This window comes from Populus nigra, chromosome 14 (genome assembly GCF_951802175.1).
Source record: "Populus nigra chromosome 14, ddPopNigr1.1, whole genome shotgun sequence".
Taxonomy (NCBI): domain Eukaryota; kingdom Viridiplantae; phylum Streptophyta; class Magnoliopsida; order Malpighiales; family Salicaceae; genus Populus; species Populus nigra.
The window spans coordinates 5,424,810-5,568,988 of record NC_084865.1 but is presented as its reverse complement, the minus strand read 5'-3'; the positions used below and the strand labels follow the sequence as shown (position 1 = coordinate 5,568,988).

The following is a 144,179-nucleotide window of genomic DNA, read 5'->3' as shown; positions in this document are numbered from 1 at the left end:
GTAGAAAGACCTATAATAGTGAAGTTTGTATTAAGGGATCACATTTTCATGAGTATGAAGTTGATTATTATGAAAGGTTAGAAAAGGTGATTAAATTGAAATATTATAACGAGTATAATAGAGTTTTTTATTTATTTAAATACTATTGGTATGATACCTTCAATAGAGGAATCTAAGTTAATCCCTACCGCAGTCTGGTCAGAATTAATAGAAAGACTAGACTTCTCAACGTCGACGATGTCTTTATTTTATCTAAGCAATGCCAACAAGTTTATTACACATATACTTCTTTCTTTAGAAAGGATCGGTCTAAGATTGATTGGCTATCCATAGTAAAAATCACAATCAGGGGTCATGTCCAAGTTGTTTAGGATGGTAACGATGAAGTAATGGCGGGAGACGATGTCTTTCTACTTGCTGAATGAGTTGATCTATATTGAGTTGCTCCATTTACTAACTTAGAAGAAAATTTAAAATTTCATGTATTTGAGAATATTTTTGTTCATGTTGACGCTGAGGAGTTAAATGATACATTGAGAACTAGTTAACATGCAGAAGTCGATGAAGGTGATGAGATCATCGAGCTTCAATTCAATAAAAAAGATTATGGTGGACATGACGATGATGAAATTGAAGAAGAGGAAGACAATTCTAATAAAAATATTTTGAACCAATTTTAAATGTAAAACATTAATATGTAATAAAATTTACTTTAATGTAATTTTTACATATGTTGTTGCTTTATAATGAACTATTATTAACATAATTAAAATGTTTATTATAGTGATTTTATTATTATGTTATTAAACAAAAATGGTGTTATTGTGTTGTGATTTTATTGTATTCACAAGTTGGATAGATATGGAATAAAAAAATATTAGGGAGAAGGTTACTGTTTTATACCGATGGAATTCCAGACAGGATATAAAATACCAACATAATTACTGATAGACCAAGTCCCTCAAATAGTTCCAAAGTGTTGAGAAAAAAAATTGTAGGACATTGCCACTGATAATTACAGATTAAATTAATGACGGACTAAATCCCTAGAAAAGTTCCAAATAGTTGGAAACAAATTGTAGGACATTGCCACTGACAATTATAAACAAAATTACCGATGGAATAAGTTCTTTGAAAAGTTCTAGAGAGTTGCAAAAAAATTACAGGATTTTGTCATTGACAATTATATATGAAATTACTAACGAATTAAGTCCATCGTAAAGTTTTAGAGAGTTGGAAAAAAAAATTACTAGACTTTGCCACTAAAATTTAAAGATCACTAACGAAATTATTGACGAAACAAAATTTCATCGAATAATTTTAGGGAGGGTTGGAAAATTTTGGGTTTTATTTAAGAATTTTAGTGTTAATTACCAACAGAATTACTAATGGATGTTAAAAATTAATAAATATTTTAATGTGTAAGGAAAATATTTACTAGGAGTAGGCTGACAGTGCTGTTGTTAGGAAAGTGTGAGAGAATCATAATTCCTTTAGGTAAGATTAAATTCAAATTGTGATATTTTTTTTTAAAATGTTAAAATTTTATTTATGCAATCTTAACCAATAATTATTTTTTATCAAAATGCATAACTTCTTATACGAGGCCTTAAATAAATCAAAGAGATATGCAAAAGAAATATATTTTCCAAGTTGGGAAGACGTCATCATATGGAAAGATTTCAGACCACTGGATGTTTTAAAGGGTGTCTGGGATGCTTATATTTAGCATGCTTTTTCTAAGCTTTTCTTGTGGTGATCATAGTTCGGTGCACAGAACTAGACCAAAAGGATTTATGGTTTTATTATCATGCACACCGGCGGATGCATTTCTTTCTTTTTGCATGTAAAACTTATGGTAAGATTCTATTTTATAAGATATTTTTTTTTAAAAAAATGTTGTATTATATGAAAATGTTTAACTAACAATAGCTTCCTATTGCAGGCTACGATGCTTGGACGTGATCCAAGACCGATGGAGCTTTTTGCTGAAACTCACATGGGAAATAAAGATCATAAAAAAGGGGTATAACAACTCATGGATAGCCGAGCTCAGAAGTTCATGGTAAGTTGGATTTCAATAATTTTTTAAAAGTTATTTTTTATTTAAATTTGATGACTTGTTTTTTTTTTCAAGAAACATATAACACCCAATTGTAGGAGGGACATAAGGAAGATTCTTTAACCTTTCCAGAACTCGATCTGGATTTATAGTTGGAGGTTAGATTGTTCGGTGGACCTAATAAAAATCAGGTTTACGGTATCTCTAACACTACGGCCGAGGATGCACGGATGAGTCGTAGTGTATGAGCCATTGCTTCCTCTGAATTAAGATCGAATCATCAATCTTCGGTTGTCCAAGCAATTGTACGAGAACAAGTTAAGCTTAAATGACCCAACTTAGTATTGAGACGACCTAACTTAGGTCCGAGATGGTCGACTTGAGGGATAGAATGAATACCTTAATAAGCTATTGGCAACCCTTACTAATGCAACGTTAAATTCAAATGATTCTTGACCTAAAAAATCAACGTTAAATTCAAAAAATTGCTTTGATTGTTTTCTCTAGTTCTTCTTAGGTTGTATCTTTCTTGAATAGGTTTGACCACTACACTAACCCAATCATCACAGTCTGGTTACCTTTTTTCATCAAATTTTTATCTGAAATTACCATAGGCTTGACCTTGACTCTTTCTCCTTCATCTATGATTGGTAGAATTGAAGTTGTTATTGCATTATTCTCACTTTTCATTTGAGTAGTGACACATGAAATACAAGGTGAATGGAAGCTTTTACAGGCTATTGAAGTTGTAAGCTATTGTCCTTATTCTCTATATAACCTTATATGGTCCATAGAACCTTATATTCAACTTGTGATTTTTTCTGAGTGTAAGGCCGAGCTGTCTAAAGGTTGAATATTAACATTTACCATATCTCAAACTTGAAATTCCCTCTCTGATGTTTTTTTGTTTTGTTTGTTGATTGCTTCATTATGTTCCTTGGCCTTTCCAATAAAATTGTAACCATTGATCCAAGCTTGCTCATTGTTAAACTACTTCTTCCATTGCTGTTATTAATGTTATGGCCCAAGGATCCATTTCCCTGGCTGAAGGAGAATAGCCAAACAATGTTTGAAATGATGTTATTTTAATGGCTGAATAGTAACTGAAATTATACCACCACTGGACCTGAGACAACCAATCATACCACCTACCAAGATTATGCATTTCTATGCATCTTAGATAAGTCTCCAACATTGGTTGACCCTCTTAGTTTGTCTATCCGTCTATGGATAATAAGATGAATTTAACAATAGCTTGACACCTAATAATTTGAATAGCTCCCTCTAGAACAAACTAGTAGAATTTTTGTCTCTATTAGTCACAATTATTGTAGGTAGTCCATGAAAATTGTAAATATGATCTAGGAATATTTGAGCAATCTGTTGAGTAGTGAAATGATGTGTTATTGCTAAAAAATGCTCATACATAGTGAATCTGTCTATTATGACTAATATAATATTCTTTCTCATGATTTGGGCAACTCTTAAATAAAGTCCATTGTGATATTCATCCAAATAACATTTGAGATTAGTAATGGTTGAAGCAATCTAAGATAAAAAAAACTCTTTCCATCTTTGTCTATTTACATATGTCATATTCTTCTTCATATCTTCTTACCCCTATCTTCATAACATGCCAATAATACTATCTTGAACCTCTTAAATGAATTTCGCACTTCTGTATGCTCTTCTAACTATGAATCATGTACAAGACTAACCAACTTTTCTCTCAACTCTCAAGTACTGCCAATGAAAATTATACTTTTATATCTAAGAACTTCATATACCTATGAATACTCAGGCTAATTTCTTGTTAATAATCTTTTTAGCAACAATCTTCTTAGGATCTGTTGAGACCCCGCCTATGGAAATGATGTGTCTTAGAAACTCAATCTTCTATTCATAAAAGAACTCTTTATTCTTTTAGAAAACAACTGGTAGTTCCTCAAAGCCTCCAACGTTGCCTTTAAGTGGTGCAAATATGGGTCTAATGAAGAGCTATAAACCAGTACAAATATTCTTAGAAAAGGTTCTAATATTATATCATTAATGTTTGAAATATAGCAGGAGCATTTATTAAGCCAAAGAACATCACTTTAAACTTATAGTGACCATAAGGTGTCCTGAAGGTGATTTTTTCTATATCCTCGGTATTCATCCTCACTTGATGGTACCTGATCTAAGGTCAAGTTTTGAGAAAAACTATAAAACTTTTAGCTCATCCAATATATCATCAATTAGGGGACTAAGAAACTTTTTTTAGTGGTCATATTATTGAGTTGTCTATAATCTATACAAAATCTCTAGGTGTTATCTTTCTTCTTAATTAACAAAACTGGAGAAGCATAAGTGCTGCAATTATGTTGTATGACTATTCTATAACATTTCCTTTACCATTTTCCAATTTATCCCTATTGTAGATAAAAACTCTTATAAGGTCTGATGTTTACCGGTTTAGATTCAAGAATCAATGGAATTATGTGATCTAAAGGTCTAACCAGTGGTAACTATGTGGGTTCTACAAAAATATCCTTAAATTCTTCCAAAAAAGCCTTAACTACTTCATCTTATTTAGTTATTATTGGTTCATTAAATGATTCTATTAAAAAAACTGACCTATAAACCTATAGACTGCCTCTTTTAAACTTTTATGCACTTTGGTTACTCCGATAATCTGTAACTTAGCAACATTAATCATTCTTTTTAGTTATATCATTCTCTCTTCTTTTTTTAATGACAATTTCATCTTGATAAAATTAAACAAAATAGGAGAGTACACTCATAACCAATCAATACCATGAACAACATCACACCTACCTAATTTCAATACCTTTAAATCAGCTTGAAATCCATGACCTTGTATAAACCAAGTAAGCTTTGGACAATGGGAATTACATCTTATAACATTCCTATTTGTTATTGTTATTGTCAACACAGTAGTCTTAAGTACAATAACTTTAATTTCCTCAACCACAAAAACATCTATAAAACTATAGGTGCTTTAATTTTTTTATAAGAACAATTAAATTCTTTCCCTAACAGAAACCTTTTACCCTAATGGTGTTATGGGTACAATTATCATCTAGTGGAATAAATGATAACCCACATTAATTTATTTTTCTATCCAATCCTATAATTTTATTGTTCTCTCCTTTTGTTAATTCCAATAATTTATCTTTTTCATCTTCTAATCCTTTTATCATATGAATTCCCCTAACATTACATTGATGTCTAGACACAAACTTATCTCAACATTTAAAACATTGGCTCAACCACCTTTTTTTGTTTATATAAAGACTCAAGTGTGTTTTGGTCCTACTATGGAATCTACCTTAGAATGAATGAAAGATTTTATTGGCATATTACCTAATGTTCTTCGCTAAAAAAAAAGGTTGTTCTTGAAAGAATTTGACCCTTTTGCTACTACCCAATTCGATATCTCTTGTCGTTTTGCCTATTCAAAAGCTTACATTAGTGTAGCAGGTTTTAGAATGTTGAGTGTAGGTCTTACATCATCCATCAATTCACTAAGGAAACTTGAAATATAATATGCTTCAGGTGATGCCATATTCAAAGCATTCATGAGGGACTTTAGTTCTTTGAATTTCTCCATATATTCTTCCACATTTTTTTTCTTGTACTAGTTAGTTGAATTCCTTTACCACATCCTCTTTACTGCCAAATCTCATACAAAGTTCTTTAGTAAATTCTTCCCAACCAGCCAGATCCTCTTCTCTAAACAAGAACCCTTTATACCACACCTTAATCTTGCTTTGCAAGTATAAATAAGTTACCTCTTTCAATTGCTAAACTGAAATGGGATTCAACTTAAAGAATTTCCTACACTTCCAGAGCCAATCCTTTAGATTCTCTCTATTAAAGCTTGGCAACTCTACTTTAGGTGAAGTTACATCGTATCCTCTCATTTGGATCGCCTTACCTCTTATGCCTTCTCTTCTTTGATTACTTATATATTGAGGAAGAACTCCATTAGTATCTGTGTTAATTATTCCCTCTATAGCAGCCTCCATTACTCTTGATGATACTTTGAATGAAGTTATGATATAATCTAGTTTTAAGTTGAATTAATAATTTTTTTATGCCTAGCTTGGTCCTCTTCCATCACATGTAATTTCTCAATTGACTGTTATTTTTGCTCATCCACCTTTCTGTTGTACTCCTCCAAGTTCTTGATCTTGTTACTTCCCACTATTGTAGCTATGGATGGATGCTCTGATACAAAATTGTTAAGTTTACTCCTTAACAATAATGAATTAAGAAGAAGATTGAGAATGAGAAGAGAAAAAAATGAGAGGAAAAAGGATATAGCAAAATTAACTGTCAAATAATGATTCTTATTGTTGAATGCTCATGTTTCTAGCATTATGGATTATATACAACTGGTAGCGTATCACTGCCTAGCTAACTCTGTACATGGTTTATTTTTCCCTAACTAATTGCTCTTTTATTGTCATTTTCATCACATGATGAATTCTTCTTTAGTTGTTTCTTCTTCCTTGAACCAATGCTTACTTAATGACTTAATGTAAGAAAATAATTTTTTAAAAAATTTAAATTTTTTCGGGCAAGTAAATAACATCAATTTAATTTTTTAAAAAAATTCTTAAAATAATATTGTTTGAAACTTTTCTTAAAAAAGAACAATATTTTCACAAGCTAAGTTCTAAATTAAAAACTTGTTTATTTTTGTGTTTTAAAAACTCTTTTTAAAAAATTTGAATATTGTTTTTTACTTTGCTTCAAATTATTATTATTATTTTATAATTTTAGATTCGTTTTAATATACGAATATTAAAAATAATTTTTAAAAAATAAAAAAATACATATTTTAATATATTTTTAAAAACAATATTTTAAAAAACAATTACTATTCCAAACACTCCAAACAAGTTGATTCGGTGGTTCAGGACGTAGAACATGCCTTAGTAGAAATACGGATCTCATGCCATGATCATCACTACCCAGCAAGCTGTCATGAGATGACCCTTCTTTTATCTCTCTCTCTCTCTCTCTCTCTCTCTCTCTCTCTCTGGGGAGTGAACGTCTGTATTCTTACCAGAGACATGATTGCTAGTCCTGCTGCGGTGCTGCCTTCCTACAAACCTCTCAAGTTCACGTGCCTTGACGGCGTCTGACCACTCATACCTGTGCCTACTTTTCTCTTCTTTGGCTGATGTTCGCTTTCAAATTTAAGAGAAATTTAACTACATGAATGCATCACACCAGATAACAAAATATATTATATTTTTATTTTTATCAAATGAGTTATTCATCTGCTAATAATAATATAATCGATTATATTGATAAATATCTATTAAGAATTTGTTGATGTATCCGAAATATGATGATATAAACATCAAAACTTATAAATTTTTAAATTAAATTAATTTCAGTTTTTCTGAATTAAAATCTTGAATTAATTATTTATAGATTTATTCTATGTATTGAATAACAATCTAATTTAAGAGTTTAAGCTATAAAAAATTGGATATAATATCAAATAACTATCTCATTTAAAAAATTTAAATTATTAGTTAAGATTCTAAAAATAATTATATGTTAACCATTTAATATTATGTTCTTATTAATTTTTATTTTTTTACTAATAGTCAAAAAATTTTATATTATACATTTTAGATAAAAAAAAAACAAAAACGTTCTTTTATTGTTGATAACTATGCATTCTTCTATAATGCACTATGAATGACATTATTCAATGAATAATTTTGTTTTTTTTATTTTTTATTTTGGTCTCCAATTTTTTTAAAATTTATTATTTAATATGTTGTTTATGATATTTAATGTGTTAATATTTTCATTCCTTTGCACATTATTGAGAATTCAAGGGTTTTTTTTTAATCAAATTTCAAATTAAATTAGAGGCCAAGTAACAAAATAAAATCTAAATTTGTAGCATATAAAATAACTAAAAAAAAAGGAACTAAAATAAAAAATAATAGAGATTTTTTTTTTATCAAATTCAAGTGAAATAAATTTATTTTTTTCACGAACTTTTTGGCTTTCTCTTTTTTGGTCCCTTCAATTTTAGGATTTTACATTTGATACTAAACTTTATTTTATTATTATAAGAAAATCTAAAAGGTGTTGGAAAACCATTATAGGACTCCATAGAAAAACAAAAAGGGACTTTTTCAGCCTTCTCAAAATAAACCAAATAGCTAGCTATTGGAGTTAATATAGTCTTTTCACATATTCATTAGTCATTATCATATTGATGAAGGGTACATTGGTCTTTTTCATTTCTGATGCATAACAAAATAACTACATTACTTTTAAAATCAGGTTTTTAAAAATAAATCGATGCCCAGGGGCTTTTTCATTTTTAATTTTTTATATAGTATAATGAATAAATTATCCTTAAAAAGATTGAATCTCATTCATAGGTGATCAAGGTGTTTTGGTATTTTCATAATGTGTGTGTGTAATCAAGCTATAGGGTTATTTATTATTTTAAGAATATAATATTATTTTAAAAAAGGGTTTGACATGTGCACTGTATATGTGAGAACATGTGGGCTGCTTTTATGCCCTTCGGGCAATAAATGATGGGCTTTAGGTGGTCAAACAGTGGCTTTCATATTGGTGTTTGAATTGTTTCGGTAACCTTTCCATCCCTAGGCGAGGTATAAGGATTATTGACCTTTGGTTTGGTGTGGATGAGCTTTATTTTCTCTCTCTCTCTCTCTCTCCACCTCGAGTTTTACGTCTAACCTTACCAAATTTCAAATTAGCTCTTCAATTTGTTTCCTTTAGATTTAGAAAAAAAAACCTTAATTATTATCTAAAATAATTTATAAAATTGGATTTTTTTTCTCAATTTCATCACCCTTCAACTTTCTTCTGTCATATTCAATCGTTATTCTATTTATTGTTATTTCTTTTTACTTTGGCCAATTTCTTAAATTGATATTTTTATCTAGTTTCATCATTCAATATTAAATTGGTTGGGAATTGGGCTTTTTCATTGAGCCCGAGTCTAAAATTTCACGGATTGCCAGTTTAAGAGTTTAATTCAAGTTTAGAAAGTTCATTAGGGTTTGCCTGATTTTTCCCCCTTTTCTTAAGCTATGTCTTTTCGGTTTAACCTATGTTATTTTTGTTAATTTTCTTTCTATACAATTTTTCACTGATTTTGAAAATAACCCGAGTTTTTGGTTTAAGCTAAGTCGATCGTGTTAATAACAATAAGCAAGAACACTAGCAATGTCAAATCCATAGTATTGGCTCCAAGGTTAAAAAAGATTGCCCTATGATCTAAAATTATATTCAATTTCTTTAATGGTTTTTAGAATTTTCAATTTTAGCCTTTCAAAATTAAACTATATTTCAGAATTTGCTCCTCATCAATGGTTTGTAAAAACACAGTCACGACCTAACCTATAGCCATCACCACACACTATATACATAACTAGCTATGTGACCCATGCTCTGTCACGGGTTGGATAAAAAGAATTTTAAGAAAAAAACGATGTTAAGCTAACGCAAAAATATTTTATTTTAAAAAAAGCAATTTCGAATGATAAAAAAACAATAAGGAAAAAAAAAAAGCAATCCCGACCTCTATGAATCCATTAAGCCTATGACCAGAGCAATTTGACCAAAAGTAACTAAATTGAAAAAACATTGAAGCTCACAAACTAAATGTTGAAGGATAAAATTGAAAAAATAAAACTTAACATACAAAAAGATTTAAAAAAAAAGATATATTATAAACCAAAAAAAGATATGGGCATGTTCGTGTCAACCCAGAGGTCAAGTTATGAGATTGGGATAACTCGACAAAAAGGAAAATAAAAAAATTATGAAACCCAATTTATATAAATAAAAAAACTAATGTCAAAATATAGGATGAAGAAAGGGATGAAATAAAAAAAAATCATTCAATCACAAAAAAAAAATTACAAATATAAAATAGCGATCAAAAGAATGATAATCAAATTAAAAAAAAAGTGTGGAGAATTTTGAATTGAAGGGCTAAATTGAAATAAAAAATAAATTTTACAAAATAATTAAAAGAAGATACCACAAAAAAGACCAAATTTTTAAAAAATAATAAAATAAATATTTTGATTAAAGGATGTAATTGAAAGCAATTGAAATTTTATAAAAGAGATAAGAGGAAAATGAAGAGAAAAAAAACCAAGACCAAATATGAAAAATCAAAAAATAAAAAATCTAGATTGAATGATAAAATTGAAAAAAAAATTACAAAAGAGCCAAGAACAAAAATAATAAATCAAAAGAATGAGAATTGATATAAAAATATTCTCAGCTAAGGAGACTACCTTGTAATTTTAATTTCTAGACACGAGTTTGGAAGGAGGAGAAAGAAAAGAGAGAAAAAATTATGAAAATGGCTTAAGCGACAATTTGTTGAGACCAACTGAACACGTGCCGACATTAGAGGATGAGGACATCACAAGGAATCTAATGACATGATAGAAGATATTTTTTCACTGCCATAGGATGTTATTTAAGCTTTGCGGTACCCTTCCATGTGCTTCCACTTTACAAGCACACACTTGATAGATTTTAAAATTTAATAATTTTTAATTTATGCAAAATACCAATTTACCACTCTACTAATTTGTTTACAATGCAAAAGCCAACCAACGTGAAAAATCCAAAAATGCCCCCAAATTAAACGTAATTTTTTGTATTCCAACAGTAAGTTAGTAATTGAACTATACAAAAAAAATGAAATATCAAAAAAGCCCTTAGTAACCAATATTTAATTTTTACCTTTAAAGACAGTGAATGTATTTCACTAATCTAAAAAATGTGAGAAGACTTTTATACCCCCAATGAAAATGTTAATGACAAATGGATCACATGGAAAAGTCTATTTTACCTCTGAGTTTAGCCTTCTAGATTGATTTGGTGAAGGTTAAAACTGTCAAATCATTATTATAATTCATAGTGTTTTGTGTTTATAGCTAGAATATTTCTCCCACACCCTATATATTTTTTTTAAATATTGAAGAGTCACATTTCATTATCTAAAATCGGGTGTGAATCTAAGGGTGTCAGGGCAACCATAAATCCTCTAAGTTAAAATAAGATATTGAACCCCCTCTTGTTGTAAGAAAAACTTCAAACAAGTCCTAATGAAATGACCACCCTAATATAGAAATATTACATTCTAGCCTTCTAAAGCACTCTAGTTTGGATTAATTCTTACCTAGAGTTGCACTTGGGTAATGTACTATTTGTTTATTGATATAGTTCTTGCTTTTAGCTATGATTTTTGGTGTAATAGAGAATGTTTACAGTTATGGTTATCGCTATATATTTGTGCAAGGTGGAAAATTCATAACTTTCCTTAATATAATATACGTATTTGCTTGTGATATTATTCTTTCCATGAATTCCTAACTGCAAGATTATTGTCATAAGAAATTGATAGACTAAGATTTATTAGGAATTATCATATTGGTTATGGCCCTGTGACTCCTTGGCCCCGTGACTCTATAGCTCTATGGCTCCTTGATATCGGTTTATTGGGTGTGGCTCTATGACCAAACGCCAACTCCATAGGCTTCTCACCTTATCAGACCCAACTTTTATATATTTGGATTTAATCATGTGCTGAGTCGAAAGTAACATAAGTCTAGTAGGTTGTCAAACCTAATACAATTAGATTCAGCCATGTATTAAGCCCAAAGCAACGTGGGTTTGGCAGGTTGCAAGATCCAATACACATGGTTTCATCCAAGCAATGTGGGTCTCACACATTGCCAGACCCAATACAATTAGGTTCATCCATATGCTGAGTTCAATGCAACGTGGGTCTAGAAAGTTGCTAAACTCAACTACATTTTGTATCCTACTCTCCTTACACGCCTAGATGTATAAAAATCTCTCAAGGGTCTACCATATTTATCTCTCATTAATGCATATATAAGAGATATTTATCCATCATTAAATACTATCAGGGGAAAATAACATTATATCCACTCCTTTTCATAAAAGTATAAAACTCAATAGCTATAAATACCTTATAAATCTTTCAAGTTTCAGGTTAACAATCTTTTCATTCTCAATATTTTTAGCATATATATTTTCAGAGTCTATCTAAATAAAATATCACTATAATTTCTCTCTATATAAATATATTTACTTAAGCATTTAAGAGTATTCATATCTACCAAATGAGATTATTTGCAGGTATTAGCCACCTTATCTTTCCAGGTACCAAGTTTTAACTACCAACTGCCTTGGCTAAGAGAATGAATCAGATTGCTAAAGCCAAGAGATTAACTATTTATCCAACACATAATCTTGCTCCTAAACTATTTTGATTTGTTGGGACATCATCATAAACCTCTTGCCAACTTTTCCTATAATTATATAGAAAAATAAAGGTGCTCAGTCTTTCACAATAGATTGTGAGGGGAAGTACTGTTTATTTGAACATTTTTTCCTTATATATTTTTACAATTTAATCCTTTAAATTTTTTTTGATTTGATAATGATTTTGATGATTTATTTTTCATGCTTGCATATAGGGATCTCAAGGTGTAGAGAAAATGTTATGTTGCTTAGTTAATTCTTGATTTGTTAAAATAAAATAAAATTTTATTCTTTTAAAATAATTAGAGTTTCAAAGATTGAATTTGAAATTTAAAGAAATGTTTAGTATTTGTTTCTTAACTCTAGAATTGATGTAGATTTTCATATAAAAAGAAATTGGATAAAACGTGTAGAAGCTAGTGGGGTACTTTAGGAGAGGCAATAATAATGGAAATAAATATTGTTAATTTTTTTGCTTATCATATTGTGTTTTTATGTGACACTTATTCTTATATTATTAAAGAATTGGTAGATAGTTTTGAGGATAAAAAATCTTTTTTTAATCATTTTTTTTGCTAAAAATATCTTGTACTTTAGGAGAGGCAATAATAATGGAAATAAATATTGTTAATTTTTTGTTTATCATATTGTGTTTTTATGTTACACTTATTCTTATATTATTAAAGAATTGGTAGATAGTTTTGAGGATAAAAAATCTTTTTTTAATCATTTTTTTTGCTAAAAATATCTTTCTTTAATGAATTTTTTAATTTCTATTTATTATTATTACCTTGACATATTCCATTAATTTTTTTATAAATCAAATTAAAATCTACACACCTTTTCTGTTCAATTTGTAGCAAAAATGGATGAAAATTAAAAAAAAAAGAATAATGGTATGAGTAAAACAAAGTAAAAATTTTAGATAAAATTGAAATAGCATATAAATCTCATGGGATAAAATAAAATTTACTTTTTAGAAGAAAAAAAAAGACACTAAAACCCATATGTTTACCGTACGATAGCCTTTTAGGTAATGCGACGTTATCAATTTTGATGGCGAGATGTAAATAGTTAATTATTGAAAGGTAATATTCATTACAAGAATTTTCAAAGAGCGATAAATTGAAAAAATTAGTTGCCGTAATTCTTTTTTTATTCTTTTATTTTTTTGCAATTTTTACTCATAAAATTCCAGGTTTCAATACTTATCCAGATTCTAGAATCCTAGATATAACAGTACAAAACGAAAAACATTTCGGTACTGTAAACATTCTTTGTCATCACATCAAATCAAATCAAATCAAATCAAAGAATTTCTTTTTTCTTTTTTTCTTAAAAAAAAAAAAGGGGAAATGATCGTTCCCAATCCAATTGGTAAAAGAAAGGATGTTTTAATTTAGGCGTTGAATGGTGAGTGTGTCGGTGACAGAGAGAATGGCGGTCTCTTTTCTTTTCTTTTCTTTTCTGACAGAATTAGATGACATGTGTGCAGGTACCACTCACCTGAACAATTGGTACCGTACTTCTGTCGTATTGGTGGCGCGTGCTTCAGACCCTTCCTCTTCTGTACTGCTACTGACTAGCCTATATATGTTCTCTGCTGTTTCTGGGCTCTGGTTTTCTGCTTATGACCGACACTTGCTCATTTCTCAACTTTTTTAGTGGAAGTTTGGAATTGTATGGTAAATAAAAAACAGATCGTGATCCGAGAAACAAAATAGATTATTTTTGTTTTTATAAAAATAAAATTTAAAATGTAATTATATATAAAATCTAAGTGTAAAAAATATAACTTATTTAACTAATCAAATGATTTTTTTATATGAATTTATAAAAATCAGAAAGTACTATAATACCAAAATTTCTTATTCTTTGTTTTTGGTTTTAAGGTTTAACTCGGTTAAAATAGCTATATTAAATTCATAATTATCTTATTTAGAGATCAATAAAAAAAAATTAAGTTATTGGATTAATTATTTTTATTAGAATAATATTTTTTATGTTTTTTATTGGTATTGATTTGGTTATGTTTGAACCGAGTATGGTTATGTCAATCAAAACAATAAAAACTCGGTTGGGTTGAATGGATTTAGTCAAGTCAATTATTTACTTCAACAAAAAAAACCTAGCATGATTTAGGTTTCATATTCTTGATTTCTTAAATTAACTTATTAGGTCAAATCAATTTAATTATTATAACTAAATTTATTATCAGTCATATTTTGAAAATATTACTTGTCATAATTGCATCTAAATTCTAAATAATAGCATAAAAAATAAACTTACCTAAGGAGAATGCATTAAGAACACTTTCCTTATTAAAGAAGTGGTGGAGTTTGTTTGATTGAGATAGCCTACTAAAATATTAGTATATTAATTATTTTTAGGTGAGATATTTTTCCATTTCAATATGGGTGCTGCAACAATTACAAATCATCATCTCATGATTCATGGATAATATGTATAATTATAGGACTAATTAAAATGATACAAATTGATAACATAACCAATGACTTTATTACATTAAAGACATAAACCAATACAATTAGCATAACTCATGATTATATTGATTTCTTTTATAATATTCATATCTTTGTTTGTTTTCACTCCCCCTTAAACTAGGCGTAGGCTAAAGGCCTAGTTTGACAGGTAAGTTGAAGAATTGCGCCTTTGGAAGTGGTTTAATGAAAATATCAACCACTTGCTAGTGAGAGGAAACAAAAGATGTAGATAGATCACCATGAGCAACTTTCTCCTATGCATAATGATAATGAAGCTCAATGTGCTTGGACTGGGCATGGAAAATCAGATTAATGGTCCCTTGTAAAGCACTCAGATTGTCAAAGTATAATCTAGGAGGTTATAAAAGGGGAACGTCAATGTCACGTAGGTTGAAAGAGAGCCATGTAAGTTCAGTGAATGTGGATATCATAGCTCGATATTCTACCTCTGCACTAGACAAAGCAACTAATGGTTGTTTCTTTACACTTCAAAAGATATAATTGTTACCCAAAAAAGTACAATAACTCGTTGTTCAACAACGAGTAAGAGAGCAACTTGCCTAGTAAGAATTTGAAAAAGCATACAGATCAAGTGAATTATTCTTCAATATCCTCATTCTATGATTTAAAGTCCCAGTCAAATAACAAAGAATTCACTTCACAACTTTGCTGTGACCAATAAAAGGTGCATATATGAACTAACATGTATAATTAACACTAAAGATAAATTTGATCTTGTATTAGAGAGGTATTGTAGAGCCCCAACAATACTCTGGTGTTGTGGAGGTTAAAGATATGGATCAACATTTAATAAAATTTGGTACACCTTTGTTACCATAGAAGTGGAGATAGATTTGTAGTATAACATTTATGCTTTAATCAAAATATCATGAGCACATTTGGCTTGGTGTAAAAATAACCTACCTGAGAATAGATGAACTTCAATACCAAGAAAATAGTGAAGATTGCCAAGATCTTTGATTGCAAAGGCATTGCCAACCTCAATAATGAACCAATTTAGATGATCAAGATTATTCCCTATTAAAATCATGTCATCAATGTCATACGTGTGCGGCGTTGCGATAATCATCCTTCCAGATTGAAATTAATCTTTATGATGATGGGTGGAAAGAAAAATAAATTTTTGTTTTTTATTAGTAAAAAAGGGATGTAGTCGCCACCTAGTATTTTGGTCATTAGAAACCTTAAATTAAATGGTCTCGGAGTTTGTATAAAAGGATTGATTGTGTATATGAATGACGTATCATGCCTAATACATCTTACCTAAGTTAAGTTTCATTGTTTATTTGTCTGATATAAGCTAAGCTGCTATTATGTTTTCTAATAATTGGTCTGTCTAATTGTTAAAGGCAGTCCACCCTAGTGGACCATAGCTTTAGGGTTAAGTCTAATCATTCTAGAGTCAAAACATATTTTTTATATTTTTCTTTTAATATCAGAAATACATGTTACATATAAGTTTGTAATTCTTAATATTGGAACAAAAAAATAATTTTTTTTGTTTATTTTAAAAATGTAGATCATATTCACATGGATTTCATAAATTGGTTATTAAATCAAAAAATACATGCAAAGATATTAAAAAACTATTTTTCTTGATTTTTAGTATTTAAAGATTATAAATCATGCCATGTATATTTTTTATTATTATTTATGCAAATATAGTTTTTTTATTTTATTTTTAAGAGACTTGGTCCTATGCAATTCAAAATAAAGTTGTATTTTTGTTAAAAGAAAGATTTTTGTTGTTTTTTGTGGAAGGAACCAATTTATTTAATACTGAAAAAATACCTCGCGTGTAGGTCACAATTCAAAATATTAAATATGAGAGGGTAAAAAAAAGTGAGGAATTCAAAATTAATTGCAAAATTATCTTTACAAAATTAAAAATTTATTACAAAATATACTAAGACCGTGTTTGGGAAGACATATAAAATATTTTTATCAAGCTATTTTAAATATGATATCAACACAAAATGAAATATCATTCATTAACTCAAAATCGAGCAACACTAAAAATCCACATGAATCTTATTAATTTCACAAACTTCGATCAAATTTCATGTTAATTCTGATAAATCTTTATATTTGTTACTATATCTCAAAAATACACATGGTAAAGACTTTGGATCCAACTTGGTTTTATTATACTTACCTATAAAAGAATTTACAACCAAAAACTCTTAAAAGATGAATAATCTAGTTTCTTATAAAAGAGATGGGAAAAAGGTCAATCCATGTCATGTGTTGGTGTTTGTAGTCTATTTATCTACAAACAACCACACCAGTACCTTTTCGGAAAAGTTACATGGAGCATAGTAAGACTAAGTTCTTGAATGTTCTTATCTTTTCATTCAGGAATATCATTTTGTTCAGGAGTTTTATGACATGAAACTAATGAATAATCCCTTGACCGTCTAAAAATTCTGCAAATGTAGCATTTAAATATTCATCCCCCATCAGATTGAAAGATCTGAATTTTCCTTTCAAATTGGCGCTCCTTATATTCATGAAAATGAATAAAGCAAGTGACAACATCAAACCTCTTCTTTAATGGATAGAGCCAAGTGAATCGAGTCAATTCATCAATAAAAATGACATAATACCGAAAGTTTTTAGTGGAACAAAAAGGTGCAGGACCTCATATGTCTGAATAAACTTTCATAAATGGCTTGTCACTGTGACTACTTGAATTGATAAACGAAAGTCGACAAGACTTTCATATTTGACAACTCTCATAGATAGAGTTGAGTTTTTTTGAAGAAGTAGACTTTATTAGGCTCATGCGAAGGAGAAATTGAACAGCTTGATGATGAGGATATCCAAGTTGCTGGTGCCATTTATATATCTTCTGTCATCTTGGCAAAGCAAGTTGATAATAAAGCCATTTTTCAATCATCAAGAGCGTATAGTCATTCCTTTCTACTCCTGGTTGCCACCATCTTTCCCGTTCTCATGTCCTTAACAAAGCATCCATTTGAGAATAATTCAATAGAGTAAGGCATATCAGTCGTTAGTTGACCAATAAAGATTAAATCCTTTTTTTTTTTTCAATATCAGGAGCAAGGAGCGAATTTTTAAATGAATAGTTTCAAGAGTTGCATCAGTCTTAGCATAACTCGCATGTTTCTTTACAAGATAATCACCATTGGCAATCATGACAGAGTCATTACCAATGTAAGGTTTGAAGGTTCTGTAATTTACCATCATTCCTAATCATATGTGCTAAAGTTACAGTATCTTGGAACCATTCAAAAATCTGATTATCTGCAATGGTAAGAGATTCTAATGCTTGTGGGATAGCATTAGCTTGAAAGGAATGATTAAATCTATTGAAGTAGTTCAAATTAAGTATTCCCATGTTTATCACAGATTTGACGAACTCCATTTGCATTCTTGCTCAAATTTTCAGCGTCTTGTTGATTACTCTGAGAAGTTGCTTGTGACATGTTTTGCCTGTTATTGTTGTTTGCGTTTGGATGATTTCCTTGAAATCCATTCCTTTTACCTGATCCTTCACCTTGAACAAATCCATGTTCTTTGGAATTGAATCTCTGCTGAAAGTTGTTTCTCCTTTTCTTTGAAGCTTGTAGGCTCAAAAAGGCAACGTGGGGCTGCTTAAGATGAGCACCATAAAGTTAAAGTAGTTCTTCATAGCTTTGCAGCAAAGGCACCAAGCTTCTAGATGAAGGACATTACTCCATTATAAGATTTTTATCGAATTTTATACCATTTTTATCGTGTTCATGAGTTAATCTAATGCTGTGCTGCCTTTAGAATTTTACATGCAATGCATTCTAGGCCTCTACTCAAATCATTAGTCTGATAATATTTTTCTGGTTGGAGAGGTTAGGTGTCTGCGTATTGTGCTTTAATATTATTTTGTGCAAGGCAATGGGGTCAGTTGAGCATGAATTTGTTCAGTGAAGAACACTTTTTCAGAACCCTTTCATTTTCGAATCCGTTCATATGTCAAAATAATTACCTACCGAATTGAAAGACACTACTAGCTCGGTGGCTAACAAATGATTGGAGACAGCAACAAAATCACGCCAGCTCTACTCTTTTTGGGGTTTTGGACATTACTAAGGTTATTTGGTTTGGGGACCTACCTAAAGAGAGGCATCTATGCCATAAAAGTCCATGCTATTATTACAAATGTTTGCCATTACAAGTTACCATGTTTAAGATTTTCTAACAAAGTAATTATACTCGATATTATAAGATTTGATATTGACATCTTCATCCAAGAGCATATTATTTCGTGACAAAGCAAAGTAAATATTCTCTTCAAGTTCATGTACCTTGATACTTTAATGAGCAAGAATGTCAATATATATATATATATATATATATATATATATATATATATATATATATATATTCATCCAACATCATCTCAAGGATCTAAAGCCGTTGACTTGGTAGACCTTAATGTGGGGGACATTTTCATGGACTCTTTGCCTTTATTTAGTTAATAAAACAGCTTAATTCAGGGTGTGTTTATTTTGCGATGCCACCGTGTTTATAAAAGAAATGAAGCTTTAAAGTTTTTGATTTTTAATATATTTTTATAAAAAAAATACTTTAAAAAACAATTACTACTATAATATTAAATATTGTAACGTATTAGAAGACAATTTATCAATTTCATGTTTGGAAATTAGAGTTGGTTGAGCATTTGAAGCTATTATATAAGGGAAAATAGGCGGTCTCATATTATTTTTGAAAAATTATTTTAATTCAAGATAAAAGGTATTCATAACTAATTTACGAGACTAAGTTTTCTCAATAAATGATTTTCAAAACACATCTATCCACTAATTTAGTAGTTTAATTGACAATCATTTTTTGTTGGCCTACTTTACTTGTATTGTGGTGGTTTTTTATGTGAAGACTTCTACCAAATAAATTCCTGGGAATTTTATGAACTTGTGACCGTTGAATTTGAACATTATTAAAATTATTTACATTCATTAATATTTTTTTTGGGACAGAGTACATTCAATAAAAGTTGGGAAGATATAAGCTTATTGGTAGGCGAAACCTCTTTAAAATCTATGAATTTTTTTTCATTTAATTTTTCATAAAAAAAAATCATATTCACCTTCTGCATAGAAAAAAAGTAAGTGACGCGTTGAATTGAGGTATGGAAAGCAAATATTGTATACATTAATTTAAGGTATAAAGACAATAATAAATCCTCGTTATGGGGTTAAAATGATTTATTATGATTTCTATCATATTTTTGAAATGTTTTAAATTAAAACAAGTTAAAATTTAAATTTTTAGAGTTCAAAACTTAAATCCCTTATATTTCAATTATAGAAAGTGAAAAGGTAATTGTGTATAATATATCAGCTATCCATACAGAATATGTGTTGTCTACTCAATTTTCTTAAAAAAATTAATAAATAGACATGTCATCTATTCATTTTAAAAAATAAAAAAAATAAAAAAGCATACACACAGGCTTGGCCTTCTAAACCTAATAACCTCTAACTTTTTTTATTTATTTTTTTTTAATTGGAGTTTTAGTTAATATCCTCTCTCTCATTTTTTTTTAAATGGTTTAGTTTAACTATTTTTTAAATTGTAATAAATCTTTTGGATTGTATCCATAATTTCATAATACCTTAAATAGATTATTGTAATTTATCTTTAATCTTTTTCCTTTTAAATTTACAATAAAATATCAATGGTTTTTTTATTTGTGGATAAAAAGTAAAAGGTATGTTTATCTACTTATTTTTTTTCTTCTAATTACTCAAGTGAATCATATTTTTTTACTTCTTAACAAGTTTATTCAATATTTGATCGGATGTTTATTCAATATTTATTATAATATTTAAACCAAATTTCTTATAATTTTGATATTTTTCTCATGAAGTAACCATGACAAATATTGCCAAATTTGAGTTCATGACACTTGATATTACATGTAAGTATAATATATCATGGGTCTTTAATGTTGAAATTCATTTGGATGTCATGGATCTTGGAGACATGCACCATTAAAAGATGGAAATGAAGTATCTAGTTAAAATAAGGCAAATGTCATGATTTTCTTACATCATCACCTTCATGGGGATTTGAAAATTGAGTATTTCACAATCAAAGATCCCCTTATTCTCTGGAAAAACTTGGAAGAAAGATATGACCATCAAAGGATAATTATTCTCTCAAAAGCTCATTATGATTGGATACATTTATGATTACTGGATTTTTAATTGGTAAGTGAATATAATTATGCAATGTTTAATATCAGTTATAAATTGAAATTATATGAATATAATATCATTGATGGAGTTATGTTAGAAAAAAAATTCTCTACTTTTCTTGCCATAAATGTGCTCTTGCAGCAAAAATATAGGGAACGAGATTTTAAGAAATACTCTAAACTGATTTCATGTCTCCTTGTGGTTGAATAATATAATAAACTTTTAATGAAAAATCACGAATCACGGCTGATTGGTTTAACTCTTTTCCCCGAAGTGAATGCTATGAGATGTAATAATAATTATAGTTGTTGTTGTGGTCGTAGTTATGGTCGTGGTCGTGGTCGTGGTAAAGGTTGTGGACATGACCATGGGCAAAGACAAATTAATTTCTACAACTATAATGTTTATAAGTCTAACAAGCCTTCTCATAATAAGGAGAACCAAGAAAAGGGAAAAATATACATAGTAGAGATGCCACGAAGATATAAAATATCTGATATAGGTGTGGAATGAATGGATATTAGTCATGTACTTGCTATATGACCACACATCTTTTATATATATATCAGTCCTTATTAAAAAGAAAAGAGAAAGACATAAATAAATTTTGTTCACCCACATCAAGATAATAATGATATTTATTTTGACCCTTTGGATATATTACACCTTAATGTTATCGATTTCTTTGAGCAAATTAATGAGAAAGTTGATATTTCTTGTAATGATAATAATTAGTTAGTTAACTATAAGAACGTTAAATTTAAATTTTTATTAATCTTTTGGTTGTGTTTCTTTTATGCTAGTATATTTCAATGTATCTTGGTTTGTTTCTTTCATGTTGGCATATTAATATATATGATTGTGTTATAATAATTGTCGCATGCAACTTTAAGATCTATGTCTTCTTATGAACTTATTATATATTATTCATTTTCATGAAAAAAACATGGACTTGCGTCATACTGTAAATGAGTTCAATATCAGTGGTGAAGACATGTTTAGCAAATAGTGCAACGACACACACCTTTCTCAAGTATAAGCAATATTTTTCAAATATAAGAATGATGAAAGAAAAAAATGAATACAATATCAGGTTCAATAGACTTGACTGAAGGGTCATGAAGAGCTAATACAATACTTCCTATGGGAACAAGATTTATAATTGATAATATTTGGTTCTCTACCAAATCAAGGAGAAATGTGTTAAGTTTGAAGGATATACATTGTAACGAGTACTATATTGAAACTGCCAATGACAATGGCATATAATATCTTTATATAGTATCAAATGTCCTTACTAAAAAACAAATATTAGAAAAACTACTTGTTTTATCTCCAGGTTTATACTATATAAGTATTAGTAAAATTAATGTCAATGCAATAATGAACTAGGAGTTCAATAAACCAAATAATTTTATTATTCAGAGGACTGACTAGGCCACCCTAGATTGATAATGATACGAAGAATTTTTTAGAGTTCTCATGGCCATCCATTGAAGAACCATAAGATTCTTTAATTTAAAGAATTCTCGTATGTCGCTTGATCTCAAGACAAATTGGTTATTAGACCATGACCAGCTAAAATTGGGATTGAATCCCTAAGATTTATGTAACATATTCAATGTGATATTTTTTGGCCCATTCACCCATCATGTAGACCATTTAGATATTTTATAGTTTTAACAGATGTATCTACAAGATGGTCACATGTGTGTTTATTATCAACTCGTAATCTAAATTTTATGAGACTACTTGCTTAAATTATTAGATTACAAACATAATTTCTAGATTATATAATCAAGACAATTCATTTTGACAACGATGGTGAATTCACATCCCAAGCATTTAATGATTTTTGCATGTCACTTGAGATAAACATTGAACATCATGTTGCCCATGTTCATACTCAGAATGGTATTATTAAATCATTTATTAAACACCTTTAATTATTGCAATGCCATTACTCATGAGAACAAAACTTCTTGTCTCTGTTTAGGTACATGTTATTTTACATATAGTAGCACTTGTACGTATTGGACCAACATCTTATCACAAATTCTCCCTATTATAATGGTTTGTGGTCAAAAGCTAAACACTTCCTATTTAAAAATATTTAGTTATGTGGTATATATTCTAATTTATCCATCATAACATAAAATATGGGTCCTCAAAAGAGGCTGGGGACATATATTAGATTTGAGTCATGTCAATAAGTTATGAATGTACAAAAGAAAGATGGAACATAAATGAGATAGTTGTAGACAATATTTTTTAATGTAATATATCGTTTGATATCATTAGTGACAACAAAGACCTTGAGCTTAAATCTGTCAAACAATATCGACGTAGAAATGATTGGCTAAAATGAAAAGAAGCAATCTAAACAAAATTAAATTCACTTGCAAAATATGAAGTTTTTGGACCTGTAGTCCAAACACCTGAAGGACTAAAGCAAGTTGGATACAAATGGGTATTTTTACAAAAACAAAATGAAAAAAATAAAATCATAAGATATAAGGCATGACTTGTGGTACAAGGGTTTTTGTAAAGACTTGTCATTGATTACGTTGAAACATAGTCATATAGTATATGTAATTATATTTTGATATCTCATTAGCCTGACAATTCATATAACAGTAAATATATATCTAATGGATATAGTTATAGCATATTTATATAGGTCAAATAATAATGATGTTTATATGAAAATCCTTAGAGGATTTAAAATGCCTAAAACATATAATTCAAATCCCTAAAACTTGTATCCAATCAAGTTACAAAGGTCCTTATATGGATTAAAACAATTAGGATGCATGTGATATAATTGTTTTAGTGAATATTTATTAAAAAAAAAGTATAATAATGAACTTATATGCCCATGTTTTTTTATAAAGAAGTCAAAATCTGATTTTGCTATGATTGTTGTATATGTTGATGATTTAAATATTATTAGAAATACTGGAGAGATACAAAAGACATTAAAGAAAAAGTTTGAGATAAAATATTTGGGAAAAATAAAATTTTATCTTGGCTTACAAATCGAGCATTTAGTAAATAGAATTCTCATTCATCAGTCAATTTACATAAAGAAGGTCCTTAAAAGATTTTATATGGATAAAGCATATCCATTAAATACTCCAATTGTTGTTCGATCACTTGATGTGAAAAGGAACCCTTTTAGACCTTGAGAGGATAATATAGAATTATTTGGTCCTGAAGTACCATACCTTAGTGCAATTGGTGCGCTAACGTATCTTGCTAATAATACACGACTTGATATAGCATTCTCTATAAATTTTCTATCAAGATATAGTTATTCTCCTACCCGTAAACATTGGGATAGAGTTAAATATTTTTTTGGTTACATAGGAGGAACTATGGATATGGGCTTGTTTTATTCAAATAATGCTAATCATGAATTAGTTAGATATGTTGATACATGATATTTATCTTATTCATATAAAGGTCAATCTTAAACAGGTTATTTCTTTACATGTGGTAATATTATTGTATCACGGAGATCTACAAAACAAATATTAGTTGCCACTTTATCTAGTCATGCTGAAATACTTGGAATTCATAGAGGCAGGTCAAAAGTGTGTGGGGCTAAGATCAATTACTCAATATATTCATAGAACATGTGGTTTATTCTCTAGCAAAGAACTCCAACCATATTGTATGGAGATAATATTGTATTCATGGCTCAATTAAAAGAATGATACATTAAAGGAGATAGAACAAAACATATCTTATAGAAATTATTTTTCACACATGACCTTGATAAGTGTGGTGATATTGATGTTCATCAAATTCACTTGAAAGATAATCTAGTAGATTTGTTTAATAAATCATTATCAACTACAATGTTTGAAAGATTGCGACACAATATTGGAATGCAACAACATAAAGACTTAAGGTGATAAATTCATGAGGGGAGTTAATACGCATTGTACTAGTTTTTCCTTAACCAATTTTTTTTCCCATTGAGTCTTCTCTTGGTAAGGTTTTTAATGTGTAAAGTTTTACAAAAGACATTCAATGGGGAATGCTATAAAATCATACATTGTATGTGGATGTCTATTTGTCATTTTCCACCTTTTGATCTTCATGTTCTCCAATTTCATTTTACTTTAAATCTTCTTATGACTTTTGGGCTTACAAGTATTAATGTATATTAGACTATAAATAGAAGCATTGTTGGGACGATGTAGTACTACAATTATATTTACAAGATGATATGAAATAATAATGCTTTTTTTTTCTTATCTTTATTGTTTTTATTTATTCTATTTACTCTTATTGAGTATATTATTTGCTTTTAAATATATAGTTTTATGATAAATTGTTCAACTTGTTGTGCTCTAGATAGTCCCTCATTCTATGTTTACATTAGAATGTAGGCTACTAGAATTAATTCCAAGAGAATATATTTCATTGTTTTTTTTTAGTCAAAGATAGTAAATTAGATCTTAAAAAAACATTTAAGTCTTTACCAAAACCATCTAGTATTAACTAAAATGATAAATAAGCATTAAACCTATGAATATGAACAAATGATTATTTATGGGCTGGTAAAAAATAGTTTTCTAGATCAGAGAGTGTTTTTAGAATTAACCCGAGCTTGAAACCCATATAACCTAGGGTCTCCTCTCAAAAAAAACCTTTGGTACCCTATTAGCCTAATTTTCACTTTATAAGTCACCACTATATATATATATAAACTAGTATTCTTTCAATGTAAAATTAAGGTTTTTTAGTTTGAAAACTTCACCAACCAAAAGTATTTTTATATCAATTTTTTATATATTTGTTTTATACCTATTAACATTTGATATTAAATTATATATTGTTTAATATTTTTCAACAAAATCTTAATTTTAAATGAGTGAGACCCCACGACCCCACATTTAATTTGGTATCAAATTTGCTCAGGCAAACTCTTCAACTACTTCAAAGCTATATTGCTAAAATGTATATAGAATGTTGGGCTTAAACTTGCATCGATTAGCTCAACTTAACCACTTGTACTAGGAGATTGTTTTGTGGGTTTGCCAGGTTCAGACCTCATCCAAATACAAAAATAATTAACTTGAAACCCATTTGATGAAATGTCAAAAACTAATCAATTCTACATACATAATATCTAGATATTATTATTATTATTATTATTATTATTATTATTATACACCAAAAGAGATAGAGATTTTACTATAGCTATTTTACTATTTATCCTCTCGCATATCACTGTGAATTTCAAAAGTGAATTTAAAAAATAATAATTTGATCCTCGAGCATTTATTTTATACAGTTGTGCTATTTGAGTTCAAATTAGCATCTAATTGCATATTTTTTTAGGATAAAGAGCTGAATTGAAAAATAGAGGATTGATAAAAAATTCAATTTGATCCTCGAACTTTTATTTTGTACAATTGTGTCATTTGAATCCAAATTAGCACCCTATTGCATAATTTTTATAGGACGAAGGGCTAAATTGAAAATTAAAGGAGCGATGTGAAAAGGGTGAGTGAAATAAGTGGCGGCTTTTAAATTTGTTTGAAAAGTGCATTTTAGTCCTCTTATATTTTTAGCTATTTGGTAACCAATCCCTCTAATTTTAAAAATTTTAATTTTCATACTAAACTTAATTTTCCTCTTTTATAAATCTTTTTTTGATGGAGGAGAGAAGAGGGCTCCCCGGATTCCAGCATAAAGAGTGAAAGTTTTCATTGGAGATTATTTTGACTACTAAAACGATCGATTTTTATGTCAAATGGCTCTATATGACGAGCGGAGCTAAGATTATGTATTTTCTTTTTACCTTGAAAGCATTTGAAAAAATATATCTAAGCTCGAGAAGATTTGTTCTCGAGTTGATTATGGATTATGGGGCGGTTTTTTGTGTTTTTGAAAGCCATGGATTGGTTTAACAAGATTTCAAAGGTGTTTGCTAGGTGTTTTAGATTAAAAATGAGTTTCTGAGTTGAGAAAACAAGAACTTTATTTTTTTTTGCCACCATAGTGGTCAAAATTAAGGGAATTATAGACAACACATCTTCTATTCTTTTTGTTATAGAATGGGGAGGACTCTTAGTGTGCCAAGCGCTTAGCCAGGTTTACCAGACCCATAACGCCTAGCCTCATTTTTTTAAAAATCATTTTTTTATTGATACATTTCTTTTATGTGTATTTTTTACAATAATATTTGAATTATGTTTTTTTTTTTTAAACGCGCTTGTGGCGCCTAAATATTTTACTGGAAAAATAATGTGGTCTCTAGCATAGCCTGAACACCAGTTGAGTTAACAAAAGCTAATTAGGAAGGGATTTTCAATATATCATGACATTGTTCTGTACTAATTAGAGAGGGATTTTCATTGAAATATTGTTTTCACGATTTTACCTTTCACACCAAAAAATTTAACACTTGTTATTTTGGTCATTAAAGTTTTTTTATAAAGCCCATTAGTCATTGCCAAATTAATTAGGAACAAATAAGTTTTTTTTCGTTTCAATTAAACAGTGAAACAACTAAAATATCACATGAAGCAAAAAAAATTTTGCATCAAGGGAATTTTTTAATTTTCACAATGGTTTTTTAGTTATTATCAGGTTAGTCGATGGGCAATTTGATATTTGACTAAATAAAAGAAAAGGCATAATGAAACAACCAAAATGTTTTTGGAAGCCAAAAGGTTAAAATTGGTCTCAAAGAGCTTTTCCATCTTTTTGCAATGCTTTTTTTATTATTATTATCAGGTAAACTAAGGAGTAATTTGGTAATTGACCAAAAATAAAACTAAAAAACTAAAAAAAACAAAAAAATAGAGTGTGTGTGGTGCACTCTTCAGCGTGTGAAAGGTGGTCATGCCTTTAAGGTAGCACGTGAAGCGCCTCTCAGTGTTCAAAAATGTCTTTCTATCATGTCTTTAAAATCAACACCTCGTACCATTCCTAGTGGTATAGTGGAAGTTGACGATATTGGTCTACTTTGTTGTTAGGGGGTCTTTTTTTTCTTTCCTTCTTTTCATCTCCTCTACCAAAAATTACAGCCAAGCCCTCTTTATTATTGGTATTTCAACTCCAATCCTTATTATTTTTATTTATAATTTTTATTTTTGGCCCTTCTGTAGAAGTTTTATTTGTTTTCAATTCCATCCTTCAATCCTAATTTTTCATATATTATTTCTTTTCCAATTTAATCCTCATTCTTTTTATTATTTTTTTGGGACTTTTGTTGAATTAATTTTTCTTTTCAAATTCACCTTTCAATTAAAAAAAAATTGTGTTTATTTTTTATTTCAAATTTTGATTCTTATTCTTTTGATTTTTTTTTGGTCCTTTTGTTCAATTAATTTATCTTTTCAATTTCACTCTTTAATAAAAAAAATTATTTTGTATTTCAATTTTGAACCTCATTCTTTTAATTGTCATTTTTTATTTCGGATCCTTTTGTTTAGTTGATATTATTTTTCCAAGTTAAACCTTCAACATTTAATTGTTTGGGAATTATGGCTTTTCCATATAGGGTAATTCTGGCTTAATGCTTTAGGTCACAAGTTTAAAACGTTAACGTGGATTGATATTGTTTTCTTTTACTTATGTTCTTTCTTACTTTTTTTACTTTTACGTTTTCTTTTCTACCAAGTTATCTTGATCTCTTAACCTGGGCTGCAGATTTCGTGGATTAACCCGGGTTGGCTTGCCCCTTATTCCCTAGGGTATAGGTTTGTCATGCTAACTAAGATTGACTTCAGCCAGTTTGTTTTGTCTTTTTTATCCAATTTTATCCTACTGTATTTAATGGGTTGAGAATTGAGTTACATCATTTGTCAACTTTTACAAAAAAAATATTTTTTTCTCAGGTTATCGTTATCTTTTTTTGTATTTGATCCAATTGTTGTCATTACATATTTTCTTATCATCTTATTAAAATAAAACCAACTTATTTGACTCAATCTAGTTTATGACTCAAATCACAAATCATTTTTCCTATTTAAAAATGTATTAGTTCTACCAAACATCATTTTTAACGCAAAAAAAAGTCCCACAGTATAGCGCACGTACACTGCTAGTATAAACTGAAAGAGATTGATGTTTTACTATAGCTATTTTATTGTTAATCCGCTCACATATAATTGTGGATTTCAATAGTGAATTTTAAAAAATCAATTTGGTTCTTAAACTTTTATTTTGCATAATTGACCTAATTGAGCCTAAATTAGCACCTAGTTGCATATTTTTTTAGAGGAATGGTTGAATTGAAATATAGAGGATTGGAGTGAAAAGGGCGCACAAAATAGGTGATGACTTTGAAATTTGTTTGAAAAATGTATTTTAGTCCTCCATCTTTTTCAATTATTAGGTAACGAATCCCTCTAATTTTTAAAAATTTAATTTTGATACCAAACTTTATTTTCCTCTTTTTTAGTCCTTTTTTTGGTGAGGAGAGAGAGAGGTAGCTGAAATCTATCGTAGAGAGAGAAGTTTTCACTGGGATGATTTCGACCACTAAAACAATTAATGTTTTTACCAAATGGTTTCATATGATGAGCAGAGTTTAGATTAGGGTTTTTTACTTGCGCTTAAAAAAACAGATATGAACTCAAGAAGATTATTTATTTCAGATTGAATGTTGGTTTTAGGGAGGTTTTTTGCATTTTTGGAACCCATAGATTAGTTTAACAAGATTCCAAAGGTGTTTTCAAGGTATTTTAGGTAAAACAATGATTGACAATGGGTTTTTGGGTTGAAAAAACAAGAAACCTATTTTTCCTACCATCATAGTAGCCGAAATCTAGAGAATTATAGACGACGTGTCGTCTATTTGTTTGTCAAATAATAGGGTGAATGACATGTCGTCCATCTTTTTTTAGTGGGCCAAGCTCTTAATCTGATTTACTTAGCTCACAACATCTGACCTCATTCTTTTCTTTCATTCTTTATTCATATATTTTTTTATGTCTTTTTAAAAATAATTTCTAAATTTATGTTTTAGATTTTGTTTCAAATTATTTAGCCTTTTTAAAATAGCAATTATTTCTTAATTAAATTAAGTGTATTGAATTTTTTAAGAGATTATTATGATTCTTTTGTGAGTTTTTTTTATTTTATATAGATTAAATAATAATTTTTTATATAATATGTTTAATATATTTGCATGTTATTTTTCCCTTTTATTTTATTTAATAAAGTTTGTGTATGTTAATTTCTATTACAAACTGATTTTAATAAACAAATTCATTAAACACAACCAGGTAAATGACATATCTTTTTGCTATTGGATAAAGGTTTCTTTCCCATGAAATCATGATGTGTGTGTGTGTGTATTCCTTTTTGCTATCATTGCCTTTTTTCATATGATCCAAATAAAACCAACTTATTAAGATAGTCATGATATAACCCGAGTTATATAATTTCTTCTTTTTTCTAAATGCGCTTGTGATACCTAAATATTTTATAGGAAAATATAATACGGACCAACAGCATAGCGCAGACTAGTCTAGTTACCTATACTCCAAACAACGTGGGAGAAACATTGTAGCAATCCATACAGTTTCTTCCATTTTGCCCTTAGAAAAAGTACTCCTATCGGTTTCCTTAAATAAAAAAAAACATGGGTAACCTTGTCATTTTATAGGATATAAATGTCAATGTATAATTGATAAAGGGTGTAAACGATTTTTCATAAGAATTTTGGACTTGGAAATACTACATTGCGCTTTAATAAAATAAATAAATGCCTGATGCTTATGGGTGTAATGGGATTTTTAAATTTTTTTTTCAATGTAATTACTAAATTAGCCTTGGACTTAAATATTTTAAACCTTTTCTTTAGGAGCTTTTTATATTTGCAAACTTTGTTTTCTGTTAGTATCATATTTTCATGGGGCTATTTTGGGCTTTTCACACTTTTTTTTTTGGTTAATTTGGGGCTTGGGAGGGGTTATTTTAGTGTTTCAATTGATTAGAAAAAAAAAATTGTTGATGCGTGCGACGCACATGTCTGCGCGTGAGGGGCGCTCCGTCCCCTTCTGGCAACGTGCGTTGTAGACGCAGGCGACACCTCATGGCTTCCAAAAAGGTGGCTTTCAAGGTGTTTTTTAATTCCTCACAGCAGATCCAACCACTCTAGGTGGCACATGTGAGTCTATTCACACCAATTTGGTCTCTATTTGGTTTTTTCTTTCTCTTTCTTTTCCTTCTTTTTCTTCCTCGGATTACATGTTGGCTATTCAAAAAACTTTATATGCCCTTCAATTTATTTTTTCTTTTATTTAATCCCTCTGCTCTTAATTACAATTGTTTTATTTATATTTATGATTTGTAATTGTATTTTATTTTTTATTTCATCCCTAGTAATTTGATTTGTTTTCGCATTTTTTATTAAATTTTATCCTTATTTTTTTAATTGCTATTTGTTTTGTTATGAATCTTTTTGTTGATTGGTTTTTCAATTCCATCGCTAAGAATTTATTTTCATTTAATTTTTATGTCAAATTTGGTTCTAATTCTTTTAATTTCTATTTTTTTAATCATTTTATTAATTGATTTGTTTTTTTCAATTTCATCCCCAAACATTTAATTTCTTTTAATTTTTCCATAAACATTTAATTTTTATGTCTAATTTAGTCTTTATTCTTTTAATTGCGTTTTGTTTTGTTTTAAATCATTTTCTTGATTAATTTGTTTTTTTCAATTCATCCTTAAATATTTAATTTTTATGTCAAATTTAGTTCTAATTCTTTTTATTGTTATTCTTGGTTTAGCATTTTTTTATTGATTTTTTTTCACGAGTTTATCCCTCAATAATTGTTTCATTTAGAATCTTGCTTCTTTATTTTTGTGAGGTTTCTTTTCATTGGGTCACCTCGGTCTCAGAACCTATTTTATGGATCTAAAAAATTAGCCTGGGTCATCCCGATTTCATGTCCTAGGTCATGTGTTTGATTTGTTGTCCTATGTTAGCTACCGGATTCACTCGAGGCTTTTTTTGTTTTCTTTTTTTATATATATTTTGTATCATATTAGTAGATGTTCAATCCTTACATTCTAAGTTCAGTTTAAGTTATTTGAAATTGTTCAATCTAATCGACTCAATGACCCAAGTCTTAAATTTTCTCTGTGTCTTTTAAAAACTCTAGCATCATATGAATTTTTTTTGTGTTTAGGATAATTTTTCTCACCCACAATGTAGTGATTAACCTAAGTTTTGAAGATTCGCTTGGCTTTTTTATCCTTTATTTTTTAGGGGACTATGATCTATTGTTTTTTAACTAATTTTTAAAATAACTCAGGCTATCTCAAATTTTAAATTAACCATTTTTTTTTAAATATATCATCTAATATGTCATCATCTTCATATTTGTTCTAAACATTTTTTTAAAGTTTAGAAACAAATAAGCTCACGTGCACCACCGCACTTCAAATTATTTTTTCTAACTTAAAGAAAAATATTGAGATGTTAGGAAGTCTAAAATTTGATGCAAACTATACAAAATTATGTTTTTTGTATATTTAAAAAATTTTGATTCAACTTTCAGTGTGGATAACTTGCTTGGTTCTTTACTCTGAATCCGGTTTTTTCTTGTTTAAAAAATTTTACTTGATGAGGTTTATCTTTGAGGCTTGAAATGCATAAGCATGGATTTATATCTTGATTCTTGCATATTGGTTGATTTGCTGGAGGTTTATTATTCCCTCATGAAAGTCAGCTGGGTATGTTTTTTGAAACTAAGAATTCGAGTTATGGTAAAATTTGATTTTCTCTCTTTTTTTTTTAATTCAAAAACCATTGTGATCTGATGTGAAGAAATTATTTATTAAAATTCATATGGACTTTCATTGGACAAAGAAATAATTCAAGAGAAACCGGAAGTTTTTGTGAGCAGATATCTGTGTTTGAATATTTCTTTCTGTCTTTAGAAGGAGGTTTTTGTGAATTAATGCGTTTTGAGTACTTATTTATTTGTGAAATGAATGGACTAAGGAAATAGTTTAAGTTAAATGGACTGGGTCTGAATTTTTATGTTGGGTTCCAGTGGCTCATGATTTATTCTTTTTCTTCTTTTTAATTAAAAAGAATTTACTTGTTTTCCTTTTTTGCTATGAATAATCTTGAACCCACAAGCTTGATATAAAGAATGACACACATTAAAAAAAAAAAGTATCAGAATTTTATTGTATGCACAGATTCAATAGATTGTAGATTGAAAAAATAAAATGATGATTTTACCTCTTTCAAACAAAACCATTGGGCTAGCTACTTGAGGGTATTATTGTCTTTTTATATTAAATTTATTGAGAACAACTCAATCTTTTTATATTTTTAAAACATAATAAAATATCTAAATTACTCTTAAAAATAAAATTTATATAATTGAGTCTATAGGTTTTTTTGAATTTTCACTTTTTAAATCACAGTAAAATAATAAAATTACTCTTAAAAGTAAAATCTCTTTAATAAATATAATATATTATTATAATCACGTTGTATTTGATACTTTTTTACTTTTTCACTTTGTATTTGATACTTTAGTTATAATCACGTTAACTAAGAAGAAATTTGGTATTTTAATAAAAATCAAATATTATTTAAAAATTAAATTGGCTAGTAGCGCATGCATTGCATACGACAACACATTTGTTGCTCTACTATGTTGAAGTAATACATACAGCTGATTACGACGATCAAAGATGGTCTTCCTTGACATCGTTGTAATCATTTTAGTGGCCCCTCCTTCCTTAGGTAACGTGTGTAGCTTACTCACCTTTGGTTTGACAATGATAAACTTTTCTCTCTTTTTTCCACCTTTTCTCTCTCCTCCTCGTGACTGATCCTCTAAATTTTCAAAGCAACCCTTCAATTTGTTTTTCCTTCAAATTTGATCTATGTTCTTTTTATTACTATTTATTTATTTGAAATAATTTATAAAATTTAATTTTTTTATCTATCAATTTTAGTCTCATTCTTTTTATTGTTATTTGTTTTATTTGAAATAATTTTTAAGATTAAACTCTTTTTTTTACAATTTCATCCTCTTTTGGTTTTTTTTTCCTATTAGATTTGATCTTTATTCTTTTAGATGCTACTTTTTTACTTTGGTAAATTTTTTAAATTGATGTTTTTTTTATTTCATCCTTTAACATTATATTGGTTGGCAATTGAGCTTTTTAATTGAGCCTCGGTATAGAAATTCACAGGTTACAAGTTTGGGAGATTAGCACAGGCTTAAGAGATTTTTCTAGGTTTGCTTGGTTTTTTTCTCCTTTTTTTAAGCTCATATTTTTCCAGTTTCATCCTTTATCATTTATTTAACTGAAGATTAGGCTCTGTTATTTTTTTTCTTTCTATAGGATTTTTCACTAACTTTGAAAATGACTAGGGTTATCTCGAGTTGTTTTTATTTCTTATTCTTTGTTAAATTTAGCTTTTTTTAATATAAGTTTTTTTAATTAAACTATAATAATTGATTAAGTGATCAAGGATCTCATCATGATATTCACATTTCTCATTTGGACTACACCATGTACGGAATATCAGTTGTATGGGATCTGATGAGTTAGGGTAATACACCTGGTGTTTAGAAGATATTGGTGAACATTTTCAAATGGTAAAAGTATATCAATTTTTTGACAAAGGTGCCAAAGCAGTTGGTGATGTAAAAATAGACAAATATCCGAGATGAATGAACGGGATGTTAAGGTATGAAATGATTTTGATATGTATTTTCCAGATGGAATCCTCCTTTTGGTTCATCATTTGTCACCAAACTCCTGATCCTTTCCACTTTCAAACCTTACTCAACTCTTTTAAAATGTAATGAAAGTGATAATGAGTACTTTTATTTGCTACAAATAAGTGAATTTGCTATTTTGCACAACCTTGGAGCATATTCCCTAACCAACTCATCCATATTCTTTAAAGGTTAGATCTGGTTGGAGCCTCTTTCAACCATGCTCAATTGGTTTTAAGAAGGTGCCGACTATATTTCAAAATCAATCAATCTTTTATATCAATGACAAATTACAAGGCTCAAATTATTCTTGTCATTTTCTTCTTGGATGATATTCATGCTAAAACAAAAATAAGGATGCTTGATGTATCTGGTTTGCGGTAAATTACAGTGAATTTTGAGGTAAGACATCATGAATCTTTTGATGAGCATGGGGCATTGAATACAATAATTTGCAAACTTTGATAAACTAGATAGGTATCATAAACAATCTTTTGATGAAGGTGTGAAAATAGACACAAAAAAAAGGCATATTCATAACGATCTTTTTTGTATTGGCTTCCATGTGTTGGGGCTTCCTTTCAAAATGAATGGTTTGTCTTATCATATCAATTACTGAGTCATCTCCTTTCTCGGGAAATTATCTAGCTTTTGTTTAGGTTGGACTCTCATATTTGCTTCTTACAGGTCTTACAAAGGGTTGGCATCTAAGGGTAGGCCTATATTTCTTCTACAAATGAAAGACATGCAATGTTGCCAAGCTAATAAATATGATATTCATGCGAAGAAAAAAAAAAGGTAAATTGGAAACAAGTTCGCCCTTCAAGGGGAGGCAATAGTCATTACCTAGTGTTTTATTACACCGACAAAGGAATTCATATTCATCTCAATCAATTTGTAATAAATCAGACTCTTGTATAATCTAAGTGACGACTATTTGCCACCTAAAAAGTCCTGGAATTCAAGATGGTACATGTTAGGCTTTCCTTTACGCAATTTACTTTAACATATACAGCATAGGGATAAGTTCTAATTTTTAAGTGAATATGGGTAGGTTTTCTACCTGGTTTTAAAACGAGTCTCAGAACTGCCCAGTAATGGTCTTCGTAAGAACAGTATGCGTGTGTTGCGAGGAATGACTAAAGCATTTATATCTACTGTCACACCCGACATCGCGGCGGCCTTAAAATAATCATCGATAATTTTATGGAAAAAGAAGAACAGATTTCTGGAATCTTGTTCTTTTAGGGAAAAAGATCTTGTTTAATGAGTCGCCACCTAGTATTATGGTCACTACCCTAACTGGTCAACAGAGATTCTATGGTACGGGACTGGTTACGTAAAAGGGAAAATATTATCACCCCTTAAACGGTATGCCTAAGGCAGACTGCATTACTGATTTTGTCTTAAATTGCTAAACATTTATTCGCTTATGCTATGATGATTTGTTTATAATATTCCTGACTCTGACGCCAGTGAATATTCGATCTCGAATAATTCCAACTCTGGTGTTGGTAAAAATTCCACCACGAATAATTCAAACTATCGCGTTGGTAAAAATTCGTAGCTATGAAAAAAAATCAGCATATTTTTTTTTTTATTCATGATCCTGATATCATTGAATAAGTAGATAAAAATACATTTTTTCTAAGACATGTAAAAAAAAAATTATTTCTACAATTTCTATTTTTTTATTTTTTGGGGCTGGGCCCAGCTCAGCCCACATGGGCTGGGCTAGACCCAGCCGGTCCAGCCCGGTCACTGGCCCAAGCCAGTGACCGGCTGGGCTCTGTTGCAGGCATGCGTGAATTATTCACGCATGTTTGCAACAGTAAGAAGGTAATTATATTACCTTTGCACAGTTACAAAATTCTGTATTTGCAAAGCAGGGAGAAGGAAGAACTTACCTGGTAGCTAAAGGCGAAGGTGTGCGGTTGCTGATTGACTAGCCTCTTCTTGCTGTCCCTTCGTCTAGCCTTTTCTTTCTTGTTCTCTGGCTTTCTTTTGATTTTGCTGCTGGTGTGGTTCGTTTGTCAGTTCTCCTTGATTCCCTGTCTCCCTCTTGATTTTCTGTTCCTCTGTGCTTGCTGGGAGACAGACAAAGACGATGATATATGAAGGTTTGGTGGCTGACAAAAACTTCCCCTCCACCTCTGTTTCTTGGCCTGTTCCCCCTCTTTGCTTTCGTCTTCCACTTGTCGTTCCCCTGCTTTTCTTCCTCTGTGTCCTGGGGTTTTTTCTGGTTTTTAGTCCCCTGTATCGTTGCCTTTTTTGCTGTGTTGTTTTTCCTCTGGTTTTCGGTCTGTTTTGCTCTGTTTTTTTTTCCCCTTGGTTTTTCACCAGTTTTTTTTCTTTTTTCTCCGGTCCCCTTCTACTTTCTTTCTCTTGCTTCATATAGCCAGAGAAAGCCATGCCGTTACACAGATAATAAAGTGACTGTTATTGCAGGAGTAATGGCGATGCATCGTTGGACATCCGTTTTTCTGGTTTGGTGAACGGAAGAAGATGATGGGTTCTCTTTGAAACGACGTCGTTCGATTGTTAATGGCCATTTGTGTTTTGGTCCTTGAAGTTTTGACATTTTCGTAAGCAAGCCCCTAGATAAACTTTAATTGGACCCCTGCAGTTCTGAGCTTTTTACAAAACAGTCTTTGGACTCTAATCGGCTGTAATTTGGCCCCCAATTAACCCCAAACTTTGGTAATTCTTCAATTAAGTCCCTGATTTCATTAATTAAATTAAATTCAAGTCCAATTAAGTCTTAAAACTTATCAATTTTACAATTAAACTCTTAATTGGATTAATTAAATTAATTTCAAGCTCAATTAAGTCTCAAAACTTATCAATTCTCCAATTAAACCCCTAATTGGATTAATTAAATCAATTCCAAGCTCAATTAAATCTCAAAACTTATCAATTCTCCAATTAAACTCCTAATTGGATTAATTAGATTAATTCCAAAGTTTAATTAAACCCCAAAACTTCCAATCATGTTGCCTTTAACCCAAAATTTAATTCATTTTTTATTTATTTTATTTTACTTGTTTTTTCATCATTATCATCATTTTTTTATCCTTTTCAGTAAATAAAATAATAATAATAGTTAAAATAAAATAGTTAAAAATTGGGTTATGACATCTACCATTACCAAGTAGGCACTCAAATATGAATTGGGTGTTTCATGCATCTGAATCCTAACTAATATTCGTAACGCAAACTGTTAATGCCCCACCTAACCTAGAAGTTTATGTGTGATTTCAAAAATTAAAGCAGGTGATGTATGAAGGATTAATTGTACAATAAACAAATGCATGTGTAATATAAAAATAAAGCATAAAAGAATACAATCTGAAAATAAAAATGACAGGCAAAAGCAGTAAAAATTTAAAGCATAAAAGGATGCATGTGAATAAAAAAAAGTACAGACTAACAAATATAAAACGCAACAATCAGACAAACAAACAAACAAAACTCAGTCCACTCTTCCCTAATGAAGTCGCCATTATGTCGCACGTGTGCGGCGTCGCGATGACTGATTCTTTGGTGATGGGGAAAGAACAAGGAATTCTTGTTTCTTATTAGTAAAGCCTACTCATTCTAGAATCAACATATTTTTTTTATTTTTTCTTTAATATCGAGAATACATCTCACGTAGAATTTCATAATTCTTGATATTGGGACAAACAAAATAATTTTTTTGGTATTTTTAAAATGGAGGTCAGGTTCTTGTGGCTTTAATAAACTGGTTACTAAATTTAAAAATGCATGTAAAAATAAAAGGACTATTTTATGATGTTTTAATATGCTAAAATATCCAAATATCATTTACTTTTAAGAGTTGGTCATAAGCAATTTAAAATAAAGTTGTATTTTTTAAAGAAAGATTTTTTTTCTTGTTATTTTTGTGGAAGGGAGCCAATTTGTTTAAAATTGAAAAGGCACATCACGTGTAGGTCATAATTCCAAATATTAAATATATGAGGCCAAAAAAAAGTAGGAAATTCAAAATTAATTGCAAAAATGATATTTCAAAAATAAAAATTTATTAAAAAATAGACAAAGAACGTGTTAGACAAGATGCAAATAAAATGTTTTCATCGAGGCTATTTTAACCACGATATCAATTAAAGGAAAATTATCGCTCATCAACTTAAACCCAAACAATGCTAAACATCCGCACAAATCTTATTAATTTCATGAACTTATATTCAATTTTCATGCTAGTTCAAATAAATCATCTTCAATCCAAGCACAACCCATGAATCAAGATTTAATATTCAAATTAACATAAACTCAACCTTAAATCATGAATCAACATTTAATATTTAATTTACGATCACAATCCTAAAAATAAACTCATAAGTTAACGCAAATTATCAAACCAAAAACACACATGAATTCAAATCAAATAATGTTCAAACAGTCCAAAAATATACACAACAATAAACAATATGTCTCAAATCTCACAATGTCATAGCAATTTGTCCAAAATAGTTTGAGTTTATAGATTGACCTTTTGAGGCATTTGAAATGTCCATGATATACTGATATCGACACTAGAAGAGTGCTAGAATAGTGGCAATACGCGTACCACGTGCCACCAACACTTCTGAAACATAGGTTCACATGTCTTCGCTGCTAGAAGGGAGCAGGCTGGTGGATCTAATGCTCCTCCATCTCTTCTTTACTTTTATATTGGCGACGCTCCTTCATGCTCTTTGAGGAAAAAGATCTATCCTTCCAAAGTTTTGGTCCTCTTTTCCTTTCTTTTTTCTCTCGTGATTGATTCTCCTCCCTGGTTCTCCCTCACCATGATTGTTTCTAATAATGTCTCTTACTGCTATTAGGTCATCGATGAAGGGTGGTTGTCATTAAGAGACATGAAAAAGTAAGGGTTGAAGTAGTTTTTGTTATTGTTAATGGTAGTTACGAGGACACAATAGAGATGGAAAGAAAGGGAGACTGTGAGGGGGCTTCTTCAGTGCTGGATGACTTTATGGTTAAAAGGGAGACCGAAATGGTGGTTAGCAATGGTGCTGTCGGGTTAAAGGAAAACATTTGAGATTATTGGTGATAGAGTTTGATTGTAGTGGCTTGGAAGAGGACAACGAAGGAGAGTCTCGATGGCTCATCCTTAAAAGGCTTGGTGATGGTGGAAAGTGTAAAGTGAAGATTGAGGGTGGCATTAAAGGTAATGGGCAAAGCTACTGGAGAGAGAAAGGTGGTTATTAATAACGGTTTGTTTGGTTATAGAGGCTAGTGGTGAGGATAAAGGTATGGACTATTTTTGTGAAGGAAGGCTGGTAGATGAAGGCAGTCAGTAGTGCTACAGGTGAGGATGAAGAGGGTGGTGAAGAGGATGATTGAGGTTGTTATAGATGATGTTAGTTGTGGTCGCTGGGGAGGAGCTGGCCCGATGGGTTTAGTGAGAAAGGGAAGAGGGTCATGCTTGAAATGCTGGTGGAAAGGTAACCAGTGGTTTGGATTGGTTTAAGAGGGAACGAGAATTAGTTATTCGGGTGTTTTATTTTATTTTTTAAAACTTCTCTTCACAAAGGATTACAGGTTTTTTGTTTTCTTTTCATAAAGAAGGATAAATATTTAATGTGTTGTTGAATGTCTGGGAGGGGATTAATTACAATTGTTTGTTTAATGGTTGAGTGACGGTTGGGTTGTTCTTTTTATGGGAAAAGGGAGGCTAGGTTTTTTTTAGTGTATGGGTGTTAAGTATGTGTGACTTGGTAGGTGGGATGGTGTTTTGGTGTAGGTGATTTTTGTTTTAACTAATTATCTCCTAAAAGTCTTCCCTTGTTTCTTGTGTGGTACAACTACCTATTAAAGAAAAAACAAACTCGTCCTTTTCCTTCTAATTACTTGGACCCCAAGCAACTAAGATAACTTTGATCCCTCATTTTTCTTATTTTTGCACTTTTGGTCCCTTTATACAAATATTTTTTATTTTTATTTTTCTTATTTTTTTTATATTTTGATATTATTGAAAAAATAACATCAACTTAATAAAATTGATCAATGATTTTGAAATTAGAGCATTCAAAAACCAAATGTGTCGAAAGTAATATTTTGAATTTTCAATTCTTTTAAAAAAACATTGAAAATGCCAAAAATAACGCAATTACATCAAAACATATTTTTTAAATTTTTTATTATTGTTTGCTATTTTTTGGATTTTTCACAAAAAACAAGGAAAAGGGGTTCAAAAATTAGATTATAATAAGCTTTTTCAAAACTTTTGTATATATATGGTGGCCGAAACTAAAAAAAGACTGACAAAAAACAAACTACTAATTTTTTTATGATTTCAAGAAAACCCAATCAATTAAATCTAAAATATCCTAAATCAATATTTATCTTCAAAAATCCCTAAAAATCCTAAATCAATATTTATCTCCAAAAATCCCTAAGAATGAAGATATATTTTAAATTTAAAGCAAGTGGGTGGACTCTATGTTTCTTTGAATCAAGATTTGCAACCAACCATAAAAATTTCTTTTCTTGTGATTTTTTTATATGACTTTATTTAATCATGATCATAAATCATTTCTCTTTAAAAAACATTGATGTCGCAACTAGTTTTTAGAGTAGATAAAAAAAAACCTCAACAATAATGGAGTATAAGCTAAGTTAGAGTCTTACTCTAATACCAGCTGATGTGAAACCCGTGAATATAAAGATCAAAAAACCCATATACAAATCTACTCTTTCTAAGAAAGCTAAGATTATATTTGTAATTAAGTTTGACACAACGATAACATGTACTAAACCACCAAGACTATATGTATGAGCAAAACCTCACACATAATAATAATTGCTGAAATCAAAGTTTATCCCCCCAAAAGGCTTAAATACAAGTTAAATAATTATATTTATAATAGTTAAAACTTTCTAAATATTGATGGTAAAATAATAAAAGAGTTCTAAATAAAATAAAATAATCCTAAATCAACTAGGAAATTAATACAATTTTCACACACTAGCTTTTAGACCTTATTTCAAAGCCTTTATGATGTTTGATTGCCTTGGTATTTTAAACTAATATATAATAAGATCTCTAGAAATGTCTGGTAAAATTTCATCATGATCCAATAGTTAAATAAAAAACTATGCTTACTAGAGTTAAATTATGCATTAAAACAAAAGCTCTAATTGCCAAAAATAATTAGCTCATGAAGTAGATATATTAGACCTCTCTTATGCATGAATTAAATTAAATAAGTTATGTCTTATTGCATCAATGTCAACCCACCAATGCTCAAGATTTTGTATCAGGTTGATTTAAAAAACAACATCGGACATGTTTATTTATGAAACTTTATGAGCAAGGTTATCAACCTTGTTAATATTGGCTATAGCGATCATTCTCTTTCTTAGATTACTTTGTTGAGCCATAAATTTGCAACCATTAGGGATGGTAATTTAATCTGAACCCGAAAGATAATGGATAGAATATGAATATTATCAAACCCGACCCGAAACTCGCCCCAACCTAACCCGAAACCCACCCGAACCTTACCTGAAATATATATTTATATTATATAAATATACTTATAGAACATTTAGATTTGTTTTTAATACAATATAATATATACATACCTTAATATTGATATAAAATACACATATATGAACAATATTTAGAATTTTATTATTTATTACATAATAAATAATAGTAGATAATAGATACGCATTGGATTCCCGAAACTCGATGGATAGTTTATGGATATCTAAATTTCTTACCCGATGGATAATGGGTAGGGTATAGATATCAAGAAATCCAACCCGCGGGTACCTGTTGCTATCTAAATTGAAAAATAATTCTATAAAAGGAATTAGAACTAAATAAGAAATTAAAAGAGTGAAGAGTAAAATTAAAAAAAAAAACATATGGGAAATTTTGATTAAAGGATTAAAATGAAAAGAAAAAAAAAACTTCTACAAATAGACTAAAAAGGAAATAAAAAATTAAAAAAATAAGGACTAAAATCAAAAAGTAAAAAACAAAAAGGACAACTATATACATTACCTATCAGGAGAGAGAAAATAAAGGGGGAAATCAAACGACCACTAGTGACAATCCAACCACCTTTAGACACCATGTGTCACTCCAAATTAAAGAGGACATGGTGGCGCGTTCAAAGAGACAGTGGAAGGCTATTTTTGACCACCAGGTGGCGTTACAAGTGATGTCTAAATGGCGTGGGTGCCACCACTCGCTAACGTATTTTAAGCAAGTGCCAACAGCTTTTCTCTTTAAATAATAAGACTCAATTATACATCTACAAGGATTGAACCTAAACTCTATATAATGAGGAAATTTAGAATTTAAATCATGTGACTTTTGAGCTGGAAATTTATCAAGGTGTTGTTGAAAGAAATATAGATAAATTGATTAGATTCTTCCTTTCATATATTGAAAGAAATAATTCTTTATAGCTCAGACTCAATATCAAATTTTAGTTGACAAAAATAATATTTTGTAGCTCAAAATATTATTTTACAATAAACTTAAACTTAAGCTCGATCCTCAAAAATGAGTTGACACACACGTATATATGGATTTAAGTCTAAAACCTACTTTACTTGGAATTTATTCCCTCTTAAAGGTTTGTTGTCTTTTAAACTCAAATTTAACTTATCAACTTTCTATTTTATAAAATCCAAAAAAGTTTTTTTTTTCTATGTGGAATAAAGTTCTTTTAAGAAATTTCGGGTTTCACTAAAAACATGTAAACCAAGAATTCTTTGAAATTAATTTTTTATTCACTCATAATTTATTTAAAACATATTGATGTTTTATATTAAAAATTAAATTCTAACAAAATTTGTGTAATAAAAATAAATGAACCTCAATTTTAATTTAATCTCAAATATACTATTTGAGCATGCCCTTATACAAAATTTCCAACATTTCTAAATTCAATTGAAAGTAAGAAAGACTGAAATGTTTATATATATATAATAATAATAATAAAAAGAAATGGAGCTGATCAGTATGAATAACCAATTGTTTGCATAAGAGAAATGTTAAATATGCATCCAACTCGCATACAAAATACAAAAAGAGTAAATAGATAAACAATATATCTAAAGAAAGATAAAGCCTTCCAAGGAAACAAGAGGGTTCTCAAGAGACTCATTCCCCTCCTGCTGCTGCTGCATCAGAACGGTGTCGTTTACCGTCTCCTCCTTCTTCCTCTCCACTGACCTCCCACCGGCTTCTCCAGTCACCTTTCCAGGACTCGCTCCGACACGACCCCTCACTCCACTTGCCGTCCTAGTCCCCGGTGACCTTCCAAAATCCCTCCTGACACCACTGGACCCCACATTACGCTGCCCAGCTGCAGTCCTGATTATCACCTGACCGGTCGTCTTCGCCGGAGGTTTCGGCACCCTTTCTCTGTCTCCGGTGTGCGGACGCTTTTTTGGTACTTTGGCAGGAGATTTGTTGACCCTTTTCTTGCTTGTAACCTCATCTTCTCTTATGTCTGTTATTGTAGTGGTGGTGGCGGTAGTGGTCGTAGTTGCTGTTGAGAGAGTGTCAGTGATATTGCTGCATATTTCTGATGCTTGAGAGATTTCCTGGTCCTCTTGATGTTTCTTATTGTTTTTTTGTGTTAGGATTTTTGGTTCTTGGGTTTGTGTTGTTCTTGTTGCTGCTGCTGCTGTTGATACTGGAGTAGTTTTCTGTGGTTTAACGATAATAGGGGTTTCTGAGAGGACTTCTTTGACTGTTTCTTCTTCAAGTGGTGGTGGGGTTTTTGTGGCGGTGACATTGGGTTTGTGGGGTTGTGGCGGTGAATGGTGATGGTGGCGGCTTGGTGGTTTTGGGTGACTTGGTCCTCTTTTGGTGGTGTTGGTGTAACTAAAACAGCAACCCATTAGGCGGAGATAGAGAGAGAATGAGCTAATGTCGGAATTTGCAGTTTGTGTAGTTTTGAAAATCTAAAGTCTTAACGGCTATTAAATGTACACTTTCTAATTACTGGTGGTTAAGCTAGAAATGACAATTGAGAAGGCCTATCAAACAATTAAAATGGGGTATGATAATAGATACGTACTAGATGGATAAAAGGGACTTTTTCTTCACTATAATAAATTAAAAATTTTGATAGAATATCATTTAAAACAAAATTAATAAAATAATATATTTTTATCATATAATGTTTCTAAAACACGATATTTACTATATATTATTATTTTTAAATATAATAATATAATTGTCACATTTCATGGTAACGATATTTAAATATATTGTGTTTTTGAAGTGTAACAATTATCAATCAATCAGTTAATTGGATATATTTTTATAACTGGTCGATCATTTCACATAAAATAATCATAATTGTATGATTTTTTTTTCAAATATGTTTTATAAGTCTAGGTTTAAAAAAAGATCTGGTCACGTCAAACCAAAGTATTGGCTTAAAAGGACCATAACTTTTTATTCGACCATTTGATTGCGCTCAAATTTATATAAGATTTTTCTAAGACTATTTTTCTTATAATAGCATGAAATTACTGTTCCAACCATCAGATCGATGAACTAATTAGTCCTAAATTTAAATAAATATCTCTTATGAACAACGAAATAAATTAAAAAAAAATCATGATTTTCAGCAAGACATTAAAAAATATGATATTTTACTAAATAGTTTTTCTTATGTGTTATTTCACTATATATTTACATTTTAAATGCCAAATGTACAATTTATGGAGATAAAAGGTAGGCAAAAGAGGAAGACAGATAAAAGTGAGCTAATGAAGTTGCTGTGGGGTTTTGATTGAAGCTCCAGGGAGTGTGGGGGTTGGGAGCCTGGTGGGTATTATGAGAGATTGATGGGACAGATCGGATGTAATTATGTGAAGACTATTAAAGAGATTTTATTAGACTGTTGGCACATTACATCTCAATAAAAACGGAAGCTTTGATGCTTTCACCATGTGAAGTTGACATTTGCAATAAAAAAATATTTACTGTTGTTATTTAAAATAATAATTATAAAAAAATATATAAATCATAGTTTTTTTTAACTATAATCTATTTGGAATTAGAACCTAAAGAAGAGATTATCAAAATTAAATTTTTTAAAATTAATTTTTTATATATTTTTAAATTAATTTAATATACTAATATCAAAAATAATTTTTAAAATAAATATTATTTTAATATATTTAAAACAAAAAAATACTTTAAAGACAACAATTATTACTACTCTCAAACACCCTCACAGCCTAAGACCTAAAACTGGGTATAAGAAAAGGATGATAAAAGTTAAGAATTGAAAGTCCTATTATTGCCCCCAAACTAGAGAATTGTCTGTTATCTTGATGCTCTCTCCTTTTGAGGATTCATGGATCCACATATCAAACTTTGCTTCCACTTTGAAGGGCTAAGATCTTGGATTAGACAATTGAGAGTAAAGAGGGGACATTTGTGCACCATAAAATTTTCATTGGACTTGTAGATTGAGACCTTTTTTGCATTGCATGCAAGGCAAATTACCTAAACAAAGAAACTGTATCCAAAATCAAAGTTTTCTTCTTGTCGGCCTTGAAAACTGCAATTCCAAACCAATTTCCAAAACTAAAAACAAACCCATTTTCCAACGATGAGGAAACAAGGTGCACAAACTAATGGACCACCAGAGGATGGACTAGACCAGCTGTTACTTGGAGGTGCCAAACGCTCATGGCATGTATACTCCGAGCCAGTGCCAATGGATGAAAAAAGAGAAATTTTATTAGGAAAAATAATGAGAACAAAGGATAAGTGGTTAAGCACAACGGACTGAATTTACAACAGCAGCAGAATAGAAAGACCTCGAGCTCATGCAACCTTGAGGATGATCTGCGAGGTTGGCCTCTTACAACTTGGTAACAAATTGCTTTAGACGTCTGCCAAAGCTCATCAGGTTTCGGGTCCCTATAAATGATAACCAAATGCACAAGCCAATCCATTTGCAGTGAAATATAATAAATAGAGCATCCATCAGGAGATAGGAAGCTGCAAGGAGGCAGACCGATCGGATTCTATCATGGATTTGATGTAGAATTCACCTGCCTTGTATGATGACCTAACCATGGGACCAGATGCCACATATCGAAATCCCTGATTCATCCAAAGATAATAAGAATCACACAAGAAGTTCTAGTGCCAGCTACTGGCAAATTCAACAAAGGATGCTGCATCTGCCAAGTAATAATCAATGAATATCCAGTATTGTGGCTGGCATCACTAGTCAAATATTAATACAACTACATGGAACATCCACAGATCAGATCAATATCATTAGATGTAGTAATACTTCCAGCGGTATACTGAGAAACTGGGAAGGCTAAATATCATTTCTATTTGTAAGGGTTATTTAGACAGTCAACAGTTGTGTCATACATGATGCTGGCAGCTGATTTATCATAAAAGAAAACAGGTACACCACCGACAAGCCAAAGAACTTTGAACATATTTCTTTGACCAGGGAAATGACAGCATCCACTGTGTTCAATGCATTAAACCAGCAATGATTGTACATACATATAGATAAAGGTGGGCCCTATCAGGAGTTCAGCTGTTGCCACTACTCATAATAGGATTAAAGAACCGCCGCTTGAAATCCAGTTTATCACAGTACAAACAGTCGGACAATGGCAGGGAAGAAATTGCAAACATATTCAGATTTACAACCTAGTCCCATAAAATTAGTTCCCGACAGAGCTAAAGACTGGGATCAAGGAAACTAATCAGAAATATATGTACTTTTATACACGCACGCACGCATATATATATATATATATATATATATATAAGGCATCCTACTTTAACAAATGAATTAGTATCTAATAATCAGAAATTAATTTATGTGGATGCGTATTCCAGGCAACCAAATTAAGTCACCCACAAACCTCAAGCTCTCAATCAAAGAATTGAAACCAGACAATGAAACAAGAGAGAAGCAACAGAAAAAAAAATATATAGAAGTCGGCTGTGTTCAAAATGGTGCTTTCATCCGCAATACTTGAATAGTCCTTCCGACATACAATACTTCTCCAAATTACAAATAGATTGGTACAAGTGGCAGAGTAAGGAAATATTTTAAAGGAATATCAAAGATACAGCAATGTACATGCATGCAATCTAACTTTAATGAATCCAGATAAACCTCAAAGCATAATTGACAATAATATCAAGAACATTAACAATAACAGCCAAAAACTTAGCTTCAATAAACATCAAAAGATGCACAAAGTCTTAAATTTATAAAAATTAAGGGATATAGGAACAAAATAAAACCCTAAGAAGCCATTGCACTGTTACTCGTATAAAAAACACAAATCTATGTAGCGAAATTAATTACAGCATGGAAGACAGCCGCCCACCTCCTCAACTCACTGCCACTGATTCATCCTCTAGCATACATAGAATCAGTTATTTAAAAAGTCAAATAGATTGATACACTATGTGTGCTTTCCTTCATGGAACAAAATCAGATTCGCCACCAAATACAGAACTTAAATGGAGAGAATCTGGAGTTAACAATAGCTGCTATTAAAATATTTTTGAGTGAACGAACAGCAATTCATAACTTTAAAAAAGAGCGTAACTAACTCACAAATAGACAAAACAGTCAATTTCTTGATCCATTATTTTTGTTAATGGCATAAAAACAATATAGATCAAACAATACAAGGGGATTTCTAGTTTGCAATTTAACCAAAATTGAAACCATATGCATAAATCACAATTTAAAAAAATACAAGGCAGAAACATACCATTTCCATGCCAACTGTTCTATACTTCTCGAATGCATCAGGGGTAATGTATTCAGATACTGGCATATGACGTTTAGATGGTCTCATATACTGGCCAAACGTCATCACATCAATACCTGCAGCTCTCACCTTTTCCATTGTTTTCACAACTTGTTCAGGCGTTTCCCCACAACCCAACATTATTGAAGTCTTGGTAAGTGTCCCGGCTGGAGCATATTCTTTAGCCATCACTAAAACATCTAAAGATTGCTTAAAATTAGCACGACGATCCCGTACAGAACTTTGAAGTTCTTCAACTGTTTCAATGTTGTGAGCAAAGACATCCAGTCCTGATGTTGCAACTTTCTCTACACAACCACGGTCTCCTCGAAAATCAGGAACTACACCAAAACATTGCAAACAACATTAGAAAAGCAGAATAACATGTTTGAACCTGACAAAATCCAAAATGCCAAGCTAATTATACATGCCTAAGGCTTCGATAAGCATGTTTGGCTTGAGTGTCTTCAACTTCCGCACAGTTTCCGCAAAATGACCACTCCCTTGATCAGTCAAATCATCACGATCCACACTCGTGATCACAACATAATCCAAACCCCACGACGCAATTGCCTCTGCCACATTAGTAGGCTCATTCGGGTCAGGCGGAGGAGGCGTCCGCGATGTCTTCACATTACAAAACCTGCAACAAAATAAATCCAAACATCCTCCATTCATTCCAACAATCATTCCAACAATCATTCAACAAATACTTATAAACTTTACAATTATTCATATTACCGGCAGCCACGAGTACAAGTATCGCCGAGAATCATAATCGTAGCAGTGGCAGTGCCGGTTTCGCCACCGGACCAGCACTCCCCCAAATTAGGACATTTAGCTTCTTCGCAAACAGTATGGAGTTTCAATTCTCTCAATTTCTTCTTAATCTGAACGTACTTTTCACCGCCCGGAATGGCTTCTCTCATCCATTTAGGTTTTGGGAGTGATTTCTTTTTTGTTCCAACTTCGACGGAGTAGGTGTTGTTGGATTGGAGGTCGATGAAATCGCCGAGCGCAGGGGATTCGGCGGCTAATCGAGCTCGCAGACCGGCTAGGGTTTCGGGGAATTGTGGGTGTTGTTTGGTGGAGGATTCGGTTGTGGAGGAGGAGAAATTGCAATTTTTGGCTTTGGTGGTTGTGGATTTGAGGGTGCGAGTTGCCAAGGATGTGAAGCGTGATTGCATTGTTTGATTCGAATTGAAGAGGGGGGCGGTGCTGGTGCTGGTGCTGGTGCTGGTGAGGGGGGAGGAGAGGGAGGGAGGGATTTTGGGTGGGTTAGATTTGGTTGGTTGGTTAATTGTGGCCTGTGGGTGGGGATTTGCAGTTTGTGGCCTCCCTAGATGGCTGGTAGCTGTGTTTTTTGTTTTCTTTGAAAAAATCTTAACTGCAGTGGAATTTATTTAAAAAAAAATAGAATCTCGTGTATTTCAAATCCTCTTAATTAAACTTTAATGAAATCACAAATTTAAAATAAGTGTAAAACTTTAAATTTTAAATTGGATTTAATCTATAAAAGTAAATATAAGGCAACAGCTATAATTTAATACATTAAAGAGTAAAATTTAGTGTGAAAACTAGCTTTTTAAAGTGCTTATCTACTTCTTCTTTTTTAGATCTTTAAAAAAATAAGATGAAGATAATAAGGGTAATATAAAAATTAAAATAAATCAATTTTTTATTTTTTAAATATGTGAATTTAACTTATTTATTAATTAAAATTAAATTCAACACTATAATTAAATTGAATTATAGTATATGTTTCAAATGGCCATTAATTGATTTATATTTTGGAAATCTCATGAAGTAAATGGAAAGTTTAGTTTTTCTATTTGTTGTTGAATAATGTTGGGTGTACAAGTGTTTATTTTGGATCGCGGCCATCAATATGGTTAATTGCAATCCTAAACTAGCCATAACTAAGCTACTCATTCATAATCATGAATCTCAAAATTAAATTATGTTTTTCAAACTTAGTGAGTATTTGGAGCTATCTCTTTTTATTTGTACAAGTGTTCAAACTTATAGTATCTTTTTATTGAAAAAAATTTATATATTTAAAGTTTTATTTTATTTTTTTCATATAAAGTGGAATTCATATGTCATTATCATAATATAATCTTACTAAACATGGGTTTGCACTTCGTCATGGGTTTGTATTTTTTTTTCCCCTTTATAACACAATGTTTAGACGTCATAATTACATTTTAATTAAAAAATCAACTATTTGAGCTAAAAGCTCAACAATGTTTAATAAGTTAATTTTATTTTAATTAAAAAAAATAATTATAGGATTAAAAAAGGATCATGACAACTTGGAAACAAAAAACCTAGAATGATGAAATTAAATAAAAAAACAAGAAAAAATCGATTTGAGTCAACTTGAGGTAGCATGATAAATATGTAACCTAAGTAATGAGACGCGAGTCAACCCGGGTTAATTGGTCAAACCCACATTCTAAATCATAATATTGGGATAACTCAATAGAGAAAAAATTAAAGAAAACCACAAAGCCAATTATTTTTTAAAAAAAGAAAGAAAGAATGTCAAACGATAAAATCAAAAGAGAAAATAAATAAATAAATAAATAAATATATATATATATATATATCAACATGCATTAACTTTTTAAACTCGTGACCCGGGTTATTAGATTGGAATCATCATACATGAAAAAACAGCAAATGCAATAGCTAACAAATCAAACATGGAATGATGAAATTAGGGGGGGATCAATAACAATAATTGATGAAAAATGAGGATAAAAATTGAAATAAAAGATAAATTAAAAGGTATCTATAAATTTTCGATTGAAGGGTGAAAATGGAAAGGAAATAAACTTGAATAAAAGGACAAAGAAATCAAAAGAATAATGATCAAATTGAAAAAATTAATATACCATAATTTTGGATTAAGGGATGAAATTGAAAATCAATAAAAAAAATGCACAAAAGGGTTAAGAAAAAAAATGAGGAACAAAGTGAAAAAACAACACATGATAAATTGGGATTGAATGATGAAATTATATAAAAAAAATCAAAACTCTACAAAAAGGCCTGGAACACAAAATTAGAAATCAAAATAACAAAGATCAAATTTGAAAAAAAAAACTAATTCAGTGGCTGCTCTAAAACTCTAGGGGGCTATGTGCGGAAACCCAGAAAGAGAGAGAAATGAAAGAAAAGAAAAGAAAAAGGATTGTCATTGCTAAATTGGATGTTCTTCGATAACGTATTTCGGCCAGAGATAAAGAGGACATTAAAACAAATCAAATGCCATCCGGAAGTTGTTGTTTGGCCGTTAAGCAACGCTGCACACGATGCTCGAAGTCGGCAACCAACAATCACGTGCTGACACGTGCAGGCATTTAGTAATTTAACTATGCTTAAAAAATAAAAACCCAAAAATGTCCCTAAATGGCTTATCTAAGTTTTTTTCTCAAAGGGTTCTTTCATTTTTTTACTGTTTATTAAAAAAAAAGACTCTCCTGCCCTAATCAGCCGTCCCAATTGTTTTTTGTTTAAGGAAAAAAAAATATAAATCTAATGTTATAATCCATAATGAAATTAAGTATATAGCTATAATAAAGACAACATTCCTACCTCTTTTCTCTTTTAGTTTATTTTGTTATATTAAGATAAGTGCAAGAAATTTAAAAATAATTTATGAAATCACATTTCTCGAAGAGAAAGGGTATTTTAAATATATATTAGATAGCAACAAATATTATTAAAAAAAGACTGATTCATTAAAATTAGGAAATCAAGAGCCTAAAAAAATATTAAAATGATAGTTTAGGTGAATTGGTTATGGATATTTAATAGATGTTAATTTTATTGAATTTATTAAATTAAGATTTCTTTATAATACCGATATTATCGTCATTAAAATTTTGATATATCTCTAAATTTTTTATTTTTTTTTATCTTTCCTCTCTCATCTTTCCTCAATTTAATTTTTTGGCATATCATTTTATAAATTTAGAGACTGGAATATGATACATGAATCCTGTGAGTTGTAAAAATCATCTGCAATTCTTTTAATTATACTTTTAGTGACTGACAGCAAATCATCACAAAATATATCTACGCACTCGTGTACATACAACTTTATACATACACATACTTCACTTGAAAGTTCCATATTACCCTACTAAGTAATCTATTTTTGTCCTTATAATTTATCAATGTTTAACTTCCACCCTCGTAGTATAAGATTACTTAATGTTACCCTTTATATTTTTTAAAAAAATTTAAATCTTTAATTTATTAAAAAATAAGTAAATAACTAACAAAATGCTAACCTTTTTCATATTTTTAATTTTAGTCACGCCTTTTCATGTAAAACCCACATAAAATATTGTAACAGAAACACTTAAAAACCTGAAATATATGGTTCAAATGTTAATATTGAAAAGTTAGGTTAGTTAACAATTAGGGACAAGGGTAGAACTTATTGGAAACTAAGAGGGTAACATAGAGAAATTCAGAACTATAAATAATATAGAAATAAAATTAAGGACGAGAAAAAAACTAAAAACTGATTAAATTGAGAAAATTAAAAAAATTAAATGGTTAAAAAAATTAATTAAATTTTTTTTAAAATTGACCGGTTCGATTTGATTTTGGTTTTATAAGCTTGAAAAAACAAAAAAAAACCAAATCAAATAAAAAAAACCGAACCAAATAAAAAACCAAGTCAAACCGATTTAAACAGATTTTTATTTTAAAAAATCAAATTAAAATTGTTCAGTTTAGTTTTTTTTTTAAAAAAATTCAGTGTAATTATTATTTTTTTTAATAAAAATTAAACTTTACTGAAAATAATCATTCCAAAAAAAAAGGATGAAGGTACAGAGGAAATACGAAGACCGCATCTTTCCCTTTCTTACGTCATCTCTTCGGTAAAAACCAAAAACCATACCTTTCTTTCCTTGTCCTTTTTCTGATGAACCAAACCCACCCCACAAAGTCACTACGAACAACACCACACGAAGGCACAATCTCTCTCTCCTGTTTTTTTTTTTTTTTTATATATATATATATATATGTTTTCTTCACTTCTCTACCCGTATCCTCCCAGATCTCATATTGATTTCTTGTTCTACCTTTTCATATCTTTTCCTTTGTGTTTTATCTCCAATCTCAAAAGGGCTGTCTTTTTTTTTTCCTATAATATAATTCTGGATTTCTAGTTTTTCTTGTATTATCATATTCTTACCAGATCAGTTCTGTTTCTTGAAAAAAGTTGTTTTCCCCCTAAAATTTGAGTTTTTTTTAATATTATTATTATGGAGCAAGAATCCCAAAAGAGAAAGCTAGAAGACAGCAGCAGTAACGAGGCACAAAACACACCAATTCTTTGTGTGAATAACTGTGGTTTTTTTGGAAGCCCCAACACTAATAATCTCTGCTCTAAATGTTACAAAGAATTCCTTCTAACCCAACAAGACACAACTACAACAACAATTGATGTTCAAGTTCATGTTGCCGAAAACAGTGCAGCAGCAGCAGCAGAAGTTGAAGGGCAACAAGAAGGAGGTGAAGAGGAGAAGCGGCCGGTGGTGGTGGCAAACAGGTGCAACTTCTGCAGGAAAAAAGTGGGCTTGACAGGGTTCAAGTGCCGTTGTGGACACACTTTCTGTTCGCAGCACAGATATTCGGACAAACATAACTGTGTGTTCGATTACAAGAGTGCTGGACAGGATGCTATTGCTAAAGCGAATCCTGTTGTCAAGGCAGATAAGATTGATAAGATATGATCGATAATTGACATGTTAGCATGTAATTTCTATTTTCTTTCAAGATGATCTTATGCGTCAGTCGAGGAGAATAATGTTCTCTCATTGGATATTTATTTGTTTGTTCGTGTCTATATGTACAGTTTGGTTGCTTTGCTTATTCTGTGTTTAACAATTTGGGGTTTAATTATTCTATTGTGAATTAGTGATTTTCTATAGCAGTTTGGTTGCCATTATTTTGTCATGTTGCTTAATCATTTTTCTCTCTTGTAGTTTAGTCGCATAAATGACACAATTTTAGATTAAATTTAGCCAGTAGTTATCACTAATCTGTTTTTGAGACTGGTGTCTCGAAGGAATTTTTATCTGGGCCATTAGTTATCTTTGCTGTAGTTACATATCTATCTCTAGTGTGGAGGGGAAGAAACCATGATGATGCACATTGGAGTTTGCTTTGCTATAGTGTGTAGACCTGCTGGTGGGATGGACTAAAAATGCAGGTTCATTGGATGCAGGCTGTTGAATACCAGAGTTTTTCTATCAGTTCTAGGAAAGCAGCAGCATGAGAGTATAGAAATTAGGAATTTATAGCTGCAAGCCATAAGTCGTTTGTTGGTCTTGGTTTTGGCCTTTGTTTCTAGTTGTTTCCTAATATAGTTGCTGTAAGAATTGGTTCTCTACTTGTTGTTTTCTGTACAGATTATCATGACTTTGTACAGTTTTGCAGCAGGGAAGGCTCTGGTAAAGTAAGACTAGGATGAACTTAGCCCATACCTCCCATATGCTTGCTGAAACTTTATGCTGTGTTCTGTAATAGAGAATAGATTATACATTGCTATGTCTACGGTACCCGAAATTATTGCCTATTTTTCCATATTTTTCACGCACTAAATTGCTTTGGTGCTACTACTTCGCTGTGCTGTCATATTCTTCCTATTATGGGATGCTAAATGGAAAAACTTGATTCTTGGAGAAGCAATTAAGCTGTGAATTGGGATTGGCAGATCAGCCCATTTTGGTATTGGATGCTGTTATTCTGTCGTTGTCCAATGCTGTTGTGATTATGGGGAGTGGGAGTTTACTTGTGCTGGCTACCTATGGAGATAGGTACTTAAGATAATATGAGCTGTTTTTGTGTTTGTATGCAAGTTGGACTTTTGACTAGTAGGATTATCTAAGCAGAGGACACCTTCAGTGGTGGCTACCTTGTTTCTATATGATAGTACTAGCACGGTTTACTCTGCAAGTCCTTTTCTTTTAAACTTTTGGATCTCTTCTAGTTAATTTCATGAATTTGTTTCCTAGGTTGATTCTCTACTTGTTTATGATTGGTAGTATTTGTTTCATAGTCTATGCTGTTGATATTTTGAACTATGCCAAGGATGATTACAAATGTAGATTCATCTCGACAATGTGTTTTTGGGGTAGTGAATCTTGGATTACCATGCAAAAATGTATGGAAATGCTTTGCAGCAGACCTTAAATTTATCGGAATTTCCTCAAGTATTTCATGTCGTCCTTTTGGCTTCTCATTTGACTTGGAATTGTGGCTCTATGCCATCCCATAGTGGTTTACTGCCTCAGATTGTATTCTGGAACGAAATTTGACAGAAACTTAGAAAAAAGAAATGAACTTCAAGAAATGCATAGAAAGAATAAATGAAATCAGATTTGGAATATGGAATGGAATGTTGGGGTCAGTCATACTATTTGGAAACCATGTCCTTTCAAGAACACCTGTATCCACGTTACACTTTAGATACCCTACTGGAGGCTTCTCCTATTTATGCAAAGGAGCCTGACGAGATCCTGAAGACAAGGGAGTGGTCTGTGCAGTTTTCTATCTCTGTAGAAAATCCAGACCAGCCTTAACCACCCAATGCTCTGCCGAAGCCCCATTATTCCATATTCTATCGTTCCTTTGGCTCCAGATGGACCACATGGTCACACCCACCTTCGGCAGCAAATCCTCATCAAGCAAATGAAATTGAGTGAAGAACCACCACCGTTGGAAATTCACGGTGGTAGTCATATTAAAAGCCAGACCCAACTCCTGCCAACAGAAACATGCTCATCAAATCACAAGCATATGGACAAGTCACCAAAACATGCTTTCTAGTCTTACCTGCAGAACCACAAAAAACACAAGCATCATTGATCTCAATTCCCCTCTGAAGGAGTCGAAATTGTGTAGGGATGCAATCCTGGCAAGCTCTCCATAAAAAAAAAAAAGTTTGATCTTCGGTGGTACCTTGAGATTCTATAATCTTCTCCATTCAGCCTCACCAAAATCTGGAATAACAACCTCTGTAGCCACACAGTGTTCAGATTTTGAGATATATTTTGAGTTATAGAAGCCATTTTTACTATAGTACCAAATCAACTCATCCTCTATTTTTACGAATCTTTTAATTATTTGGTCAAGGGACCTAATGAATTAGATAAAAACCTAGAAAGTAAAAAATTAGGTTTGATAGAACCTTAACTCAGAGGTAACCTTGTATCTAAGAACCAAAGGTATTGGAAAAAGACTTGCATTCATAAATAATCTTCTATCTAAAAACCCTAAGTATACGAATGACACCACAAAGTCAGTTAATCTTCGATAAGTCAGTGTACGATCTTTGTTAATGTAAAAAGAGGTTGTTTTGCCACAAATAAACAAAATGAAAACTCATGTTTATTCTCCAACTTATTGCTGAAATTTGCAGCTAAAAAAAATGATATAGTCTCATCTAACTAACATTAATGGACTCCTTTTGGGTTGCAAGGTAATGAGCTTAAACTAGTAATCAACTAATATAAGTTTAATAATGAAATAAACTCATTAACAATATGTAATGAGCCAGAACAAACCCAAATAAAAAATAATTATTCAAAAATAATTAATTAAATAAAATAGGATAATAAAAACAAAATCTTATGCTAAAATTCTTGTATGCAGCTCGAATCTTCAATTTTCGCTCATTCTTGGTAGATTTTCAGTTCTGACTTCAAACACGTCGGTCTCTCTTGTCTGGATGAATTACTGAGCCTATCATATATGGTTGAAAATTTTATGATGTCTAGTTGTCAACTCAACTTGAATTGCAATAATATTCCACTTGTAGCTCCATATATGTCTCAAACAGTACACAAATGTCTACTTTAGCAGATTTGACAAGATTTATCTAGTAACTTTGATCTTCTGAAACAATATGTTCCAAACTCCATGTGATCTGAAAGTTTACCCAAATATACTTCCATGTATCGAATATCTCATTGTAAAAGTCCAGCTCAATTTGATGTACATTTTGAGAGATATGCCCGATCTCACAAAACTAGTTAGTAGATATTTTAAGGTAAAATTCGGATATAACTTGGTTCATATCATCCTCCCCTTCTTTAAAAATATTTGATCTTGAATATCTTCTAAGGTCAAAAAATAAGTATCAAGCCAAAAAATAACATTATCATCAAAACTAAAAAGAACCTTATTAGCAAAGAAGGTCCTTTTGATACATAAACTCTTATTTTTCAACCATCTTCTCCTTTTTTAATTTCACTTGCTCCTCATATATTTGCTTAGGTGTCAAAGATACAAGTATTATAGGTCTTCCATTCACCTAAAAGGAATACATATTTTTCACTCCATCATGCATAACTCTCCTATCATACTATCATAGTCTACCAAGCAACAATTGACTAGCTTACATTGATACAACATAACATCAGATAACACCTCATCACAATATTTACCAATAGAAAAAATAACCAAAACCTGCTTATTCACATACACTTCACCACCATCATTTAACCAAAGTAATTTATAAACTATAGGATGTTTGGTAGTGTGTAAGTTTAACTTTCTCACCAATTCAGTACTAGCTACACTAGTGCAACTACCACCATTTATAATTAAGCTACATACCTTATTATAAACATGACATCTCGTGTGGAATATGTTCTCTCTGACCTTCTAAATCATCTACCTTGGCATGCATATTCAATGCTGTCCTCACCATAAGTGCCTCTCCCTTAACCAGATACTCAACGCAAATATCATCAGCATCATCCAATGGTAGTATCCTGTCCTCTTTATTCCTCCATAGGTCTCAATCTCATTATTAGCTTTGATAACCATTACTTTTTTGTTTGGACACTATAAAGTAACATGATCAAAACTCAGATAACAAAAGCATTTAGGCCTCGTTTGTTTGCAGGAAAGTAGTTTCCTTTTGGAAAGTGAATTCCGAGGAAAGTGAATTCCAGGAAAGTGAATTCCGGGAAAGTATTTTCCGATGTTTGGTAGTGTAATGGAAAATAAGTTGGAAAACACTTTCCAGTGTTTGGTTATGTTATGGAAAATGAGCTGGAAAATAACTTATTAATGTTTTATTTTTTCAAGTTTATTAAAATAATGAGGAACAAATCTTACAAATTAAAAAGTTGAATGAGAATGAAATTGAAAAAAAATATAATTTCATAAATTATCTCAAATAAAATAAATAATAATCAAAATAATAGAGATCAAATCTAAAAAATTAAAAAAAATGAAAGGTGAAGAAATTAAAATAATAATAATTAACATTTCATAAATTATTTCAAATAAAATAAGTAAAAATCAAAAGAATGAGGACCAAATTTGATAGATAAAAAATTTCAATAAAAAAAATGATAAGAAAAAAGCAAATAGCAATTATAAAAATAAGGACCAAAATTAATATAAAAATTAAATTTTAAGAGATGAAATTGAAAAATAAATATTCAAAACAAATTATATATAGCAATCAAAAGTTTGAGGATCAAATTTGATATAATTAGCAAATAATGACATTTCTAAATTTTTCACAACTTCCAGAAAGTGTTTTCCGCCCAAATTTTTCAGGAAAACACTTTCCTGAAAACCAAGCCAAATTTTCCTTTGACTGGAAAGTGTTTTCCGTTGATCAACTTTCCCAATAGCAAACAAACACAAGAAAGTTTGGAAAGTGGTTTCCCGGAAACCACTTTCCGGAAAACAAACACAGCCAAAAGGGAAAACACTTTCCTATAAATCAAACCAAATTTTTCTTTGACTGGAAAGTGTTTTTCGTTGACCGAAAAGTGTTTCCGTTGACCAGAAAGTGTTTTCCGTTGACCGGAAAGTGTTTTCCGTTGACCAACTTTCCTAATGGTAAACAAACACAGGAAAGTTTGGAAAGTGGTTTCCCGGAAAATGAATTCCGGGAAACAAACATGGCCTTAATGTTATAATTACGAGAAGTAAGAGTAACATTGTTACTTTTAACAATGGTCGATGAGTCTTTCTTCTCTCTAGGGTATTCAGTCTTTCCCTTCTCATTCTACTGTGATGGATCACCCCCTATTATTAACCTTCTAATTGAGTTTCGAAGGTTTCAAAGGGCCTAATAGTTGGCTTTGTCGAATGGTACCCTTTCGTTTAAGTTGTTTCTCCACCTTCACAGCTATGTGTACCATCATCTCCAATTTCATATAATGATGCAACTTCACAATATGAGTTATAGCATGATTAAGGTCATTCATGAATCTAGCCATAGTAGCTTTCATATCCTCCTCAACATTAGCTTGAATCATATCAAATTTCATCTCCTTAAAGTACTTATTAACACTCTTTGTACCTTAACTCAAACTCTGTAACCTTTAATACAATTCTCTATAATAGTGACTAGGCACAAATCCCCTTATCATAAGGGATTTCATCTTATTCCAAGTATCAACTTACCTCTTATAATTTCTCTTGTGATTTGTCTTTAATTGATCCCACCACACAATGGCATAATAAAAAAATCAATCATAGCAAGCTTGATTTTCTTGGACTTTGGATAATTATAACACTAAAAAATCCACTCTACCTTCTTCTCCTATTTTAAATAAATTTCTGGATCATTCTTCTCTAAAAAACTGATGCTTTCAACTTAATTGTACCCAAATCTCCACCTAACTCAACATTATGGTCCTGATACATATAATTACCCCTATAGCCAAAATTATCACCATATTTATCCCCTAAAATTTTTGTTGTTGTCCAAAATGTTCCCCATGTCTTATTAACATATCTTCAAAATCAACATCACTCATGTTCGTATTATCAACCATAAATTCATCTGCATTAGTGTTAACTCGTATAACAATCCTCATAACATCAAATTCTCTTCGCTCAGTCTAATTTGAACCCCACCATGATCATTAACATGCTGACTCTCCAACCTATCCAACCTATCTCCAAATTCATTGGTCATCCGATCCATTCGCTAATTCATAATGTGTAATTGAGTTACAATTTTATTGTCTTCTTTCTATGGTATTATGTTGTTGCTTGCCTCCGACATCTTTGAATATGAAGGTTGATTAGTTAAACACACACACACACACACACACACACACTCCCCTACTCTTTCATGTTTTTACACTCCTATCGTGTTTCACGCAAATATGTTCGCTATGTCTTTTTCCTCTTGTCTCTTCTTTTTTTTGACTCTTGCAAAACTGAAATCAACAACAAATATAACAGTCTTATCAACGTATCCAAATATGTGTATATAACTCAAGAAGTAAGAAAAATATAAAAATAAGCGAGACAAAACTACGATTATAATTTCATAAGTAACAAGCAAATTTGTATGAAAAATTGATGTTTTTTAAGACACAAAAGAAAAAAGGTGCAAAATGTATGTAAACAAAAATTTAAATGACACCTAAGTATATCAATTATGATGTAATTATACTATCATTATTGAGAAATATCAGCAATAAAACAAGTTTGACTTATTGACGCGAATTAGACTCGTTACGACAATTTCCAATCCTGAATTTTGTTACTATAACAAACAAACTTCAAATGACCTCAAATTATATATGGGGTTTGACAAGAATCTTAAAACCCAATATATAACATTTCATAATTTTATGAATTTGTTTGACTTAAAATTCTCTTTTGATACAAATCTAACCTATTACGACAAGTTTTAATCCCAACCTTGGATACTATAGCAACGATCTCCAAATGAGCATAAAATTTGTAAGGGGTGTGATCGGGACTCCTAGAACAAGTATATATAAGTTAAGAATTTTCTTAATTATTTTGGTCCAAATTCTCCCTTATTTGTGTACTGTGGCAGATTCGACAAAAATCATTTTTAAACGTTGTTTGCTTCTTCTTTTTTAACTCTTTGTGCTATTGATATATTATTAGACATCTACAAACTAAAATACCATCTTTTTTTTTAAACCTAGACACAAACTACTAAACTCTAAATACGAAATAATCAAAAACAAAATAAAAAACAACTAAAGCTAAGGAAGCTGAAACTAATAAGAAGAAAATAAAATATATAACCTGATTTTTAAAGCCAAGCTATGATACCACTTGATGCGAACCACTTGGTCATGTGGTTAAGCAACCCCCAACAAAGTAAATAACAATTTGAAAAGCTGAAAATCAGGTTTGATAAAACCTTGATTCTAAGGTAACCCTGTATCTAAGAACCAAAGATATTGGAAAAGGACTTGGCCTCAAAGATAACCTTGTATTTAAGAACCCTAAGTATATGAATGATGTCATGAAACCAGTTAATCTTTGATAAATCAGTTTACAACTTTTGTCCCTGTAAAGAAAGGTTGTTTTGCTATAAATAAATAAATAAAAACTCACGTTTATTCTCCAACTTGCTACCGAGATTTACAACTAAAAAAATATAATATCATCTCATCTAACTAACTCTAATAAATTCCTTTTGGGTTGTAAACTAATGAGTCTAAACTAGTAATCAACTAACATAAGTCAATAATGAAACAAACCCCTAAATAATGTCTAATGAGCCATAACAAACCCAAGTTAAAAATACTTATTCAACATTAAACAAATAAAATAGGATAATAAAAAAAAATTCTTCATACTAAAATTTCTTCATACTAAAATTCCTTCATATAGCCCGAATATCTAATTTTCAAATATTCTTTGTAGATTTTTTAGTCCTAACTTAAAACACGTCTTTCTCTCTCGTCTGAATGAATTGTTGGGCCTACCATATATGGTTGGAAAGCTTGAGATATCTAGTTGCCAGCTCAATTTGAATTGTAAAACAATTAAACATATAGCACCAGATATGTTCCAAACAGTACACAAAGGTCTAGTTTGACAGATTTTACAAGATTTGTCTAGTAATTTCAACCATCTTAAATAATATGTTACAAACTCCATTTAACCTGATAATTTACCAAAATATATCTTCATGTATCTAGTATCTCTTTATAAAATTTTAGCTCATTTTGATTAGAGGTATGACTGATCTCGCAAAACTGGTTAGTAGACATTTTAAAACTAAATTTAAATCTAACTTGGTTCGTATCATCCACTTTCCATGAAGATAAAGGGATACTCATAATTGAAAGTGCATCATCTATTAGTTGGAAAAGAGAGTTTAGCAAGCTCCAATCCCATTTAGTTCTAGTGTCAATAATCAGGTCACTAACTAGCATAGATTCAAGTCCCTTCATCATACGAGTTTCTATATATCTGTTAGAGTTGTTATTCAACCACGCAGTAGGCCATACAATAACTTTACTACTTGTGCCAATTCACCATCTAATGCCCTTTCTATTTAGTTTCTTGGAGCTAAGAATACTTTGCCAAACATAACTAGGCTCGTGCCCTATATTGGCATTCAAAAAGTCCATTCTAGGGAAAACTCTTGCTTTGAGAATCCTAAACACCAAAGAGAGTGGTTCGGCAAATAGTTTCCACCCCAGCTTACCAAGAAGTACCAAATTGAAGTAATATAAATTGCAAAAACCTAGGCCACTATTGTCTTTTCTCCTACACAATCTACCTCACCTTTGCCAATTTATTTCATGACCATTCTAGTGATTATTGCTCCACCAATAATAATTCATTATCCTCTGCAGCTCTTAGCATAAAGTAATGGGTAATAGGAAAACTCCTATACTATAGGTAAGAAAAGGTTGAGCAATATAATTAAGCATAATTGTTTTATCTGCTTTAGATAGCATACAGCTTATCAAGTCATGAATCCTCTTCCATATACGATCTTGAAAGTATACAAACACAACTCACTTATTACAATTAATAAGAAAAAAGGCAATCTCATAGTTCAAAGGGGAATAACACCTTTATACCACATCTGGACTACACAATGAAGATTACTTTAGGTAAGGTACGCTAGGGGTAGTAATACCTTCCTTAACCACAATCAACCCCTCATCTTGAAATTTCAAATAAGACCAGTCCACTAGGTTTTTTAATTACCCTAAACCAAATAGCTAGATAATAACTCTTTGACCTCGACATCCTACCACGCCGCGCGCACACATGTGACATTTATCAACACCTATTCAATGAGAAAGTCTATTTTCTTCTAAAAATATCAATTATATTAAAATGAAAACTAACTCTAATATTCTAAACCAATCAATTTCCTTATTATCTTAAAATAAATTTAATTTGAAAACAGGTTGGCCGTTTTATTTTTTAAAAGAAAAAAAACTAGAAACAATTTTTTCATGATTTAAAGCTAGTTTGAGAATGCGTTTGAAACCATATTTCCTAAAAAATTAAATTGTTTTGCTTAAAATTAATTTTTTTGTTATTGGATTATTTTGATTTGTGGATGTTAAAAATAATTTTTTTAAAATAAAATAATATTATTTTGATATATTTTCAAGCAAAAAACACTCTGAAAAGCAATCACGCTTGTTTGACATTGTGGTAGTGATTGTTTTTTAGAGTGTTTTTTACTTAAAAATACATTGAAATAATATTTTTTTAATTTTTTAAAATTTATTTTTGATATTAACGTATAAGACGATTGAAAATATTTTTAAAAAATTAATTTAAAATATAAAATAAAAAATATTTTTTTTTAAAACGGTTTTAAAATCCAAAAACAAATTGAATATGATGGACTGTACCGCCAAGAAAACATAATGAGCACAGCAAATTGAAGCCGCAGAGTATCCCGCCTCCAAGAAAGTCAGAACCAGCTTCGCTGGACTGTCGCAAACAACTAACAAATTAGCCAAACTGCCCCCTCATCTCCTCATGAGCACAAATAGCGCACGCATCTTCAAATCCTGCAAAAAAAAAAAAAAAAAGAAGAAGAGAAAAGAAAACAGAGCAGAAAAATAAAATAAAATAACAATCTGCTGTAGGAGAATCTAAAAATTTAGAGAGAGAGAGAGAGAGAGAGAGAGAGAGAGAGAGAGAGAGAGAGAGATTTGCAGAGATGGCGTTACTCAAGTAAAACCGATTCGCTCAACAGGTCCAGGTTTTTATTTTATTTTTATGTATTTCTTTCCGATTAGAAGAAATGTAAACTTTTTTTCCTCAATTATTTCTCATTGATTATCATTTTCCCTTTCTTTTTTGCTGATTATGATTATAAATTTAAATAATAGGAATCAAATTAATCTAGTGGAATAGTTGAAGTTTTTCGGCGAGCTTCGGTTGCGATTAGTGAATTAATTTATATTATTGCATAAAATGGTTGAATATTCTCTCTTTTACCGTTTTAGATGGATTACTGTCTTGGCGGTGAGAGCCCGGCAGTTCTGCAGCTCCATAAATGGGGCCCCTCTCAGTTCAATATTGACTTGTCGGAATTTCGGGAGGGTTTTATATCGCCGACGAGGGAGCTTTTGCTGTTACTGTCTTATCAATGTGAAGCCTTGCTCCTTCCTTTAGTTGCCGGTAAATATACCTCGAAAAATCCTTATGTTTCTGTATTTTGTTACGGAATGCTGTGGTTGTGGTTTTCGTTAAATATTGGTTTGTTGTTATTCTGTAATCATTTTGGCAGGGGAATCTGTGATTAATCGTGTTTCAGAACCTTTGAATGATGAAAGGCTTCAATGTCGATCTTCAGCAGCTTTCAGCTCTGAATCATGGACAGAACCTAGTAGGTCAGATTTGAAGGATGATATTCCATGCACTTCTGCATCAGTAAAGGATTTTGATAATGGTTTTTCTCTTGAACATGAATTTTCAAGATCTAATAATTCTCGTTTTGTTTGTGATGTGAATTCACTGGCTTGGGGTGTGTGTGGGGATACTTATAATCAGCACAAGGAGGCTTCATTTAGAGAGTTTCTATTTGTGTCTAGTAGCAATGGTGTTACAGTGCATGCTTTCCGTAAGCCTGATATTGATGGTGGAACAACTAAAACTGCACTTGAGGATGAGTTTGGTCAAGGGAGGTGGGTTGATTGGGGCCCTTCCTCTACACCAGCTCAAAATTTGAAGGATCGGGGCTCTTCAGGCTTGTGTTCTGAAGGCACATCTACCGTCGTGGCTGATGACAGGGCCAATGGAAATAGAGGAAGTCTGCAAGACATAGATAAGGAGAGTGGGGCTGATGAGCTGTTGAGAGGTGTTGCTTCAAAGAGGTGGTTGCGCTCATTCTCCATCAAAGTCAAGACTATCAAATCTGAGGGTAACATCTGGACCAGGTTTCCAGAGAAGGCATCTTTTCCTGGCTCTGTGGAGGTTGTTTCCTTTAGCGTTTTTGACAGGACTTCACCACTACTGAACCTACTTTATCATGACAATTCCATCACAACAAATGGGGAGGAGAGCAAGTGCGAATCCATGTTCAATCCAGAGAACGAGAGAGTTATAACCAAGTCTGATGATTTTTGTATTGGTTCATACAAATGCTCCCGAGTTTTCCCCAGCAATTCACATCACCTAATTGGATTTGTTTTAACACTGGTTGATTCTGCTGTTGTGAGTACTGGGAATGAAAGTGAAAGAAGCAAGACAAAAAGTATACTTCTTGTTGGAAAGCTAGACAGTTGGGGAATCCAATGGGTTTCCTTAGTGAAGCTTACACAAAGTGTACATGTAGACTATGTGTCTGAGTGGGCAGACTTTTGCTTTTCTGATAACCTTCTTGTTTGCCTAAATGCTTCTGGCTTAATCTACTTTTATGCTGCAATGTCCGGTGAGCTTGTTGCTTATGTAGATATTTTACAAGCTTCTGGGTTAAACCCTCATTCAGTCCTATGGCAGCAAGAAAAAATGACTATGGCTGCTGATTTTCAGATCAAACAAGTTGAAGAAGTTCGTGATAAGTCAACTTCCCAATGTGTTGATCTCCTTGGTAAAGGAATGTTTAGAAAATTGCTTACTGGATCCCATACGTCCTTTTTAGCTGTAGTTGATGAATATGGAGTAGTGTATGTCATGCGTACTGGTGACTCTTTCTCAAACAACTCCTATGCTTGTGATAAATTGCTTCCACATTTTCAACATTTAGGGCTTGGGATATTGGCTGGCTGGAAGGTTGGTGGTTCTGACATTGGGCACCAATGGGTATATTCTAATGATCCATCCACTAGGAATGAAAAGGTCTTCTTTTTGGATAATGCTGGAAAAAATGCACTTCATAAAATCCAAATCTCGAACTGCCATGGGTGTGAGGACTTGATGAGTGGTTTTTCTGAGATAGCCACTCACACATTTCATGATTCTGAAGTATGTTCCCACCTGATGCGGAAAGTCTTTCTTCCCACAAAGAGATCTAGTGAAGATGATTACATCTGTTTTTCTCCTATGGGAATCACTCGACTCATTAAGAAGCACGATACTAAAAGTCAAAGCACTACTCAACTTGTTCATTTTAATATGCACACAAGCTCAGCAGTTCTTGATGACAGATGCTTGAATACTAGGGTTAACATGAGTTATAGCCAGGGAAAGGGAGAAGCTTCTTTTGGAGAAGCAGTTGGTTGTACCTTCCAAGGATTCTTTTATTTGGTGACTGAAGTTGGTCTTTCAGTTGTTCTTCCCTCTGTTTCTGCTACATCAGATTTCCTTCCTGTTGAAACCATTGGATATCAGCAGCACCTTATCAACACAGATATTGGATGGCGAGCAAGAAGAATGCTGGAAATAAGAGAGTCAAATGAACCCTTCTCACCTTGGAAAGTAGAAGTTTTGGAAAGAGTGCTTCTCTATGATGGCCCCGCAGAGGCAGATCACTTATGTTTGACAAATGGTGAGAGGAATGTTCAAGTTTTGCAATTTCTAGCCTGCCATTATATAGCATATTCATATCTGTAATGATATGCTGTCCACCAATATATTCTACTTCATTGTTTCAATGACTGTTATCTTGTAAAATTCTACTCGTGCATTTATATTTGGTTACCAAGTAGTTTTCCTTTTACAGTTTACTGTATAAAATGCATTATGCGTGTGCACATTTCATTATGCTCTATTATTTTTTGATAAGTTCTAGATTCATACTACATCTCTTTTAGCTGTCATAGCTTTGCTTTAAATTAAGATCCCGACTCACTAATATAAGCTATGATTGTGATACATACCTATGTCTAGTTATTTTTACTCAAGATAATCATATTCAAAACGCTGAATCCCACACACTAGCAATTGTTTTTTGCCATGAGAATTTTACAAGTCTTAGCTGATACTACTATGTTGAGTTCACTTAGGGTAGTCAGTTGCTTGCCTTATTGTAGTGGCGAGGCAGTCTTAAGGCTCCCAGGCAAGGCATTTCCCAGACATACAAACAGAGCATTCTGCTGAATTTATCAGATCGTAGACATGCAAACTTACATAAATTGTCCTAAATCTTTGACTTTATGTTTGGGAATCTCAATATATAACAACTAGTCGTGAGTTTGTTCTTCCCATCCTAGTTGTTTAATATACATTTGGTCCTCTTTTTACTATGCTGTATTCATTTAAAGAGGATTACTTGTGGCTTCCAATGTGAGACATTAATGAAATGGCCTCTTATTCTAGCATGCCAAAATCATTTGAATATTTTTTTTGACTTCCTTTCCAAAACAAAGAATAGCTAAAAATATCATTCGTATGCTATTATTTCAAATTCCTGAATGGTCCAAGGATTTAAAGGATTGGAACAGTGAGATGCATGTTAAATGCACCTATAATGGAGTTCAATTATCAGAAACAGAATTTCCGAAAAACTGGTTAACAAACGGTATTCAAATAAAGATCCTATTTCCTTTTCCACTACAACCTTGGCACAGATCTAAGTTTAAATTCCTTTCTAAAGATCCAATAAAAAAGAAAAGACAAAAAAATGATTTTTGTTTTTTAACAGTTTGGGAAATGGAAGCTGAACTTCCTTTTGGTTCTCCCCATAAAAGAGCTCTCACTTTTTGAACCCATTTTTAAAAAACAAAAAAAAAAAAATTAGAAAGTTGAAAAAAATGGTTTTCTAACTCTAACAATTTAACTACCAGGGGAAATGTTTTCTTGAGACATTTCTGTTGTTGAGGAATCTTAATATATGGGAGTTTGAATTTCTTCAAGAAGTGTTCTGTTTTTGAATGCTGTCTCTTATGCCAGCAAATTTTTCCTAGTTCACATGCCTCTTGTTTGTTTATATTTTGAAGGCTAAGGTAGCCTCTAAGGTTAAGATGTTTGTTTGCATTTTAGTTCTCGAGAAGGTTAAAATTCATGACATGCTGCATGTGCTAGGCCTCACAAGGCATTGTTTCTGGACGTTTGTGTTTATGTTTTAGCAAATCAATTCATCTAATTTTTCACTGCCCAGTTGCTCGGAGGCTGTGGAACAGGCTCTCTCAGATTTTTCTGGGAGCATAGGTGTATTGAATTAACCTGGAGGAGTTTCTTTTTATATGGGTTTTGGATTTTGGGAGGATAAAGAGAGGCTAATCTTATGGGAAATGTGGTATGTTTGCAAATAATATGGCATAAATGTATCTAGATGAAACACTATTTCAAGAATCTTTTATCAAATGCATTTGTTTATTTCACATATTTGGGATAATAGTTTTATTAGCTTCCTTTTGGTGTTTCTAGTAGGAGATTTTGGAAGTTTTGCTTAGTGAATTTCTGGAGATGGGGAGTCTTGTATTTTAGTCAGTATTCTTTGTTTTCTTTTTTTTGAGAGGATGTTTTGTCCTCCAATGATGTACTGCAATTTTCTTTTCTTCCTCAATAAAGTTCTTTCATCAAAAAAAGAAAAATATATTCTGCTAAAAAGATTTGTTAGTGTTTTTAGCATGCAATTAATTAAGAGAGAGACAATATGAAATAATGATAGTGGATATGTTCGTATTGTGTTCACTTCTCAAATAGAAGTTTTGATATGCATACATTTATTAAGGCGCCTTTCTTTACATGAGCAAGTTGCTTTTTTGCACTCTTTTGAGGTAATGCGGGGAGCTGGCAGTTGGGTGCCTTGTGCTTTATATGGATATGTTTTATTTGTGTTGAGTTTAACATATATGAAGAAGAGGCAAAGGCATCATACCGAAATGAGGATAGCAATTAATTAATGTTGTTGTAAAGCATTAGTGTTAAGGTCACAAATTAAGTTTCTGAATTCTAGCTGGCTACTAATAATACAATTGAAAGTTCTGTCTCATTGTTTTCTTTGATCAAAATGCATATTATGTGTACCTAGGTATTTAGATTTCTTGTACAATTAGAATAGTGAAGAAGTATGGATTCAAATGCTGGTAATTGCCCTTTGCATTGAGAATCTGTACAGGGAGCACAAATAGTATTTGTTCATGACATCGAGCCTGAATTGCTGTATGTGAATCTAATCATTATTTACTTATTACTTGCGAACTGTGTTTTCCCAAACTTGGAAAGGATGACTGTTCATATTATGAGGAGGGCGTGGTTTACAGTAAGATATGCTAGGTCAATGATAATTGAACTTGCTGTAGCTGATGAGTGCTTCATTGTTGAGCTAATGGTCTCTTTAGTATCCCAACAACTGGTTTAATGTCAGGGAACAAACATGTGGACATTGTTATAGTATTTGCTACGTATGAAGACCTTTCTTATCTGTATGAATTGTCCTCCAGTTTCTAAGATTTGTTTATAGGTGCAGTTTCAGTTGTTGTCTTGTAATCAGTTTTTGGGTTCTGATTTACTGTATAAAAGTGATTGCAAATTGTCATAAATACGCTTCTTTTTAAAGTTTGAATGGACATACAACATTTTAATCACTGTCATGTCAGGGTGGGAGTTGAAAATCTCTAGGTTGCGGTGGCTACAAATGGCATTGGAATACCTGAAATATGATGAAATAGAGCGGTAAGATTCTATATATTCTATCACTTTCATTTCTTGTCTTCTTTAGAAATGAAAACTTTTACTGTCTTTATTATGTGTAACTACTGTTTCTAAGGTTATGATCGTATGGTTTATATCTTTGTTCATGGTAGAAGCTTGTGTATGTGTGTCTTCATGAACTTGCATGTATGAAAACACACACACACACACACACACACTCATTCACAGGGATGGCTAGCTTTTATGTTTTAGGGGTTCCATTGCATGTAAATATTATTTCTTGGGACCAAAAGGGTTTGAAGGAGTATTATGTTCTTGGCCACCCCTGTGCTTGGATCTGTCACCACAGTACATGCATCAATGATAGATTTATTTATGTGTCACCATCAAAGGCACATTCATGCACCAACTCATAGTATTATTTGGCATTCCTGTGGTGTCATGTAAGAAGCTTAGCCTACAAGCTTTTTCTGTAAAGCATCCAACAGATGTGAAAAAAGCTCAAATAGATGCTTTGCAGAAAAAGCTTGTGTTGTAGCATTGAAGCAGTGGTGGCTAATAAGCCATCACAATAGCAAACAGGGCCATAAGTAAATTCTCAAGAAGTTTATTATTATATCTGTGCACATATGCACACTTTGTCTACTGGGTGTGGGAGGTGCTTAAAGTTTATAAATAAGGGCCGTTTTTATTTCACTAGAAATGCTAACATGATCATAAATCACCAAAGTGCAATACTGTTGCATGAATGTTGGTGGATATTGGTTTTCTGTGATCATTTTCATTCTGGAATGACCAAAAGATACATTCTCAAAGTCATTTCACTTGAACTGGCGTGCTGTAGGAGTTGCTAAAATTTTAATCTAATGGAGAGGGTGCAAGTAATTTATCTCAATTTTAAACTTTTTTCATTCTTAGATAAAATTTCTCTTACTAAAAATAATTACCCTGACACCAGTTTATGTATACAAATGATGTAACACCAGTTAGTCTAAATGCTAAGGCTGTTAAGAAATGGCATAGTTAATTTCTGTGAGCAGATATTATAAGATTCAATATGTTGTGTATACTTCCTCTTTTAGGAGGACCCGACCCTCTTGATTATGAATTACCCTGCATTTCATTGATATTACATTTTTTTTTGATTCCATGGTCTATAATTTTTATTGGAAAATGTATCCTTTGTATTTACTCTCATAGAAGCTTTTGATATTGAAAGAGTAATTACAAAAACCGTTCCCTCATAGAGGATTGAGGGATTTGGGCAGGATTTTTAAGTTAATTGCCTTGCACATCCAAGTAGGATATAAAGTTTCTAAAGAGCACACTACTCTAATGTTCTGTCTACAATTAATGAAATTATTTTTGTACACAAATCAACTAATTCAATCCCAAATTATGGGTATCAATTATTTAATCTAAAGAAAGGATCAAAATATGGGTGTTCTGTTGGCAGTAGCAATGTCGTAGGTTGGATGAGAGTTATTCAAATTCGATCTTTTTTTTTATTTTTGTTTTTTTAATGGTTTAACAGATCTCTGGAAATGCTTGTCAGCATTAACCTAGCAGAAGAAGGCATTTTGAGATTGCTCTTTGCTGCAGCTTATCTGATGTCTCACAGAAATAGCAATGATAATGAGGTCTCTGCTGCATCAAGGTAAAAGTTTTTGTACCAATTGTTGTTCATATTTGTAAATGTGCCAGGGTGACAGTTTTTTTTGTGATTAATGAAGCAGATGGCTAGCCCAATGTGTTTCAAATTTTATGTTTGTGCAAAATATTGTACTTTTTTAGAATTCATCAACTTTTCTGAATTCAAATTTTATGTTTGAGAATGTTAAGAGATTGTTGCTTTGTATGGAATAGACAATCACACCATGATCGATTACAATTCTAGTTAAACAACTAAGTTTTTCACAATACCACTATTATATTTGCATGAATGATGGAATCAAAATATTATCAACTTGTATAACCTGCTCTTTCTTGACATCTTCAATGATGGGATCTTGAGTCTCTGGCTTGTCTAGTTTGATTAAGTGTATTCTTTAACTTGATTCTTGAAAATGGGTTATTAACTGGACCATTATGGCATCTAGGAGCCTTTAGTGGTGTCTCTTGGTTTGTGTGCAGGTGTACATTACCGTACTCTCTACTTTTCCTATCCACTCGCTGAGTTTCCTGAAGCTTTTTTTCCACGTTCAATTATTGATTCCTTGTCTCTGACAAATATGAGAAAGTGGATGTTGCTTCTTCACCTTAACATAATGAATAACAAAAACAAAGAGATGTGCAATAGTTTACTTCATCAGTCACTGTTTATATTGACCATGAACAAATAATTTTGTAATCTTCTAGATCAGCCAGTCTCTTCTTAACCTGGACTGGCTGGCCTTCCTGATTCTGCAACTCTTATGTTTATTAATGAATGAAATTAACAGATTATCAATAATCTGCGTTGTAAACCAGTGCTTGTGGTTTTTTCTTCTTCCTCTCTTGAACTCCTCGTGGATTTCTTGGGTTTCTGTTATTCTTTTCCTGGATCCCTCTTTGTTCTACATCATATTGACTACTGGTTAACTATTGCATAGCTTGTTGTGTCATTCTATCTCTTTATTTATTTTTTAATTCTTCAAATCTGTATCACAGGCTCCTTGCATTAGCCAGCCACTTCACAACTAAAATGATCCGGAAATGTGGGTTACTCCAGCATAAGAAAGATGCATATGTATTACCTGGTTTTGGGATGATCCCTTTGCTCTCTCTTCCACCAGTTTTACCGCATAAATTACAGAATGAAATGGGGGACTCCAGAAGTCTTCATGATATGGCTCACCTTTTGGAGATTATTCGGAATCTTCAATCTGGACTGAGCTCAAAATTGAAGAATAAGGGTGTGGGATTGGTATGCTTCTGTGTGCTTACACACTTTTGAATTGTTTGTCTCTTATCTGCTGCTAATCACTTTGTCATTTTGAATGCTACAGGTGGATGGCAGGGAGGAATTGAGCTCGGTGGAGGCAAATTTATCGCAGGACGAATCTCAGCTTTCAATTCTTTCGGCAGATGCTACATCATCAGACACACCAAACCAGCAAGAACTTCTGGTTTCTGCATCTTCTGTTGTTTCTAATAATGAGAAGCTTGCTTTGATGCATTGTGATTCCTTGGATATAGAAGATTCAAATGGAGTATCTGTTCTTGTGCCACAGGGTGGTAATTGGGGAAAAAAAGTTTTTCCATCTGAAAACCCTAAGGAGATGATTGCACGATGGAAAATGGATAATTTAGACGTAAAAACTGTCGTTAAAGATGCACTACTATCTGGTCGTCTTCCTTTGGCAGTTTTGCAATTGCATCTTCATCGTTCTAGAGATTCAGAGACTAATAAAGAGCCACCCGATACTTTTAGTGAAGTTCGTGACAATGGAAGAGCCATTGCTTATGACCTATTTTTAAAGGTAGCTTAATTTTGTTTAGTAGGCAAAGCCAAAGGTGCATTGATTTATATTCCGTGTTAATCATTCATGATAAACAGGGGGAAACTGAATTTGCTGTTGCAACGTTGCAAAGGCTTGGGGAGGATGTTGAAACCTGCCTCAAGCAGCTATTGTTTGGCACGGTCAGGAGATCTCTTCAACTTCAAGTGGCAGAAGACATGAGAAGATATGGTTATCTGGGACCATATGAATGGGAAACATTGGAGAAGATATTAATCATCGAGGTACATGAAATTTGTCATCTTCCATTTCATTTTAATGTTAGTGGTTTAATATTGAATTTCATATCTGAGAAGAATTTTTTTTCTTCTTTTTTACTGGAAAGAGGCTGTACCCTAGCAGTAGTTTCTGGAGAACTTTTGTTGGTCGGCAGAAGGCATTAAAGAGAGCCACATTGACTTTGAATTCACCAGGCCAAATTAAGCTGCAGCTATTGCCTTCATATCTGTTTAGCAATCTTATCATTGAGTGTGGTGAAATTGATGGAGTAGTTTTAGGTTCATGGACAAGCATCAATGGAAACTCTCCTGATCCTGTAGTTGATGAAGATACTGCTCATGCTGGATACTGGGCTGCTGCTGCCGCTTGGTCTAGTGCCTGGGACCAGAGAACCATTGATCGTGTAAGTACTTTAGTTCCTTTACCTTTCTTTGTGCTATGAATGTTTGAAATGCTGCATGTCACACAGAAACCAGAGTGAAGGAAAATGAAATCCTGCAATAAGATGGGACCTGGTCTATGCTAAAAGTTGCGAGTCATGTCCCTTGTGATGTGGAAGTTTTTGTTCCTTTTACTGAATTTCTACAGCATGTACCGATTATAGTTTCAAGTTTATTAACTTTCATTTGGATGGTCAAGTAAAACATACAAGGATGTGGGCACTAATTTGTTTCACTCGAATCTGCTGCAAAGAAGCCAAATTTAGCACTTGTCTAGTTCAAACAAGTGAAGATTGAACTTTTGGAAATAGAAGGATGCCATGTAGAAGCTAAATATTTTATTTATTACTGGTATTCTCGCACAAGACATGCAATGTGCAAGTGCAGAAGTTCTTTTCTCAATACTTTCTTATGATGTTTGCCTTTCCCAGTCACAAAATGCTACAGTCAACAAAAATTGAGTGTTGAGGCATTAGCACTTGAACAATAAAAAGGAATTCAACAGCATCTTTTCAGCAGCTTTGGCAAATTCAGCTGATGGTCTTGTCATGCTATGTTGGCTCTTCAATGATCTTTCCCCATTTTCACTTTATGCTTTCCATGCCTCTATGCTGCATGTTCTATTTGTCACTTACTCCAAAAATACAGCTATTAGAGGGTTAATGCAAAACATCTAAACTTGCAAACTACGAACCATAATTTATATACAGTGAACTTTAAGGCTCTCTGTTCTGTCATTTGTGCTCGCATTTTTTTTAGTTTCTGCGAGGCTTTAATGTGGCCATGGACTACAATTCCTTCATTTTTTTTTTTGATCTTATACAGATAGTTTTGGATCAACCTTTCCTTATGGGCGTTCATGTATTGTGGGAATCTCAACTAGAGTACTATCTATGCCACAATGACTGTGAGGAAGTTTCCAAACTTTTGTACCTCATACCTACATCTGTTTTATCAGATGGAAGCCTCCAGATCACTTTGGACAACTTTCAGCATGCTCCAGAGGTTGGATGCAATCGTGAAATTCCTGAGTACAACAGTTATATATGCTCCATTGAAGAATTGGATTCAGTGTGCATTGATATTCCAGGGGTCAAGATTTTCAGGTTTCCTGCCAATGCATTTTGCTCTATGTGGTTAAGAATGCTCATGGAGCAGGAGCTTGCAAAGAAATTTATATTTTTGAAGAAATACTGGGAAGACACTGCTGAGATTGTAGCTCTGCTTGCTCGTTCAGGCATCATAACTAGCAGGTCTGATAAAATGACATTGGAGGACTCTTCTGTTGAGGCTTCATCTGATCTCAATATAACAGATGATGCTGTCCCCATGGAAGCTTTGCATAAATTACTCTTACATTACTGCGTGCAATGTAACTTGCCAAATCTTTTGGACCTTTATCTTGACCATTGCAAGTTGGTTCTAGATAATGATTCACTTGGTTCATTACAAGAAGCTGCAGTAAGTTTCCTCATGTCCATTGAGTCTAGCTGTTCTTTACATCGTATTATCTCTGATTCTTTGCTTATGTACAGTTCATTCGTATGGTTTTTTTTGCAATTTCTACTCTCCCTTGCCATATAGGTTCGTTAACGATGCCCTGGAAGCCATTACCTTCTTAAATTGTTGTTACACTAGTTGGACAAGTATGCCATTTTGAATATTTATGTATGTCCTGTGTGTTAATCTTCTATTTAATTAGGCGTTGACACTTTTTTTCCTGGGAAATTTAATCATCTGTCAAGCTGTAGGTCCAAATATATAGCTTGTTCAGTTGTTGTAGCAAACTACTTTGTTTCTTACGGATAGCGCATTACAAAGAGTCATCTTTGGGCCTGTTTAAGGAGTATGGAAACATTATGGACAACAAAAGATAGAACTTGGAGGAACCATGGTCTTTTTCATGAGGGACTTCTTATTAAACCTTGAAACTTATAAAATTCTGAACCTGTTTGCTCCTCTCTGGCTGTTTCAGTATCAGTGTTGTCTGAAAAAATATCTTATTGGATTTAGTTTCTGGTTGCTGTTAGTTTTGTTCTCTCTCTCTCTGTACCTTACAGGCTTTGTGCTCATGAAGCTCAGAGGTTGTGTTCCTCTTTGCTAGTGACCGAACTCGGGCCTTTGATGTTTCAGTGATTAGTGATTCCTTGTCTTTCTGCCTATTATGTCAAAAAACTCCTGATCCCAGCCTTATCTCTCTCTGTATTATTCTCACGTTACTGTGTTTTGTGTTTGTTGCGGAATCCAATCTTTCTAAGTACTTTACTTAGCTAAATGAAAAGGGAGAATGGAAAAATAAGGAGGAAAAATCTTTTTTGACACGAGAGAGTGGGTGGGGATGGGCAAGTCAGGATGGAAGAAGAGTGACTAAGAGAAAACATGTGTATCTTACTTGTGCTTCTTTATGACAAATGGTGACTAGCATATCTGCTCTGGACTGCATGTTGTCACATGGTGACCCGAAAAGCCACTACTCAGTTATAGTCCAACCAAACTCATGGAATTGAAGGGAGAGTTTGGAGACAGTCCTATCCTTCCATATTTTTTGAAGTGGCTACTTTCAAGTTCTGAAATTTCCTGTTGTATTTTAATTCTAGCTCTTCCTCCATTGCATCAGGCCCCTTGTCATATGATATATAGTCAGCATTTTTAAACGACTTGACAACTTTCATTTTTCAAATTATAAGTCAGACACTTCTATCGGGCCCGTTTCCATATGGTATCATGCTAACACTCTCTCTCACACACACTGCCAAAGCTTTATGTTTCTGTCCACTCAGATAGATAGCAAAAAACTTAAAGCTAGTCTTCGAGCATGCTGTTGTCCTTAGCCAGGGATTCCCATGTATCCAATTTTCAAATCTCTGTCTGTGTGTTAAAATTTGGATTTCACCCTTGAATATATCTGCATCTGATGCTCATTTCAAAGCTCACGTTTATGTTTCAACATCATACAGCATGTTGGTCTACTCCTTTTGAACACCTAAGTTTGAATGCACACTGTAGGCCTGTATATGTACAATATTTACCATAGATCATTCCAGATTGGGATTCTTAAGTAGGAAGTACTTACAATACAGAGGGCATGGTGTGGATATGGGGGAAATCAGAAACAGGATGATGAGTGAGCAAGCTAGACCAGGGCATGTTGAGAGAGCCAAAGAGCAGAGGCATCATTGCTTTGCTTGTGATATTCTGCAACCCATGTTCATGAGGAAACTTGTAAATAGTTTCTTCTTTTAGTGGATCTCAGATATGGTTTCAGGATAAATCTTCTAGGGACTAATGAGTAAAGTATTACCCAATCAAAACGCACAGTTTACATTGGCAAAGATATCTAAAAAAGGATAGATCATTGTCCTCAAGTTGATTTGTGTGTTGACTAAGTTGTGAAATCAATGCTTAATATTTATGGTTTACAATTGTCCAGCAGAATCTTTTTCTGCTTCATCCATGGTCTTTATGTAATAAACAGAGTCTGGATTTGTGCTTGTGTTCTTTTGCCTCTTCATGCAGAGTTTAGCAGCTCCACAGACTGCATTTACGCCTGTGAGACTGTCACTATTTCCTCTTCCATGATCTTTTCATTTTCTTCAAAACTCTTTCCACTAAATTGAGCCTTTGCTATCCCAATTTCCAAATTCAATTTACTCCAAAATGGGTTATTTTGGTGAAGCTATTGTTTAGTTTGAATACTATACTTCAATAGTGGACTACAAGAGTTAATTCTTCTTAGTATAACTTAATTGTGACAAATATTTATATTATCTCTCTTTATTGTGTTGGTTATCATTCTGGATCTCTCTGACATTGTTACTTTATCATTATTCTTTAACAATATATACATGCACTGACCTGTTTCATATGCTTTATTTGATGCTTCTTGTTCAGGGTGATTGTCAATGGGCAAAATGGTTGCTTTTATCTAGGATTAAGGGGCATGAATACAATGCATCATTCTCTAATGCTCGAACAATAATGTCACCTAATATAGTTTCTGATAGCAACCTCAATGTTCTGGAGATCGATGAAATAATTCATACTGTTGATGATATAGCGGAAGGTGGGGGTGAAATGGCAGCTTTAGCAACTCTAATGTATGCCCCTGACCCAATACAAAATTGCTTGAGCAGCGGTAGTGTGAAGAGGCATGGTAGCTCATCAGCTCAGTGCACTTTAGAAAACCTCAGGCCCACTTTGCAGCGATTTCCTACTCTGTGGCGCACACTTGTTGCAGCAAGTTTTGGTCATGATACAACTTCTAATTTCTTGGGTCTTAAGGGAAATAATGGTAGGTTAACCTCTTATATTTCTTTGATTTGTTAATCCATTTGGAGACATGAATCGGCCAAATGATGCTTTTGGTTTCTGTAGTTGATTCTCCTAACTGTATGCTGTCTATATACCTGGCAATTCAGCTTTAGCAGACTATCTAAATTGGCGTGACAATATCTTCTTCTCTACTACACATGATACTTCACTTCTACAAATGCTGCCATACTGGTTTCCTAAGACTGTGCGGAGGTTGATTCAACTTTATATTCAGGTTACTTTCGAGCTTCATCATGTCTCTGAAGTCTGAATCTTGTTTGATACTGTTTTTGTGATTGATCTCCAGCTTTCTTGTCACGCATGAATATATAAATTGGTATCATACTAAACTCTATGCCATGCTGATTACCTAAGAGATATCATGGTACTTCTGCGGACCTCCAATATTGTTCCTTTGCTTTGTTGGGAATGCTTGCATGTATCTTTATCTTTGCATGATATTGCAGGGTCCTCTTGGTTGGCAATCAGTGTCAGGTCTGCCTACTGCAGACACTTTGTTGTGCAGAGACTTAGATTTTTTCATGCATTCTGATGAAAATACAGAGCTAAATGCTGTCTACTGGGAGGCAACTATCCAAAAGCATGTTCAAGAGGAACTCTATGATTCTTCACTTGAGGTATATCTATATATCTATATATATCCACACACACACACACACATGTATATTGATTTCACATCCATAAAATAAAACTTCATGATCTCTCTCTCTTTCTCACACACACATATTGTTTTCAAGTCCATCAAATAAAACTTCTTTTAGTTTTGTTAGAAAATTCAACTTTATCATAGGATTTGAAATTTCAGTTGCAATTTGTGATGGAACTTTAAAATGGAATTTCTCATGTGCAATGCTAAATTTATATGTAGGAGAATTTGTGAAAAAGAGGGGTAGCCATTTTCTATTTAGAAATGCTATTTTCTATAGAATATATAGTAGTTGTTATATTCTTTTTTGCTTCTTCTATAGAAAAAGAGAGAATATTTGTTGTCTTTTTCTATGTTTTCATGGTATTATAGCCTTGATGACCAAGCGGTCACGAGTTTGAATCTTACCATCTCTATTTATTTGATAAAAATTAAGCATAAGGTAATGTGGGCCTGTGCAAGTTTCAAGTCTAAAGGGCTTTCACTTGAGGGGGTGTGTTAGAGAATAATATAAATCATATCTTGGGAACTCACCTAACAGCTTAAGCTATTGGGTTGAGATGGTTCTTTGACACCCTACAAGAGGTTTCTGTGTAGTGGAAAGAAATTCACTGTAGTTTTCTTTCAAAAATGCTTTCCTTGGTGCAACTACTATACTAATGGTAAGAAAGAACTGATATTTTATTGTAGTGTGTTAGAATTGTATCAAGCATTTGGCTTATGGTCTACAACTTTTGTCCTTGCATGCACACGCACTGACTTGACAATGCAAGTTATGCTACAATGATTCCCACCTTTTGTGCTTGTCTCATTTTTGCCACTGACACGTTGTAGCGCCTAATTGTAGTATTTCTGAATTCTAAATATGAGCCAATAAAAATTGATACAGGAACATCAGTTGATTGAGAGTTTTGTTTAAGCACTCTTGTTTGCTGGTGCTGACTAGTTTGTTGCAAAGAGCTGTTGTAATGTGTGGACTTTGTGTTTGTTTGCTTACACTGCATTCAACTTTTTGTTCCTCCTGTTTTTGTTTTATTTTTTGTTCCTGGAACAAAAAAACAGAATCTTCCTTTTAGGCAACACCTCCATTCCCAAGTCTTAATCATCATGTTTCTCACAGTGATGAATATCTGATGGTGTTGCACTTATTTCAGGAAACTAAACTTGGGCTTGAGCACCATTTACATCGTGGACGTACACTGGCAGCTTTTAATCATATCCTCAGTGTTAGAGTTCAAAAGTTGAAATTAGAAGGCCAATCTGTTGCTTTGTCACATGGTCAACAAAATTTTCAATCCGATGTTCAGACACTTCTTGCACCTTTGACACAAAGCGAAGAGGCTGTTCTTTCTTCGGTAAGGATTAACTATGAGTAGAATTGTATTTTTTTCAAATATAACTAGTTATGTGGCTATTGTTTAGTGCAATAATAGAAATCTTGGGCTTGCTGCTGTAAGTGTAGGTGTCCATTTGATTTAAATCATGGTCATACTAATGATTAAGTTGTGATGCTTTGAGCTTAGGATGGTTTTTCAGTGATAATATTTGTGGCTTTTGAGAGCTTTTTTCCCTTGATAAACTGATATCCTTTAGCTGACAGCGAGGGCTGCTTTTTTTTGTTTGTTTTTCCATCTGAGACTGATTTTTCAGTACCATTGGAGTTGATCCAAACAAACTTGCACCTTTCAATACCTGATTAACTCATTTTGTGCCTTGATTTTCTTCATCCTTTTGTGAGTGCCCCTCAATCTGTGTCTCTCATGTACTAAGACTTTGTTTCTTCCTTGTCATCATTCCTACTTTTACCACCTGGGACTCAATGTTAGATTTGCTTTCAGATCCTGTGTGGCTTCTAGCTGGATTGAGTACCATCTAGCAAGGCTCCCACTACCTTAACTACCATCTTCTAATGTAGCTGGACTTGTTTTTGGGACTCCCTTATCCATAATCTCCATACCCTATTTGGTTAGGGTGTTCTATATCATCATCATCATCAACAACAGTTCGATAATCACAAGCAATATGGCCTGGGTACCGCCAATAACGACATAGATTGGGCAATCATTCATAGTTAAACAAAATCCAGCATGATTTTCCATTTGACAGCTGGCCATAGATCCCTGAAAAGACGGAGTTTTTCGGGGATAGTTTGAAAACTAACATGTTTGTGGAAGCCCATATAATTAACCCCTCCATCCTCATAAAGAGGCCATCCTTCTTTGCTGGAAGTTTAATCTTATGACTGGTAAAACTGTTCAAGGCACATCATATGCCCTGACCCTGAGAAGGTTCTTGAATAGAACAATCTGCCAAAGCTTCTTTAAAACTAGAACTTGCTTATCAAAATTCCAGGGCCCTTGTTCAAATACCTTTTGTTCATATTCCAGTGAAAGAATAGTATGCGGAATAATCTTGTCTATCTGATTGATATCTATACATCTCAAAGGCTTCCACACTTGTCTTATTGTTGTCTTAAAGTTTGGATAATTGGGCAACCTCTCTATCCATAATTCCCAATGAGGCACAAAGATGCCTCATTTTTGGTTAGACAAATGAGATCCCATAGTCTCTGCCTGTTCTACCATCCTTCGCAATCCTCTTTCCTGCTTCAGAAGGGAAAAACTACAGAAAATACAATTACAAAAACTGATCTATGTGTCATAAGCTAGGGCAAAGTTGGGGATGGTGCTCATGTGAGTCACAGAAACTTCAGTTTGAACGAGAGAACTAAAAGTTGTACATTAATATCAGGGAAGTCACGTGAATTGTGGCTTCATTTTCTGATTGTTAGTTTAGTGTAAATGATTTACAAACTACAATAATTTATGACTAGCAATAATGGAGCCAATTCAATTGATTTTCATTTACTGGTGCATACTTATGCATGCTGAAAACTTTATGTTAATACTACTTTTGTTTATCTGACCTAAATGATGCCTTGTAAACTTAGTTAATACTACTTTTGGGACTTGAATTTTTCAGGTCATTCCACTTGGTGTCGCTCATTTTGAGGATTCTGTGTTGGTTGCATCATGTGCTTTTCTCCTTGAACTTTGTGGTTTATCTGCCAGCATTATTCATGTGGATGTTTCTGCCTTGAGACGGATATCTTCATTTTACAAATTGAGTGAGAACAATGAGAGATATAGCCAAATTTCACCTAAAGGTAAAGGTTCTGCACTTCACGTGGTATCGCGTGAAGGTAATGTAGTAGAGTCTCTGGCTCGATCACTTGCAGATGAGTATCTGCACAAGGATTGTGTAACCAACACTAAGTTAAAGGGGACTTCAAATTCATTCATTGGCAAACAATCTTCAAGAGTTCCAATGCTAGTCCTGCAGCATTTGGAGAAAGCTAGTCTTCCAATAATGATGGATGGAAAGACTTGTGGATCTTGGCTACTGACTGGTAGTGGTGATGGAACTGAATTAAGAGATCAACAAAAAGTAGCAAGCCAACACTGGAATTTAGTTACAGCTTTCTGTCAGATGCATCAACTTCCATCAAGCACAAAGTACCTTGCTGTCTTAGCAAGAGACAATGATTGGGTAGCTCTCTCTCCACTTCTTCATAGGGAAAAATAAATAGAAATATAATATTTGGATTTGCCTTTATTATGTTTCCTTCATTTGATTTGTTTATGGCATGTTTCCTTCATTTTGATTTTTAAGAAACTCCACATCTTATGTTGCCTCTGTCTTCTACAAGGTTGGATTTCTGTCTGAAGCTCAGATTGGAGGATACCCTTTTGATACAGTCGTCCAAGTAGTAAGTGTCATCTACCCCTAATTAATCTTTGAATCCAAGTTATGCTACAAAACATTCTGATGGAATTTTCCTATTGATGGTGTTATGATTTTATATTGCAGGCAACCAAGGAGTTCAGTGACCCACGTCTCAAAATTCATATATTAACAGTATTAAAAGGCATGCAGTCAAGGAAGAAATCTGGTTCTCCAGCATATTCAGATACTGGGGAAAGTGGAAGTGAAACTTACTGTTTCCAGGAGGACATACTTATTCCTGCTGAGCTCTTTAGAATCTTAGCAGATTGTGAGAAGCAGAAAAATCCTGGAGAGTCTCTCTTGAAGAAAGCAAAGGAGATGTCCTGGTCAATTTTGGCATTGATTGCATCATGCTTTCCTGATTTGTCTCCCTTGTCCTGTCTAACAGTTTGGCTGGAAATTACTGCAGCGAGGTTATCCCGTAGTCCAAATGAAATAGTGCTTTGCAGATCTATGTTCTTACACCTTTTCAAGCTTTTAGATGCCCAAGAATTGTTTTGGATTCACTTTATGTATTTGGTTTCATATTTGATATGAAGATCTTCACTACTTTGTTCTTCCTCATGAATTCATTATATTTCCATGCTTTGAAAATTTCACAGCTGAATTATATTTACAGGGAAACTTCATCCATCAAGGTGAACGGCATTGCATCCCAGATTGCAAATAATGTTGGAGCAGCTGTGGAAGCTATAAATTCCCTGCCAGCTGGTAGCAGGGTCCTGACAGTTCATTACAATCGGCATAATGCAAAACGCAGGCGTCTTATGGAGCCAATTTATGTGGATGTTTTGACTACTTATGGTGGACCAACAAGGTCTGTTGCCCAAGGCACAGTTGCTGAAGATGAAAGAAGAGTAGATATTCATGAAAGTGTAAATGTTTCAAGTGATTCTGATCAAGGACCTGTGTCTCTCTCTAAGATGGTGGCAGTGCTTTGTGAACAACAGTTGTTTCTACCTCTGTTAAGGGCTTTTGAGATGTTTCTTCCTTTGTGTTCTTTGTTACATTTCATTCGCTCTCTTCAGGTCTGTGAACAAATTTATAACCCAATTTCCTGTCCATCTTTATGATTTGTTGGGATGAAGAGAACTGCATTCTCTTAGTCACCAGTTTTGAATGCTTTGAATTTAGAAGTTGACCTCTCTTTCTCTCCTTTTTTCCACTTGTCTAACAATCATTACACACAACCCTGATTCCACAAAGACAGGCCAAAGGTTCATTTCCTGATTTCTTACCACCACTATTTCACATGAGGTCCAATGCATGGCCAGATTTAGATACTTAGAGAATACTAGGTGAAGACTATTTTACACATGCAAAAAAAAAATCTTAAAAGCTGAAATCTAAACTTTTCAGATTGGTACCTGTAGGGCTGCTCAAAACGAACTCCATGTGTATTAAAGCATGAACAAAACTCTGCCTGTTGTACTTGTACTCTTTCTTAATATCTGTTCTCATCTTGTCCCAAACACATGCGAAGCCAATGGAAGTTCTCATCATATTATGTGTGCCATGTATTTGTGCATGTCTTGTTTGCATGTTCATGGAAGAAACTTGGGACCATTGTAAAGCACCTTGACCTAAACAGGATGAGATGGATGAAACTTATTTAAAAACAAAATTTAAAACAATGGGGTTTGTTTTTATCATGGAATGCCTTTGTTGGCCAACCATATCATGTATAATTATTTTCTTTTTTCTGGTAATATTTGTATTTTGAGTCAAATTTTTCTTTTGCTTGGCTTGAGTCATGAAAAAAAATGAAATTGTTGGGATTGCCTTGTTCTGATAGAAACTCTTTTTTTTCCTTTCAGGCATTTTCCCAAATGCGTCTATCTGAAGCTTCAGCCCATCTGAGTTCCTTTTCTGTCAGGATAAAGGATGAACAATCCAGTATGCAGGCAAACATAGGAATTGAAGGGCAGGTCAGAACTTCGTGGATAAGCTCCACGGCTGTAAAAGCTGCCAATGCCATGCTTGTAACTTGTCCATCTCCTTATGAAAAAAGATGTTTGTTACAACTTCTTGCCGCAACGGACTTCGGTGATGGTGGATCTGCCGCAACATATTATCGAAGACTTTACTGGAAAATCAATTTAGCTGAGCCTTCACTGCGGAAGGATGACACTGTACATCTAGGAAATCAGGCTCTAGATGATGATTCACTTTTAGAAGCATTGGAAAAGAACGGGCATTGGGAGCAAGCACGTAATTGGGCCAGGCAGTTGGATGCCAGTGGTGGACCTTGGAAATCTTCTGTTCACCATGTTACTGAAATTCAGGTATACTTTGTTTACAAAAGTAGTGGGTGTTTCCAAAAAAATAATTATTTTAATGTTTTTTTTTCCTCATAAACAAGTGTAATTACAGAAGTAATATGTAATACATCCATCCACAAAAGCAACTTGGATTGAAACAGAAATTTCTCTTCATCATCCCACACAGGACTCGTACAAGTTATGGATCACATGTTGTATCTTAATAAAAAAAATTGCATTTTTATACTAATATTCACAAAATAAAGTTGATTGAAAGCGCAGTTGAGTTGCCACCAGTACTTGCCAAAAATATGAGAGATGCTAATTCCACACTCATGTATTGTTGATTATTTGGTTCTATATTCATTTCTTATTTTGGATCAAATAGGTTATTAGGAGAGGAGCGAATTAAGATTTTGAAGGAGAAAAATTAGTCTTTTATACATGAGAGAGGTGTAACTTTTTTGAGATGGAGATAAATGGAGACAGATCTTTTACCTAATTGAGAATTCTTTAATATGAAGAGAGAAATGGAAAATTAAATCTATATATAATACAACAAGCAACTATTCTCGATGTAACTTAACTTGCAATCATATATATATATATGAGTGAGTAAAATTGTTACATGGTCTCCACTCAACAAAAAGTTTCGCAATGAATTAGTTGAAGTACTAGATACAAAACGTTCAAAAGAATCAAAAGTGTTTTGTCTATGCAAGTACTTTGTAGTGATTTTGATTGTTGAAGGTAATTTTTACCCTTTAAATACTTCATTTAGGATTACTTGGAAAATTTCTAATTTGCTCTGATTTTTTTAATGAATTTTGTGTGTGAATTGATAAATCAATAGATGGGCACATGCCCTCTTATTTTGTTATTTTTTCCAATAAATGTTACTTAGAATATTATTGCTCTAGAATGAATTTCCATGTCTTTGAATAAAATAAGTTTCTCTTTGGAAGGCTTTAAACCAGTTGAGTAGTTTCCTTGAATCAGCTTATGTTTGATTACTTTGGCTACAATGTTAAAAGTTTGAAATTGATTATGCCTTGATTGGGATAGATGTGATTAACATATACCAGCTGCTTTTCATGTTCATAATCAGAAGTCCTAAGTGTTTGTAGTAGTATTATTATTAAACCCTTGATGTCCACACTTTTCTTGGTCCCCTCCCTTAAATTTCAGGCTGAATCCATGGTAGCTGAGTGGAAGGAGTTCCTTTGGGATGTTCCAGAAGAGAGAGTTGCTTTATGGGGCCACTGCCAGACACTGTTCGTCAGATATTCCTTCCCTCCTTTACAGGTGTATTTTATTAGCAATTGTCACCATTGAGAATTATGTTTTGCAACTTGCTATACTTTGAGATAATGTGCTTGTACATGATTTACAGGCTGGGTTATTTTTCCTTAAACATGCTGAAGCCGTTGAGAAGGATCTTCCAGCGAGAGAGCTTCATGAATTGCTGCTGCTTTCTCTTCAATGGTTAAGTGGGATGATCACTCTGTCTAATCCGTGAGTCTTCAGTCACAAATTCAATTTCCATTTCTCGTATTCATTGTTTGTTTCTGACCTATGTGGTGATTTTATTAGAGTTTATCCAGTGCCACTTCTGCGAGAAATTGAGACTAGAGTATGGCTCTTGGCAGTAGAATCAGAAGCTCAGGCAAAGAGTGATAGAGACTTTACTTCAACCACTTTGAGTCGGGATCCTTTAATTGGAAATACTTCCAATATCATTGACAGGACTGCAAGTTTAATAACGAAGATGGACAATCATATCAATACAATGAGGAGCAGAACTATAGAGAAACAAGATGCAAGGGAAAATAACTTGACACAGCACAAAAACCAAGTATTGGATTCCATCACTCAGACAACAGGGAGTAGTACAAAGCCAAAACGGAGGGCCAAAGGCAATGCACTATCACGACGACCATTAATGGACCCCATTGATAAAAATACTGAGCCTGAAGATTTTTCTACTAACCTCTTTTCTAGAGGTGACTTGCTGTTGCCAGATGAAAACTTAAAGATAGAAATGTCTTTTTCGAAGTGGGAGGAAAGGATTGGACCTGCAGAGCTGGAAAGAGCTGTTCTTTCTTTATTGGAGTTTGCACAAATAACAGCTTCCAAGCAACTTCAATATAAGCTGTCTCCATCACACACCCCTCATGAATTTATACTTGTTGATGTTACTCTAAAGCTTGCAACTATATCTACTCCTGGTAGCAAAATATCCATATCAATGCTTGATGAGGAAGTGCGTTCTGTGGTTAAGTCACATAATATATTAACTGAGCAGCATCTGGTTGATCCACTGCAGGTTATTGTTCAGATATCAGATGTTTGTTCTTTTCTCAAACTTGACAGTTTATTTTATACAAATATGCTTGTTTATTAATATGAAGATTTAAATTTCTCTGTTTTCCCTTCTAAGTGCCTATTTGTAGCTCATTGCCATTGCTAACTATTCCCAATGTGATGTCTTGTTGCATAATGGATGCATGGATTGGAATTTTTGACTATGCCAATGAAGATCTTGGAGAAATTGGTTACTGTTTTTACTGAAGGTAGTGGACGAGGACTGTGCAAGAGAATCATAGCAGTTGTAAAAGCTGCAAATGTCTTGGGTCTTTCTTTTTTGGAGGCATTTGATAAGCAGCCAATCGATTTGCTCCAGCTGCTTGCTCTTAAAGCACAAGAGTCATTTGAACAAGCATCTCTCATAGTGCAAACTCATTCCATGCCAGCTGCTAGTATTGCTCAAATTCTTGCAGAATCCTTTCTAAAGGTTTGGTTTCTTTTTCCCTTGTGTACCTTATTTTCTTTGGCCTATTTGATTCTTAAATTAATATCATAGGTTTCTGTCTTTTGCAAAAGGGCGAGATTCTGCTTGGTCAGTAGACTGAAAATGATATTTCTGGTTTGATCCAAGTTGGTTTTGTAGACTGTTTGATGACCTGGTGCAATAAATAAGTTCAGGGACTTCTTTTTTTTTTCATGTGTTGAGCTATATACCTTGAGATTGTATATTTTATTCATGCCCAGTTTTGCATGAAGTTAACTGAGTCCTATGCAATCTATGACTCGTTGTCTATGTTATAATTTATTTGCTTTGCTGACATATTACAGGGTCTATTGGCTGCACATCGTGGGGGGTACATGGATTCTCAGAAGGAGGAAGGACCTGCTCCTCTATTGTGGAGATTTTCAGACTTCTTAAAATGGGCAGAGCTTTGTCCTTCTGAACCTGAAATTGGTCATGCGTTGATGCGTTTGGTGATTACTGGAAAAGAAATACCACATCCCTGTGAGGTATTGCTATTATAAGTGAGGGTTGATAGTATTCCTATGTGCCTAAATGGCTATAATTTTCAGCAACTATGACCTTTTTAACCGTAGCTGCGGTCTAGTAGAAGTGACTGGCTGATGATCCTTTTTTGCCAAAGAAGAAAATGGATGATAAAAAGATGAATTTGACTTTTGTGTAACCAGTTATTGATAATCCAAAGCTTTTATTTTACTGGGAAATCTTTCTTTTTTTCTTTCTCAGGTTGAACTTCTTATCCTGTCACACCACTTCTACAAATCATCAGCATGCCTGGATGGAGTTGATGTTCTTGTATCCCTTGCTGCCACCAGGGTGGAAGCTTATGTTTCTGAGGGTGATTTTCCATGTTTGGCTCGCCTGATAACTGGAGTAGGAAATTTCCATGTCCTTAATTTCATTCTTGGCATTCTCATAGAAAATGGTCAGCTGGATCTTCTTCTTCAGAAATATTCAGCTGCTGCAGAGACAAATGTGGAAACTGCAGAGGCTGTCAGAGGATTTCGGATGGCTGTTCTTACGTCACTGAAGCATTTTAACCCCAAAGATCATGATGCATTTGCTATGGTGCGTGTGTTCTTCATTTCACTGTTTCTAGAGTGAACATTATATATAGGCTGTGAAAAATTATTAAATCAGTGAGTAAGATAGTTAAAAGAAAAAAATTTAATTCAAGGGGAATGGATGGAAAGGGTATAAGCTCAGCCTAAAATGGCTTAGGTTGAAGGAAAAAAGAATTTTGTTTCTAAGCATCTTATAGAGAATATGGTTTTAAATAGGATAATTGTGGGAAGAGAATCTCCATGGGTGACTCCAAATTTCTTTTGTGATTAAGCCATTTAGTTGAGTATCTATGGTTATGGGATGCATATGTCGTATTATTAGATTCTTTGGGAATAACTTTCATATTATGTTGTATTTCATATTTGTACTTGACGGGGAGCATGTTACAACTATATTTATAAACTAAATAGATAAGACTAAGCCTGAAAAAAATCCGTGAAGAAACCCAGAAGCATCTGATATGAAGCTTGAAATTGTGTTATTTCAATTATTTTCCTAGTTAATTTTGGATTTTAATTATTTGTTTTAAATTAATATTTAAGAATTCTATAGTTAGATGGATTCTATTAATTAGGTAAGTTTTAATTAAAAATTAATTTTTATAAAGAATTTTAGGATTGATATAAATAGAAATGCTTAGTTTATTTTGAGATTGAAGACTATTATTCAGACTTTTAATAAAACATTAGAGAGTTTTCTTTAAATTTCTCTACAACTTAAGTCTATAACCTTAAGGCTTGAAAAACCTAGCTTTTATCCACACAAAACGCCGCGTCAATTGGTATCAGAGTAGGTTGGCCTCTTTGATGGATGGAGAGGGTAGCAACCCACTCTGCAATGCAGGAGTGGAGGCCCTTCAAGGTGTCGTGCGGGCTCAGGATTAGAAACTAGATCATTTAGAGCAAACTAGATCGTCTAATGGGTAATACAAACAAGGATCATGAAAAGGAGAGGAACTTGCTTGGAAGTAGGCCAAATCCCAAACCTATTCCTGAAGATCCATCCATACAATCATTTGTCCATGTGGAGGGAGTTGGTGGAGACAAATTTGATGGGGGGCATAGGGCCTTAACATTCCAAGACAAACCACTGCAACAAACACATGATTTTTGCATCAAGGTAGAAATCCCGACATTCAATGGAGATCAGGACATAAAAGAATTTCTTGATTGGATTGCCAAATGTGATAGGGTTAAGGAGTACTCAAGTTTCTTGGAAGAGAAGGTGAAACTGGTCGTATATAACTTAAAGGGTGAAGCTTCTTCCCAGTGGAATCGTCAAGTAGATACACTCTTAACAAAAGGGAGACAACCTATTACATCATAGATGTACATGAGACAATTGTTGCATGAGAGATTCCTTCCTCCTGACTATGAGCAATATTTGTTTTAGCAATACTAGGATTATTCAAAGGCCATAAATCTATCAATGAGTCAGAATAGAGTTGCTAATGCTTTGAGTAGAAGAGCAACCTTGATGGTTACTTTAAGGGGAGAGATCACTGGATTTGGTTATTTGAAAGAGTTGTGATGAGGATTTTGGTAAGGTGTAGAAGAAGTGTCAAAATCTACCCTTTAATGATTTTTACATTTATGATGGAAGGTAATTAATTTTGCATTCCTCGGTCTTCATTGCGGGAGAAGGTGATTCAAGATTTGCATGAAGGAGGTTTGACTGGTCACTTAGGGCGACAATTGACTATTGATGCTGTCATTGACATGTATTATTGGCTTTACTTGAAATAGGGTATTGGTAAGTTTTTGCAAAAATGTTATGTTTGTCAAACTGTTAATGGGCAAGCACATAATACAAGTTTATATATGCCTCTGCCTATTCCTGAAAAAATATGTGAGAACTTTTCTATGAATTTTGTATTTGGATTACCCCATACACAATAGGAAATGGATTCTGTATTTATAGTTAACAGGTTTTTAAAGATGACTCATTTTATTCCTTGCAAAAAGATGAATGATGTGTTTGTTATTGCTCTGACTTTTCTTTCGAGAGATGTTGTTTACATGGGGTGTTGAATACCATCACTTTTGACCTCGACAATAAGTTTCTTAGTCACTTTTGGCATATGTTGTGGAAATTGTATGACTCTTCATTACATTTTAGTAGTACAACACATCTTTAGACAAATGGGCAAATAGATTCATTGAATCAGACACTTGGAAACTTGATAAGAAGCATTTGTTGTAACAAGCTAAAATAGTGAGATCATGCCCTTGCATAAGAGGAATTCGCATACAACAGTGCTAGACACAGTGCCATGGGTAAATCACCATTCAAGATTGTGTTTCTACAGTGTCTTAAACATTTGCTAGATCTTATGCCAGTTCAAAATGGTGTTGAGTTTAGTGTGGCTGCCGAGAAGATGGCTATGGATGCGTAAATTACTATGAAGGATGTGAAGTAGAAGTTGATGAAGACCACTACGAAATATAAGGAAGTTGTTGATAGGCACCGCCATGCCAAAGTGTTCGAGGAAAAAGATAATATAATGGTGTTCCTTCACAGCGAGATATTTATGGTGGGGTCATATAGCAAGTTACAATAAAAGAAATATGATCCTTACACTACCCCGAAGAAGATTAGTGACAATGTTATCGATTTACTCGATAATATGAGTATTTCCAAAAAATTTAGTGTTGGATATTTATCTTTTCTATGATGATCAACCTTTATATCCAAAGCTTGGAGATGACTTGGGGTTGAGTCTTTCTCAAGTAGAGGGGATTGACGTGGAGCATGTCATAACTATATTTATGAATCATATAGACAAGACCAAGCCTGAAGAAAAGTTCGCAGCATCTAATATGAAGCTTGAAATTGTTGTTCTAATTATTTTCCTAGTTAATTTTGGATTTTATATTTGTTTTTAATTAATATTTATAAATCTTAATGCTGGATGGATTCTATTAATTAGGCAAGTTCTATTTAGAAATTTTTTCCTATAAACTTTTTTAGTTTTAAGTAGGAATTTTTTTTCTATAAAGTATATTAGGACGAATATAAATAAAGATAGTTTATTCAGAGATTGAAGACTATTATTCAGACTTTTAATAAAGCACTAGAGAATTTTATCAAAATTCTCTATAGCTTAGATCTGTAACCTTAGAGCTTGAGAATCCTAGTTTTTATTCATATTATATGCCGCGACAGTACTTGATCACCTGTTTCTTTTAAAAATCTATAGTGCAGGACTCTTACATTTAGGATATGAAGTCTCTTGAATACAGTACGAAGGTATATCACAACTATATTGAATAAAAGTGCATCGCTTACAATGTCACCCTATTTGCAATTCTATTTGTCTCAGCTTGTCTTGGTTTATTTTGTTCATGCACTGCACCATATTTATTTTCTAAAGGGCCATTCTCTGGGTATAATTGAATGCGTCTCAGATTGCCACTGGCAAGCTTGCAGGTTTGAGTTGCAACCTGCTTTGGCAGGACAGACACTAGGTTTGATTTTATTTTACAATCTGTTGCATGTTAAGTGACATGGCTTGGTGCTTTGAATGAGATTTCCATAAGATGCATTTTAAATTGTAAGACCTGGTTATTTATCCATTTCTTCATTTTGAATAAAGCATGTTCTTCGCCTTCTCAGGTCTATAACCACTTTGACATGAAGCATGAAACTGCTGCTCTTTTAGAGTCACGGGCATGGCAGTCTTCTGAGCAGTGGTTTCACCGTTATGATAAAGACCAAAATGAAGACCTCCTTGAATCAATGCGATATTTCATTGAAGCAGCTGGAGTTCACTCTTCCATTGATGCTGGAAATAAAACTCGCAGAGCTTGTGCTCATGCATCCCTTGTTTCCCTGCAAATTCGAATGCCAGATTGCAAGTGGCTGAACCTGTCTGAAACCAATGCTAGGCGATTATTAGTTGAGCAATCCCGTTTCCAGGAGGCCTTAATTGTTGCTGAAGCCTATGGTCTTAACCAGCCAAGTGAGTGGGCACTGGTGCTTTGGAATCAGATGTTAAAACCAGAACTAACAGAAGAGTTTGTCTCTGAATTTGTGGCTGTTCTTCCACTTCAGCCATCAATGCTTGTTGAATTGGCAAGGTTCTACAGGGCTGAGGTAGCAGCCAGAGGTGACCAATCCCAATTCTCAGTTTGGCTGACTGGAGGAGGTTTACCTGCAGAATGGGCTAAATATCTGGAGAGATCGTTTAGATGCTTGTTAAAGAGGACTCGGGATTTGAGGTTAAGGGTGCAGCTGGCCACCACGGCAACTGGTTTTAGTGATATCCTTGATGTTTGCATGAAAGCATTGGACAAGGTCCCTGACAATGCTGCGCCACTAGTCCTCAGGAAAGGTCATGGCGGTGCCTACCTTCCGCTGATGTGAAAAATGGCAATGTAAAGGTGGTGGTTATAGCAACTCCGGACTTGATTACGATGGAAGGTGATTGAAAATATTGGTGATAATAGCTAGATGCTATATCCTCGTAATGTCTGGTGATGGACCGGAAATTGGCCCAGTTGTAAATTAGCAAAAGAGTTTGAAGAACTAGGAATATACAAAGATCAGCTCAATTAGTTTATACAACTGAAACAGTGTAAATTGGATTGGTTCTTTTTGCGTTTTGGTGGTGTTCAATTTGGGGCTAGTTTTATTTCCCATTGATGCCATGAGCGAGGCCAAGTTCATTTTTGTAACAAATATGTACAATATGTCTATATGAAGTTGCAAAATTCTTTTTGACGAGACATTGTGTGGTGATCTCTCGTATGCCTACAGATTAAAGTGCCGTCCACTGATGTTGGTTCATGAGGAGGAGCGGCCTAAGGTGATGCGGGGTCAAAAAATTGTATTGATAGATTAGAAAGAACTACAAAATTATGTTGAAGTGAAGGTCCTTTCTAACTCTTTGCAAATTATTCTGAATTTATTTATTGATATAAAAAGTTTTAAATGCATTAAAATCCCGATGTCCTTGTAATGATTCTCAAAGAATCCATTATATTAATATTAATAAATATATTCACAAAATACTATTAATTAGAATAATGTTTTGATTTATTTTTAATAAAACTCTTTAACAATTCGATCTTCCTAGTTATGCTAGCAACCGGCAAAAGTAATCAAGTTTTTTCTGAATTTATCAATACTATATTTAATCATATTCACAAACATGATGGTATTTATAGCCATCTTCTTCATACATATATATATATGCAGGGAGAGAGTAAAGGATATCTTAGGTTATAAAATGACTGTTTTTCTCATTTAAAAAGTATAATGACAATATTTAATAACTTTGATTTTTATGGTAATTATTATTTTTTACAAAAACAATCCAACAATATACCAAGAGAATAGCTTCCTTTTTTATTTTTTTATTTCTGTGAATGGTTAAAGAAGCATGGTTTTGTACATGGTGTCGTCATTCTTTAATGCTAAAATCATACAGGTAGATGGATATATGGAATCCTTGTCGACTTTCTCAGAAATCAACGACACTGCCAGTCATCTGGGTTATTTTCATATACAGGTGCATTCTCTTGAGTAAATTAGCCTAAAAACAATCTAAAACATTGAGCCTTCCAGTGCAGCCAAAATTCTCAAAATGGGAACCGGCTGCTGCGAATGGTGGTGCATGTGAGGCAGGCAGGGGAGAGCATATTATATTTGTAAGGATCATGACTTGCTAAGCTGCAATGGCTAGCTAGCAGAAAAGGACTTGTCTGGAGAGTAATTTGAGGAGAAGATTTAAGTAGCAATTAATCAGAATAATGATTGTCTCCTTTGATTGCTTTCTGATTGCTCCATAATCTTCTCCTCGAAATATTCTCTAAAAATACCTAATGACATGATCAGTCAAATACCAGTAGAAAAAAAGGGGGGGAGAGATGGATCTTGGCAAACGTTACACCCCCTTTCACCTCATGACAATCACACACTAAATTTAACTTCTTTCCCTCCCATTTCTGGTGGCCGCATAAAACTTTGTCAAAAACAGCAAATCTGTCAGAGTTAGTATCTAATTTTTGGATGCATCATTTGTCATTTGAGTTTAAAGGCCCTGCAAAAACCGAGCCCCTCTAAACTCTCGTTTAACCATCCCTTCTCATTTAAGTCTCTCAACTCCCATTGCTTCTAACATTACCTTTATAATATTTTCTTGCAGTTTGATCTGGCTCAGACCATGGCCAGAACCGGGCTGCTAGTATGGTCATATTGTTTGATTCTGGCATCAGTCAATGTTGTTCACGTCCTTTCTTCAACAGTCTTACCAGGTATAGGCGTGAACTGGGGCACGATGGCGTCGAATCCATTGCCGCGTAATATAGTGGTTGACATGTTGAAAGACAATGGCATCACTAAGGTTAAGCTTTTCGATTCTGATTCTCCGACCTTAAAGGCCTTGGCTGGCACAGGCATTGAGGTCATGGTTGGCATCCCTAATAACCAGATGTCCATAGTAGCCGGTGATATAGAGGATGCCGAAGATTGGGTGAAAGAAAATATCACCGCGTATCTTCATAATGGGGGTGTTGACATCAAGTTAGTTGAAATCTTATTTTCCATCTCCGTTTGTTCATGCTTTTCACCTCTGTTCTATATGAATTCTGCTTACTATTGCATCGAATTGATCCTTGCTCAATCTGCCTTCGTAGATACGTGGCTGTTGGGAATGAGCCTTTCTTGTCGAGCTATAATAACACATATGACAATATTACATTCCCAGCATTGCAAAACGTTCAAAAGGCTTTGGACAAAGCTGGAGTCGGAGACAAAATCAAAGCTACAGTTGCTCTTAATGCTGATGTTTATGAATCCCTTTCGGACAAACCGTCCGGTGGTGATTTCCGTAAGGACATAAAGGATATCATGATTCAGATTATCAAGTTTCTCCATCAAAATAAGGCTCCCTTCGTTGTTAACATTTATCCATTCCTTAGTCTGTATCAAAACGCTGGCTTCCCCTTCGATTATGCCTTCTTTGATGGTGGCAAAACAATCTCGGATAAAAATGTTTCATACAGCAATGTGTTTGATGCAAATTACGATACACTAGTTTGGACGCTGAAGAAGAATGGTGTTGGTGATTTGAAGATCATAATTGGGGAAGTTGGTTGGCCTACAGATGGTAACTTTAATGCTAACAACAAACTAGCTAAGAAGTTCTATGATGGTCTCCTAAAAAAGTTGGCCGCAAAGAAGGGAACCCCTCTCCGACCAGGCGAATTGGAATTGTATCTCTTTGGCCTAATTGACGAGAATCAGAAGAGCATTGCACCAGGAGATTTTGAGAGACATTGGGGACTCTTTTACTATGATGGAAAGCCAAAGTTTCCAGTAGATTTATCCGGAAAAGGCAACGACAAGATGCTAATAGCAGCAAAGGGAGTTCAGTACATGTCACCTCGATGGTGTGTGCTTAATGAGGAGAACAAGAACTTGAGCATGATAGCAGATGAAATCAGCTATGCTTGCTCTTCGGCTGATTGCACAAGCTTGGGTTATGGATCATCATGCAGCAAAATGGACATTGATGGCAATGTTTCTTATGCTTTTAATATGTACTTCCAAATGCAAGATCAAGGTGATTATGCATGCAATTTCAATGGATTAGCAATGATAGTTAAAACAAATGCCTCTCGGGGAAGCTGTCTTTTCCCATTGCAGCTTGTAGGAGCTGGAGAGAGGCTCGAATTGGCATATGGAGTAAGCATCATTGCAGGATTAATGTTGGCATTTTTCTCCCTGATGTAATAACATCAGGCTCATAATACCAATTTACAGCATTGGTATTGTAAGTTTTTATCATTTGTTTAGTATTATTTTCTTCTTCAATTGCCTGGCTATTGATATAATGAGATAATTTTTCTAATCTTTTACTAGTACTCCACCTCAGAGCATGGGTGGAATTCGATCTCTAATCTCTAGCTAAAACGACACAAAAAGATTTCTTTAATAAAGATCAAGTTTTACCACTACTAGGATTAATTATTCCCATTTCTTTCAATGATGTGCTGTTAGCTTTAGCATTTGGAACAATCAATCTACATTTTGTATATTAAATGATCACGCAAGAGTTTGGTGCTATGCCTCTTAAAATCTGATTATGTGATCTTTCAATAGCAAATTACATCTTGACAACTATCCTATACTCGCCCATCCGCAAGAGTTTAGAAACCAATCTCATGCTCTCCTTTTCTGCAGGGTAGGCCCCATCTGGACTAAATAGGACTGTCCTGCTTGTAATGAAACAAACCCCAACTAAAATCATCGGATACGTTGACGATTGTCCAAAATTCATTCGAGATAACACCATTGTCCAAGACGCTAAAGTAAAATGTTCCCAGAATTTTGCTTCTTTCGATGCGATACTTTCGTCTCCTCCAAACTACCTTCCCTTCTAGAGTTTTGACCTGGAAAACTGGCTCGTACCAAAATGAACCTTTTGCCTTTCCCCTGTAGAATAGCTGGTACTGGCAGGGAAATTGATCATAAGCTGGGTTCTGTCCTGAAATCACTCGTCAACTCCAATCCAGACTCCCCAACCAACCCACAAAAAGAACCTCTGCAGTTTTAGCCATGGGAGACACATAAGGTTTTTCAGGTACCTTGGCAGCCAATTCAAGACAATTGTTCTTCTGCGACACACGCAGAGAAAATGCTTCCAGGTTTGGACTTTCGTAAGAAGTAATACATCTATATTTACACACCTGATTGACTGGGCTTCATTTGTTGAAGCATTGAAGAACTTTCCAGCAGTTAGGATCCAATGGAAAAGTTTAATATCCGAGGCCCACAGTTCCTAACCATGCAGTTCAAGGTAGAAAACCCCTTTGATCTCAGGTTCTTTAGGAATGGTACAGGTCTTATATACGCATTGATTATTACTAAAAAGTAGAACCTAAAGTCATCCAAATTATGCTAGTCCCATGCTTTGGATACAGTCTGCACTGCATCCGTAGAATCACTTGTTTTCTGACTGAGAAATTCCAAATGTTTTTCCAATAAGTATCCACTGGTCTCATTCTGAACGTAAGATCCTCCTAATTTGTTCACTAGATTCGGAGACGAGGCAAAGCATACAATGTTTGGAAGACTTTTGTATTCGTTTTGGATCCACTTGACTGATTCTTGATCCGTAATGGCCACAATCAACAATATATCTGCACAGCTCAAAGCCTTTAGCAGAGTCTCGGTTTGATCCTTGGATTGATATTGGTCATCAGCAAACACCAGCATTTCATATTCCACTTCAATCTTCTTGCCTGGTAATGGAAAGATTGAATTACCAAAACAGAATACAATCTTGCAAAAATTACAAGGCGTAATGTTTTAGCTATATAACCAACAAGCATTGATGACATTTTCTTGACTGATCTTGGGAGGTGAGCTTAGTAGCAAGCGAGCTAATCCAATATAGGACTTGACCGTTAAACTAAAGCATTTGTAACCACACAATTCCAGCAATCCCCAAATCAGAGAAAGCATGATAACCCATCCTGAATAATCCTCTTGCATTATCATACAATTGATGCAGAAGGACCATTAGATTATCAGGGAAATCTTGAACAATTGATGCAAAAGGTCATGTAATTATCAGGGTACAGATATGCTACCTAGCATTTAACTACAAGTATTCTTAGTACTATGGGCCACGAACTCATACCAGGGAGTGCATTTTACAGGACTGATGCTTCCTGAGCCAACAATGGTGACTGTTCTCTCTGGCGGGTCAGATTTCTTCTCAGTCCCCGCAGTTTCAGATACCAAAACCGCGGGGATTTTAGTTGCTTTGGGCTTAATGGAATTTTTGGCGCGCAAAGAACTGAGAGACCTGGAAAGGAAATAGAGCCCGATGGTGGTGAATCGAAGATAGACCAGGTATGGAGGCAGTGAATGTTGAAGAAACTGTATATAAATGGAAACAAATAAAGAGTTGGTTTAGACACGTGAAAATACTGTTTTAAATATTTATTTATTGTGCATAAGGTAATATCTTCGAGATACAACTAAACTTTCTAAATCTCTGGAAGAACAAGAAGAGAAGACAAAGAAAAGAGAATCACCTTTTTTTTTTGTATATTTGTTCTTTGTGTAGTTACGAGCTCAGGAAGTCTCCAGGTTCCAATCCTTTTATTGCTGACAGTGCCCATGTTTCCACTGTTGGAATTGGTCTGGGAACTACAACACAGGCCATGCCAATGAAATTTAGTTCACCTGCATCAACTCCTTTTGCTTTGACTGGGAGTCCAGTTTTTTCTCCTGGCAATTCCATATTTGGTTCTTCTTCTACGTCAAACACAAGTTCTTCCTTGTTTGGCATAACTACTTCATCATCAGCATCCGCTCTTTCGCCTCTGTTTGGAACAGATAGTATGGAAGATGATGAAGCTATTGATGAGGGTTCGCAAGTGGGAAATTCTTTCATTGATATATTTGTGAAGGGGAGTGGTGATCTGGAATCTGCTTATAAGGTGCTTGATAGGACGCCAGTTCATAATGTTATCTCTTGGACTGCAATTATCACGGAGGACGTGTGATAGAGAAGCAATTGAACTCTTCTTGGAAATGGTTCAGGAACAATTTAAACCGAACCATTTCACTTCTTCTAGCGTTCTCAAGGCTTATGCAAATATCTCTGATATTTGGCTCGGTGAACAGGCTTATGCACTTGTGGTTAAAATGAGGCTTGCGTCGATTAATTGTGTTGGAAATTCTCTTAATAGCATGTATTATCGATGTGGTAACATGGAAATTGCTAGGAAAGCCTTTGATGTTCTGTTTGTGAAGAATTTGGTTTCAGGAACATGTAATGATTCATCCTTATTTGACAACTCTTTGTCTACTAGTAGTCCTGCGCCTCTACCCAGTGTCCCTGCTTCAGCTGTTCCACTCACAACAACCTCCAGTACGACTACTCAGTCTAAGCAAGATGAGTAATGGTGGTGATGATGAACGTGAGGAGTATGGAGATCAAGTGGACATTGTAGATCCTGGTGGGGATGACTTTGAAGATCCAAATGAGCATGCTGAGGAAGGCACTGATATTTTTACATGCATGATGCCCTTCTATTCCTATGATATTTCTCATACTTGTGGACCAGAGCCTGCTATTTGTTGTGAATTTGATTTTGCTCGAATGCATGGCTTTAATTATGAACTGTGTCCATGGGGCAAACATCCAGTGGAAATCAACCACGAAAATATTCAGGAGAGAGCACTAAAGCTACTGGATCAAAACATACCATTTGATGTCTCAGCGATGGTTCACTCATGCTTCTCACACCCTTTTCAAGGCTGGAACACCAAGACCCCAATTGAGCAGCTACTTCTTGGTGTGCATGAAAAATGATAGTATTGAAGGAATATATGATACAATGAAGGAGGATGCTGTTATCAGTAAATCAGCAGGAGGAATTGGTGTATCTGTCCACAACATCAGTGCCACTGGAAGTTTAATTCGTGGGGCAAAGGGGACATCTAATGGCATTGTTCCAATGTTGATGGTGTTCAATGATACTGCCCGCTATGTTGATCAAGGAGGAGGCAAGAGGAAAGGCGCTTTTGCTGTGTATCTGGAGCCATGACATGCTGATAGGAAAGAGTAACTTGCTGCCTGGATAGCTGATAAGAAGCAAGTTAGTGCATATGCAATGAGTCTACCACAGATTGACAATGGTGTTGTTATTCCACCATCCAGGTGGAAATGTGCCAGGTGTGACAAAAATGATAAATTGCGGCTAAATCTTACCGATGGAATGATTCTTTGTGGGCAAAAAAATTGGGATGGAACTGGAGGCAACAACCATGCCATTGAACATTACAAGGAGACAAGCTACCCTCCTGCTGTGAAGCTTGGAACAATTACTGCTGATCTCGAAGCAGCAGATGTTTTCTCTTACCCAGAGGATGATAGTGTTGTGGACCCACTTTTAGCACTACATCTGGCATTTTTTGGGATTGATTTTTCACCCTTACAAAAGACTGAAATGACAACTGCTGAGAGGGAACTTGACCAGAACACCAACTATGACTGGAACCGAATTCAAGATAGTGGACAAGATGTGGAACCCATTTTTGGACCAGGTTATACAGGACTTGTGAATCTTGGAAACAACTGCTACATGGCTGCAACGATGCAAGTTGTGTTTTCAACTCGGTCCTTCAATTCACAATACTACATTAACCAAAGCTCGAAAATGGCATTTGAGATGGCTCCTGCTGATCCAACTGCAGACTTAAATACGCAGCTTACAAAGCTGGCACATGGTATGCTTCCTGGCAAGCAATCGGTTCCAGCTTTGGAGAATGATGATAAGGCTAATGCCAGAACCACCCTAGTGGCAAGAAAAGGAGTTGGGAAGGCAAATTCTGCAATAAAGCAGATTCTTCAAATGAACACTAATGGAAGTTTGGCTTCTGCAATTTTCACAAGTTGTCCTTGAGGTCAAGGACATTTTCAAGGAAGAATAATGTTGAAGAAGGAATGACATTTTAAGGCAAAAATTAATATCATGGAGATATTAAGTTTCAAGTTTCAAGTATTTAAGTGCTTTATTTTTTTGATATTATAAATATTTATATAATAACATTAAAAAGTTAATTACGAGAGCTCATTCACCAACTTTCATTTAATTTGTTATAAAAACTCATAATTATAAATATTTAAAAAGAAGTATTTCTTTTCATAAATATCTTTTTCTTTTTTATTCATTTACAAACTAATTCAATAATAAACAGTTTTAAGAGACGGGTTGTTTTTAGAGACACTCGTGTGGTGGAGTGCGGACAAACTGTCTGAAGCCTTTATGTCCTGGAAGAGGAAAAAGGATCTGTTCCTCCGACGAAATTTTATCCGACAATATAAAAATGTTTTTAACTTTCAATTGGTTTGGAAAATGTTTAAAATTAAGCTGCCTTCCCTTTCTTCAAGTTAAAACGGTAACAAGAGGATTTATTCAGACATCCTTAAATTCGAGTTTTATTATCAGTTTTTTTTTTTCCTCATGATGTAGTATGTATGCTTTTTTCCTTTTTCTTTTCTTTTATTTTTAATAATGATGCACTACACACACACACACACACACACACACACACACACACAAATATATATATATAGTTCAATGCATAAATATTTTGTAAAATCATGAGATCTATCCCTTGTTGCCCAGAACAGAACTTGATAGTATGTTTTGCATGAATATATAAAAAAGAAACTGAGGCATATCCTCTTCAGCATTGATGCCTAGACTCAAATACGTGGAAGTCAAATGGCACATAACTAGTGAAAGTAAAAATGAGAACGCATGAAACAAGGGGAAATAGGAGACTCATTTTTCTCTCCACACTCTCTGAGAAAATTACTACGGTATCACTATGACATCCAGGTTATGAAAATCATCAGCAATATAAATTGTTCGGTTCACCATGAGAGCAACAATGGGAACTAGGAAGTTTCCTTTTTGCAGTGCAACTGCAACAAAACTGGAATTTGAACAACTTCAAATTGTACTGAAATATTATTTATCCAAATGATGAACTAGTTATTTGACTCTTCGACAAATGCGGTCACTGCATAATCCAATGCCATCTCAAATTGCAGCCATAGCGCATTTAAGTTCACCATCTGAGTGTAACTACTCTGTATATTGCTGTCAAAATTTACTTTCTAGCTAAAAATTTCTGAGCATCTTATCCAAGTACAATACACTCGCGAAGATAAGTTGGAGCTTTACTTCCTGTACGAGAATTCAGCTTGAAACTCCTTTTGAAACCGCTCCCTGGACTTGGTTTTTGCTTCCAATACAACATCATCAAGAAATATCCTTTGTGGAAATTCTTCAGGCACAAGACTCCGATAGGTCTCAAACTGTTCTGCAGCTTCTTCTTTTCTATCCAACAGACTGTATATTATTCCCTGCCACAAATTCCCGTAATTGGTTATTGATAAAAGTAAAACTATAATATTTAATTCTTTATGCTATTCAACTCCATTCTGTTAATTGCAATCCTTAGACAATATGTCATCAATATTTGCTACAGGAGATTTGAGGCTTTAGACACACAGCTTGTTCTTTTGCAAATCTTGTGAACTTGTAATAACTCAATATCATATCTGCAACCCTGCGTGCTGCTACTAGTTATATCTATGGGTTGTTTCAAACTTGGAATGACACTTGCAAGAAGTAGCATTTAAGGGTATAGTTCTTCTTTCTGAACTCTCAATAGAATACAGACAACCGTACGGCCATAAGGTACATGTTATGGACACCTGCAATAATACTATATTTCATCAATATCATATCTGCAAACGTGCTTGCTGTTACTAGTTATATCTATGGGTTATTTCAAACTTGGAATGACACTTGCAAGAAGTAGCATTTAAGGGTATAGTTTTTCTTTCGAACTCTCAACAGAATATTGGTGGGGACACCAAACCCATACCTTAGATTGCACGAGTATTTGAATAGAGATGACAAAAGATGACTCGGCCTCTCACTCTTTGGTTGGGAGAGTATGCCTATCTAAACCTATTTAATTATTTATTTTTATTTAGTTTTTTATTATTTGGTTTATTTATGTTAGACAATTTTAATTGATGGAGTGAGACCAATAGTTTGTTGTTTTATGGTCATGTTATTTATATGTTTCTTTTTCATTTAGTGAGACAGTTTTTGATGATTTAATAAAAATAACATACTATTCTCTTTTCTTCCTAGCTTTTTTTTCATTGCTTTTAATTCTTGGCTTCTTCTTTCTATCTCTACTTTTATTCTTTTTTTAGTTTATTATCCCACATCAATGGCATACTTCATAAGTTACATGTTATGGACACCTGCAACTTGACATAAAGTGAAGGAAAATTGCTTCAAGATAAATGTATGAACGTTATGTGCATATTTGAAATCTTCAAAAAGATGGTGCAGGCCCTCAAGCTTTTACCTTACGAACTGAAAGAATTAATTGTTATCCATTTGCAAGCATTAACATACAATTAAAACAAGCTTACCTGGCAAAGATAAGGTCGAAAATCTCGTGGGTTGTCACTAACCAGGCCTTGAAATTTCTTCAAAGCCTCCTCAAAATCCCCCTGCAAAGTATGTAAGTTTTCACATATTAAAATTGAAAATCAATTGGTTGACTTGATCCATTATCCTAGGTCCCACCAATCAATATTTCTACTTTTTCGAGTTCTACATCATTTGTCAATGCTCTATTATTTTAAGCATGCATTTGCATGAAGTGTTGGGTGGAACAATTGTTGCGAGGCCCAACACTCATCCTACTTGACCCTGGAAAGAAAGGACTAACTGGTAGGATTCACCTTGACAACATGCATTTGTGCAATTAGAATTCTAATGTTTCTCTCCTCAGTGACTCTTTTTTCACGATGGGCAACTTCTAGAGCTTTATTCAGCATCTCAAAGACAGCAGGACCTTCAAGATTTTTGTGCATAACCAGTGCTAAACCCTGCACCAAACAGAGAGTCAAATAGTATTTCTATTTTCCAGTGAAGAGAAAGACCAGAAAGTCACAGATGTTGGTATTAACATAGAAATGTGATGGTATATGGATGTGCTACAAAGTTATATAGACAAAGTTTCTCAAGGAAGTCCTATACCACCATGCAATTCATGATTCAATCTCCATGGCTGGTATGGAGCTAATCGATAGGGATATTTTTAAACACCAAGGTCTTGCCAAGTTGTTCATAGCTTTCCATCAACTAGCAATCTGCACTAGCAAAATCTGATAAAGATGACACTCATAATTTATGGAAATACAAGGGACTGTGGAACCCTTAATAAAAAATGATCGAGAAGGATCATGTTATTGTTGTTTAAGGAATATTTTTTCATTCTAATTGCCAATGAGAAAGCTAATGGTTAGTTGAATACCATGATAGCAGGAGCGGTAGGAATAGAATTTGATTACTTCTGGAATGACTGAAAAATCATTCCCAAGCCAAATCCTCATTATGCTTCAAATTAGTGACACACTTGAGATTTTGAAATTCTAATTAGACATTGTAGGTCCTTTGCGCTTTGCCTATTGCAGTATAACCAAATAGAAAGGAAACAGTTATAAGAATACCAACATTTAAGTAATTAATCAGGTGAGCAAGTTCCAAGCACGGAATCATTTGCCACAGAGGCAAAGTTCGTGTGTAGGTTTAACTTATATGGGTTTCAGCAACCTATGGGACCAAATTCAAACCCAAGGGACTACAACTGCCAACAAGAAAAATAAAAATTGATCGCTTGTCATTATAATATGTTACTATAAAAATCTAATGGTCTAAACCTCCAGCATTTTTGAATTGTTTCCGAACACATCCATGCTCCCTAAGGATTTCTCCCCTAGCCACCTTTCTAGTAGTGGAAGATCTTCAAAGAAAGGAGCTAAGAAATTTGAATAACAAAATTTGGAACTCGAGAAAAAAAATATAAGTGACAGCCAATTGTATTGAGAACAAGAGTTTGCCCATTGAGGAGATGCCTTCTTAACAAATACATGAGAAGAAGCTGTGTATAAAATAATCCCATCACAGAGTACACCAATTGGAATGGCTCAATGCTTTCAAGCTCAAGCCTTCGCTTCCATCAATGCCATGGAGTCTCTGTTCCCATACTGAACAAGGAGCAGACTTTTGGTAAAATTAAGAAAAGCTTTATGAGGTCAGTTACGGATATGGTTGTACATCTTCTTGTGCCTGTTTAAACTAATTACATATCCCTCTAGGAAGCAATTATATTGACCAAATTATTTGCCTTCCCATATTCCAACTCAGTTAGCAGTCAGCCTCCAAACTTTCAAAACAGATGGCCTGCAGAAATGCTTATGTGCTACCTTGCAATCATCTCAGTATTCATATATAGGCATGCATATTATGAGAAAACAAAAGCAAACGCACCCAAGTAATAATTATTTTTGCTGCACACGGATACAGCTACTCACTTGTAGGAAAAGAAAGATAAACGGAAAACAGGAATACCAGATCAAGAATCATACGTGCAAAGCTCTAAGCAAAAGTGGTCTCTCTTCCAAGATTTCGTTGAACAACCTTTTAGCCTTGTTCAATTGCCCCATCATCTCATAACAAAGTGCCTCCAAAAGCCTCCATTCAACTTCCTCGGGCTCGATCTCAATCAACCTCTCAACATACTTCACAGCCTCTTTAGTCTGTCCTCTCCTCATCTTCCAATGCAGAACCACCTTCAATGCCTCCACATTCCTTGGCTCCTTCTCCAAAACCTTCTCATACATCTCCTCGTCCTCACTTTTCACCATCTGGGCATCTCTCTTCCCCTCTAAATTCACACTACCACCACTTGTTTGAGCCGGAAGTGCCAAACTTTGCCTAGTATTTAAACCAAAAGAACCAATAAAAATGAAGGCCCCAACAAGGGAAACCAGCACCTTTTCAGACAAAAAACTGGTGAAATTGTTGTTTGTTTTGGAGATACTTGAAGTGGGTATCTGAGGAAATGGTGACTTAGAACAGATATTTGATGAGATGTGCAGTTTGTGCCTGCTGTGGATGTTGAGTGGATTCATGGAACATAGGAGTGGCTTCAGAGAAGTGGAGGAGTTACAGTTTTTTGAAGATTTCAAATTCTGAAAATGTGAGGGTGGGGAGCATGGAGAGAATGTTTTTATTGAACCCATTTTAGATGATGAAGCAATCAATCAATCAAGAAGATTGCCCATTCAAAACCCTGGCACTGGCTACGGCTAAAGGGGTTTAAGAATCGGTGTTTCAATCTTCACGACACAAATGATGATGCCAAGATGATAAAAGGGATGCCTATTATTTATAGATAGCTACAAATCAGCCCTCTAACTATTCATCTTACTATTCAACAATCTCTTATTTCTCTTCCATATTTGACTTTTTAACCTCTAATTTTTACCTTTTGAATCGCTAATTTATTATTATTATTATTTGAGTTTCATTATTAATTCAGTTTAATGAGAGTGTAGATTTTTAATTTGATTAAATTATTATTTTTCCTTTTTATTTTTTAGTTTGATAATAATCTTTTGATTTCATGGATTTGAAATTATTCTAGTGAAATTAAATTGAAAACAAATATTATGCTTGTTTGGAAGTGTAGTAGTTTGTGTTTTTAAAAATTATTTTTCACTTAAAAATTATTAAAATATTTTTTTTATTTTTAATATTAAAACATCAAAATTATAAAAAAAAACACTAAAAAATTAATTTAATATTTTTTCAAACTAAATATAATTTCACCTGCAAGTTTCAAATAGATAAAATCAAAAGTAAGGGATTCAAATAGAAAAGTAATAAGAAGTTAGAGTACCAAATAAATGTAGTTTTCTTCTATCTAAAGATGTTTCGAGTCTATTAGTCTATTTTACTTTATAGTGTTGAACCCGGTTCAATTCCGTCCAGGGTTTTAAACAGCCTCCTCTTTTAGTAAAACCTGACCTAAACCCTCAAAAAACAACACACTGACACAGAGAGACTCTAAGAATCATCACAGAGAAGCAAGCAGAACCGGCGGCGGCGGAAATTGTCCGTCGAAACGCAGAAAGGAAAAAAAGCAAGCTAAACACGGTCGATAAATAGGCAGAAGCTATAATAATGAGGAAGAAGGTGGACGAGAGAATCAGAACACTCATAGAAAATGGCGTCAAATTACGCCACCGTTCTCTCTTCCTTATCATCGGCGACAAGTCACGTGACCAGGCACGCTTGCACCCTTTTCTGTTCTCTTTCAGTTTTTTTTTTTAATAATAACAAGCAGTAATTTTCCACTGCGATGCAGATTGTGAACCTTCATTATATGCTAAGCAAGGCAGTGGTGAAATCTAGACCGTCCGTTTTATGGTGCTACAAGGATAAACTTGAACTTAGCAGGTTCATTTTATTTTATTGAGCTTTATATTGGATTTAATTTGTGAAAAATAAAACAGAAGATTGATTAGTTTTTTTTGTGAATTTGTGACGCAGTCACAAGAAAAAAAGAGCAAAGCAGGTGAAAAAGTTAATGCAGAGAGGACTGTTGGATCCTGAGAAAGTTGATCCTTTTTCGCTCTTTCTTGAGACCGGAGGTTTGACATACTGTTTGTATAAGGATACTGAAAGAATTCTCGGTAATACTTTTGGAATGTGCATATTACAGGTAAGAAACTTAGCTTGTGTGTTTTAATTAATTTATTTATATTTTGTCTCTCTGTTAGTTATTCTGAAGAAGAATTATTGTGTTGTATTTTAGGATTTTGAGGCTCTGACTCCAAATTTGTTGGCTAGAACGATAGAAACAGTTGAAGGTGGTGGATTGATTGTGTTGCTGCTGCGCTCTTTATCTTCGTTGACCAGTTTGTACACAATGGTTATGGTATGATTCTCATCTCGTTGGTATTTAAGCCTTTTCGGTTTCTACATTTCTTGAGTGGGCTGCAGGTGCAAAGGGTGGGGAAGATGGATTATGTTGTCTTTGTTTTAACTCTTATAATTTGATGATGTTTCATTTTGTGTCTTTCAGTGGAATTGGAATGGTAGGTGATGGTTGAAAACTGCCATTATATTCTTTCTTTTTTATAAGATTTATGAGGCAACAAAACTCTAATTCTTTGAGCTTCTCGTCTTGCTTAGAAGTAAATGCTTATATAAGGTTTTACTGGTTTTAGGATGTTCATGAGAGGTTTCGTACCGAGTCCCATTCTGAGGCAACTGGGCGCTTTAATGAACGTTTCTTGTTATCACTTGCTTCGTGCAAAGCATGTGTGGTTATGGATGATGAGCTTAACATTTTACCTATTTCTTCTCATATAAGGTCAATCACCCCAAATCCTGTTAAAGAGGTGTGGCTTCTTTACTGACTGCAACTATTTTTCATATTTTGTTTCTTAGAGTGCTATTATATTTTTTTCTGTGGTTGTAATATCATCATAAAAATATTATGAAATGCTAACAGCATAGCTATAAGATTTTTTTTCAGTGTTGTCTTCATAGCAAGCAATTCTTTCATTATGACATACTAACAGCATAGCTAATGCATCAAGTATTCCAGTTTTATCTAAATGTTTGAGTTATCTTATCTCCTTTTCGGCTATTAAAGGATTCTGAAGGGCTTTCAGAAGCGGAAAGAAACCTGAAGAATTTGAAAGAACAACTCCATGAGGATTTTCCTGTTGGTCCTTTGGTCAAAAAGTGCTGTACACTAGATCAGGTAGAGAACACCTAGGATTTATTTCCCTGAAAGTGGATAACTAATGTGGCCGATACTTCATGGATGTCCTATTGGTTCACATTAAAACTTCTATGTCTGTAGGGAAAAGCTGTGATCACATTTCTTGATTCAATTTTGGATAAGACGCCGCGCAGCACAGTTGCTTTGCTGGCTGCTCGAGGTCGTGGGAAATCTGCTGCCCTTGGTTTAGCAGTCGCTGGAGCTATTGCAGCTGGGTAATGTGGATATAAAATGCTACATGTTTCTTTGATGGCTGTGCATGTTTATCCTAACAGACCTTTTATATTCAAATAATAATAATAATAAATGCTGTTGACAGGTATTCAAATATATTTATTACTGCACCCAGCCCTGAAAACTTAAAGACTTTGTTTGAATTCATCTGCAAGGGATTCGATGCACTTGAATACAAGGTACAGTTTACTTTTGTCCCTTTTCTTGGATGATATGCTTGATCATATCAGTGTGAACCATTTATACACGCTTAGCACACTCTTGTTGTTTTTACAGTTGCACTTTTCTTTTAGCATGTGATTTTAGCAAACCAATAGTTTCTAGTTGATTAACAAAGGTCAATAAAGGAATATGGACTGTTAAACAAAATTGGCAGTCAGCTTCTCTTTATATTCATAACAATTTGTTAAAGCATTTCAACTGGCCATGTATCCATAATTTTGTTTCCCGACAACATTTATTATGGAGTTTATTTTGCAATTTTCTTTTACTGCAGCTTGCTAAAAAGGAAAAAAGAGCGGTGTCATCTACATTGATTTTCTTGTTGCATTTAGTTTTCTGCTTTTTCTCTCATGCCATGAATATCTGGACATTGTTCAGGTCTGAAGCAATTGGGTGTGATCTCTTCAGTCAGCTTCTCTTTATATTCATAACAATTTGTTAAAGCATTTCAACTGGCCATGTATCCATAATTTTGTTTCCCGACAACATTTATTATGGAGGAAATGGAGTTTATTTTGCAATTTTCTTTTACTGCAGCTTGCTCTACCTTTAAGTTTAAAAAGGAAAAAAGAGCGGTGTCATCTACATTGATTTTCTTGTTGCATTTAGTTTTCTGCTTTTCTCTCATGCCATGAATATCTGGACATTGTTCAGGTCTGAAGCAATTGGGTGTGATCTCTTCAGTCCAGTTTTAAAACATATATTCCATAGTATATGTCATGCACACCTCTCTTAAGACAGTTTTTCCTGTTTGCTCTATAGGTTCACTTGGGTTTCTGTGCAAGTATTGGCTGTCATTCACCCTTTATCTTAAGCTTGTGACCTGGCTTTTTTATTTGCAGGAACATATTGATTATGATGTGGTGAAAAGTGCAAATCCTGAGTTCAAAAAAGCTACTGTGCGCATTAATATCTTCAAGCAGCACAGACAAACAATTCAGGTTAGAAGATAAAGGATCTTACATGTAAAATGTTGCTCTTAGCTAATTTGTTCGGTTCTATTGTTGATTTGTGAGGATCTTCTACATCATGTAATTAATTGCCTAATGTATGTGGTTTCTTGCATTTCCTTGCAGTATTTACAGCCACATGAACATGAAAAGCTCTCCCAAGTTGAACTGCTTGTTATTGATGAAGCTGCTGCAATTCCATTGCCTGTTGTGAGGTCCCTACTGGGTCCATATCTGGTTTTCCTTTCATCAACTGTGAATGGGTATGATACTTTTATTGTAACTTAAATTGGAAGTTATCATTTTCTTCAAGAGACCTTTGATTTCCAAAGAAGCTTCCATTTCCTTACTCAACAATAGTGATTTTTTTTCCATTTTTCTCTTTTTAACCATGCTAAATTAACTCTAATAAAGCTATGAAGGCATGCTTACATAAATGTATATTTTTCTTTCTACTTAAAGCTATGAAGGTACTGGCCGATCCTTGTCACTAAAACTTCTGCAGCAATTGGAAGAACAAAGCCAGATATCTTCTAAGAATGTGGAGGGCTCTCTTTCTGGTATACATTTGCACTTGGTTCTGATAGTTTTATAATGAGTCTGCTAAGAATGAATCTAGTGCTGCTAGGAATGTATGTGTTGATTATTATAGTATTAGGCTTAATGTTTCTCATGGCATATCTGTGTTGATGTGGGGAATTTCAAAATATAATGCTGAACTCAGCATGATCATATTTCCAACTCATTTCCAGAATATTATGGATATTCTTTTTGGGCTATATAATCCTGTTGCTCACTCGTTATATGTTAACTGAAATTGATGAAAATAGTGCAATATTTTAGAATGAATGTGGTGACCGCCGTGTCCTATCAGGCAGCTATATGTTTTGGGCCACAATCTCTTGAATGGTTTCTGCTTCAACTTATATGGTTCCAAGGACAGTACACTATTGGTGTTGTCTTGGTTTTCAGTTTTTGAAACTTTTAAATTTTGTAAATGTAGGCTATTTATTTGGAAAATTTGCTGTTTTCATTATTTCTTTGTGTATAGGTCGTCTTTTCAGAAAGATAGAATTAAGCGAGTCTATCAGATATGCTTCTCGTGATCCCATAGAATCCTGGCTCAATGCCTTACTCTGTCTCGATGTTGCGAATTCAATACCTAGTATCAGCAGGTCAGAATTAAGTCATCATCTTAATTGAGATCTCTGTTATGAAACCATCTCCATTGACTTTATTGATGTACTCTTTTTATGTTTGCCCAACTAGATTACCCCTACCCAGTGAATGCGATCTCTATTATGTCAATCGGGACACTCTTTTTTCCTATCACAAAGACAGCGAGTTATTTCTGCAGGTAAAATACTCTGTGATTTGATGTTTTTGTATTTAATTATTGGTATTCAAGGTATGGTGCTTATGTATCTTGATTTATGTAGCGAATGATGGCATTATATGTTGCGTCTCACTACAAAAACTCTCCTAATGACTTACAACTAATGGCCGATGCTCCAGCACATCATTTGTTCGTGTTGCTTGGTAAAACTTTTTTCTTTGAACTGATGTTATTATTATTTTATATTTTTATTGTTTTTTTTTGCATGAGATTAGGTTTGTACTAATAATATATGTACAGGCCCTGTTGATGAGTCAAAAAATCAACTTCCTGATATCTTATGCGTGATCCAGGTAAACTACCTAAGAGAGACACCAACACTTATTTTCTGCGCACTTTGTCATTTATTTTCTTCGATTAATTTGATTGACCGATTCTTTATCTCTTTTGGTGTCTTCTGTTCTATTTTGGCCAATAAACAGTCCACAAATATTTTACCTTTAGGATTTGTGAGGATTGAGAATGCTGTTTGGGCATCCAATGTTAATTGCCTACAGTAGCCATCTGAGTAGAGAGAGGAGCAATATTTAACTTCAGACAAGCCAAAAGTTTTTAGATTCTTTGTTCATAGCTGATGTTACAAATTACCAAGGTCCCCCTCTCCCTAAATACCTGTATTTCCACATCCCCCTCTCTCTAAATACCTGTATTTCCACATCATACATCACATTTATTTTCATCCAAACCCTACCTTTCACTGTATGCATCAGTCTTAGTTTCTGGTTTGGTCCCTATCTGAGCTGTATGTTGCTCCTCCAACTAACTGTTGTTCAACTCAAAAATTTTCTCACGTTTAGCAGTTGTTTGTAATCAGCTCTTGTCCATGTATTCTAGATGTAATCCCAGGCTATATCTCATTTTGCTTAACTTGACAGGGATTTTTGTTCTGTGCTAAGTATTGTTCTTAATATTATTGTTGGGTTATATGCAAATGTCCTTCCTAATTTTTGTAGTCATTGGAAATTTGCATAAACATTATTTATGATTCTCATTGCTATTGGTTGTCTTTATTTACAGGTCTGTCTTGAAGGCCAGATTTCTCGTAAATCTGCAATCCAAAGCTTAAGTGAAGGTCATCAACCCTCTGGGGACCAAATACCATGGAAATTCTGTGAGCAGTTCCGTGATACAGTTTTCCCTAGCTTTTCAGGTGCTCGTATTGTACGCATTGCCACCCATCCAAGTGCAATGAGGGTAAGTCTCTATCTTAATGATGCCAGATTGAGTCGCTTCAGATTCTTGTAATGCATTGTAATATACCATTTTTTATGTGGTTTTCAACACAGCTTGGATACGGTTCTGCTGCAGTAGAACTCTTAACCAGGTTTGTCTTTCTCTAGCTTCTAACATTATCATTTAACTAGATATTGCACTTGATCTTGCTCACAACTGGTAAGGTTGACGAACAAAAAATTGCAATAAGAATGGCATCTGCCTTTTTCGCCCTTGTTGTGTTTAGGTGATTTTTAGATATTTGTTGTATAATCGGTGGTTAAAAAAGATGACCTGACTTACAAATTGTGACCTAGGTTGTGATCTTAGATCAAGTATCCCTTTTCAGCAAGAATTAGTTGAACTGTTACAGAATTAGCCTTCTAGCTGATGTATTTTCTATCAAACATTACGTTCTTATACATGAATTATCATACTTCCAAGCAGTAGTTCCCTACACGGTAGTGTGGAACCTGGAATTATTGAACTAATTTTTCACTTGAAGAAGAGTTCAGACTTAATGAGACCAGTGATATAGTTTCATGGTTTATGAGCTAGCACATGAGCAGGCTTGATAGTTTTAGCTTATACTCCACATACAGTTTACAGGAAAAGTTTGGAGGTCCTCTTTTGAATTGCTGACTACTGTATCTTTTGTTTTATAGATAAGGAAAATTTAGTTTTGTGGACAAATATCCATATAGGTTTTGTCTATGACATTGCATCAATATTTCCGTTGAGCTTTTTAAATGTTCTGTTTATTTTGTTGAACCACAGTGTTGCATGACTGTTGATTCAAGTGTTAGAATTAGTGCTACAATCTCCCTCGTGAGATTGTTAATGTATAATAATGGAGCTGGAATAATGATGATACGAAGTAATGGCAAAAGGAGTGGCAAATTTTGTTGAAAGTGGTATAAAGAAATTCTTTTTTTAATTGCTTAAAAGACTCTGGGAAACAATTGTCTATAAGATTGAGAGTTGTATTATTGCTGACTTTGCTTCATAGTGAAACCTAGAAAATATGGATACATAATCATCATCATGGTCTTTATCTTGAGAAATAAAAGATTTTGCCGATATGAGAATATAATCCACATTCATATGTTTTGTGATTTGATATCCCAAGTTTGTGCTGTGTACGCAACAGTGTAATATAACGAGCACTCTAATATATAAGAGAAAGTTACTTGATGAGCATACTCTTTGCTTAATCATGTCATGATGCATTTACAAGTTAAATTTCTTTAAAAGTGGAGGCATTTACAATATTACTCACTGTAGGTACTTTGAAGGAAAAATAACTCCCATTTCTGAAGTAGATGATGAAAATGATGTGGAGATTCCTCGAGTTAAAGTTACCGAAGCTGCAGAGAAGGTCCATCCAGTGAACAAATTTTGATTTTATATTATGTTCCAATAGTTATGTTTCTTTAAATTCATTTCATGTTTGGTTCATATTCTAGGATACAGAGGTTTTTACTATCTTGTTATAATATAGATTCTAAATCTAAGCAATGTGATAAAAACTTATAACTTCTATCAAGAATTGGTGCAGTTTCGCTTGGCAAATAATTTCTTCTCCCTGAATATTCAATGTAGAATGATAACTATGAATCCATGAATATGAATAGTATCTTGCTACATTAGTTTGCACATGAAAATTTATTTTGGCAAAGGAAAGTACTTCTATGAATGGAGTCACATTATTTTGTACCGTATTGTGCTTGTAGGTTTCTTTGCTAGAAGAAAATATAAAACCTAGGACAGATCTTCCACATTTGCTAGTACATCTTCATGAACGGAAACCAGAAAAGCTCCATTACCTCGGTGTTTCCTTTGGGTTAACTTTGGACCTTCTTCGCTTTTGGAAGAGACGTAAATTTTCCCCCTTCTACATCGGCCAAATTCCAGTTAAGATGCCATTTCAATTTTGTTATATTTGTTCTTTTCTCCACAACATGTGCTTGTATAGACACAGCTTTCTATATAGATACTTTATTTGTTTATTGTTATCTTTTGAATTAGAATACTGTAACTGGTGAGCATTCATGTATGGTCCTCAAACCATTAAACAGCGATGATAGTGAAGTTAGCAGGTCAGATGAATGGGGCTTTTTTGGTCCATTTTACCAAGGTTGGTCCTATTTTCAGATCAATGTGTACCTTTTTATTTTTATTTGTTTAGTTCTGCACATTTAAAGCTGATTTCTCAACTATCTTCAGATTTCAAGCGAAGGTTTGCTAGGCTACTGGAAGGTGACGGTTTCCGTTCAATGGAATATAAGCTTGCTATGAGGTTAGATTCAAAACTTCAACTTCAAATGAGTTTCTGTTTAATATGCTCATGCTACTCTTGATATTTCAGTGTCTTGGATCCTAAGATTAACTATGCTGACATGGAGCAAGAACCCACGCCATCTGCCCCTGATGGATTTTGGAGGTCACTTACTGATGATCTATCACTATATGATTTGGAAAGGTTGAAAGTTTATACTGAAAACCTAGCTGATTTTCATTTGGTAAGATCTGCAAATGTCATATTCTCTGCAAATTGCTCTTAAATCAAATGTTTACTGCATTATAAATAATCTGATATGTGGAACATGCATATAATTTGAGGTCCATCTCTGCTTGGAAAATAACTTGGCTCTTAAGGCCCTGAACCCTTTCCACTTTGCGGAATGACTTTTAGCACTTGGACACCTGGCATCATTATACTTGGGCAAAAGGGTTGTTTACATGTAAATGATTTCTATTTCCCTCCATGCAACAACGTAGTTTTAGTTCTTTCCTGACCAATAATAGTAAATCTGCAAGTTAAAGTTAATGCAAAAACATGTAGTTTGTGTATCATGGATCAATAAGTAACCCCCTCCCCATGTATCGCTCAGCAACTGCAACCCATTGCTGAACTGCTTTTAAATTCAATGAAAACTGGAGGATGGACAGGGGTCTTTCGATCAATAGAAGACTTTGGCTTTTAATTGTTCTTGTGCAAACTCAAGATTTGGGCATGCCAGCTTACAATGTATTAGAGACTAGTATATGCCGATTTATTAGGTTCTGTGGGAAGACATGTATTTGAGAGGAAAGATAACTTCACTTATTTTCCTTTGTTGATAAAAGAAGAAAAATGCATATTAGATGGTTTCCCATTCTCGGCACCATTAGAAGAATATTAGACCTACTCTAACCAGAACCCATTTGTTTACCATCTATGCTGAAGCCCGGGATGAAGTGAGATTTAATTGATTTCAAGATAGCAGAAATGATTTGGACCAGCACATTATTTGTGCCTCATGGAAATAACTAAAATTGGCACCATTAGCAATTTAAAAATATGCAAAGATTTGTTAGGTGCTCTATTGTCTCTCTGTGTAATTCTAAATTGTTGTGTTTTTGTTTCCAGATTTTAGACATTGTTCCAATCCTGGCTCGTCTATATTTTCGAGGAAAGCTTCCCATATCATTGTCATATGTTCAGGCTTCTGTTTTACTCTGTGTTGGTTTGCAGCAACGAAATATTACCTTTATTGAGGTTTGATTACCAACTTGTCAGTTAGATAATTTCACATGTGCACTCATGCATGCACTTGTGCACATATCTGTATGTGTGCAAGAAAGTGGACAGTTTTCTGAAAAGTGGTAGAAATTTAGAAAAGTGCTTGTCACATTTGGTATAAAGGTTAGATCCACTCAATTTTTAATGCATACTTATATCATTTCTATCAATGTTCATATTACTTTTTATGCTTGTCTACCATGTCAAAACTGAGGGTGCTACTGATTTTTTATTACAGGAACAAATGAAGTTGGAAAGAACACAAATTTTGTCACTTTTTATGAAGGTTATGAAGAAGTTCTACAAATATCTTCATGGTATTGCATCAAAAGATGTAGAATCAACCCTACCCAGGTTAAAAGAGGTAAGATAGGGAGCCTGAACTTTGTGTACACCACAATGAAAAACATTGCCATATATAGATGTCTATTACATAGTTGCAACGTGAGGTCTGTTCAATCCAAGTACATCAATCCAATAAATATTCCCTAATTCCTAGCCTGGGAAATTTATCCCTTTTCTCCATCATTCACTCAACTAAGCTAGCAAAGTGTTGAGGCTAGCAATGCTTGGTCACATGAATCCTTTTTCTCCATTCAGCTTCATCATCAAGAGGCCAGACAGATTTTTACTTTGCATTTTTCCTCCTTTTCTAGCACAAGATTTATGCAATTCTTTCTATCGCTGCTAGTGTAATAACATTTTAATTCAGAACAATCTAAAGTCCTGATGTGAACAAAATTTTCAGAGGGAGCTGAGACCTCACAGCATATCGGTGGATGATGATCTAAAGGAAGCAGCAAAGCAAGTTGAGGTGTGTGTTCTTTTTCTTTCCTCTCTTTAAAGTTTAATCTTTGTATCTGTTATTATTATTTTTTTTTTCTCAAAGTGCAAAACTGACTGTAGGATGGGATGAAATCCAAGATGGAGGGTCTGTTGAATCCTGAATTCCTTCAACAGTACGCAATTGAGGGGGAAAAAGAAGAGTTCGACGATGCTTTGCAAAAACATGGTGGAAAGATAAACCCAGGTAGTGTTATTAGTGTAAAATCCAATAGAGTTAAACCAGAGAAACATGAAAAGCAAGAGAGTAGTAGGAGTGGGAAAAAGCGAGGTAAGGAAGACCGCGGCTCTAAATCAAATAAAAAGAGTAAATCTTAATCGTAAGAGCACGAGAATACTTCCTAACTTAAGCCCTGTGAAGGTGGCAAAGGATGAATGCCTTGAGCTGGAGCAGAATTTTATGGTTATGATTGTTATGATTAGTTCAGAATGTTGTTCTGTAACTCTCTTGGTCAGACCTAGACAAGATCTACTACATAATGGATAGCAAGCCGCAATTTTGATTGAGAAAGCTATTAGCCCTTGATTTTAAAGGATCTTTCAGTGTCATTTTTAGCCGCAATTTTGATTGAGAAAGCTAATGCCCTTGATTTTAAAGGATCTTTCGGTGTCATTTTTATCCATGTAAATGCCATTCACATACGCTTTGTGAGTGACATTTTGCTACTTTCCCTTGCATGAAAAGTTATGATTTCCGTGGTGGGTTTTCTTTCAAGCTCATCTGCCATGATTAAGGAGCGTGGGTGGGTGGCGCCACCACCTTATCTCAGTTGAGAGATGTTAAAAGTGATCGATTATTGGACTTGACAAATCCATATGGGCTTGGAAGAAAGAACGCTGAGTTTCTGCATGTCTTGAAACCATTAAATCACACGATGGGAGTGTGATGGATTAGATCTCACACGCTGAGTTGATATAAAATGGAAATTGCCACTTGCCAGTTTGGCTGGCGGACGCAGAAGTTCGTGCGGTGGCTGTTCATAAAATACCAACTGACATTGCAAGTTGATCGAGTCTAACTTGCTCTTTACACGATGGTGTTAATGTTCCACGCATTTAAATGTAAGCAATTCGTTTCCGGCTTGCATATGACCCTCCACTTGGGTGAGAAAGCTTGCGAAGATGGGAACTTCCTGAATGTCATTTCATAGCAGTAGGGCTGCCATCATAGAAAGCTATCCCCTGGCAATCAAGCTGCATTAACGCATAAAATTGCTATATCCAATCAGTTGATTAGAGCTGTGATCCAAAACAGAAGGGTCATTCTCTTGGTTTCGAGGAATGCTTCAAGTAAAATATCAAATCAAACCTATCGATGAAACAGATAGAGTTTCTGAATCCCCAAGGACTTCATATCACCAATTTTCTCATCCTTGGTTTCTGCCCTGAAAAAGGAATCCAATATCAACACCAACAAAGAAGCAGTAAAGCAGCTAGCTGCAGGTTTATGCCAAGTGTTGTAAACGCTAATTCCTCTCTCATTCACTCGGGATCTGCTTGGGTTTCTATGCTGATGCCTTGTCTCAGTTGAAGCTCACGACCCACCAGGTCTTGAAGATAGATTTGAAGAGCGGGATTGTTTCTGGGCATAAGAAACTACTAAGAATTGACAGATACAAGATGGAACTTTCTGATTCGAGTTCCGCCCAAGTAAAACACATCTGACTTTTCACATGCATTAAACAGAACAAATTTCAAGGATGGCTAGCAGAAGATCCGTTCTGTCCATTGTTTCCTTGAAATGGTTTGAGGAAGAATTGTTCACCGTTTACCAACAGAAGAAAACAGAACCAACCGAAAAAAATATTATCCCCTTCCTCTTTAGGGCACTAGCTTGGTAGCACAGTCATTTAGATGCTCACGGTCACAATTTGGAACTTCCAAGTCACAAACACGTTAGAAACTAGGAACTGGGTCTGAACATTCTTTCTCATCCATGCCTTCAGGAGCTCGAATTGATGACCCAAAAATAGCCATCTTCTCTGACAAATTCCGAATGGCATCGTGCTTGTTTGCCAATTCCATGAGCACCTTAATCCTTCTGAAAGAAACATTGCTTGGCTTATGCCCTTTCTCCACCATTTGCAAAAAACACTTCTCTGCTTCCACCAGCTTGCCCATATCACAAAGCAAGTCAAGCAACACATCAGATACCAAAATATATGACCCAAAACCTTTCTCTACCATATCATTCCAAAGTTGAAGTGCCATCTCCACCTTTTCATGCCTCTTAAACAACTTGATGAGAAACATACAAGACTGGGTATTCGGCAGGCACCCAGCATCCATCATCCTCCCGTAGAAATCCCAAGAGTTGCGCAAGTCATTTGACCAAGAAAATACTCGAAAGAACAAATTGTAACTAGTTGCATTTGGACTCATGCCCTTACTCTCCATCTCAGCCATCAAACTGTAAGCAGCATCTAGCCTCTTTGCAATACAATAATTCCTAATCACAGCATTGTATGCCGCAACATCTGGGTAACATCCATGCTCCTTCATCTCCTTCAGCATATCTCTTGCTTTATCAGGCTGGCCAACCAAACCCAACCCACCAATAATACTAGTATATGTTATCACATCCGGCAATATCTCCTCCTCCCTCATCCTCGCAACCACCCCATATGCCTTCTCCAGTTCTCTACCCTTACAAAACACATCAATTAACGAGTTGTACGTTACAATATCAGGCTTGACACCCAATTCCTTCATCTCCTCATAAAACAACTCCGCTTCCTCTGACGACTTCCACCCCGACAAAAGTATGTTAAAAGTTTGCAAATTGGGCCTAAAACCCTTCTTCAAATGATGATAAACATTTCTCGCATCGCTCATACTCTTCTCTTGACACAAAGTCCTCAACAAAGCATTAAAACAACTAGTATCAAACACCGGAACCAATCTCTTGAACTTCCAAAAAGACTCCACGGTCATTCTGACCGAACAAACCTTAGCAACTCTACCTAAAACAACTTGTAAAGTCCTCGGAGTTATCAAGTTCCGGTCTTTCCTCTTGATATCAATCAAAACATCCCAAATATGATCAAATTTGCGACTCCTACCCAAAATGTAAAGCATGGTATCTAAAGAATAAGAAGAGTGATAAAACCCTCTTCTATCAGCAGTGAAATTAAAGAATTCAAGTGCTTGTAAAGGGTTTCCATGGCTAAACCTGACCCTTTTGAGCACTTTATCTATCAAATCATTCGAGAGAAAAACCCCAGTTGATTTTAAGGATTGTTTGAGGTTTTGAGAGGAAGTTGAGTTACTTATGATGTTATAAATGGCATCTACTTGTATGTCTTTGTTGTTGTGGTTTTGAGGGTTGGTGTGGAGAGAGAGGAATGGGATTTTAGAAGAAGAAACATACCTTGATTTTTGTAGTTCAAAAGATAGAGACTTTAGATTCTTCTTAATCATCATCATCATCCCCGTTGTCTTCTTTTCTGATTTTACCAAAGCGAAAACAGAAGCTTTGGCGGCAGAGGCTGAGGCTGAGGCTGATGACGGTGGTGAAAAATAGAACATGACTAATGGGAAGTTTTTATTAAACGACAGCATTTTCAGATTCATTGTTTTCCAATTTTTGGGATTTTTAAGGATTATTTTAAAAAACAATTAACACAGAAAATTAAAAATATTAGCGGGTAGTACAATTTAAAAAATAATCGGTGAAATAGCATGGTTTTAAATATTCATATTTTTCAATTGCAACATGGTATAAATGTCATGGCTTTTAAGCGCAATTTATTTATTTAACACTGTATTTTTTAATTGTGACTTCTTTATATATTATGTTTTAGAATTGCAACAAATATAAATTGTGTTATTTTATCCAAAAAAAAATAGTTTTGTTATTTTACCAAATTTTAAAAAATAAAATATTTGATGTGGTTTTAGAAATTAACTAGTGAAAATGTATTTTTTCGAGGCATTTCTATTGCTTAAAAAGTTTCTAAGTGTAGGTCCAAAAATTTATGCATAAATATCATTAAATAAATCAAGAACTATATGTATTAGTAAATAAAAAAAACATTAATGTTAACTAAAAATAAAATCTGAAAAATCAAGAAATATTTGTATATAAAGATATTTAATCTTGTAAGACAGGATACTTACACGGTTGTGTTCGTTAAATCTATTAATCAAAATAATATTTTTATACAGCCAAACTATAATAGAGATAGACACATACATTAAATTATTTAAAGAAAAGAAAAGAAAAGAAAAAAATTATACAATAATGCACATATTAGAAATATTATCTGAAAATAATTTTTTTATTTTAAAAAATAAAGTTTATTTATATAAAATATTAAAAAAATTATAGATAAATAAAAAAAGTCGCTGCAAAAATTAAACGTACACAAAATAATTTTAAAAAAAATCTCTATCTAAAAAGGTTAAAGAAGCAAATATAAAAATTCATAAATGAGTGGTATTAGTTGAAATATAAATTTCAAAATTAATTAAAAAAGACATTAAAAAAGCAAAATTATATATATAAAAATAATAGTTTGGGTGTTATGGCTTAACTTGTCAAACCTATGATCTGAGCATGGACTTAAATGGATTATATAATATTTTTCTCTTAAATTTATACTTAAAAAACAAACAAGGGCAAAAAAATAATTTAGTTCATGTTGTTTTAGAAACTAACAAGTGAATAATGCCTTTTTTTTATATGTTTCAGTATATTTACTAGTTATGTGACTCGCGCTTCACCGCACGTAAGATATTTTTATCTCCTATTAAAAACATAATATATGCAGGAGTTGTTTTACGCATTTCTGTAGCTAAAAAGTCTTTAAGTGCAAATCAAAAAGCTTATGTATACATGTAATTAAATAAATCTAAAACTATGTGTGCTGATAAATTAAAAACAAAATTATTAATGCTAACTAAAAATAAAACTGGAAAATTCAAAAAACACGTGTAGATTAAGATATTTAATCTCGCAAGATAAGATATTTAATCGGTTATACTTGCTAAATATTGTTAATCAATAAAAAAAATTGTTCAATCAAATAATAATAGAAATAGACATACGCATTAAATTATTTGAATAAAAGAAAAAATATTATACAAGACTGCATATATTAAAAATATTTTTTGAAAATATTTTTTATTTTAACAAATAAATTTCATCTATACAAAATATTTTTAAAAAATTATAGATAAATAAAAAACTTCAAAAATTATACACACACAAAATAATTTTTTAAAAAATATCTATGTTAAAATCCAGATTTGCATACTATTTTATTTACTTAAATTGTAAGATTATCAAAATAATTCATTTAGAGATGCCCATCTATAATCATAATAAAATGATCCTCGTAGTTTTCACCACTTTTTATCAAAATAACACACTTGTACGCGTAAAATCATACATTATTTCATTTAAAATTTCATTTTACTTTTTTTAAATATGCTTCACCCCAAATTAAAATTTCTTCATTAAAGATATTTATAAGTTTATGTAATTTATCACTAGTAAATGTACTGATTTTATTACTTTATTTCATCCAAAATTTAAGTTAAATATCACAATTATTTTCCTTTTAATTTATTATTTTTAAATTAAAAATTACTCTATTTACCACTCACTTATTTTTAGGCTAGAGGTTCACATCCATTATTTTTCAATTTTTCAAAGACCCTCTCTTCTTGTAAAATTCAGACTTCAACATAAAACAAATGAATTGTAGGGCTAAAATATTAAAACCTCAATAAACATGGATAAAAATTGAAAATGAGAAAAATTTAAGGAAAAAGATTAATGCACCTCACGTGTAGTAAATGAAAAATGAAAAAAGAAAAAAAAAGTTGCATTTTTGTTTCAATGTCAAACTTTATTTCTAAGTTTTAATTTGTTTTAAGTAAAAAAATTGAATTTTATCTTGCCAAATCAAATATTAATTTAATATTGAATTTTTTTTAACACCATGAAAACTATATAGTAAGCTAATTGAAATAAATTATCAGTTCTAAATTCAATCAATGCAATATATAAGGTAAGAAAAAAGTTTCATGACTAGATGATTCAAGGAAAAAAAAACGATGTACAAATTGATACTCTATGACTACAATGTTTTTCTCATATTATTATTTTTTATTATTGTAATATGTTTAAGCCCTATATTCTTTAATTTGTTTATAAATTATTATTTTTATCAAATTCAAGTGCCTTTTCTTTTCTATAAATATAAAATGAAAAAAAAACTAGATAAAATGTGAAAATTTAATAGGGAAAGATGATATTTTTTGTAAAGAAGAATACAAATTAGTAACTGATTCTCATTTCAAAAAAATCTCGATGATCAACAATAATTAAAGGAATGTTTTATTTTTTTTTACTGTGTAATGATTAGTTATAACAATTTATAATTAAAAGACAAATTTTATAGAAAGCGATTGGTTATTATCATGAAACAAAAAAAGATGAAGATAATAAAAATAAAAATATATTAAGTTGAAAAAACAGAGATATAAAAATAAATCTATCTCTGAAATAATTTTGAAATGAATTTCTTTACTTTTAAAATAAGAGGTATAGAGAGGATATGTTTTCAAAGATAATATTTTTTATTTTTTATTTCTAAAATATCCTTATAAAAAACTCTCAACTATAAAATTATCTAACTAAAATATGCAATGATTAAAATAGTTATTATCATAATTTTAAAACCCAACTCGAGAGTCGAGGGTCAAGGGTTAAATTGACTTGAGTTGACCTAAGTCAACATAAAAATAAAAATGATTATTATTATAGTTTTAAAACTCAATTCAGAGGTCGACCTGAGACAAGACTCAAGTCAACACAAGAACAAAAGTGATTATTATCATAATTTTAAAACCTGACTCGAGAATCGACCTAAGAGAAGGTCCAAGTCACATGTCAGAAGAGTCAACATGAATTGACCTGGGTTAACATAAGATAAAAATAGTTATTATCATAATTTTAAAATTTAATTTGAGGGTCAATTTAGGAAAATACATGAGTCACATATCAAGAGGGTCAACTTCGGTTTACTCAAGTCAATATAAGAATAAAAATTATTATTATTATAATTTTAAAACCTGACTCGATAGTTGACTCGAGATAAAGTTCAGGTCACGGGTTGAGAGGATCAACCTAGCTGATCTATTTTTAAAAAAATAATAATCAAAACAACCTTGTTTTGACTAGATTTTTTTAAAATGAGAAGAATAAAAATTAAATTTGAGAAGGAAAGAATAAAAGAAGAAGAAAAAGAAGAAGAAGTTGGATCTCTAAGTCATTTAGATCATGCTAAGAGAGATTTCATTCTAAAAAGAAGTCCTTCATTGTTCATGTGATAAATTAGCCTTCATAAAATTAGCATTTCCGCATGATCTAGCGCGCGGATATGGCAAAAAAAAAAAAAAAAAGACTTTCCCATTGCTAGCAAGCATAGAAGAGAGAAAAGCAGCAGCTGATGCTTTAGTTCCTTGTCAAAATGCATGATTTGAAAAGATCAACAAGACTCTACTCGTTAGCTTGATTGCTCATTTTTACGGTGCATATTTTTGTAAGATTCCGTCTCATTTTGTTTTTTAAAGCTCAAAATAAACCCTAAATTTTACTCTCAACATTTACTGGTTTAAGTTCGATTTTACGCCATCCACGGTCACTTGTTCACCACATATTGATTTACCCCCTCCCAATTTCCATCCATTATTATTTGAATGATTTACACCCTCTGATTGGACTTACATCTCTTGTAACTTTGGGAATGAACACAGGCACAGCCTAACTTGCATCATGGCCAGAGCGAGTGGTCATGTTACACTGAACTCGTTTGAGGAATACCTCTAAGACCCTAAAGCACATGGAATATCACCAACACAATCTACGGACATAATTCTGTCTTGAACCAAAATAATCTCACTTCCATGCACTGATCATTGGAGATGTTGATGAACTTTCAAAATAGCACATAACCCCATTCCATATTTCATCAAACTTGACATTTTTGCAAAGCAAGTTGTTTATACAGTCATTTAATCCGGCGACGGCGCAAACCATTTCTTTTCCAGACTAAAGACTGCCATATGTGACCATGAATGTTTAGATACAGTTGGGAAAGGGAAGAAAATTAGTCTGCAAAGACAAGCGACTTTCTAAAACAAATAATTCATTGCAAGACAAGTGACAACATAATACCAGTTACCCCTCCTGGCTATCAACTTGAATTAACACGAAAAGGCACAGCTGTGATTCAACACCTTTTTATTATCAAAGCAAAACAGATGGTTATTTCCCACATTCTAGGCGGTGCCTGAAAAAAGCTCAATATCAAGCCAGACCATTAACAAGCCATGGAAGATTTAGAGAAAGTTCCTGATGTCCAAAGACCTCACATCAACCTCTTTCTCATTCTTAAATTCCTCCCTGAAAAAAAAAAAGACAGGTGATATCAATTAATTTTATCAATAAAATATATATACCAAGGAAAGGCTAATATTATCCCACTAATGACTCATCAATCTAACTTCAAATGGACATTGAAAATATTTTCCAGCAGGGAGCATATGCCGAGCTTTGACATAATGCATGGTTCTTGCCAGGCATTAGTAGAACTCAATTATGGCATGAATCAGATTTTGTTTCACAAAAATTTGCTCGAGGTTCTTTCTTTCTTTCCAGTAACATCGACTTCATGCTAGTACCCAAATTCAGGGATAGGGGTGAAGCCGGATAGAAGATTAATCAAACTCAGGTTGGATAGGTTGTAGTGCTGATCAAGCTTAGGTCAACGTTGAGTCATTTTACAGGTATTCTGCACAAGCACGGCTCAAGACACAAATATTTAATCATGCTCAGTTCATTAGGCTTGGTGGCTCACAACAAGCCTAAAGGTAAAGTCAAGTCACAGTCAAAATTCATCTAGCTAGAATGCCTTTTAAGGTTTCAAAGCATAAAATACAACTCGTAATTTTTTTTTGAATTTCTATGCCAAACAGTTTGTCAGAAGGAGCAGCCTTTTTGTCAATCACCTTCATTCAAGAAAAAATTGAAAATAATAATAATAATAATGAGATAAGAGAATGTCCTCAAGCTTTTTCAATCTTTTCCCTATTTTCACTACACATTACCTCCTAAAGATATAGAACACGGGTTTTTATTGCTCTAGAACAAGCCACTTTGGAACGCTTTCAAAAACACATAAAATGCCCATGTTCATGAACAAACCTAGTTGAGCAACCTAACAGTCACGCTCGGCTAGACTTACTTTTAAACAAGCTTAAATTTTGTTCAAGCTCAGCTTGAATTATGCTCTAACCTAGTTCGATCGAGCTTAGAATTGAGTCAATTCGAGTTGTTTGGGTTCACTTACATCCCTATTCAGTGGTCATTCATCAGGAATACAATAAAAGACTCTGAAAAAAGTACTCTTTCCCAGAAAAAGAAAGAAATGGGAGCTCAACCCATGTCCATCCTATTTCTTTACTGCCAGCCCGAAGCCAAGTGTAGGAAGCCAGCATGTCTAGAACCAAGAGGTTCAGAATCACAAGACAATAAGCACAAAAACAATAAAAAAATACCTCTTCCTTTGTGTTTCCATCGCCTCGACAGCATCCTTCTTCAGCTCCTCCAATTGTGCCTTGGCAATTTTAAGTTCCAACTCCTCTTCATATTTTGGTAGATCTTCCCTACGAACTCCAAGCCTATAAAGATAAAATAAAAAAAGAGTCAAAACTTCCCTTCTGATATTACAAATTCCAACTAAAGAGAAAAATCATCACAATAGCCACCATAAAGGAACCAGGAAGAAAAACACGTTGGATACTATCTCCATGTCAAACTCACTGCACTAGAACTACCAACCGTGCCAACATGCACTTACCAAACACAAACTAGTTGCTGGTAATAGTAAATCAACATGTTAGTTACATTGACTATTCATTAAATATATAGACAATATATAGATTGTCTATATATTTAAAGTAAGTCCTCCAGTCAATATATAGACATGCAAACTTCTTTTGTAAACCAATTCATTAAATGGTTCATTTGTCAATAAAAGCAAACATTCATAAGTCCTCAGACAGCTAAGGACTGTATAAGCTTCAGGTTTCAGAAGGCAAGGAATGATCATGCAGCTAAAATAACTCCATCAAGAACTTTTCATATATACTAGACCATCACTAAGTACAATAGTCTTGCAGGTAAGATAAACCACATCACCATTCAAAAAAGAAAAAACAAAGAAGTATATTTAGTTGTTAAATCAACACTTACTTCTTATTAACCTTATCAAATTCCGCCATAAGAAGAGCCATTCCTTTCTTATCGTTCCTCATCAGAGGTTGCTTAATTTCCTTTTCAACTTTTTCCAATGCATCCATCGTCATAGCCTCTACACCAAGCTCATCAGAGAGACCTCTCCTGAAGCGGAAAAACCCATATCCATCATTACATTGCAAATGAGAAATGCAAAAAGGGAATGCTAAGATATCGATATAACTTTGGATTTATAACAAATGAATAGCACATCAGTCTCTAGGGATGTTAGTGTTAATTTCAGATCCACAGGGACAAATGTTTATCAAGGCAGGGCAGCGGAAAAAAAAGCTATTTCTTCTACATCCTAGTAAGAGGATAATTCATATATAGCAAATATGACATGAAGCTTCATTTGCTGCAGCAACAAAATCTAGAACAGGTTAGACAAGATCTTGGAAAAGAGGATTACTTGGTTCTTATTTCCTGTAATTTCAGAAAAAATGACCGAGCATCTGGAATATCTTGTGTTTCTTCTTCAATAGTAAACTGGATCCTTTGTGATTCTGAAAACAAGCCAGCCCTGCAGAGACAGAACATAGGCCAGTAAATACATCATAGATCATTAAATGAAAGCATACCAAATTCAGCACAAACAATGCATATAAATCCATTCAATGCAAGATCCACCAGAACCAAACCAAATGCTCACCCAAAAGAAAGAGGGGTGCTAAACATGGAAACACCTCAGAAGAAACTTGAGAAACTATCAGAAAATAGAAGAATAAAGAATATCTTACTTCTCTCTAATTGTCTTCATGACCTTTGCATAATGAGACACGGCAGCTGGATTCTCAGGATCAATGGTGATCTTTTCCTTCCGAAGTACCCCAATGGCTGTCTCAAATTTCTGCTTGATGTCCCGAAAGATGTCCTTCAACATCTCTGTTTAGTTCAAAGGAAAATTTGCATTAAGTTACCAAATCATCACTGTGTTCATTGTGAATAGTTGCATCTACCAGGAGTAAAAGATGTTATAATGGATCATAGAGTCATGAACAAACGACGATGATTACCACGTATTTTACTTTTAACTGGATTTTAAGAGTATCCTAGTTAGAATATGAGGCAACAATATAAATCATTGTGATCGTCGTCGTCGTCGTCGTCGTCATCATCATCATCATCAACAACAACAACAACAACAACAATGCAACAGCAACAACAAAAACAACAACACCTCAATCCCCAAACTGATGAGGGTTGGCTGTTAGCCCAAGAGATTAGAGTTGCATAGTATGAAGGTTGTAAATGCTTTATTGGGCTGTTCAAAAACAAAATTAAAATGTAATTTTGCTCTGATCTTTGTAAAATATTTTTTCAAGTTCCTAGCACGATGCATGTGGTCACATGGCCACCAACATTCAACTTTTTGGTCCAGCACTTATCATCTCCAAACAACATGCTTTGAAAGTGGCAAAGCTAAATTTTGAGTGTCATCAACAATACATGTGACAAAAACCCATTTAATAACAGAAGTTTAAGGGTGTACTGACCATCTCCCTTGAGCCCGGCAGGAGCAGCCTCTTTTGCATAATAACGAACTGGAAAAGCATGTTGCTGATTCAAAATGGCTTGACTTCCATACAACTGCATAGACCCAAAATATACCCCCCCAAAAAATAAATCATTATTAGTCAAAACAAAATCCCAATAATTGATCGAAAAATCACGGCACATCCCTAAAAACTTTTAATTTAATTCCACGATAATTCCCCTAACAGAACCCACAACAGAATTTGAATTTCCCATAAAATCTAATATTCCCAACCAACAATTAATTCCATCCTCAACAGAAAAATAATCGTAGCAAAAAAAAAACCCACATTGACCCAAAAATCTAAAATATCTAAAAAAGTTCAACACTTCTTCAGTTTTATAAACGAAACATAATATATAAAAAAAAAAAACATCAGAGTTAATAGATTCATCATTTCCTCGATTTTGCGGGAAAACAAACAGGAATCGAAATCCTACGGTAAGAAATGAATGGATGAATGGAAACGAGGATAAGAAGATCTGAAAGAGAGAAGAAAAGTAGTTACCTGTTTGGATCTGGACATGAGACGAGAACTGAAAGCCATGACTTTTTCTTTTCTTTTCTTTTTTTTCCCGGTGGGAGGACTACACTAGGGGTGTTTGGCTCTTTGTCTTTTATGACCACTGGAATCCCCACCTGAGCTGAGAGAGGCAGAGAGAGTGTTCGTTTTCACTTTTCAGGAGTAGGTCAGTCTTATTTTTGCACCGTTGGATCTTTTGGGTTTTATGTTAAGCCAACCGCTACTATTTTTTTCCCTAATTCTTTTATCTCAATATTATCATAGTATATACTTTAATTTAATTTAAAGATTAGAAGGATTTAGTAATTTTTTAATCTCTATTTTTTAATTACTTTTTTCACTTAATATTATTTAATAAAATATTTCTCTTACTGTGCTATTTTTAAGAAAACAATTTAAAAAAAACATTTTAGATTTACAAAGAGAAGTTGGTGATAATTTTAAATTAGTCGATACAAAAGAAAAATTAGTGACATGAAAAATCAAAAGCATTGGCACAAATAATATTTATGAAACCGTTGAACAAAATGTTAGATAATATGATTGTTGAAATTTTTTCAATAATACTTCAAAATAATTTAGAAGAAATATATGGCTTCAGTGTAAACTGAGTTGTTTTTTTTAATATAAAAAATGATATTTATGCACTGAATCACACTTAAGTTATAGATACAACTGGATATAATAAGATAAGATGGTTTTATTTAATAATATGATTAAAAAACATAAAAGTACATAAAACAATTATTTTAAAAAAATCATAATTATAACTAAAAAAAATAAATTAAAATAAATAGTGATTGTCAATCCCTAACAACATAAATATAGAATGATACAATTAGAAGAAAAAAATTAGTCAACTAAACAAAGATTAAAAAAATAAAACACCTGTAAAATCAGGTAAGGATGCCAAATTTCATAAGCCAGATCATGCGAACAAAATAATTTAATAAAAAGAAAAAAAATAAAAATAATGAAATTTAAATTAAAAAAATAACCTAATTTTGAAGAATGAAACAAAAAAATATAAAAAAATAACCCCGAAAAATACCAAGTTACCTAGCCAAACATGCTACCTAGAGCATGATATCGTAATAACCTGATTGAAAGGAAAATAAAATTACAAAGCCTAATTTTCAAAATGAACAATGATGAAGGATGACATAAAAAAAAATAAGTGAAAAAAAATGATTTCAGGCATTGTTAGTTTTTTATACTCATGACTCGAGTTATTAAACTAGAAGTATCATATCTGGAAAAATCACGAATCTCATCTCCCAATAAATCAAATATCGAATGATAAAATAGAAAAAAAAATTAATTATATAAAAGGAACAAATATAAAAAAAATAGCAATTAAAAGAATGAGGATCTTACTTGAAATAAAAAGCAAATAAGATGACAATTTATAATTTTAAATTGAAGGAGCAAATTGAAAGGAAAAATTAAATTCACAAAAGGATCCAAAACAAAATGTATATAAATTAAAAAATAAGGACCAATTTTTTTAAAAAAATAGCAAATTATAATTATAGATCCAAGGATGAAATTGAAATTTAACAAATGAGCCAAGAACAAAAATATAAAAAATAAAGATCAAAATTGAATATCAGTAAATAAGAGGGTGACTTTTAAAAATGAGAACCAAAACATGAGAATAAAAAAGAAGACGCCACCTATGACAAACTGTCACCTAAACCGCCACATGCTCCTTTTATATGGAAAGAGGTGTCGAAACGCTTCCAACACCATCATGAAAGTTAGTGTTACGCCACCCAAAAAGTGCAAAGACGCTCCACATGTTAGCATGCACTTTGCAAGTGTCAACCAGTTTTTTTTAATAATATTTATATTTATAAAAATACTAATTAACCCTAAGCCAACTTAATTATAATAATAAAAAAAAACCAAGATATGATTATAAAAAAGTCCTTGGGAGTAAGTTTAATAACTTTTGTTTTTAAGGGTACTTAAGTCATTTTATCGTGTTACAAAAAAAGATAAAAAAAAGCCCCTACATGCATGTTTAATGTTTTTTTTATTACTTTTAAGTGTAACTAAGTCATTTAATTGTGCTTAAAAATTAGAAGACCGTTTTGTTCCTGACTAATTTGATAATAACAAATGAACTTTTGTAAAAAAACTATTATACATTTAAAACCAATTTTATTCAGTTTTTTTTTTAATAAGAGTAAAATAATAATTTTATTGTTCAAATTTACAATAACTTAAGTCTGTGTATATAGTAAAACTTTAATTCCTTTTAGTTTTTACTAGACAGATGACTCGAGCGTTGTTGCGGGGCCGATTAGCAAATAATATAAATGATTATGGTAATGGAAGTTGGAAGTGTCAGACCCATGTTATTGTAGTCTTCCATGCGCCTTAAGTCTGACAACTATGCCAGACCCATATTACTTGAGTCTGCCAAATATATCAAACCCAATTTACTTGAATCTAGCTAACATAACATACTTGCACCAGAACACCTAGGTCTGGTGACAATACCAGACCCGTGCGCCTAGGCTTAACAACCAAGCTAAACCCATGCGTCTTGGCTTGGCAATAACGCTAGACCTAAGGAGCCTGGGTCTGATAATCATGTCGAACCCTAGCGCCTGGGTTGCCGAATCCTGGCGCCTAGGCCTCGCAATCATTCTAGACCCAAGCGTTTGGGCCTAGTGACAACGCCAAACCCAAGCCGCCTAAGCCCGACAATCATGCCACACCCGAGTGCCTAAATCCGGTAACTATGCCCGACCCGTGCCTTGGTCTGTCAACCATAGTAGACCCATGCACCAAGTCTAACAACCAAGCCAGACCCACACGCTTGAGCCTGACAACCATTCCAACCCCAAGCATCTAGGCCTGGACAGACTCGCATGCTTGGGTCTGGCAACCATATGGAAATGACAAACACCCCCTACATGCAATCTTATTTTTGTTGAGACCTAATGATAATTTTGTATTTAACTGTTTCAATAAAAGAAAAGGACGGTGAAGCCCCTCAACACATGCATATTTCTTCCCTTCATGGGCATGGTTGTATTTTTACTGTTTATTTTTTTTTTAAAAAAAAAGACAAATGAAGCTCCCAACCCAAAGGTTAAAATGTTTCCTGAAGGACAAATCAATATTTATACTGCATCTTAAAAAATCAGAATAGACCATTTTATCCCCAATCATTCTTTCATTGCCTAATATATCCCATGAAAAAAACAATCCTACCCCTAATTGTATGCTTAGCAAGTTTTTTTAGAAAGGATAATTTCATCATTACACTACTCCAATTCACAATAATTTATGTCTAGGTAAATAATGAGAGAGATATTAAGCTTTTTTAGTATATATTGTAATTTATTTTAATAATAGTATAAATGCCTGACCAATAATGTTATATGTAACAAAACTTTTTTTAAAAAATAAGGAATAGAGAAAATGACATTTCGGTAATTCAATTTAATTTTTTTTTATCATTTATTTTATTCGTTATCAATTTGTGAGTTTTGTGCTTTGTTTTACTTTTATGAAGCATTAACGAATTTTTTTTTTTTGATAATTTTCTCAAGACAGACATACAATCTGATTTTATAAATAAATTTTGCATAAAAGCTTTAATAGGAATACACACCAATTGAGATTGCAGCCTAAATAAAGATAGATTAAAATTCAGTTTTATTTTATTAAAATTTTTTTATATTTTTAAATTATTTTAATGTGCTGATATTAAAAATAAATTTTTTAAAATAAAAAAATATTATTTTAATATATTTTTAAGTGAAAAGCTATTAAGTTGTATTTGTTGTTTTTTATATATTTTCAAGTATAAAATTGATTGAAAATGAATTGTTTGGTATAAAAAATGAAAGGTCAATTTTTACCATGTTTCCAGCTAGATAGGTCTAGATAAGCTGGTGGTAACTGGGCTAGTTGGGCTATTGAAAACTAAGCAAGTGGATAATATATCATTTGTCTCAACAAACAATGTGTCGTTCTCTTTACTATTTTTTTTTTTTTTTTAAAAAAAAGAGGTGAATGGCACAATTTAAAAAATAAAAAGTAAGGCCAAATGTGAGGGTCATGCCTTCAAATTGCACGCGTCTGACCCTTTTATGTCTTTTTTTTTTCCTTTTTTTTTATTTGTTTAGCACTCAAGAAAATAAAATTACCATGTCAATTCAATTAAACTTAGATTTTAACATGATTTTTAAATAATATCATAAATGTTTATTTGAATTTTAATATTTTTTTTCATTTATTAAGTATCTAATATGAAAATAACAATATTAATAATAAATTATTCATGACAATTTAATTCAAATGCTTTTTTTGTTTATAAAATTTTTAAATAGATTTTAAACATGATTTTAACACACACACACATATATATATATATATATATATATATTATTTTCAATCATAACAAAAATATGCACATAACATAATAAATTTTTTTTAACTCATTTGAACAATCATATTTGTTTTTAACATCGTTTCGACAAGAAAACATAGTTTTGGTTTAGTATTTTCTTATGATATAATTTACAATTACAATTATAATATAATTACAATCTGTTAAATAGGAAGGTGATTTATATGTTCTCTACATCAAATCATAATTATGCCTCTTTTCTTCCAAACAACACAAGTCCCTTTGATTCTCGAAGCCACAGCCGTGCCAGGATATCACATCTTGTCATATTTCTCACCAGTAACATTCCTCCGTATAAATCACCCTATATCCAGTAGTTTTAGTTGGAGAATACAAAGTTAAAAATTGAGAAATTACTATATATAAAAAAAAAACTAAGAGAAATAAGTAAAATATTGTGGAGCAAGATTGGAACGTGGCTCCGGTACAGTGATATTTTTTTTTTCTTTATGATGCAAGTCAAGAAAGTGTAAAATGAGGGTAAAATAATCTTTTTACTGGTTTTATTTGGTATTATTAAATTGATCGGTCAGACCAGTCTTTTTATTTTTTTAAACTAACATTCTAGAGCTCTTTAGTCCTTTTACTTTTTTTCAAAACAATAAAAAAATTAAATTACTTTTAAAAAATAAAAAAAAATACTAAACTTGTTTTAAGGGCTTTTTGGTTTTTTTATCATATTTTTTATTATTATTATCAAGTGGAATAATAAGCAATATGATCTTTTAATAAGTAAAAAAATAAAAAGATCCTAGTGCATTTAGAGCATGTTCTAGCAAATAGGAGTAGCTTGTGCTTTTAGAGTAGTGCATGCAGCTCTTCAGTCAATCAAACAATGTCTTCAAAGACGATGTTAGAAACGTTACATTGAGATCTTTATTATGGTAGAGTGCATGTCGGTAGATGACTAGTGATCTGGATCCAATAGATTAATTTTTTTTTCTTTTCTCTCTTTTTCTTGGTAAAATACAAGTGTCTTTTTATTTGTTTTTTATATCAAATTTGATCCTTATTCTTTCAATTGCTATTTATCTCTCTCTCTCTCTCTCTCTATCATTTTTCTAATTCGATTTTGTTTTCAATTTCATCCCTTAACATTTGATTTTAATTTATTTTAATGTCAAATTTGGTCTCCATTCTTTTTATTACTATTTGTATGTTTTAAATCCTTTTTTACCCCCCAATTTCATCTCTCAACATTTTGTGATTGAGAATTTTACTTTGTTATTTTATAGGGTTTGCCTTTTATGACATTAGTCCCGAGCTAATGACAAAGGTCTTTAAATATAAAATGCATTGCTTTGGTCTTTTTAGGTTCTTTTTAATTATTTTTTCAGTCTCATTTTTTAACATTTAATTTATTAGAAATTGATTTTCATATTTTTTTTTGCTTTCTCATCTAAAAAGTTAATTCTAATCCGATGTCTATAGTCATGAGATTAACATGCTAACCTAGGTGGACTCAATTTTTTTTCCCGTTGCTTCTTTTAAATTAATATTTTTTCCAATTCTACCATTCAATATTGGATTGTTTAATAATTAAGTTTTATTGTTATATTCGGTTTACTTTTAAAAAGTTACCTCGATATCATAAATCAGATCGTGGATTTGCCATGCTAACCTAAATAAACTTAAATTAGTTTTTTTTTCTTTTTCTTTCATTGCAAATATTTTTTTGTCAATTTATTTTTTATTTATTTATATTATCAAAATTATACAATTATATTAACCCGGTCAAATTAATGATACAATTGCACAACAAGGACGCCCTTTCGAGTAATACCTATAGCTGTTGAGCGATAAACCGAGATCTCCACCTTCCTACAAAGATTGTTGCAACAAGGAGATAACTGAATTGATCCCAGTTGCAGGTCTTGTCAGGGATGAAATCCAATTGGACGGTTCTATTAGTTGCTTTTCACCAGAAACTGTTGGAAGGGTGACATTGAAAATATGAAATATATAGTTAAGGGCAAAATCGATTGCCACATGAACAACAGAGTAAGTGGGGATAATTTTTGTAGTTTACCCAAACCTTTATAACTGACATAATCTTCAACAGATACACAATTTCAAAGTCGTATATGTACTGTGTTAAATATTACTACACATCACTTCACCTCTATGCTGCAAAGGATTTACCACAGCCACATGTCTTTGTAGCATTTGGGTTCTTGAAAGAGAAACCTCCACCGATAAGAGCATCACTGTAATCCAATTGCATCCCAAATATGAAGAGGAGGCTCTTCGGATCACAAACTGCAAAGCAAACATAAATAGGTAGGTAAATTTGTCAAAAATAACCTAGAATTTAAACAAGCACAATCTTGTTTCACATAAGCATAGGATAGTAGTGTGAATTTCGCTAGCTGATTACATTGTCTAAGCATGGCAGACAGACGGTACCCGGTTTTCGTGAAAGTGGGTATGTGTTGGCTACAGAAATCAGAGCAAAGACACACTTACCAGTATCCATGTTCAAGAAATAGTCTTGGCTACCACTACTAAAATTCAATAAAATCAAAGAAAGGATGATTATGGGCTCAAACCGTATGCGTTTCAAACAAGTCAATCTTGGATCACAAAATAAAAGGACAATGGCATATAAGAGAGAAACCTCAAAAAGTAAGACATGAAAAACACCAAAAAGTTGCAACCAAGACTTAATCTGACAACTTGTCGAAAGCTTGCGCATAGTAACATAGTTTGATGATATTTGCAAGAAGATATAATCGGGACAAAAAAGTGTTTTATCAAGAGTTGAAGAATTGAACATGGTCAAGATCTAACTTTGCATTTTCTTATAACCAACAATAAGAATTATTCTGCAATTGGGGTTTCAACTTTTAATACTTAATAATTACTGCAGACATATTCATTTGAAAGATGATAGAATTGAGATTTCCAATAAAAGCATAACCACATCAGCAGGCTAGGCAGCCTGCTACTGTGTCATTGCAGATTAAGACCTAGTTAGAGTCTGTTAATGGAAGTAATATCAGGTTTGGCTCTGCAATTCTTGTCCTTCCCTATCTTGAACGAGAAAGTGAGAGAGGCCTTCTAGAAAAAGCAATCAGAACCATGTTAGGGTTTACTCGGAAGGGAACCTGCTGATAATCCTCCTAGAAACCCTGGTTGGTTTGGTAGAAACTGAACTTGCCTTTATTCCCTGTATGGAACCTTGTAATAAGGTCAAGGTCATTACAACTAATGAAAGAGATAAAAAGTCCTAGAACTACGATACTTCCTAAAGATAAATATCAATTAATGGGTTCTAAACAACAAATGTCCTCATGTGTAAATATCCTAATTCAAGTTATTTTGTTATGCAACACTGTTTCCCATTCTATCTATGTTTAACTCCTTGGTACACCGATGCACATATGATAAGTTGGATTCCAATGGAAGAACTTGTACAAGAGAGGGGATAAAATGCCAAAACAAAAACAAGTACTGACTCATAAGGCAGCCGTTATCTGTCAAATTTCTACATTTCCTCCTAAATTCCCAATCTTCATCATGGAATATTATATCTTCACACCCTAAAGTGGGCTACATTTCATCCAATTTAGAGTTCCTGACTATGGACCATCCAGCTTTGAGTCTTTGTCACAAAACTATGAGTTCTGCTAAGCTACTACAATGATAACTGAACATACCCTAACCCATTCACATATATAAGGACCTACTTATGCAAGAAAAGATTGCGAGGGTTATACAATGATGGAAAGCAATAGTATATGATGAGTAAACCCAAGGGTATGCTGATATGTTAAGAATAATATTTGACTATATAAATTGCCTTCAACCAAACAGCTAACCTCATGAAGAAAACATACTCAATTTATTTGTTTGGTAATAAATTGTTGTGTTATGTTGTTAGTATGATCATTTAAATTAAAATTAATAATAAGAAATAACTTAAATTAATCAATAAACATTTTCCTTAGAAACTAAATGAATTGCTTAAGAAACAAAGTTCTTTCTTTAGAAAACATATAAATATCATAAAAAAAACATAAGTAAGAAATTAACAATAATCCCAACTTATATTTTTTCTAGTAAATAAGAATACTAAATAATTTAATTAAGATCAGCACAAGGTAAAAACTAGTATACTTAAGATAAAATAATTGAGGTTAGATGATTTTAATATCCTGACCAAATGCTTTTTGGACATAGAGTCAGTTTCAAAGTAACCAAAGCACAATAATTAGATTTCCATCACGTTTTGATGCCACTCAAACACTTCCAGTTTGAGTATCTTCATGTCATAGACGTTTCACATGCATTAGCCACTTCATACTAGCCTAACGAGTTTTACATATCTTCATCATATTTCAATGCCAATCTAAGTTTAAATTTGATTATGCTCATTTTTAATTATAATTTATTAAATTTCAACTATCCACCTTGATAAGCTTTTCTACCTATTCATAAAGAATCACATCATTTGATGGTCAAAGTGACTCAAAAGTATTGAGCTGAATCTTATCCCCATCACATTCAATCCTAAAATGATAATTCTATCCCAGTGGACGAGCAAAAATTGAGATATAATTATGCAGAACCATAGTTCAATTACTGTAGAGGACAGCCAAGCGATGTTTACTTTTTTCTTGCATTTATAAGATGAAAGACATCGTATTTCACCAAAATAATAGATGAATCAACAAACAAATACCATTTATAGATGAGAGAATCCCATTACTACCCGCACAAACGCCTTCCTCCTCAACCCAACTCATCCAATACATTTGTATCCATGACTCTTATTCATATTTTCATTATACTACAATTAACGCATTTCGGTCTTATGTTGCTTAACTTAACCACCAACCACTCACTACGTCAAACTAATCACCTTATATCAAGACCCTCCTAAATAAACCACTACGTTGAGCACATGCTCTTCAATACTATACAAAATACGACTTACGAAGCTCTTTCTGTCCAGTCATGTCTTTCAAATGCTCTCTAAGCACAATTCCTCATCTATCAACAAACTCCATTGGCAAAATATCACAACAAACAACTGAGATTAAAGGTGTCCCAGTCCTGCTCACATAAAAATAAGACTCGCAGAGTGGGTATCCATGGTGAGTCCCGCTTTTCTATGAGTAGAGGAGCGACATACCGAAAGTACCATTGGCTATATGGGACTAAACACCACCCTTATTTGTACCAGTATTTGGTGCACACCTTGAAATGACAAACATTATTTATGTTCTTGTCCCAACTAGGAACGTGGGACGATCTCTCCGGTCCAGTCTATACGTGCCAAAAATTACATAAAAAGAAACGACAAGAAAATACGATGCAAACAGAAACACTTACCAATTACAAATCCGTTACATTCAATGATGGAATCATCGGGTCTAGCATTGACTCGATTCTCAAAATCCATAGTGTAAGACATACCAGAGCATCCACCTTGTTTAACCCCAATTCTTAAGCACAGATCTTCATTTCTCTCATTTTTTATCCTATTCAAATGCTTCAACGCATTCTCCGTCACCGATATAGCCGGCGCCACCCCCTCCAACGGCGGCGAAGCTGTAATTATGAGCCATAACAACAACAACCACAGAGTCACATACTATAATAATTAACAAGAGAGTTGAGTTGAGTTGAAATGAATTACCTAGGGATGAAGCTGATCGAAGAGAAAGAGAAGGGTTTCGACGGCTGAGATTCGATGTGGAGAATCGGAAAGAGAGAGAATTTGGAGGAGAAGAGAAAGAGAGAGTTTTTTTATTAGTGTAATCCGGTAATCGGAGAAGAGGAGGAGAGTACGGTGGTGCTGTTGTTGAAGAGAATATCGCCATGGCTGGACTCACTACGGCTATTGATTGATCGATTAATCAAAGGTTTGATGAGAAGACGCAGCCGTTCCAAATTTGTCTACTGGTCAACATTATTTCATTTTTTTCTTATATCGTGTTTATAATATATACGGTACTACAATTTTTTGAGTTTTTTTCTTTTGTTTTATCTGGACTAAAATTTTATAAGATATTTATTTTTCTTTTGTTCGGCTGTTTGCATGAGAAAATAAAAATATAAGAGAGAATACTTATTTAACATTTAATTTAATTTAAACTAATATTCAGGAGCTCCACCTAATAAAATACTATTTAATAATAACAATTTTTTTTTGTTAGGAATTGTAATTTATGATTTTTTTAAATTTTCTATAAAATTATTTCAGTTTCAAGACCCGAGTTATGAGTTTAAAAAGATAGTCCGATTAAATCAAGTTTTTTTAATTATTTTTTTATTTTATCTCTTAATATTTTATTGATTGAGAATTAGAATTCATGATTTATTTTAGTTTGTTTTCTATAAAGTTATCCTAGTTTTATGATTCATTTCAATAACAATTTGTTTATAAAAAAAAATCTATGTTTTTTATATAAAAAAATTAATTTTATCTTTTAATATTTGGTTTGCTAGAGATTGAGTTTCATGATTTTTTATTTACTTTTTATGAGATTATCTAGATCTCAAGACTTAGATCTCGGGTTTAATGGAATAGCCTGGTTGACTCTGATTTTTTCTCTTATTTTTAAAATTTTATCTTTTAGTATTTTATTGATTAAGAATTAGGCTTTATAATTTATTTTGGTTTACTTTCTATGATGTTATCTTAGTCTCATGACCCGGGTCACGGGTTCGGTTGGTTAACTTGGGTTGACCTAAGTCATTTTTGTGTCCTTTTTTAACTGATTTTTCTCTCTCGATATCATCCTTTAACATTGAGTTATTTGAGAGATGAGTTTCATAATTTGTTTAGATTTTTTTTCTATATGATTATCTCGATCTCATGACTAAGATCATGAGTTTAGTAGATTAACCCAGGTTGCTCGAGGTGTTTTTTTTTTTAATTTCATCATTCAACATAAAATTAATTGTGAATTAGGCTTCACAATTTGTTTCAATTTGCTTTGTGTTAAGGTTATCATGGTCTCAAGATTAGGGTTATGGATTTGACAAGTTAACCTAAGTCAATCCAATATGTTGTCATCTTAGTATTAAAAAAACAAAATCGTCTTAAATTTGTTTTCCAATTAAACTATATTTTTACCAGTCATATGAGTTGTCTTTGAACCTGCAAAATCGACCAGGTTATATTGAATCAACCCCAACACTATTTGTTTTTCTAGAAAAAAAATTAGCAGTGCTTGAACATTTTTTTATATTAAAAAAAATTGATCTAACCCACAATATAAAGTGGACCAATGATATAGTAAAAACATTATAACATACGAGGAACATGTAGATTCGCACCTTGATTTTTTTAGTCCCTAAGTTTTTTTCTTCTTTTAATCCCTCATTTTTTTTCTTTTTATTTGGTCCTTTAACATTGTATTTATTTGAGATTGGTCTTGATTTTTTTTATGCTATTGTACGAGGGTCTTGTGATATCAGACAAATATTCAATCGCTTGGCTGATACTTGATTTTGCAAAATAAAATTCAATTTCATCAATTTAGAGGAATTAAAGCTTTGAGGATCGAATTCGAGACAAACAAATATTCGATCCTTTTTTTTCCTGCTAATATTATGGACTGATTTGTACACTTAGTGGAAGAATTTAGGTTCTTTTCGGTCACTTGACTCTTTTTTTTTTAATTTGATCCATTCATATTGATTTTATTTGTGATTTTATTTTATAGTTTTTTTTTGCCTAATTATGGGGTTACTGTAAAATCTCAGGAAAATTCTAGCATATGGTTGATACCCAATTTGAAAAAATAAAATAAAATTATGTTGATGTAAAATAATTAAGTTCTAGAAAACCAAAATTAAAACAAAATAAAAAAATATAGTAAACAAGGATGGATAAGCAGGTCAACTATGTTAGCACATGGACCACATGTGCTAGCATGTGGAGGAGGCTCATCATTTTCAAGCAACACGTGCAACCTCCTTCAATGGCCAAAAACTGGTCATCTATTATGGCATCTAAAGCATCACGTTGAGGTCTATCCACTGGGGTGGTGTGTATTGGTTGATGGTTGATGGTGGCATTCTTTATTCTCCTTCATTTTTCATCTTTCCTCTCATTAGGATTCATATTGATCTATCCAAAATTTAAAGATGTTTTGTCATTTTATTTTTATATCAGTTTTAGTCCTTATTTTTTTTTATTATTTTTTTCTTTGGGTTATTTTTTAAAATTGATTTTTTTCTAGTTTTATCCTTCAACATAAAGTTTGTTTATAATTGAGTTTCAAGAATTTTTTTTCTTGTGGAGTGATCATGGCCTCATAACCCGAATAACAGGTTTGAAAGGTTAACTCGAAATGACATCAATCTACTTTTTAGATTCTTTTCTTATATTAATTTTTCTTTTCGATCTATCATTTGATATTAGGTTTATCCTTTGACATCTTAACAAAGATACAAACATTGAAAACACCTCTCAATCTCTAACGAAGAGCATCTCTATAGATGCGATTGTGACTCACAAACCGCGAGTTTGATTGAATCTTTTGGAACGCACATTATTGAAGATTTCTCAAATTTATGGAAGTTTGTTTATAGGTGAGGCACTGCAGTAAAGGATTCTATGATCATTCACATGTCTTGAAAAAGTCTGCACAAAAACTTCTCTGTTAAAGTTGATGTAATTAGTAGTTAACAGAAAGGGTAACAGGAATTGCTGTTAACAGTTAACGAGTCCACGGGTATACTTCCATGTCATGTTCGTGTTCGTGTTCATGTTCTTCTTCTAGTGCAGTTTTTGCATCACAAAGAAATGCTTCATCAACGTTGCAATCCTCTTTTGCTGAGGTCTCAAAGCATGGTATACCTCCCATGGAAGCACACCATTCTCTGGCTTTTTCTCTGAAACCTGCACATAAATGGTTTATTTGATGTATTTTTAGAGAGAAGAGAAGAGGAATAATTGATAACATTGATGTTGAACTTAGCATGCATCTATGCCATTCGGCTGCTTCCACCACCATCTAGGTCGATTTTGTTTCCCAGTAATATAAAAGGAAATGCATGAGGATCATCTGGATCGGCCTGACATACATTGAAATACAAAAGGGGTGAAGGGATTGAAAATTGTCGTCAGACATCAGTGCATAAATAAACAAATATGGATTTCTGCTACAGGCTTTCAGCATGTGAAATTATTCTGTTACAGTGCTG

The 144,179-nt window shown here is 33.0% G+C and overlaps 10 protein-coding genes and 1 pseudogene across 14 annotated transcripts; 4 read left to right on the top strand and 7 right to left on the bottom strand.

Moving 5' to 3' along the window:
- Positions 1-43,975: 43,975 nt before the first annotated feature.
- Positions 43,976-44,770, bottom strand: LOC133673324 (uncharacterized). Its single transcript, XM_062094060.1, has one exon. It carries the CDS (start codon positions 44,768-44,770, stop codon positions 43,976-43,978), a length of 795 nt encoding a protein of 264 aa, XP_061950044.1.
- Positions 44,771-46,609: 1,839 nt separating this feature from the next.
- On the bottom strand, positions 46,610-50,011 carry LOC133673192 (lipoyl synthase, mitochondrial-like). Its single transcript, XM_062093895.1, has 4 exons — positions 49,439-50,011; positions 49,129-49,340; positions 48,659-49,038; positions 46,610-47,000 (listed from the first exon to the last, which is right to left on the bottom strand). Exons 1-4 carry the CDS (start codon positions 49,882-49,884, stop codon positions 46,881-46,883), a joined length of 1,158 nt encoding a protein of 385 aa, XP_061949879.1. The 5' UTR covers positions 49,885-50,011; the 3' UTR covers positions 46,610-46,880.
- A 3,656-nt stretch (positions 50,012-53,667) lies between these two features.
- On the top strand, positions 53,668-54,659 carry LOC133672779 (zinc finger A20 and AN1 domain-containing stress-associated protein 6-like). The gene has a single exon (XM_062093308.1). It carries the CDS (start codon positions 53,989-53,991, stop codon positions 54,457-54,459), a length of 471 nt encoding a protein of 156 aa, XP_061949292.1. The 5' UTR covers positions 53,668-53,988; the 3' UTR covers positions 54,460-54,659.
- Positions 54,660-64,398: 9,739 nt separating this feature from the next.
- On the top strand, positions 64,399-94,308 carry LOC133673085 (uncharacterized). Of its 3 annotated transcripts, XM_062093714.1 has the most exons (27): positions 64,399-64,718; positions 64,972-65,146; positions 65,256-67,454; positions 70,450-70,525; positions 72,039-72,161; positions 73,154-73,409; positions 73,492-73,965; positions 74,043-74,228; positions 74,330-74,626; positions 75,489-76,124; positions 78,555-78,954; positions 79,082-79,209; positions 79,442-79,612; positions 80,796-80,996; positions 82,624-83,190; positions 83,351-83,410; positions 83,512-83,840; positions 84,047-84,455; positions 85,245-85,712; positions 86,877-86,993; positions 87,082-87,203; positions 87,282-88,035; positions 88,228-88,482; positions 88,824-89,006; positions 89,245-89,586; positions 92,783-92,832; positions 93,199-93,302. In XM_062093714.1, the coding sequence occupies exons 2-26, from the start codon at positions 64,972-64,974 to the stop codon at positions 92,807-92,809; spliced, it is 8,955 nt and encodes a 2,984-aa protein (XP_061949698.1). In that variant the 5' UTR covers positions 64,399-64,718; the 3' UTR covers positions 92,810-92,832; positions 93,199-93,302. The 3 variants fall into 3 exon arrangements, with proteins under 3 accessions (XP_061949698.1, XP_061949696.1, XP_061949695.1); XM_062093712.1 differs by lacking the exon at positions 92,783-92,832 and having other exon boundaries at positions 64,403-64,718; positions 87,282-88,014; positions 93,199-94,308; XM_062093711.1 differs by lacking the exon at positions 92,783-92,832 and having other exon boundaries at positions 64,403-64,718; positions 93,199-94,308.
- Positions 94,309-95,749: 1,441 nt separating this feature from the next.
- On the top strand, positions 95,750-97,374 carry LOC133673086 (glucan endo-1,3-beta-glucosidase 8-like). Its single transcript, XM_062093715.1, has 2 exons — positions 95,750-96,108; positions 96,222-97,374. The coding sequence occupies exons 1-2, from the start codon at positions 95,750-95,752 to the stop codon at positions 97,318-97,320; spliced, it is 1,458 nt and encodes a 485-aa protein (XP_061949699.1). The 3' UTR covers positions 97,321-97,374.
- Positions 97,375-97,595: 221 nt separating this feature from the next.
- LOC133672320 (uncharacterized) lies at positions 97,596-99,470 on the bottom strand (annotated as a pseudogene).
- Positions 99,471-102,954: 3,484 nt separating this feature from the next.
- On the bottom strand, positions 102,955-107,362 carry LOC133672607 (protein SLOW GREEN 1, chloroplastic-like). Of its 3 annotated transcripts, none has more exons than XM_062093065.1 (4): positions 106,580-107,361; positions 104,891-105,037; positions 104,576-104,656; positions 102,955-103,483 (listed from the first exon to the last, which is right to left on the bottom strand). In XM_062093065.1, exons 1-4 carry the CDS (start codon positions 107,234-107,236, stop codon positions 103,298-103,300), a joined length of 1,071 nt encoding a protein of 356 aa, XP_061949049.1. In that variant the 5' UTR covers positions 107,237-107,361; the 3' UTR covers positions 102,955-103,297. The 3 variants fall into 3 exon arrangements, with proteins under 3 accessions (XP_061949049.1, XP_061949051.1, XP_061949050.1); XM_062093066.1 differs by lacking the exon at positions 102,955-103,483 and adding an exon at positions 103,505-103,837 and having other exon boundaries at positions 106,580-107,362; XM_062093067.1 differs by lacking the exon at positions 104,891-105,037 and having other exon boundaries at positions 106,580-107,362.
- Positions 107,363-107,979: 617 nt separating this feature from the next.
- Positions 107,980-118,746, top strand: LOC133673078 (RNA cytidine acetyltransferase 1-like). Its single transcript, XM_062093707.1, has 26 exons — positions 107,980-108,284; positions 108,364-108,455; positions 108,549-108,720; positions 108,814-108,936; positions 109,229-109,402; positions 109,660-109,770; positions 109,873-110,006; positions 110,111-110,204; positions 111,090-111,188; positions 111,324-111,460; positions 111,660-111,757; positions 112,249-112,372; positions 112,467-112,554; positions 112,637-112,736; positions 112,834-112,886; positions 113,611-113,787; positions 113,880-113,917; positions 115,090-115,183; positions 115,539-115,718; positions 115,834-115,942; positions 116,032-116,104; positions 116,174-116,327; positions 117,218-117,346; positions 117,609-117,734; positions 118,119-118,184; positions 118,277-118,746. The coding sequence occupies exons 1-26, from the start codon at positions 108,180-108,182 to the stop codon at positions 118,529-118,531; spliced, it is 3,105 nt and encodes a 1,034-aa protein (XP_061949691.1). The 5' UTR covers positions 107,980-108,179; the 3' UTR covers positions 118,532-118,746.
- Positions 118,747-119,071: 325 nt separating this feature from the next.
- On the bottom strand, positions 119,072-121,738 carry LOC133673079 (putative pentatricopeptide repeat-containing protein At1g02420). The gene has a single exon (XM_062093708.1). It carries the CDS (start codon positions 121,640-121,642, stop codon positions 120,110-120,112), a length of 1,533 nt encoding a protein of 510 aa, XP_061949692.1. The 5' UTR covers positions 121,643-121,738; the 3' UTR covers positions 119,072-120,109.
- A 4,417-nt stretch (positions 121,739-126,155) lies between these two features.
- On the bottom strand, positions 126,156-130,764 carry LOC133673412 (probable ATP synthase 24 kDa subunit, mitochondrial). The gene is made up of 7 exons (XM_062094196.1): positions 130,568-130,764; positions 130,019-130,112; positions 129,263-129,407; positions 128,935-129,045; positions 128,481-128,627; positions 127,784-127,906; positions 126,156-126,629 (listed from the first exon to the last, which is right to left on the bottom strand). The coding sequence occupies exons 1-7, from the start codon at positions 130,604-130,606 to the stop codon at positions 126,566-126,568; spliced, it is 723 nt and encodes a 240-aa protein (XP_061950180.1). The 5' UTR covers positions 130,607-130,764; the 3' UTR covers positions 126,156-126,565.
- A 6,195-nt stretch (positions 130,765-136,959) lies between these two features.
- LOC133673494 (iron-sulfur assembly protein IscA, chloroplastic-like) lies at positions 136,960-140,949 on the bottom strand. Its single transcript, XM_062094344.1, has 3 exons — positions 140,659-140,949; positions 140,352-140,570; positions 136,960-137,273 (listed from the first exon to the last, which is right to left on the bottom strand). The coding sequence occupies exons 1-3, from the start codon at positions 140,840-140,842 to the stop codon at positions 137,137-137,139; spliced, it is 540 nt and encodes a 179-aa protein (XP_061950328.1). The 5' UTR covers positions 140,843-140,949; the 3' UTR covers positions 136,960-137,136.
- Positions 140,950-144,179: the final 3,230 nt, after the last annotated feature.

Excerpts from the sequence above, each read along its gene's own strand:
- LOC133673324 (XM_062094060.1), bottom strand. The coding sequence starts at position 44,770 with ATGGGTTGCTGTTTTAGTTACACCAACACCACCAAAAGAGGACCAAGT.
- LOC133673192 (XM_062093895.1), bottom strand. The coding sequence starts at position 49,884 with ATGCAATCACGCTTCACATCCTTGGCAACTCGCACCCTCAAATCCACA. Across the intron at positions 49,341-49,438 it reads ACTTGTACTCGTGGCTGCCG|GTTTTGTAATGTGAAGACAT; the intron begins GTAATATGAATA and ends ATTTTGTTGCAG. Across the intron at positions 47,001-48,658 it reads GAACAGTTGGCATGGAAATG|GGATTTCGATATGTGGCATC; the intron begins GTATGTTTCTGC and ends TGGATGAATCAG.
- LOC133672779 (XM_062093308.1), top strand. The coding sequence starts at position 53,989 with ATGGAGCAAGAATCCCAAAAGAGAAAGCTAGAAGACAGCAGCAGTAAC.
- LOC133673085 (XM_062093711.1), top strand. The coding sequence starts at position 64,972 with ATGGATTACTGTCTTGGCGGTGAGAGCCCGGCAGTTCTGCAGCTCCAT. Across the intron at positions 83,411-83,511 it reads TTGATACAGTCGTCCAAGTA|GCAACCAAGGAGTTCAGTGA; the intron begins GTAAGTGTCATC and ends TTTATATTGCAG. Across the intron at positions 88,483-88,823 it reads TTGCAGAATCCTTTCTAAAG|GGTCTATTGGCTGCACATCG; the intron begins GTTTGGTTTCTT and ends GACATATTACAG.
- LOC133673086 (XM_062093715.1), top strand. The coding sequence starts at position 95,750 with ATGGCCAGAACCGGGCTGCTAGTATGGTCATATTGTTTGATTCTGGCA. Across the intron at positions 96,109-96,221 it reads AATGGGGGTGTTGACATCAA|ATACGTGGCTGTTGGGAATG; the intron begins GTTAGTTGAAAT and ends CTGCCTTCGTAG.
- LOC133672607 (XM_062093065.1), bottom strand. The coding sequence starts at position 107,236 with ATGGGTTCAATAAAAACATTCTCTCCATGCTCCCCACCCTCACATTTT. Across the intron at positions 104,657-104,890 it reads CACAAATGCATGTTGTCAAG|GGGGATTTTGAGGAGGCTTT; the intron begins GTGAATCCTACC and ends CATACTTTGCAG. Across the intron at positions 103,484-104,575 it reads TTCGACCTTATCTTTGCCAG|GGAATAATATACAGTCTGTT; the intron begins GTAAGCTTGTTT and ends AATTTGTGGCAG.
- LOC133673078 (XM_062093707.1), top strand. The coding sequence starts at position 108,180 with ATGAGGAAGAAGGTGGACGAGAGAATCAGAACACTCATAGAAAATGGC. Across the intron at positions 110,205-111,089 it reads TCGATGCACTTGAATACAAG|GAACATATTGATTATGATGT; the intron begins GTACAGTTTACT and ends TTTTATTTGCAG. Across the intron at positions 115,719-115,833 it reads TCTACATCGGCCAAATTCCA|AATACTGTAACTGGTGAGCA; the intron begins GTTAAGATGCCA and ends CTTTTGAATTAG.
- LOC133673079 (XM_062093708.1), bottom strand. The coding sequence starts at position 121,642 with ATGATGATGATGATTAAGAAGAATCTAAAGTCTCTATCTTTTGAACTA.
- LOC133673412 (XM_062094196.1), bottom strand. The coding sequence starts at position 130,606 with ATGGCTTTCAGTTCTCGTCTCATGTCCAGATCCAAACAG. Across the intron at positions 127,907-128,480 it reads TTTGATAAGGTTAATAAGAA|GCTTGGAGTTCGTAGGGAAG; the intron begins GTAAGTGTTGAT and ends TTATCTTTATAG. Across the intron at positions 126,630-127,783 it reads ATGGAAACACAAAGGAAGAG|GGAGGAATTTAAGAATGAGA; the intron begins GTATTTTTTTAT and ends TTTTTTTTTCAG.
- LOC133673494 (XM_062094344.1), bottom strand. The coding sequence starts at position 140,842 with ATGGCGATATTCTCTTCAACAACAGCACCACCGTACTCTCCTCCTCTT. Across the intron at positions 140,571-140,658 it reads TCGATCAGCTTCATCCCTAG|CTTCGCCGCCGTTGGAGGGG; the intron begins GTAATTCATTTC and ends TCATAATTACAG. Across the intron at positions 137,274-140,351 it reads ATGTAACGGATTTGTAATTG|TTTGTGATCCGAAGAGCCTC; the intron begins GTAAGTGTTTCT and ends TTTGCTTTGCAG.